The sequence below is a fragment of the Peromyscus californicus genome, unplaced genomic scaffold, assembly GCF_007827085.1.
Source record: "Peromyscus californicus insignis strain IS unplaced genomic scaffold, ASM782708v3 Scaffold_19__1_contigs__length_69161282, whole genome shotgun sequence".
Lineage (NCBI taxonomy): Eukaryota > Metazoa > Chordata > Mammalia > Rodentia > Cricetidae > Peromyscus > Peromyscus californicus.
The window spans coordinates 2,936,470-3,078,204 of NW_026294491.1; the positions used below are offsets into that span (position 1 = coordinate 2,936,470).

General features: G+C 47.2%; 6 protein-coding genes and 1 pseudogene across 7 annotated transcripts in view; 2 read left to right on the forward strand and 5 right to left on the reverse strand.

Annotated features, from left to right (window-relative positions):
* Positions 1–4,989: 4,989 nt before the first annotated feature.
* LOC128114001 (butyrophilin-like protein 1) lies at positions 4,990–13,245 on the reverse strand. Its single transcript, XM_052743841.1, has 9 exons — positions 13,167–13,245; positions 10,920–11,273; positions 9,847–10,128; positions 9,529–9,729; positions 9,040–9,060; positions 8,929–8,955; positions 8,722–8,748; positions 6,632–6,658; positions 4,990–5,755 (listed from the first exon to the last, which is right to left on the reverse strand). Exons 1-9 carry the CDS (start codon positions 13,243–13,245, stop codon positions 5,232–5,234), a joined length of 1,542 nt encoding a protein of 513 aa, XP_052599801.1. The 3' UTR covers positions 4,990–5,231.
* A 1,309-nt stretch (positions 13,246–14,554) lies between these two features.
* Btnl2 (butyrophilin like 2) lies at positions 14,555–31,115 on the reverse strand. Its single transcript, XM_052743842.1, has 9 exons — positions 31,037–31,115; positions 28,734–29,081; positions 25,407–25,688; positions 23,974–23,994; positions 22,653–23,000; positions 20,676–20,954; positions 19,896–19,999; positions 18,045–18,101; positions 14,555–14,584 (listed from the first exon to the last, which is right to left on the reverse strand). Exons 1-9 carry the CDS (start codon positions 31,113–31,115, stop codon positions 14,555–14,557), a joined length of 1,548 nt encoding a protein of 515 aa, XP_052599802.1.
* Positions 31,116–39,304: 8,189 nt separating this feature from the next.
* On the forward strand, positions 39,305–44,468 carry LOC128114003 (H-2 class II histocompatibility antigen, E-U alpha chain). Its single transcript, XM_052743843.1, has 5 exons — positions 39,305–39,417; positions 41,821–42,066; positions 42,527–42,808; positions 43,335–43,503; positions 44,116–44,468. Exons 1-4 carry the CDS (start codon positions 39,336–39,338, stop codon positions 43,490–43,492), a joined length of 768 nt encoding a protein of 255 aa, XP_052599803.1. The 5' UTR covers positions 39,305–39,335; the 3' UTR covers positions 43,493–43,503; positions 44,116–44,468.
* A 5,919-nt stretch (positions 44,469–50,387) lies between these two features.
* On the reverse strand, positions 50,388–72,207 carry LOC128114346 (H-2 class II histocompatibility antigen, E-Q beta chain-like; annotated as a pseudogene).
* A 2,304-nt stretch (positions 72,208–74,511) lies between these two features.
* On the reverse strand, positions 74,512–83,006 carry LOC128114347 (H-2 class II histocompatibility antigen, I-E beta chain-like). 2 transcript variants are annotated; one of them, XM_052744275.1, is made up of 6 exons: positions 82,872–83,006; positions 79,416–79,685; positions 76,088–76,369; positions 75,411–75,521; positions 75,131–75,154; positions 74,512–74,835 (listed from the first exon to the last, which is right to left on the reverse strand). In XM_052744275.1, exons 1-6 carry the CDS (start codon positions 82,969–82,971, stop codon positions 74,822–74,824), a joined length of 801 nt encoding a protein of 266 aa, XP_052600235.1. In that variant the 5' UTR covers positions 82,972–83,006; the 3' UTR covers positions 74,512–74,821. The 2 variants fall into 2 exon arrangements, with proteins under 2 accessions (XP_052600235.1, XP_052600234.1); XM_052744274.1 differs by lacking the exon at positions 82,872–83,006 and adding an exon at positions 82,018–82,844.
* Positions 83,007–111,947: 28,941 nt separating this feature from the next.
* Positions 111,948–122,176, reverse strand: LOC128114348 (H-2 class II histocompatibility antigen, E-D beta chain-like). The gene is made up of 6 exons (XM_052744276.1): positions 122,016–122,176; positions 117,182–117,451; positions 113,242–113,523; positions 112,999–113,109; positions 112,568–112,591; positions 111,948–112,271 (listed from the first exon to the last, which is right to left on the reverse strand). Exons 1-6 carry the CDS (start codon positions 122,113–122,115, stop codon positions 112,258–112,260), a joined length of 801 nt encoding a protein of 266 aa, XP_052600236.1. The 5' UTR covers positions 122,116–122,176; the 3' UTR covers positions 111,948–112,257.
* Positions 122,177–137,977: 15,801 nt separating this feature from the next.
* LOC128114350 (H-2 class II histocompatibility antigen, A-U alpha chain) overlaps positions 137,978–141,735 on the forward strand; it is a 5,138-nt gene continuing 1,380 nt past the window's right edge. Inside the window, exons 1-2 of the mRNA XM_052744277.1 lie at positions 137,978–138,152; positions 141,323–141,571. Coding sequence (XP_052600237.1) covers positions 138,068–138,152; positions 141,323–141,571 — 334 coding nt within the window. The 5' untranslated portion in view covers positions 137,978–138,067. The remainder of the gene's footprint in view (positions 138,153–141,322; positions 141,572–141,735) is intronic.

Sequence of the window (141,735 nt, forward strand, 5' to 3'; positions counted from 1 at the left end):
AGCAGCCTTAGCACATGGGCATGTTGACAGCTCTCACTCCCAAAGCACTTTTGGAAAGTGCTGTTTGGAAGAAACCCAGTGTTAATTAAGAATACTTCCTCGTCCCCCTGGCCCAGCCCCTGACAACCACCAACCAGCCCTCCATTCTGTGAAGTTTTGGGGATCTGTGTGAGAGCCAACCTGTGCCAACAGCTCCTCCTTTGGGCATCCGGGTCAACACTGTAACAGAGTGGGGATATCACACTTTAGCCGTTTCTCTATAGGCAGACATTGGTCCCTTCCCTTAGCTATTGTGGATAGTGTTGATTTTGGAGTTCTTGTACGGTATGTTTCTGAATACTTGTTTTCAAATTTGGGGAGCCATGTAAGTTTTGGCTCAACTTCCCAGAACGTTTCTCAAAATTCTAGAGGCCTTTTTCAGAGCACTGTTATTATTCAGACAGAAATACAGAGCGAATAAAGTTGCTGGGGCTGGAGAGAGGGCTCAGCGGTCAAGAGCGCTTGTTGCTTTTGCAGAGGACCAGGGTTCATATGAATGGGTAAAACTGCTGCTGGATCTTCCCTGGATTCTCAAATACAAAGACAAATCTGCACGTACCTGTGGAGGTTGGAGGATAACCTTCAGGAGTCTGTTCCCACCTTCCACAATGTGAGCTCCAAGGATCAAACTTGGGGGATCAGGGTTAGCTGCAAACACTACCCAGCCAGCCTGAGAAGGTCTGTTTTCAGTGCTACAAGGCCATTTTTATTGCCTTTAGAGTTAATATCCTATTTCTCAAGTGCCTGGGTTTTTATTTAAAATATATGATTTTAAATTGAAAAAACACATGTATATGAGGGTTTCATGTGCTTGTACATCTGTGTACCATGTGTGTCTTGATGCCTGAGGATGTCGGAAGAGGTTGTAGATGGCTGCGAGTCACTGGAAATTGAACCGGGGTCCTCTGGAAGAACAGCCAGTGGTCGCCACCACTGGGCAATCCCTCCAGTTTCATTAAATATATGACCTAATGATACATGGAAAAGGACAAAGCAAGATCCTTCTGGAACTGTGAAGCGGGAGCAGAGGAAAGAACAAACTTCAGATGCGCAGGAAGCATACTACCCAGGGAAACGGAGGACGCAAAGAGGAGAAACGGAGTGGTGTCCAACAGTTAGAGTTCACCAATGAAAGGGCCGATGAGACTGCAGCCAGTGGACCAGGAAGGAACACCTCCCCTCCCCTCCCCTCCCCTCCCCTCCCCTCCCCTCCCCTCCCCTCTGCATCTTTCCTGTTTCGTGAACAGCGTCCCCTCCCATCCCCATCCTTCCCTGGGTGAGTCGTTGGTGGTTTCAGGAAATCCCCAGCTAAGTTCTGTATTGGCAGGAGACTGAAACGGCTTTGTGTTCCCGACATAAATCCTAGGGTGTCTCCACACCTGGGGCAGCATTTATCACCGAGCTAGAAGGAAGCTTAAGACTCACAAATCAGCCTTTTGCTCCTGAGAGCTGTAGCAACGTGTAGTGGGAAATAACCCCACAAACAAGGGGCCACTCTGGACTCTGCACAAAACGGGTCATAAAAATCTCTGTTGCAAGGTTCACGGGCTTACTCAGTCGCTGTTATGAAACCTCAGCCCACAAACAGCTGGGCAGAGTCTGCTGCCTGAGTACTTACTGTAGCCAGCAGCCGCTTTAGTACACCGCTAAGTAAAACAGACCAAAGCAACACAAAGTCTACCAGACAAATTAGTTTGTTCCAGTTGAATCTTATTCTAGTTCTGTTTTAGCGGCAGCTTACGTGGTTCAAAGACTGTATTCTTTTCCAAATTACAGAATAAGATACTAAAATTTGGGGCTGGCTCAGCGGTTAAGAGCACTGGCTGCTCTTCCAGAGGACCAGGGTTCATTCCCAGCACCCACATGGCAGCTCACAACCATCTGTAACTCCGGTTCTGGGGCTCTGACCCCCTCTTCTGGCCTCCGTGGACACTGTACTCGCATGGTGCACAGACATGCATGTAGGCAAAACACTCATACACATAAAACAAATAGATTTTTTTTTTTAGAAAAAGGACATAAAAATTTTAAAATGATAAGTAGAATAGGAAGTATATTAACTATGTCTCAGCTTATGGGGTGTATTCACGGTATGTTTGGCAGGTGCTCAAATCGACTCCTTTTGTTGAGTCCTCAGGAATTTTTATTAACATGTATCATGCTTTGATTCCATTCATGAGAACAGGCAGTGTGAGTTTCAAACACCTTTAACGATCCTCCTTATCTCCAGGTTCCATGTGACAAGCAAAGTAACTGAAAGGGGCCCCTGGGAGCCCCACTTTATAGCTGCTCCCTGAGAAGCGTAAGTGAAACAGAAGCGGAGGGGCAGGCCTGAGGAGCCGAGCGGGTCAGCTGAGACACCTGACTGGCAGGTGGCAGCAGATCCAAACTGGACTCGGGGAGGACACCCAGGTGTGGGACCCCCTCTGTGTCAGAAGCAGACTGTGAGTGGTGGCTACTGACTGAGAACACAGGAGAAGCAGTAGTTTTTCCTCCTGGGTTCTCAGCAGTGTCTAACGTGACTACCATCTCACCATGGTTTTCATTTATAGATGTTAATTTGGATCTTTAGAAAAAGCAAATCACGCCTGCAAAAACATTATTCAACGTTCAGTCACTATGACTTCTATGGGGTTGATACTGATTCCGACGTAACAGTTCTGCCCAACTGTGGCTTGTCGACCATCTCTTCATCCTGAGAGGGATATTTTCCTGCTCTTTGCCTGGTCATTTTTTATTTAGTATCAGGCACCATGAATTTTATCTTGTTAAACTTTGTTCTGGAGTGAAACTAAGATATTTTATGCAAGGTCTCCATGCCTTTGGACCCAATGTCCGAAGAATGCTCAAGGTTTTCTGGTCTGGCCAATAGCAGCGGTGCACATTTGAGACACTGTTTCCTCCAGGTGTTTCTTACCGTTGTTGTCCACAGCTTCGACTGGACTGGAAGAAAATGAGCCGCCCTCTCCCTCTGCTGACACACTTACCAAGAATTGAAAGTACTCATTTCTCTATTAATTTTTTTTATTATTTTAACTATGCATGTGTATGTGAGTGTGTGTGTGTGTGTGTGTGTGTGTGTGTGTGTGTGTGTGTGTGTGTGTATGTGTGTGTGTGAATATGCATGGGAGTGCAGTTGTCTGTGAAAGCCAGAAAAGAGTGTCAAATCTCCTGGAGCTGGAATTACAGGCAGTTGTGAGCCTCCTGGCCTGGGGGCTGGGAATTATCTCAGGTCCTCTGCAAGAACAGCTCTTGCTCTTGGTCACCAAGTCCTTCCTCCCACCCCTATTTCCCTTATTAACAGCTTAGGCAACATGATAAATTTCTCTCTCCACCTTCAACAAGAGAAATACCTCAATATTTCTCACTCATTCGGATCCCCAGATGCTCATGGCGTTGATGTCACCATGTTTATTGGAACTGAACTTTGACTGACAGTTATTTTCTGCTCAAATCACCACAGCATTTAAGATGTAGCTTAGATTGCTATCAAGTTAGAGTTTGTTTCTCTATCAATATTTGAAAGGCCATTCTTGATATTTTAATACAGATGTGCTGTTTTCATTTTGAGAATCATGAGGTTTGTTTAATTTTTAATCCCTTTGAATATTGCTTTAACACTGTGCTCAACAGCACCCATTCAGAAGTTGTTTACTGCCAGTTCTTTATGAAACATGCGCAGTGTTAAAAAAAAGTGTGGAGCAAGTTCACGGAATAATTTTACTTACGTTAAGTCTAATATTATAGTTGCTATAATTTTACAATGGCAAGGTTTGCCTTTGTGGGGTCATTTCATAGTAATTCAGTTAAGAGAGTTGGTTGTCCTGGTTTGGTTCTCTGTTACTGTGGTGATGACCACGACTGTGGTGGTTGGAATAAGAATGGCCCCCATAGGCTCATATGTCACCAGGGAATGGCATTGTTTGAAAGGATTAGAAGGATTAAAGGTGTGGCCTTGTTGGAGGAACAGTGTCACTGGGGGTGGGTTTTGAGGTTTCAAAAGCCCAAGGTCTCCCTCAAGGCCTGCAGACCAGGATGTAGTGCTCAGCACTGCTCCAGCGGCATGCTTGCCGCCATGCTCTCTGCCGTGAGGATGATGGACTAAGCCTCTGAAACTGTAAGCAAGCCCCCAATTAAATGCTTCCTTTTATAAGAGCTGTTTGGTCATAGTGTCTCTTCACAGCAACACGACAGTGACTAAGACAATGGCCAAGAGCGTTTTGGAAAGGAAAGGGATTATTACTTCATCTCACAACTCTCAGATCTCACTCTATTAACAAGGGAAGGCAGGGCTGGAACTCAGGACAGGAACCTGGAGGCAGGCCACCAAGGAACGTTGCTTACCAGCTTGCTCCACAAGGCTTGCTCGGTTTGCAGGACCACCTTCCCAAGGGTGGAACCATCTACAGTGGGCCAGGTCTTCCCACACTGATCATCAATCAAGAAAATTCCCCACTGCCTGGCCTACAGGTCAGTCAGACAGAGAGAATTCCTCAACTGAGGATCCCTCCTTTCAGACGACTCTAGAGGAGCCAAATTGACAAACACCTAACCAGCACATTGCTGGCCGATAGCACATCAGATACAAACAAAGAATAACACAAGGGGACTGTGCCCAGAGCACATTATACATTTGCACGAGAATGGCCCTAAATGATGATGATGGTGGTGGTGGTGGTGGTGATGGTGGTGGTGGTGGTGGTGGTGGTGGTGGTGGTGGTGGTGGTGATGATGATGATGGTGATGATGATAATGGTGATGGCGGTGATGATGGTGGTGGTGGTGGTGATGATGATGATGGTGATGATGATGATGATGGTGGTGGTGGTGGTGGTGGTGGTGGTGATGTTGGTGGTGGTGATGATGATGATGATGATGGTGATGGTGCCACTGGTGTATAAGCAGGGAGCAAATGTGCCATCAGATTCAAGAAGCCATGGATTAATTTATCTTAGGAATATTTAAACAGATTTATATCAAAAAAAGAAAGGAAGACTATTAACAATCATAACACCATGCACAACACAAACTGTCTTCTTTGCTGATAGTCTGAGAATCTTGATGTCTAGAAACTGGACACAGAGGCTCACGGAGTCTCAGGTAAGAGGCCTCCCAGCCAGAGGTCCCTGTGCCTGCCCAGGAGGACCAGAGTCCTGGGCTGCAGTACCTGCCCATCGAGTTCTTTGTTCACATCACTTGGGACTGTGTGATGGAGAGAGGTCCATGTGATTACATTTGAAGTAAGGATAGAGTGATCCCTGGAAACTGGCCTGGGTGAAGGAGAAGATGTGGGTCTCATCAGTCATGTTGTAGAAAGAAAGGTCATTGTCCTCGTGATCCAAGAAGATTGCAATCTTCAGTGGACGAGTGTCCAGCAGCAGAGCCTCTTCCAGAGAAACGTTTTGGGAACAGAAGGTAAGAGCCCTGTATTCATCTCCCTTCTTCTCCAAGACTCTGAATTTCTTCACTAAGTCTCTGGGTGGTGCATCCTGAGTGTACAACTCATAAACGCCTAGTGTCCATTCCTCAGTGTCCCCAATATCCACCTCCCAGTAGTATCTCCCCAACATGAAGCCTTCCTGGTACAGTGTGATGATGTTGTGGTCTACTTGCGGGTTGCTGAGGGATGGATCCGCTGTCTCCTCTCTGCTGCTCTCTTCTGTCTTTGGGCCAGATTTGTCCTGGTGAGGTACTTCATGATTTATCATCACAGGAGCTGGGAGGAAAAGGAGGAGGGGTGGAGGAGGAGGGGTGGAGGAGGAGGGGTGGAGGAGGAGGAGACTAAACCAAAATTGCAATGTCCATATACCAATAACTCTGTGTTCAAAGTTAGCGTTGTTGTGTAGGAGGCTACTGGGTGGGTGACGTTTTTTTTTTTTTTTTTGGTTTTTTGAGACAGGGTTTCTCTGTGTAGCTTTGCGCCATTCCTGGGACTCACTTGGTAGCCCAGGCTGGCCTCGAACTCACAGAGATCCACCTGCCTCTGCCTCCCGAGTGCTGGGATTAAAGGCGTGCGCCACCATCGCCCGGGTTGTGGGTGACGTTTTAAGGAAACTGGGTGTGGAGAGCTGGTGGGACAACGTTCCTGAGGTGTTGGGCCATGTGCCCTCACAGTGCATTCTGAGCTCTGCATCCCATTCTATCTTGTCTATGCTACTGTAAGGTCTTGGGAGAGCGTGGAGTGAGCCAGGACTTGATAAATCGGAGCCTTGCTCCTCTCTTATGGAAGTGCTGGTCACAAGCTGACCTCACAAAATGAAGCTGAGTGTTCTTGCCCCTTGGCGCAGTTAGGCGCCTCCTCAGTAAGGAGCCATGGTTCTGTCATCCAAGCCCAGTGGATCCCACAGACAAGAATGCTTGGCCAGTGTGTGGAGAAGGGAACAGAACCAGCGTGGTTGAGCCTGGCATTGGCCTGCAGCACAGAACCACACAGCAGGGTCCCTTCCTCCCTGCCTCACTCTCAGTCTCAACAAGGAAGTCACCAACACCAACACACAAGACACCAGAGGGGAGAGTGGGGGGCTGACATGCTCAGCTGAAAACAACAGGAGCAACCTCAGGGCTTGAGGCAGATAAGAGCAGATGGACTCACCCAGCTGGAACAGTTCCTTCCTCCAGTCTGGAAGAGAGCAGAGCAGACAGATGGGGAGCCGCACCCAAGGAATGAATAAGAGACTCACGTCCCCGGTGCGTTCTCCCCCCACTCGCTTCGTCACTGAGTCCCTCAGACTTTCTAGTGTCCAGAAACTCCCACAGGCAGGCGGCTCTCTGTGCTGACTCAGGGACTGCTCCCTAGAGACTCAGTGCTGGGGGTGGGGAGTAGAGTGAGGGTGGGGGTGGGGATGGGACTGGGGTAGGGATGAGGTGTGAGTGGGGATGCAGCAGGGGTCAGGATGAGGTGGGGGTGTGGATGGGATGGGGTAGGGGTGAGGGTGGGGGGGTGCTCAGTTCCTCTTGCTCAGATGCTGTTGGGCCTCAGGTTTTATTCAGAAGTTAGATACGTGCATAGCCTTGGGAGGAGGAAAGACAAGGACTTTCACTTCTTAACAGACACAGCACCGTGGTCTCTCGCTGAACCTCCCTCCATCTAATGTGTAGAGCCATGAGGACAGGCATCAAGAAGAGCAGCTGCAAATGCAGTCCCTCCTCTGTGTCCTGCGGTGGAGGAGAACGGCGGAGCCCTGGCTGCCTGAGCCCCTGTGCTCCATCCTCAGCATTCAGCTTCCTTCGTCAGAACCACAGGAAGTTTTAAAAAAATATTTGTTTTTTAATTTTATTTTATGTGTCTGAGTGTTTGCCTACATGTGTGTACGTGCACTACATGAGTGCAGTGCTGGCAGAGGCCAGAAGAGGGCATTGGATCCCCTGGGACCAGAGTTACAGATGGTTGCGAGCTGCCATACACGGGCCATGGGAACTGAACTCAGGTTCGCTGTAAGAGTAGCCATTGCTACTGAGCCGTCTCCCCAGCCCCGATTGGAACATTTCAGAGCAAATCGTTAAAGTCTCACCAGAAGCTGCTTACTGAGCTGTCCATCACCCTGGAGGGCCCACCTGTCCGTCACCCTGGAGGGCCCACCTGTCCGTCACTCTGGAGGACCCACCTGTCCGTCACCCTGGAGGGCCCACTCCTCTCCTCCTCAGGGCACTCAGGCTGCCTGGAACAGCTTGGTTTCTAGCTTATGTTCCTTGGGGACTTTCAACCTCCACAGGGTCAGAGATGACAGCGCCACCTACGCGTGGCACAATGTCGGATGTATGGAAATTGCACAGATGAGATCAAGGAATGACCTAACATGTTTGTGAACATCACATTACACACACACATCACACATATACTCACCCACACATCACATATACATTTAGTCTATACACACATCGCACACACTCAGGCACACATCACATGCATACTCACACACACATACACACACTCACATACACATTACACACTCACATACATGCACACACATACATCATCACTTACACATGTGCACACACTCATGCACACAGCACACACATATCACACACAGTCACACACACATCATACACACTCATGCACACAGCACACACACACATATACACACACATACTTCATGTGCATGCACACTCTCACACATATCACACACACATCATACACACTCATGCACACAGCACACACACACATATACACACACATACTTCATGTGCACACACACTCACACATATGCACACACATCACACACTCTCACACTTACACACATCACACACATGCATATACACACACTCATACACATATCACATAAACACACACAATAAGTGACTAGTTCTCTCTCCTTTTTCCTAGCTACAGAAAATAGCTGAACCCCCGGCACAAATGACCCCAGCTTGCCGGGCACGTTTGCACACCTGAAATCCTGGCATTTGGGAGGCGGAGGCAGGAGGCCTAGGAGCTCAAACCCAACCTTAGCTCACAGCACGTGATCCAGCCCCAGTTGTGCGAGGTCCTGCCTCAAAAAAAGTTGTTTGTTTGTTTTTCAATTTGCAAGTCAATGGTCATTAAAGTGTGCATGTGTGCATGTGTAAGAGCACGTGTGTTTAAGTTTCCCGATGTGCATGTGTAAGAGCACGTGTGTTTAAGTTTCCCGGTATTATGCCCATTGTTTTAGAGTTGCTGGCAAGATTCAATGCCCACTCGTCACTTACCAGGGTACAGCAGGGCTTTCTTCCAATCTGCAACAGAACAGACCCAAGACAGCTGTGTACTGACTTGTGGCCTCACATGACCCCCTTTTCCTCTCCATTTTCCACACCAGTCACCATTAAACCTTTTAGTCCCCCTGCGCATCCCACGAGGGTACGAGGGGGTGTTGGCATCAGGGCGACCAGGATGTAGGACGCCTGGTCTCTTACCTTCTCTGTACAGCGCCTTCCGCCGATCTGAAAGAAACAACAGTCGATGAGTGGCCGGAGTGGCGGGAAAGAGAAGCAAATGCTACCGAGGGGGAGGAGAAGCCCACTCACCCAGGTCGGTCTGGAGCTCATCTGAAAGAGAGGAAAGACTGTGTGTGTAAGATCCATCAAACTGGGTCTCAGCCCCCCTGAGTCTGGAGAGTAGCTAAATGAATTAGGGTTGGCTTTCCCTTAGGGGCCCCATAATCAAGGAGATGAGCATGCGCACATGGCCACTGTAAACCCCTAAGGTGCCAAGGGAGTTTGAAGTGTCTTAGGGCTTCTTCTCAAGCAGATTCATAGGAAGAGAGCCAGGCACCAGGGAAACAGTTGCACCCTCTGGAAGAAGGGTAGACTGTGGGTGTGGGAGGGGTGGGGTGTGGGACGGTGGGACTGTGAAGAGCAGGGTGTGAAGGCACGGGCTCTGGTTTGAGGCCACACTTCAGAGGCCTGATGTCCACTGGTCCTCTGGTCCTCTGCAATGACTCTCCGCTCCCTAGCTCCCTCGATCCCCCAGCCTTTCTGCGAACCTCTGACTTACTCGGCTTTCCCCATTTTTACCTCTGATCTTCCGGGCGGTTTCCATTTCCTGTCTCATCTGGTCCGTTTTGTGCAATTCTTCTTTCCTTTTCTCCACCTCTCGCCTTTTGGCTTGATGCTCTTTCCAGCCGGCAAGGCTGGTCCCACTGAGCAGGACCAATAGTATGGGGAGCAAGCAAGCCAGAGCTGTTCTCCATGGAGAATTCCTGGGGAAGAAGGGCTCTGACAGAGTGCATGCAGTCGGTCAGAAACTGGCCTGGAGGCAGCTCCCTTCAGCTCTCCCCTTCTCTCCTCTTCCCCCTTCCCCTTCCCCAGCCCAGGAGTCTGGCCCTCACTGACCTGGGAGGGAGATGGTCTTTGCTTTTTCCTGGTCGTGGAGGGGATTTTGGATGGAGCAGATCACGTCACCCACAGCTCTATCTGTGACCAAAAGAGATGTTTCCACGTGGAAGAGCCGGTCTCTGTCTTGGGCCTGTGATTCAGAGGAGGACGGTAGGGTGTTCCCCGAAGGGTCTCTCCATTGGACAGTGGGTTTTGGGAACCAGCCACTTGAGGAACAGGACACTCGGATCCCATTGTTCTCAATCCCTGTCATTCGAACAAGAGGGGCAGAGCCTAACCCTGAGGAGAGAAGACACCTGCTTGAGGCCCGAGGTTCCTGGAGAGCAGAGTGCGTGAGGGAAGCTGACCTCACGGTACTGCAGAGCAGCCTGGGACTCAGAGGTCAGCCGAGTCTACCCTGAGACTCAGTTTGGTCTCAGCTCACTGTCTTTGCATGTGCTTGGACTTGGAGAGGTTAAAGGTCATTCTAGGAAAAGTTAAAACTTGAAAATGGGTCTACTTGTATTTTCTGTCTTGATTTACTGGAAGTTAACGTCAGAGGTGTCTGTGTTCCTACTGAATAATACTTTATGGGGTCTCTCAAGATATCAAAACAGGCTCAGAAGGTTGGTGAAGTACATCAGCCAGCAGAGTGTTTGTTGTGTAACCAAGGATGACCCAAGTTCACCTCCCCAAACCCACATGAAAACCTGGACGTGGAGGCACAAGCTTGGGGACCAGAGACAGGTGGGTCCCTGGGGATCCCTGACCATCCAGCCTAGCTGAGTTGAGAGTCTTGTCTCAGAAAACATGGTGGACAGTGATCTGAGGCTGACCTCTGCCTTCCACATACACAAATATACACATATGTGCACCCCCCCCACCTTTGGTTCAGAAATGTGAAGCCTGTGATATTAACCTCTGATGGTAGACAGTCTCACTCTCACTGGATGTTGCAGGGAATGGATATATCACAGATATATCAACACATCCAGGATCACAGGCAGCTCCAGGTTGGGCGTAAGGAGAGTTACGGGCAGTTGGCTCTTTGTCTTACTTCACAACCAACACCCTGTGCCAAGCTCACATACCTATGACATGCAGCTCCACGGTGGCCTCTTGGGAGGTGAAGCCATATGTGACTAGACAGTGATAGAGGCCGTCGTCAGAGGCCTGGACCTGCTGTATTTGCAGAGCCACACTTCCCGTGGCAATGGCGTCTCTCGACAGCTGGGTCCTGCCTCGGTACTCCGGCATCTGCACATCCTCTTGCTCCTGTCCATCGTGGAACACCAGCACAGCTGGGGTGAGCTGGGCACGATACCAGCGGACGTGCATGAGGGATGCACTCTGTACAGGTGACAGCTGGCAGGGCAGGGTGACATCAGTCCCCAGCAGGACCATAATGGGCTCAGCTGGTCCCCTCACAGAAAACTGAGACACTTCTGGGGACCGGAGACAGATTGTGGAAGTCAGTTAGAGACATGAGACTTCAATCCAGTATTTTCATAGTTAGGGAACTAAACGTATTTCTCTTTGTACTACTTTTAAAAAGTATTAACTTTTAAGTTGGGTGGTGGTGGTAACTGCCTTTAATCCCAACACTTGGGAGGCAAAGGCAGGTGGATCTCTGTGAGTTCAAGACTAGCCTGGTCTACTGAGTGAGCTCCAGGACAGCCAGGGCTACACAGAGAAACCCTGTCTTGAAAAAAAAATGTATTAAAATTTAATAGATAAAATTTTAATAGTTATATAAATGCATACAAATACCTTGGTCTCTGTGTATATATGTATGTGTATGTGTGTATATATGTGTGTGTATGTATGTGTATGTGTATATATGTTTACGTGTGTGTTCTTGGGACTTTTACAACACCAACACTTGTTCAGAAATGTCAGCGTCTTCAGTATTTATAATCTACTGACGTACACGGCCTTACCTCATTGTACAGTTTAGGAAAAGGACATTCTTCAGATAGGTCAACAGAGCCAAGATCACAAAAGCTGCGGAGGAGGCTCTGGGTTGAGGAGAGGTCAGGCAGGGACAGCTGTGCTGGGGAATTCTGTGTGATCTTCGAGTTGGCAGCCCTGGTCATCACCCCAGACAGAATGATGCTCCTGATCACAGTGGCCATTGCTAGCCAGGGGCCAGGCTCTTTTCAGTTCCACATTGCTTCCAAACGTGGGGTGCCTCTGTGCCTCAGAGGGTGTGTGTTCTCATCTACCTAACAATGGGTGTCAGTGTACATATAGGTCGTATATGTACGGCTTGGAAAGACTGTTCCACTTCTGTGAAGCCACAGTATGGTGGGGCATCATGGTTTCACATGAACGCAACCATTATGCATCAGTTTTGGCAATGGAGGACTTCCAGCTGTTCAGTACATGGTTAGCTGTGCCCTATTTATTTACTTTTAACAATCCATACCATTATAGTCAAGCTTCTCCGAATGGGTGATATTCACAGCGCTTCCACCTTATTACTATAAACAATCCTGCAATAAACTTCACACACATGCAAGCATGTGATACAAACATATGTATGCACATATGAATACATACATCCATACATACACAGGACCCCCCACACACACATGCAAGTGTTTTTACACAAAAATTTACAGAATTTTGAATCAGCATTTATGGATATTAGTGTTTTCTGGTGGACCAGTTGTCTAGGATGTAAAGTGCCCTGGGCTTCATTTGGATTTTCATATTTACCACCTGACATCAGATTCAGGAGATAATTCCTGACTATGATCCACATGATCTCTCTGAGTTCTCTCTAGAGTCTGGGAACTTCATCCAGAGTTTGTTTTTGCTTTATGAAGGAAGGGCCAGTGTCCCAAAGAGAATAAATGACTTATTCAAGGTCACAACCAAGAATTCTGAATCCAAACTCTTTATTCTCCTATGTCCACAGACACTGCCCCCACACAGTGGCCCAAACCCTCAAACCATAAACCAAACTAACCACATGCACACAGAACCCCTAATGCATGCCTTCCCTGCCAGTGTCTCAAACCCTGGAACCATAAGCCAAGCTAAGCAATTCCTCTTTAAACTACTTCTTGTCTGGTAGCTGGCCCCAGCAAGGACAAAACTGACACACGCTGTGAACCTCACGAACGATATCTCAACAAACAGATACTGGAGGCGTTAACAGGCTAAACTCACCCACACTTAGTGAAGGTTTAGGTAAATATCACAGTTCTGAGTTTTACAAAAACTACCCAAAGGATCTGAAAGGACTTTTTCTTGGCTGAGTGATTGCATTTACCTGAGAGAAGCCATTGAAAACACACAATAAAACACAGAGCAGGAGGCAGAACACTAACCTCCTGAGACGCCGGTGGACATCAGGAGGAGCAGAGGGAGGAGACAGCAAGCTAGAGGGAGAACCAGGGAGCCCTTCATCTCCAGAGGGGAAGGTCAAGTCTAAGTTCACCTGTAGGAAGGCAGCAGGTGGAGGTTCTCAGGAAAAATCCCCAGTTCAAAGGCTTAACGTTATGCACAGGTTTCTAATAGTGTCTCCCACAAAAACCTCAAGACAAAACCCACCAACCCCACTCCTTCCCAAGGCCCTTCACATCCTCTCTTTATTCTGAAGGCATGGGAAACTGCCAAACATTTTCTGTGCTGGGGGGAGGGGGACTTTCTTGCCTTTCTGTGGGTCCATGGTCTCACAGGGGATCTCGGAGCTGAATTCCCTGAGTTCAGAGTAGGGCAGCGGAGTTACATAGGAAGAAGACCACTCCCACTTCCAGTCTATCATTACTTCTTTCACTTATTTATTTATTCTTTTATTTGTTCATTTACTTATTTCCCAATAAAGGGGCCATTTCTCACTACATCCTCATGACTTCAATCCCCCTTTCTTCAGGCCTACACCTCCCTTGGACAGACCACTCACAGGCACGAACTCCCCACTCACCGTCTGGACAGTGCTGTGGGTCGCTGGAAGCTCCTGGGATCCTCAGTGAGTGATCTAAAGTCTGGTCCCAGAGACCGTCTGCGCCTGTGTCACTGTGATCAGCACCCAAGGGTGTGGCTGCTGGGGCCGGGGTGTCGGATTTTCAGAGGCATTCTTCACAAGGAGGGCACAGGGTTTTCCCCGGCTCTGGCTTTAGAGTTTCTCCTAGAGGAGTCTAGGAGGAAGCCGCAGCCATCTCCAGCCCTTCAGTTACTTCAAGAGTGGAAATAAAAGCACAAGGGACTTTGCACTGGGCTGAGCCGTAGAATGAGCACAACTGTGAACCACTTTGGAGACTTCTCACTGTAAGCTGCCTCCTACATTACCAGGGAGAGGCAATCAGGTCTGATGTTCAGATCTGAGGGTCACTAGCACGGTTAATTGATTGAGAGACTAAAGTCGAACATGCTTCCCCTACTCCATGACTGACTTCTGACAGTATGTGTAGAGCCTCGGTTACGTGAACAAGACCATGTCTCAAACAAAAACAGAATGACAGCAGACCAGAGGGCTCTGCCAACTCTCAATAGACTTGCATTTTAAAAAATGTATTTCGTGTGTATGGGTGTGTTGTCCGCATGCATGTGTGTGCACCACATGTGTGCAGAGTGCATGGAGGACAGAAGGGGATGTCAGAGGCCCAGCACCAGCGTTACAGGCAGTTGTGACTAGACCTGGGTCCTCTGCAAGAGAAGCCAGTGCTCCTAACTGCCTAGACATCTCTCCAGCCCCCCAATTTTGCATTTTCATACTCTACTGTATTTTGTCACCACTTGGCAACTGCTGGAAATCACATGGTCTTAGTGAATATCTCCATTTAAAAGGGAATCATTTTCTTCAAATGGTTTCTCCTGAAAGCTTATTTTTCATTTTTAAGTTAGCATGTGATACATAAAATTTTGTTAGAAAATGTCTGTCTGTACTTGCTTCATCTTGTAAGTCTCTTATGACTTGCTTGTGGATGTTCAGCCTTAGATCTAGAATTTCAAGGTATAAATTAGTGTTTTCTTTCTTCCCTTTTAAAGAATTATTTTATTTTTAATTATGTGTGTGTTGTGCATCTCTCTCTCTCTCGTGTGTGTGTGTGTGTATGTGTGTGTGTGTGTGTGTGTGTGTGTGTGTGTGTGTGATTGTGTGTTTGTGCACGTGAGCACAAGTGTCTTTGGAGTCCAGAAGAGGCCATCAGATCCCATGGAGCTGGAGTTACAGGCAGTTGTGAGCTTCCTGACGTGGGCGCTGGGAACCAAACTCAGGTCCCCTGGAGTAGTGTGTGCGTTTAGCCATTGAGCCGTCTCTCCAACTGTCATTCTGAGCAGGAACGGTAATTGTTCCGGAATTCACCGGCTTGAAGGACAGGAAGCTTTTCTCTCCTTGCTCACGACATGGGAGTGAGATGGAAGGGCCCAGCTGAGGACTGTCCATGCTGTGTATACTGGATGAGGCGGATTTAATCAATGTCCATGGAGGGCCTGGGTGAATGAGAATCAGAAAGTTGAACCGTTCACGTCTTTTGTTTTAGTGAATGAGAGAACTGACCAGGAGGTGACAATGTGTGAAAGCATCAGGTAAATTCATGGGCCTGGAGCAGACATTGTGAAAGAACTTGCTAGCACTTGGCTAAAAGGCTGTGTTGTAGATACCCTTGTTTCTCATATGTGGTGAAGGAATATACCATCTCAGGAAGGGGTCAGAGGTCTCCGGCAGTCTCAGAACTGATCTCAAGATTATCACAGCACTTGCCATTATCTTTATCAGGTGATTGAGATCAGAGTACGCGGCCACATCTGACCTTTAGAAGCAGTTGGTTGGGTGTGTAGCGTGCTTATCTTCTGCCCACTTCACCTGGTTGGTTAATCATGTATTTGCACTCATCTTCCATCCGCTGCTCCCTCAGCGTCCTCTGTTGTTCTTTACTATGGCTAACCCGGGCTTTCTCGTTTCTACTTTGGACTCCCACGGCTATGTTCTTTCAGGAGGTTGAAGTCTACTTAGAGCTGGTTCTTGCTGCTTCTGCTCGATCTGTCCCACTTCCCTTAGGACCAAGTTCATGCACATGCTTGTTTCCATTTTCCTAAGAGCGTGTGGCAGTGCTCCTCAAACAACTCTGGGAAGACGGACTGTGCCGCAGAGTGTTTGCTGCGGTCCAGAGCTTTGTCCTCCTTAACTGGCCGTGGTGTGGTGGCAAATATCACTGGAGGGATTATAATTTTTAGTTAAAAAATGATGCAGTCAAATTTCATGATGTTTCCTCCATCCAAGAAATAGGGGAGTGAACCCAGGAGAGCTTATATGAGCTTTAAAGGCAAACTCATATGCACTCTTAAAATGAGCATGTCCATCATTTGGGGATACTGGGTCCTTCCTGTGTTCTGGCATTGCTGTTTTCATGTGGGTGCTGGTTACATGGGTCCCACTTGTAAGGACATGAAGATGAGACGTGATGGGAAGAGAAAAGGAATAGATTGCAGATAAAAATGAAAGCCACTAGGACTCCTTGTGGACTCACGCAGCTGTTTTTATTGTTCACATAATCTCCACTAGGGGATTAAAAAAGCGAATTTAGGGAAGAATTACAGAGTGTGGTGTTTTGGATGAGAATGCCACAGCTTGCATGCTTGGGTGCTTGGTCCCAAGCTGGAGGAACGGTTTGGAAGGATTAGGAGGCGTGGCCTTGTGGGAACAACTGTCGCTGGCCTGGTTGGGCCTTGAGGAGTCAAAAGTCCATGCCTCTCCTAGTTAGCTCTCTTCATCATCCTTGTGGCTCAGATGTGAGCTCTCAGCTACTGCCCCAGTGCCAGCCTGCCGGCTGCCATGCTCCCGCCATGACGACCGTAGACTCTAACCCTCTGGAACCATGAGCCCCAGATTAAATGCGTTCCTTTATAAATTACCTTGGTCATGGTGTTTTGTCACAGCAATAGAATATTAACAATTTTTTCCTGTCATCTTTCTGTTACCCTTCCATGACCCAGCTGCAAACATGCTTGGATAGAGACCACAAAGCTGACTTTGGCCTAATCTTTTGTTTTTTAAAAATTATTTTTATTTTATTTGGATGTTTTTCCTGCATGTATGCCTGTGCACCAGGTGTGTGCCTGGTGCCCTCAGAGGCTAGAAGAGGATGTCAGATCCCCTGGCACTGGAGTTAGAGACGGTTGTGAGCTGCCATGTGGGTGCCAGGAGTAGAACTCAGGTCCTCTGCAAGAACAGCCAGTGCTCTTAACCGCTGAGCCACTTCTCCAGCCCCTGCTCTGATTCGTAGTGTAGGTGCTGGGTCTTCTGGAACTGCGACTCACAGTTAGTCCTTTCTCTGTGGAGAAAGAAAAGAAGCCCTCTCCTCCCACCCACAGGTGGGGTGCTTCGTCCCCCTGGAGCTTCTGCATCAGATGTTTCTCGAAAAACCCATCCAGGTCTCAGATGAGTGACACTTCTCTCCAGATCTAGGCTCCCCTTCTTATATCCTCATGATGGCTCCAGAAGTGGTGGGATAAGGCTGCTGTGCATAGGCGAGGGAGGGTCCCCAGGGTGAGGGACAGCAGAAAGATGCAGAAGGAGAGAAGATGTCATCACTGTGTGACACCAAGGTGATGATGGGCGATGGGCTGCCTCCGGTGGAGGTGTCCCTCACTGTGAACAACAGGAATGGGTGCTGCCCCACGAAGAACCCTTTTGGACAGCAGCAGGTGAGGCCATTCCTATGTCAGGGCAGCGCTGCTCATTGAGGGGAAAGATGAAAGGAAGAATGGGGTGCTCAGGAAGTGGGGTGCACCGGGCTCGCATGGTACATACTCAGGAAGTGGGGTGCACAGGGCTTGCAAGGTGCATACTCAGGAATGGATTGCACCGGGCTTGCATTGTACATACTCAGGAAGTGAGGTGCACAGGGCTTGCATGGTGCATACTCAGGAAGTGGGGTGCACAGGGCTTGCATGGTACATACTCAGGAAGTGGGGTGCACAGGGCTTGCATGGTGCATACTCAGGAAGTGGGGTGCACAGGGCTTGCATGGTGCATACTCAGGAAGTGGGGTGCACCGGGCTTGCATGGTGCATACTCAGGAAGTGGGGTGCACTGGGCTTGCATGGTGCATACTCAGGAAGTGGGGTGCACAGGGCTTGCATGGTGCATACTCAGGAAGTGGGGTGCACCAGGCTTACATGGTGCATATTCAGGAAGTGGGGTGCACCGGGCTTGCATCGTGCACATATATATTTTTAACCAGAGCTTCTTGTCAGAGGGAAGCCCTCATGTGGCTTTCATCATTCTTGAGATTTTGCTGATTGCTGTGGTGTTTTTTGGTCTGGAAGGAAACACAGAAGAGAAGGAGATTACAGAACGTCAAGGGTGAAGAGAAAAAATGGAGAGGACGTGCTGGAGTCAGACAGAGTGGTGTTCGAGGGCTTCCGGCTGTGTGTAGGACTGGGATGAAATGTCAACCAAATGGAGCCCAGAACCTCTACAGGAAAGCACACGGCAGGAATCAGCAGAGAAAAAAAAGTCACTGGGTGTGGGAAAACAACCACACAATTTTCAGTTAAGATACATTTGTGGATCTTGGTAATAGAAGAGGCAAGTCACATCTGTGAATAATAAATAATATAAACTAGAAATAAACGCTAGACTTCTGCCCTGAAAAATGGTCTTTGAATCTGGCTTTGCCACTATAGAAACAGTGGAGAAAGAACTGGGGAGCCCTCCCCGCTCTGCCCTTATGGTGGAAGAGGAATTCTTGCCCGTGCTGTGCTTGGAGTCTTGCAGGCTGTCCTCCCTTTTCAGTGCAAAGGAAGACATTGCATCAACAAGGTGTCCCCCCTCTTTTCTAACACCATGGCTGGCCTCACCATCATCACGGCTCTGCCTTAATCTCCTTCTGTTTATTTTTCGGTGAGAGGGGTTCTCCATCCAAGCTAGCTAAATAAGACCAAATGCTTGACACCAGTAGTGGACACATTATTAGTCACCTGCACTCATGGCCTGGGGTGTGAGGACATAGTCTAAGGGCTGGACATGCAGGAACACAGGGTGGCACTTGGGGGCCCAGGGACCCACAAGAGCTTCAGGAGGCAGCTCTGCGGTAACTGGAAGCTGAGATGCCCCCTGGTTTCCAAGAAAGTATGTGACTGGTTTGAGTTATTTGTAGGCTGACAGAGAGTTGGCGCCCCAGAAGTTGGGGGCCAGATAGGGTTTTGTTCACTTGATGGAAGGCATTAGCAGATCGGGGCTTTCCTGCTTGGCAGTGGGGTGGGATATGGGTGAGAGCAGGGGATCGTGGTTGGGCATTGGCAAGGCAGTACAAGAAGCCTGAGGCTGAGCAACTCTCCTGGAATTGGAGTTACAGACAGCTGTGAGCTGCCCAGTGGGTGCCGGGCCCTCTGCAAGAGCAGTCAGAGCTCTTAACCCCTAAGGCACCTCTCCAGCCCCAAGGAGTTAGCACACAGCGATAGGTTCCAGTGTGGCATTTTCTTACACAGATGTCACTATACTTTGCTGTTATTCTTTCTTTTTTCCCATTGCCCATCTTTGTCTCCTCTTCCAACTTCCTTTAAAAATTATTTATTTTTATTTTTTCTGTCTATAACTATTTGCCTGCATGTATGTCTGTGAACCATGGCATGTCTGGTGCTTGCAGAAGCCAGAAGAAAGTGTTAATCCCCTGAAACTGGAGTTACAGATGGTTGTGAGCCGCCATGTGGGTCCTGGGAACTGAACTCAGGTCCTCTGCAAGAGCAGCAGGTGTTCCTAACTCCAAGCCATCTCACTAGCTCTCTCCTAACCTCTTTCTGGTTCCTCTTCTCCCCCTATGCTGAGGTATCATGACATCATTGTCGTCATGAGGCCAGCTGAGGCTGAGAGAGTTCAGTCACCATGATCCAAGTACCAGAGTAGGGATGCAAACCCAGATCCAACGGAGCCTGGGGTTTCGAGCCCGGAGCCAAGCTCAGCCCCCAAGTTGTTGTGTCTAACCCCATTGCTGTTGTATCTGCGAACTCCAAGCTCGCTCATCGCTGAGCCTTGACGGCAGGAACGTGAGCCAGGACTCTCCTGACTCATCGGTTGCTGAAGAGTGACCCAGTGCCTGTCCAGTCCTGTTCACCCACGTACCTTTCCTACGGCGCTTCACCTTGAGCAGGTCAACAGCCATGGCAAGAGGCAGCACCAGAACAGGCAGGGTCATCCACAGCAAAGCTATCTTGGAGTCTGAAACACAAACCCCAGTAAGTCATGAGACTAGGAAAATATCAAGATTCCCAGGAGCAGCCTGAGGACGGGGTCCCTCCAGGAACCTGCTGGTTCCGGGCCTGCTCCACAGAAGCCAAGGGAAGCAGGCAAGTTTGGCTTTGGTGCCCCCCCCCCCCCCCCCCCATTTTCCTTCTCTTTCTAGTTACATCACTGCGTCACAGAGTCACTGGAGCGACTGTTGTGGTAAAGTCTCCCAGGCTATAACCACCAGGGTTTTGAGGAGAATTAATTTCTAGTGGTGAAATAAATTCACTATTGTTGAATTTATTTGAGAGAGAGAGAGAAACTCAGAGGAATGTTGTTCTTAAGTGACCTGAGGACAAACTTTGCAAGCAACATAGATTTATTTTTTAAAGATTTATTAAAAAAAAAATACCCCACCAGAGAGAAAAAAATAAAGCAGGAGGAGAAGAAGAAAAGAAGACAAGAGGAGAAGGGGGAGGAGGAGGATGAGCAGCAGCAGTAGCGGGCTGAGTGTCGGGTTCGCACCCGTAATCCCAGCACTTGTGATGTGGAGGCAGGAGGATCAGAAGTCCCAGGCCAGCCTGAGCACATGAAACCTCTCCAAGAAAAACCGCAGATCCCTGTGAATCAGTCTCAATCCCACGCCAGAGGAAAGCATGCAGTCACCAACCTGAGAGAGGAAACCGCGCAGCTTTCTCCTCGCCCCCAGTGAGGCTGACGGAGCAGGTCACATTCACCACGGAGCTGTTTGTGACCAGCAGGAGCGTCTCCACCTGGAACAGGCCCTCGCTCTCTTGATGAAAGGCCTCGGAAAACGATGCTATTGCCTTTCCGTCTCTGCCCCTCCACTGCACGTGGGGCCGTGGGAACCACCCATCCGATGCGCACCTCAGCTGCATGCCTCCATCCTTCAGGACCTCCTGGGTGATCCGTGGGGTGGAACCCACCGCTGGGGACAGAGACCAAGGAAGCAGAGATGAAACCTTCGCGCGCGCGCGCGTGTGTGTGTGTGTGTGTGTGTGTGTGTGTGTGTGTGTGTGTGTGTTCAGCAACTTCCCCGGGGGAGGGGGAGGACAGCAGAGCTCGTAGCCGAGGCCTCCTCTGGGAACTGGGGCCGGCTACAGGGTTTCCTGTTCTGTTTTTCTATTTTCTATTCCAAAGTCTTCTGAGGCAGATTAGGAGGGTTTTTTGACTCCCTACCTCTTTCCTCCGGCCCTGACAACAAAGTTGCTTTGATCAGACATGAGACACATGGGCAGCGTGGAAGAAACTGGGTAGAAGTTTCTCAAAGCAGAGGCAGAAAGCGATGTAGAAATCCTCCATGCACTTCACGCACCTGCTCATTAATTTAGACTGGGACTTGGAGAGAGAAATATGAAGGACAGCCATGGTTTGGGCCTATGTCCTTGACGACATTTGCTGACCTTGGAGAGCTGTTCTAGGGGTGATTTCTGTGTGCCGTCCTCTGAGCACACCCACACTGTCGGTCTTCACAAATTCTGTGTATGTGGCAGATCGAGCTGAGTCTTCAAATTACTACACTTCCTGGAAATTACATAGTTCCCAGAATCTCAGCAGCACTGGGAAATAATGAGTCTCACATAAAATTATGGGGAATAGTCTCAGATTGTCCAGAACCTATGGCCGCTTTATAGAGGTGCTTGAGAGTTCTACTTTCCTGATTGTTCTATACTTAAACTTTTAAACCACAGGAAATGCCTGGTACTGCCAGACTGGCCAAGAACTCACAGTGGTGAAGCTTGTAGCCCCAAGGGAGACCCTCCTGCTATCATTTTGTTAAATAGTATCAAACTGCCTTCCAGATTCTTGATCTCTGACCCCATAGATTAGCACAGCTCTCAGACCTCATCAGAGAAGCGTCTTTGTACAGTGGATGGTGGTTAAGACAGAAACTCACAGCTGTCAAAGTGCAGGGAAGTGTCAGGGGGGTGCTCAGATATCCACAAATGGGATATCTGTATCCCCCCCACCCCCCATGGCTGAGCGGCCATCAGAGTGAAGCAGAAGGATTGTAAGGGCCAGAGGTTCGGGGTGGGCATGGTAACTGAAACAGTGTCTGAAGCTGACAGGACCGCTGTATTCAGGAATTCATAGCTGTGCCGTGGTTGCCTATGCCAGACCTCATAAGATCAAGCCAGTCAGCATTTCAGCAGGGAAGTGGGAGGGGATCATGAGCTGCACCCCGAGCTGAGGCGCTGTGGACAGTTGATAGCTTCAGGGAAGGGGAGAGTCGGTTCTCTTAAAGGGTGTGGCTCCTGTAGGCTGACCATGCTCTAGTGGGTGATTCCACACCCATGAGCACAAATTGGAGTCGATGGGTTATTAAATTAAAAAAAAAAAAAGAGGATAGGAAGTTGGGGGGTAGAGAAGGGAGGGTAGATCTTGGAAGAGTTAAGTGGGGAGGTTGGAGGGTGAATATGATCAACACACATGGTTTGAAAATCTCAGAGAACTAGTAAAAATATTTATTTGAAAACTTCAAGTTGTGATCTTGAAGAATCTGTGGTGGTTGCTGCACTAAAAGTTCAACATAAACTGAAAATGAATGAGCACAGAGAATACTTTGGGAGCCAGAGAAATCTCCCAGGAACCAGCATACATCCCAGTGTTAACCTGGGATTCTTACCCATCACCTGTACATCCACACGGGCTTCCTGGTAGACACCATCTTTTCCAAAAAGGCACCGGTACTGCCCATCATCTGAAGGTCTGGCATCGTGTATCCGCAGGGTCAGATTTCCCTCATGGACGGCGTCACTCATCACCATGGTTCTCCCTCTATACCCCACCATCTGCTCCTCAGCCGAGTGGGCCCCGTCCACATACACGGAGACTGCGGGGTAATAGTGGGATCGGATCCACCTCACCTCCATGCTCTGAGCGTCAGTTTGAGGTGACAGGTGACAAGTTAATTCTATGTTTTCCCCGACTTGGACAAGGATGGGCTGGGAAGGTCCAATCACCCTTGAGGAAGCTGTTAAATATACCAGACAGAGAACAAGAAATGAACCAACATGGAGAAGTAACTCTACCAACACGGACTTCTTATGTGAGGTTCAGAACCTGCAAATACCCCAGGGGAGGTATGAGGCTCAGGGTTACTCTTGAAGGAGGGTGGGACTCATGGTCTTAGGATGCCAGTGGTCCTTGTTTAAGGAAGAGCCTTGCTAGTCTGAAGAGAACACGAGCTAAAGCCCAGGCTACACACCACCTAATGGAACGATTTTACTGCTAAAACTCTCAGAATAAGATGAATATTCGGTCATTTCAAATCTGGCTGACTTTACATACTGAATCAGTCCATGTCTCAGAGTTTCAAACTGTAAAATATACCTACTGCTACTCAAATCCTAAGATAGTTGTGGGACTAAACAAAGGCTCTTTGGTGACCATGCAGTGACAGCAGAGGTTAGATTTGGAGATGTAAGGGTGCAGGAGCCCACAGCAGAGGTTAGATTTGGAGATGTAAGCGTGCAGGAGCCCACAGCAGAGGTTAGATTTGGAGATGTAAGGGTGCAGGAGCCCACAGCAGAGGTTAGATTTGGAGATGTAAGCGTGCAGGAGCCCACAGCAGAGGTTAGATTTGGAGATGTAAGCGTGCAGGAGCCCACAGCAGAGGTTAGATTTGGAGATGTAAGGGTGCAGGAGCCCACAGCAGAGGTTAGATTTGGAGATGTAAGGGTGCAGGAGCCCACACCACCCTCTGGTCAGGGGCTAAAAGTGAGTGCCAGGAGGGTGTGTAGCAACAGAAATCGAAGAAGCCCTTCCCTATACCAGTATCTGAAGGAGGCTGTGGAGTTCTGTGCCCTGCCATTCCCTTCCCACGCTAACTTAACCAGCACCGGGGAGAGCCCTGTCTCCCCTTTTCCTGGGGATCATGAGGTGTCCCGGCTGTTTTCTATGATCTGCCTCCTCCAGGAAGGGGTATGCATGAGAATCTCACTCACCCAGCTCTGTCTGGAGTTTCTCTGGAGAAAGAAAAAGAAAAACACTTTAAAAAATTTAGTATAAAGGAAAGGAAAGAAACTATCTCCAGAAATAAAGGCAAGCTTTACATTTTATTTAAGAACTCAATTTACTTAAAAAATATGAAAAGCAGAAAAATAATTCTTCCCCATGGATCATCTGGTAATACAGATTTTACTTTTTTCACAACAAAAAGCTGTCAATTTTATCACCATCAATTCAGTTTGCTTCAGCTGATATTAAGTGCTAGTAAAAAATACATATTATTTTTATAAATGAGTGCTAAGTATGAAATATATGGTCACAAACAAGTATCACTTAGAATTCCACACTGGGACTATATGACACTGATTGACATCACATTTACTGGGCTTACATCAGCAACACGTCCAAACAGAGTGTCCTAAAATCTCACTTCAATTTAAGGTATTTACAGACGATACTCATCATGTAATAGCAATGTCTAGGTTGGCACGTCAGCTCATGCTTATAGTAACATAGTAACAACCCCTGGGAGGCTCAGCCAAGAGGATTGCTGTGGGTTTGAAGCCAGCCTGGAGTACAGAGTGAGACTGTCTCAAAAGAAAAACTAATGCCTATTTCAGATAGAAATAGACAGACAGATAGATGATAGATAGATTGATAGATAGATAGATAGATAGATAGATAGATAGATAGATAGATAGATGACAGACAGGTAGATGATATTTAGAAAGATAGGTGATTGATAGATGATGATATTATAGATAGATGATAGGTCAATGATAGATTAATAGATGATGGTGATTGGTAGATATGTGATATCTAGGTGGTGGATTAGATATATGAATGATAGATAAATGATGACTAATTAATAAATAGTTGGCAGATGGATATATGATAGGTTATTGATAGATTAATAGGTAGATAAGATAGATAGGTGATAGATGATGCTAGATGGTAAGTAGATCTTTATCATTGAGCATGAGGATTTTCTGGGCTCTCAAAATCATTCAGGGCTTCTCTCCATCCCAGCTCTAACTTCTAACAACACATGAAACATACCTCATCTCAACTGTGTTGTGTGTTTTGATTATTGTTTTTGTTACTATTTATTGACTATTTTGTTACTATTTATAATTAAGAAGCTGTCAAAGAAACCATCCCATTCTGACTAAGCACGTGATTGGTTCCTGGAGGTAACCAGCATAGCACAGGACAATGTCTCAGCTGGAGGAATGTTTTTATTATATTTCCAATGTATTGAACATCCCCGAGGAAAAATCAACACTGAATTAAAATGCACTCACTATATGCTTTTCTCACATAAATGTTTATGAATTTTAGCATATTATTTAAATACAATCAAATAAAACATGAGTTACTGTTGAGCAGCCCCCCCAACCTTTCAGGGTGCCTGAGGCAGAGCGCTGACCTGGCAGGGCAATGGTGGCCTCCTTGGCCTCCTTGAGGCCATGGTTGTAGATGAGGCAGGAAATGGTCTCTGAAGTGTCATTCCTGACCACCAGTGTGTCTTCCACGTAGAACAGCCCATCTTCACCCAGCACGTGATTCTCAGAGAAACTCAACAACTTTTCTTCCCAGGTGCCCTCCCAGTAGACCTCAGGCGCAGGGAACCAGCCCTGGGATGTGCACACGAGCTGGACCCCTCCATCTCCAGGTCCCTTCACGTGGATGTTTGGGGAAGATCCTAGAGCTGGAGAGAGAGAGAACATCCTTGAAGCTCAGAGACCGCAGAGGGGGCCGAGACCCCGAGCCCTTCACAGGGAGGAGGTGGGAGCCCAGGGCCTGGAAGCAGGCATCGTTACTAGGATTTCTTCCCACTGAGTTCTGGTTTTTTTGTTTGTTCCTCAGTCTGTGTCTTTAAACTTTAGCATCTGACCACACTTTTCTTCGGACTCAGATGGTGAAGAGGGAGAGGAGGGAAACTTGACAGAATTTGTTTTGTGTCTCAGGTGCTGTGAAGATGATGTGGTAAGATATGGTGTGAAGATGTGTGAAGATGTGGTGAGAAGATGTGGTGAGAAGATGTGGTGTGAAGATGTGTGAAGATGTGGTGAGAAGATGTGGTGAGAAGATGTGGTGTGAAGATGTGGTGTGAAGATGTGGTGTGAAGATGTGGTGAGAGGATGTGGTGTGAGGATGTGGTGTGAGGATGTGGTGTGAGGATGTGGTGTGAAGATGTGGTGTGAAGATGTGGTGTGAAGATGTGTGAAGATGTGGTGTGAAGATGTGGTGAGAAGATGTGGTGTGAAGATGTGGTGTGAAGATGTGGTGTGAAGATGTGGTGAGAAGATGTGGTGTGAAGATGTGTGAAGATGTGGTGAGAAGATGTGGTGAGAAGATGTGGTGTGAAGATGTGGTGTGAAGATGTGGTGTGAAGATGTGGTGTGAAGATGTGGTGAGAAGATGTGGTGTGAAGATGTGTGAAGATGTGGTGTGAAGATGTGGTGTGAAGATGTGGTGTGAAGATGTGGTGAGAAGATGTGGTGTGAAGATGTGGTGTGAAGATGTGGTGTGAAGATGTGGTGAGAAGATGTGGTGTGAGGATGTGGTGTGAGGATGTGGTGTGAGGATGTGGTGAGAAGATGTGGTGTGAAGATGTGGTGTGAAGATGTGGTGTGAAGATGTGGTGTGAGGATGTGGTGAGAAGATGTGGTGTGAAGATGTGGTGAGAAGATGTGGTGTGAAGATGTGGTGAGAAGATGTGGTGTGAGGATGTGGTGTGAGGATGTGGTGAGAAGATGTGGTGTGAAGATGTGGTGTGAAGATGTGGTGTGAGGATGTGGTGAGAAGATGTGGTGTGAGGATGTGGTGAGAAGATGTGGTGTGAAGATGTGGTGAGAAGATGTGGTGTGAAGATGTGGTGTGAAGATGTGGTGTGAAGATGTGGTGAGAAGATGTGGTGTGAAGATGTGGTGAGAAGATGTGGTGTGAAGATGTGGTGTGAAGATGTGGTGTGAAGATGTGGTGTGAAGATGTGGTGTGAAGATGTGGTGTGAAGATGTGGTGTGAAGATGTGGTGTGACTCATTCACGACAGCTTCTGTGCTCCCAGCTTTGCTTTTTCCTCTCTCAATGTTCTCTGTGCTAGGTGCCTTGTCTGCCATTTTGGATGATATCTGGACTCTAATTTAAATGAGACATTTATCATTAAACTCAGACATCACGCTCATGGGCTATTTTCATTTCTTCAGTGGGCAGTTGCAGTTTTGGCACGCAGTAAAATGCATGAGAAATTACTGTACCTTAACATTTTTTCAGTGGGGGAAATCTAACTAATTTGTATAAACCCCAAAGTGCTTTCTTTAACATCACAGCTGTTTATATCACGGGCTGAGAGAATGAGTGAATGAGCCTTTCACTCGCACTCGGAGAAAACCCCAGACTTAATTCTAAATGTCCCTGAGTGTGGCAATAGTCAGTGTCCAGCTCTGCTTGCATCTCCAAAACATACAGATCCTCACATCCATTTCAAATCAATGGGACATAGCAATGGGAATCGGCTGTGAGCGTCAAGGAAAAAAATTGGTAAGTGTGGAAGTGTCTCAAAAAACCAAATAACAACAACAACAAAAATCCCAAAAGCAGAACTGATGTGTAACCCCACTGTCCCACTTCTGAGAAGACACCCGAGGGAGTTTAAGCCCACCCTCATTCATGGCATAACCCTTCCCAAAGTCCAGCCAAAGCCCAATTCTAAGGTCAGCCTGGATGTCCGTCCACAAATGAGTGGACAAAGAAAACGGGGTGTGAATGCACAATAGTGTTTTCTTAAATTTTAGTTTATGCATATGGGTGTTTTGCCTGCACGTGCATCTGTGCACCACGTGTGTGCCTGGTGCCTGTGGAGACCAGAGGAGGCGTTGGATGCCCTGGAACTGGAGTTACAGGAGGTTGTGAGCTGCTCTGTGGGTGGCGGGAATCAAGCTGGAAACAAGCATCTGGGTCCGGCAGCTCGTTTCCCTTTTCACTCTTTTGTAGATGAATTCAGGGTAGTCGGTCCTGCTCACCCTGTCCTTGCCAGAGTCGGGGAAGATGCCCTGCTAACATGATGGTTTGATGCTCTGGAAGAGCAACAAACACTCCTAAAGGCTGAGCAGTCGCTCCAGCTTCCACAATGCTGTTTATTCACTCAAAATGGATTAAAGTAAGTCATTCATGGGAAATGGATAACACTGGAGACCCTCATATTAAGCAGAAGGAGATTGTGGGATGAGGGGGGAGACAGGAGAGGGCAATGGGTAAATACGGTCAAAGTCCATGATAAACTTGATTGAAAACATCATGAGACCCATCACTTTGCACAAGGAATACATGCTGATGGATTTTTTAAAGTTGGTAGTAGCAAAGAAAGAGCTGTACTGGCCTGAGAGGCCAGTGTCTCCAGAGAGTCCTGGAGTTAAGAACACCAGCTGCTCTTCTGTAGGACCTGGGTTTGATTCCCAGCACCCCCATAGTGGCTCACAACCATCTGTAACTCCAGTCCTTGGGGATCTGACCTTCTTCTGGCCTCCATGGGCATTGAGCACACACAGGGTGCACAGACACACATAGGCAAAACACCCTTACATGTAAAATAAAAACGAATAAGTTCTTTTTAAATAAATGAGTAGAAAGGAAGGGGTTTTTTGTTTGTTTGTTTTTTGTTTTTTGGTGGTTGAAAGAGGATTTTTTAAGGCACTAAGGTTGCCACAGGTGAGTGGATGCCCCCTGGTGCCCTTGGGCCCCTGTGCACATACCTGCCACTTGGAGCAGCACACTTGCCTCCCTCCAGTAGTCCCCCTCCTGGAAGCGGCACCAGTATTGCCCATCGTCACCCGGCTGGACCTGGCGAATCTTCAGAGCCACACTCCCCTCGTCAGTACTGTCCTCTGTCCACTCTGCCCGGCCTCTGTACCCCTCCGTCTGTAGCCCCGACACCTCGGCTCCATCCCGGTGCACAACCACAGGTGTGTCGGGGTCGGAGCGGTACCACCTCACCTCCATGTGCGCCCTTGTCCTCTTGGGGAGGAGCTGACATGTTAGCAGGGCATCTTCCCCGACTCTGGCAAGGACAGGGTGAGCAGGACCGACTACCCTGAATTCATCTACAAAAGAGTGAAAAGGGAAACGAGCTGACGGACCCAGATGCTTGTTTCCAGTAGCCAAGGTGCTGGAATGTGGTACCAGCAGGCAGGAGGGATTCAGTGTCAACAATTCAGAGAATTCAAGCATGGAAATCTGTACATTTTCTGGTTAAAAAAGAAACTGTATGCATCCTAAAGTTTAAAGATTTGAGTGTGACTGTGTCACCAGCCTTGTGACTGGGAGGCAATTCCATGGTTAAGGAGCCTTTGAGATCGGGGATTTTTTTTAAGCATTTTATTTTTAATTATGCACCTTTGTGTGGGTACACACGTGTGTGCAGACCAGATGAGAACGTCAGTTCCCTAGGAGCTGGGGTTACAAGTAGTTGTGAGCCATCTGCCGTAGGTGCTGGGGACTGAACTCAGGCCTCAGGAGGAGCATTCAGCACTCTCAACAATGGAGCCACCGCTTCTGCCCTGAGATTTGCACTCTTGAACGCCCATCTCTAAGACACTAACAGTGACAACACCTCTGGGTTTCATTCCCGAATAAATTAATGTGTGAGTTGATGTTTCCATGGGGAACTTTATCTTGGTTCTATAGCCATTTTGAGTTTAGACAAATCAACAATGCCACTAGGTGCTGCAGCCTTCCTGGGTCACTCATGCCATCGAGGGAGCTGACTTGGTTTTCTCCTTCCTTCTGGAGAAGTCCAGGAGGTGGCAAATGGGGGCCTCACCGAGGGCTAGAGGCATGGCTTGCTTAGAAAGTTTGAGTCTTCTGGTCAAATTTTAAGTCATCTCCCTTGATGCCTGGAAATCAGAGAGATGTCTGATAATCCCGTTTGTTGCTGTCTTAGGGTTTCTATTGCTGTGACGAAACACTATGACCAAAGAGCGAGTTGGGGAGGAAAGGGTTTATTAGGTTTACACTTCAGCATTGCTGTGCATCACTGAAGGAGGTCAGGACAGGAACTCAAACAGGGCAGGAACCTGGAGGCAGGAGCTGATGCAGAGGCCATGGAGGGGTGCGGCTTACTGGCTCGATCCTCATGGCTTGCTCAGCCTGTTTTCTTACAGAACCTGGGACCACCAACCCAGGGATGACACCACTCACCATGAACTGGGCCCTTGTCCATTTATCACTAAATGAGAAAATGCCTTACACCTGGATCTCATTGAGGCATTTCCTCAACTGAGGCTCCTTCCTCTGATGACTCTAGCTTGTGTCAGCTTGATGCACAAAACCAGCCAGACAGTTGCTATGCCGAAGAATGTCAAGCATGTATACCATGGTCTTCCTCCGCACTTTCAGCAGAAAGGACCAGGAGTTCAAGGTCATCTAGGCTACCATGTGGGTTAGAGGCCAGCCTGGGCTACGTGAAACCCTGTCCGGGAGAGGGAGGGACTCGGAAGTTTAACAGACACTTGCAGCCAAGCATGAAGAACTGAGTTCAAGTCCCAGGGTCCACGTGGTGGAAGAATAGAACCAGCTCTGGCAAGTTCTCTTCTGACTTCCACACACGAGCCTCGGCATGCACATGAGCCCCCCACCCCACGTAATGTTAAAAGCTAATACAATAAAAGTAGTCATAAGAATTAATTTATTTAATTCAGATTTAAGATGAAATAAAATGATACTGCTCAAAAATTCTCTCCAGAACCTAAACAGAGATCTTGTGTCTTCCGTTGGTGGGATTTACGTGTCACGCCTTACCCACAGTGTTAGAGCATTGAATGAAAACTGAGCATGCTCCAGCTACAGACGCAATCGCGCTTTCCAGGTGACTTTCATTGCTGCCTGAAGTTGTTACTCACGTCCAAGAGATGAGCAAGTAAGGCAAGAGCTTTCTGAAGCTGGGGGTGTGAAGCCCAGCCTGAGCCCTGGACCTCAACACCCTGGGTTATTGCACTGCTGGTTGGGATGTGCATCTTAGATCCTCAGGGCATGCCAGCAAGGGCGGAAGGGAGCCTACCTGGGTGCTTCACAGTCAGCAGGATGAAGAGCAAGGAGGCAGCCACACCAGACAGACTGTACCCTGGACAATCCACCATCCTCCCTGGAGCAAACACAGGAGAAAGTGCTGCTATGATATACCCAGTACGCCCTGCAGCTTCTGCCCTGTTTGGTGTGTGTGTGTGTGTGTGTGTGTGTGTGTGGGTGTGTGTGTGTGTGTGAGCTTGACACAAGCCGGAGCACTGGTTCTCAACCTTTCTAATGCTGTGACCCTTTAATACAGTTCTTCATGTTGTGGTGACCCCCAACCATAAAACTATTTTTCCAGTTGCTACTTTGTAACTGTAATTTTGTTACTGTTATAAATCGTAATGTAAATATCTGTGTTTTCCAATGGTCTTAGGCCACCCCTGTGAAAGGTTCATTTGACCTTCAAAGGAGTCACCACCCACAGGTCGAGGAATGCTGAGCTAGAAGAGGGACCCTCAGTGGAGGAACTGCCTCCATCAGATTGGCCAGTGGGCAAGTCTATAAAGCGTTTTCTTGATTAATGATTGGTGGAGGAGGGTCCAGCCCACTGTGGGCGGTGCCACCCCTGGACAGGTGGGCCTGCACGATATAAGAATGCCAGCTGAGCAAGGGGGCAAGCCAGTAGGCAGTGTTGCCCTGTGGTCTCTGCTTCAGTGCCTGCCTCCAGGTTCCTGCTTGAGTCCCTGCCCTGACTTCCCTTCAGAGTAGATGGTAAGCTGCAAGACGAAATTAACCCTTCCCTCCCCAGGTTGATTTTGGTCTTGACGTTTGTCTCCGCAATAGAAAGCAAGCCAGGACAGTGTCCGATGGCTATGTCGTCTTAATAAACATCACCAAACCCTCACCGCCACGGTCTGTCTTTGTTCTCTGCAGTTACTGATCACAGCTGACTCCCTGCCTCACAGCTGACCTCTCCCTATGGGGTTCCACAGGAAGTTACTCCTTAGGCTCCACCCCTCTCACACCTCACATAGCCCAGACTGGCTTCTACCTTGCTGTGTAGCCAAGGACAACCTTGAACTCCTCCCTCTACCTCTTGTGAGTGCTGAGATTGAAATTCCATACACCGGGAGGCAAATACTGAAGAGGATGAGGCAGGAGGATGTCCAATTTGAGGCCAACCTGAGCCGAAGGAAGTTTTCTGATTGGAATGAAAAGCAGTCCTGAACTAAGGAGACAATAACAATAAAAAGAGACTCAGCCTGGTAGCTCACTAAAAGCCCAGTACTCAGAAGGCTGAGGCAGGAGGATTACCATGAGATGGAAGTCAGCATGGGCTATAGAGTGAGAGCCTGCCTCAGAACACCACTCTCTGAGAAATGTGCAGTGGAGATCAACAGGAAGTGAGAGCTATTGTCACCGGTGGCCATTTCCTGACAGGATGCTGGCTGTATGTAGGCTCTACTTCCTCATGTTAGTAGACTTCCCCCAAATCCCATGTCCATCCTTCACTAGAGATTCTCCAAGCCACTCACCTGTCTCTCTCTCTTTTGGGGTGAAATCGAGGCTGTTGAGTTGTGTTGTCTCACTCAACCACAGGTGTGTCCCTCATCCACACAGCAGATGTTTAAAGACAGGTGAGCCCAGGACACGCTGGCTGGAGAGGCAGCTGTGGAGCAGTCAGGGGAAGTAGAGGCATCTTTGGGTTGGGTGAAGGGAGATTTGAATGTTGCCAGCCTGGAGGCAGAGCCAGGTCTCCGAGGTTCAGTCTAAAATGAGACTCCAGTCAGAACAGCACACTCACCTCTGGCCCATTGCACTCGCTCAAAAGCGAAACCCAAAGGACGGGTGGACTTTGACTGGGCTCAGCTCTGATTTCGCTAGACTTCTAGGCACAGCTATTAAATTGACACTTAACCTCGTCAGAATGCCAGCACTCAGGCTGGACCCTGCTCCACATCCTGTTCAGCAGGCAGGACCTACCATCTGATAGCGCCCCACGTCATGGCTACCTTTGTCCTGCCCGCCAGCTTGCTGAACATCTATAATTCCCCATGTAGGACCAAGCTCACCTCAGAACATGGAGTCTGTGGTCCTGCAGAGTTGGGAGCATGACTGTCTATCTATACCTGATCTTAACTCTGCTGAGGAGAAAACTAAGGCAGGGATGTTCCTTCCCTGAGACCAGAGCATCAGGCCAAGGTGTCCTGTGAGCCAATTTATCTTTGCTTTTTCTTTCTTTCTTTCTTTCTTTCTTTCTTTCTTTCTTTCTTTCTTTCTTTCTTTCTTTCTTCCTTCCTTCCTTCCTTCCTTCCTTCCTTCCTTCCTTCCTTTCTTTTTCTGGAAAAAAAAGTTTTGTGTGTGGTCTTTTTTTATACAGGGTTTCTCTGTGTAGTCTTGATGTCCCAAAACTCATTCTGTAGACCAGCCTGGCCTGGAACTCAGAGATCTGCCTGTCTCTGCCTCCCAAGTGCTGGGATTAAAGGTGTGCGTCACCACCGCCTGACTTTGCAGTGGTTAGTTTTAATTGTCAGCTGATCCAATGTAGACTCTCCCGTGAAGGGACTCTCCATGAAGGATTGCATCGATGGGGTTGGTCTGTGGGCGAGTCTGTGAGGGAATATCTTAGCTGGGTTAGTAGAGGTGGAAAGGCTCAGCCCTGAATGCTGAAGGCACCCTTTCATGGACTGGGTCCTAAGCTGCACGAGAGTGAAGAGGCAAGGTGAGCTGAGCAGACATTTACAAGAGCAGAACAGCTGTGACATCACAGGACCAGAGCATCCATGACATCACAGGGGCAGAGCATCCATGACATCACAGGAGCAGAGCATCCATGACATCACAGGAGCAGAGCATCCACGACATCACAGGAGCAGAGCATCCACAACATCACAGGAGCAGAAGCATTCATGACATCACAGGAGCAGAGCAGCCGTGACATCACAGGAGCAGAGCAGCCGTGACATCACAGGAGCAGAGCAGCCGTGACATCACAGGAGCAGAGCAGCCGTGACATCACAGGAGCAGAGCAGCTATGACATCACAGGAGCAGAACAGCCATGACATCACAGGAGCAGAGCATCAACGACATCACAGGAGCAGAACATCTATGACATCACAGGAGCAGAGCAGCCATGACATCACAGGAGCAGAAGCATCTATTGACATCACAAGAGCAGAGCAGCTGTGACATCACAGGAGCAGAGCATCTATGACATCACAGGAGCAGAACAACCATGACATCACAGGAGCAGAGCATCTATGACATCACAGGAGCAGAAGCATTCATGACATCACAGGAGCAGAGCATCTATGACATCACAGGAGCAGAACAACCATGACATCACAAGAGCAGAGCAGCTATGACATCACAGAAGCAGAGCAGCCATGACATCACAGGGATCTGCAGCCAATCTGGCTTTCTTAGGAAAACCTTTCAGAAGAGATTTACCACTTGAAGTCCTGCAGAACTAAAGAGGATGAAGAAACTAAAGAAAGCAGGGGTCGGAGTGGGGCAAGAGCAAGGGAAGGAAGGAGAGAGAGGGAAAGAGAGAGGGAAGGGAGAGAGGGAAGGGAGAGAGGGACACAGGGAGGGAGGGAGGTCAGTGGTACTTGACGCCCAGGCATTTAGGTCTCAGCCCGGGCGTCCCTCACCTGTCAGCTGCAGAGCTCTTTGCACTGTCAATCCAAAGACGTTCTGACAAACCAGTTCCTCTGAATGTTTAATTTTTCACTTAAAATTTTAACTTACTTTCAAGTTGACTTTAAGAGATTTTACAAGTATGAAATTATTGTTTTCAACTCACCAATTATTGTTTTCTGAAAATGACAAAATTGATTTTGCTGCTGAAACAAGCAAGGTGCCTGCGGGGGACTGGGAGGACCATGGGGTGCTCCCCAATCCTTTAAACTCCCCAGGACCACAGAGACCCAGACCCCGGCCGAATGCTTAATTCCTGTTCCTACAACTATGAGCGTGCCCGTCCACTGGCCACTTTGGCGCACGCCACCCTGCGGGGTAAGAGCCTCCGGGAGCTCAGAGCTCACTTGCCCGGTCAGGCTCAGTCGGGCCATTTGTCCCTCTTGGGTTCACAGCTCCCCTCACCGACCCTGGAACGTCCAGCCTGAACCTAGAGCTTCAGGGTGAAATATTTCCTAATGAGTCAGCCGGCCCCCTCTCGCCCTCTCTCACAGTTGACTCAAGGCTGCCCTGTCTGGAGGAGATGCTTTCCAGACGAACAGCTGGACAAGTGTGGCCTTCAACATTTCGGACACTCAGGCTCATGTCACACTGGCGATCAGAGGAGCATCCTAGCTGAGAAAAAAATTGAAAGTAAAGCTTATTGGATACTAGCACTCTAGCATTTGCACCCCCGAAACCACCCCATTCTTTTTGGTTCCCTTCCTTTGGTTGCTGTCTTGATCCAAGTGGCCTCAGGGCTCCAACTCTGTGAAATGCACCCCAATGATGGCAGTTCCACTTGTGACCAGTAGGTGGCGGATTTGTCCAAGACAAGATGCTAGTATTTCAAGGTGGCCGAAGAGATCCACACAGTTTGGCTAAGGTCTGAAGAACTGTGCCCCGAAGACTCACAAATGCTTTCAACCCATTATTGTATCTAAGTGTGTGTGTGTGTGTGTGTGTGTGTGTGTGTGTGTGTGTGTGTGTGTGTGTGTGTGTGTGTGTGTGTGATTTCATAGCAGACTCAATTCAGGGCCTGGGGAATGAGGGCAGGAGTAAAAATAATGAGCTGCTGTCACCAGCTATGGTCAAGTCTCCTAAGGACCCCAGAGGCGTTCCAGGACCAAAGCTTTGTTGGGGGGTGGGGAAGATGGAGCTGGAGAGAGGTTGCTTTATCAACTTCAAAGCTGCTGCCGTGTTTCCTTGCCTGGCACCTCAAAAATGATCAATTCTTCTCTCAGAGTCAGCAGGAATTCTAAGAGTTAACTCAGGCATGAGTACTCCAGCAGTTCAAAGGCTTTGGAGGAGTCAAGAGCATCATCAGAAAGGACTGCGCTGGGCTGGAAGACTCGGGTGGCTCATAGTTCACTTAGGGCTGTAAGGGAAGGAGGTTGAAGTATTAGGGATGCTCTATTTTCAGTATTAGGGTGAAAGTTACTTGTAAATACATAGAAAACTTAGTAGTCAACAGGGAAAAATGGAAATTACATCTCTAGAGGCTGTAATCCCCTCACTTAGTTCATACCACTGGAATGGGAAACAATTGGCAGCTGCTAAGTTTCATGAATACTCGTGGATTTAACAAACCGTGTCTGGGTCTAATTTCATTCTGCAAATAGGAAAGCCTGGTGATTCCACCTAAAGACCCCCATAACTGATCAGTTCAGTAATGTGGTCAGACCCAAAACCAACAGACAAAACCACATCAGCAACAGATTTTCTAAAAAGAACTTGTGAAAGGCGTTCAACCTCAATCGTCACAGTTCTCTGCAAACTTAGAAAAAATACTGAGGGAAAAACTGAAGAAGCCAGGCTTGCCGACATCCTGTAACCCTGCCTCAGCATGATGAAAACCGTAAGTTCAAAGTTGACCAGGGGTGCAGAGCAAGTCCTAGGCCAGCTAGCCGAGACCCTGTCTTAGCAGTATATATACTACGACTTCATACTGGGGTTATAGTTTGCTGGAGGAGCACATCCATAGCATGAGATGAGGCCCCAAATTTAATCCCTAGTATTAAAAAAATTAATTAAATGAAAAGAAAAAGAAACCAAAGAAGATACAGAAATAAAAACACTTTCTACGTTCGTTGTTTAGAAGAATTAATATAGTCAAAACATTCTATTAAGGGCAATCTAACAATTCAATGCCATAGGTATCAAAAATAACAGTGACATTGTTCACCAAGCTATAGAAATCAACCCTAAAATTTACACAGAATCATGAGAGACCCCAATAGCTGTGGCAATCTAAAGAAAAAAAGAGCAGATTGGGATATGATTGGGATGTGATACTGAGCAGCTCAGGGTACAGAGGGAGATGGGGGAAGGGATGCTAAAATGGAAGCTGGGGGTTGGCAAAACTCAGGCCACACAAACCCAGAATGCACTGGAGCTCCAGAATTGACCTGGGACCAGTGTGGAAGCACCCTTATGCTGGGACCTGTGGGAGAATTAAGTGGGAGAGTCAAGACAGATGACAGCCAGGTCTGTAGCTAGATGACAATTATATTCACATGCATCCAGTCATCTTTATCCGATACCCCTTCGCCTCCGAGGCCCTGTTTGGCTCTTGGGGAACGTGTGACAATACGTGTTCTCCCACCCTCCCTTTTCTGAACACACATTTTTGAGGGTGGGCCCAAGCTTTGTGGTCTGGGTGGTAGAAAGTATGCTGGACCTGCATCATGCAGTGGGCAAGCTTGGACGTGAGCAGCAGACATGTGACATCCTCACGCTGTTCCTTGTGTCCTATGGCTCTGTCAGAACTGACATCAAGGGGACTTCCCAGGGCCTCTGACCACGTTAAAAGCCCACCCTGACCAATGCTCGCCAGCCTTAGGGTGTGCTTCTTATAATATATTCGATTTGATTCTGTTTTCTGAAGGAACTATGACTGGTGGCTCATCACAGTTTAATGTCACTAAGGAAATATCATTCAGGCGGCTTTAGAAATCCCCTCAGACACATGGGAAGCTAGAGTTGAGAGAACAGAAAACCACGAACGGTCCTCAAATAGAAACTTCCTCCCGTCACAGAGAAGGGGAACTGAAAGTCATTTTCTGAAGTCTAGTTTAATAATCTCATGACAGAACCAATCAGCAGACGGGAACTAGGAGGCATCATATGCTGCTAAGCAGCACCGTGTATTTGGAAGGACTTTAAACTTAGTATGCACTTGCCAAGAATATGGCATTGCAGACGCTAGCAAAAGACAGAGGCAAAAATTGTGTTTGGATTTGGCTCTGAGAAAGGTGGTCGGCCTACAACATAGAACTGTAGCATCAACCTCTCATCTGGAATGATCCCACGGGACGCTCCTGCCTCCAGGAGATGGATACCTAACTCTCTGTGGACAGAACTGCACTGTTGGTCTCCTCTTAGTGACCTGGGGTTAACATCAGATGTCCAAAGCCCCTGGCATGATCAGACCATCGTCAGTCAGAGGATGGCTGCCCTCCTGGTCTGTGGGGGTCTTTGTTCAGGTAGACAGGACCTCACACAACAGTGTAGAAGATCCACCCTGAGCAGTCTCCATCCGACTGACATTAAACAACTAATTCAGCACCCGATGGGCAGCCTGGCTGCCTGCTGGCTCTTCACTGGATTTTAGTCCTTTCTGTGTGTAACAAAATATTTTTCTGTGTTTTAGACGATGTTTTCAGAAACAAGGCATGTGACATCTCTTAACTTTCAGCAGCCTCTATGGAGAGTCTCAGAACACACATTTGGCTCAGGACTTCAATCCTTATAAGACAGGAGAACTTCCACAGCCCGTTGACACAGGGTGGTAAGGCACTGCTTTACCGTTCCCAGTGGCATAAGCTGTGCCCAAGATATTCTTCAAAAGTGACCTGAACTCGCAAACGAGGCTCCATCCTCAGGTTGCATTCTGGCTAGAGATCCAGGCCATGACAGAAATTGGAGGAAGCACCCGGTATAGCCCCTGGCTTCTAGTGATCGCTGCCCACTTTCCAGACATGGCGTTCCAGCTCTCTCTAGTCTTTGGAGCCCTGGGACTCAGTTTATTTACCGACGTTCTCAGAATATAGTGGATGCCAATGGTCCTGGGATCTCAGCCTGAGCTGACCATGTTGGGGTTCAGCACACTGGAAATGGAGATGTAGCCAGCAACAAGGGATCCTTGAGTAACGTTCCTTCACCAGAATCCAGACAGTCTCCATGGCCCAGTTGTTCAATTTCTCTTTAGATGATTCAGTGTCCCGCAAAAGCAGCCTTCCCAGATGTCATATCCAGAGCTACAATCTGTGATTTTTAAAAATCTATTCTATCCTCACTAATGTGTTTCAGACAGAATTTAGATTGGGACAGAAGAGTTTGTGTTTGACCAACATTCCCAAACTCTTGAAGTTTTTTTTGTTGTTATTGTTGTTCAGTTTGTCTAAAGACTCTGTTTTTTGAATAAATGGAGAAATTTCTTCTTGAAGAGAATAATTTCTTGAAACGATAAGTAGAGAATATGATATTAAATAGTGGGTTGCATAGAACCTGTTTGTTGGAGTCCTTTCCCTAGCAACAGATGTGTCAGCCTGAACAACTTTTCTGATTGGCTAAAAAGAAAGTGATTGGATTTTAATCCCTTTTTGTTCTCGTTAATTCTGCCTCAGTCTGTGATCTCTTCTGACCCCACCAAACACCCAAGAAGAAAATGGCCACAACTGGAGCCATGGTGTTAAGACTTTTCTTCATGGCTGTCCTGATGGGCCCCCAGAAGTCATGGGCTATCAAAGGTAAGTGCTAAGGGACAGGAGACTATGAGGCTTTGGAGAAATGTGCAGTGGGCATCTGTAAGGAATGTGTAGTGGGCATCTGTAAGAAACGTGCAGTGGGCATCTGTAAGACATGTACTGTGGGCATTTGTAAGACAGTCTTTGGACTGAGAAGTAAGAATGACAAGCGCCTGTAAGTTTGAATCTGAAGGTTACAAAGCAGTTATAGTTTTGGGGAAATTCTTCCTTCCAAGTGAAGTAAGTCAGACTTAGTTGAGCAAGACAAACCGAGGCCTGTGTTGCTGAGGACCACCATTTCACCAGAGGCCAGACTTTGGGGGCTATGGGGAAGTAGTTTTCCAAAGGCACCAACAAATCATATATCTGGGTTTTAATTTTTTTAGGGATATAATTAGAAGTCCCTCACAATGTTGTGAAGATTAATTGAAAAAATATATGAGGAGCCCTGAGTGCTGTTCTTGGCTGAGTACACGGCAGTTCATTGTCACCATGTGAAACCCGTTGTATTTCAGCCACAGACACTGTGTTGAAGATCATTAGAAAGAAAGGTCATCAGTCCCCCACCCCCAAATCTACCCAGGAGGAGGGGCGGGGACAGCAGGCACACTGATATGAAGTGTGTTTAATTCACTGACTCTTGGGGCAGGGGTGGCGTCATGGCGTCTGGGGTGGGACACCCATCCCTCTGTGTGACACAGCAGACGTTATGGCGTCCGGGGTGGGACACCCATCCCTCTGTGTGACACAGCAGACGTTATGGCATCCGGGGTCACCACCGCTGGGCTCTGTTTACCAGAGAGCAGAAACACGCGTTAAGTGGAGACGACGGACTAGACTCTGTCAACGTCTCCAAAGCAAATGTTTGGTGCTGATGTAGACACTGTTGTGAGAAGGGCTGTGCATCCGCAGGGACCCTGTAGACGGCTACAGGAGGAAAGGAGATATGTGGAAACTCAGCTCCAGCCACGCAACAGCAAGTATAGGCTTCATTGCCCAAGGACTTAGAAAGGCAGATGCTCTTCCTGTGAGGCATCCAGAATATATGTTTGTGCATTAAGGCAACTGTAAATTAAATACCTTGGTCAGACATTAAAATCGGTCACCTTATTCCTAAAGACAACAGAGAAGCAAAGGTCTCCTCATCTCCCTCGCTGCTGTTTATTCTCCTTGTCAGACATAATAGACTGTGTCCCAAAAAAGCTCAGTCACAGTCTAAGTAGTGTTTACATACAGGTCAAGTTTCAAAGCTATACCCCTTCTCACAGAGGAAGCCTTGGAGTGAGTGTAAGTGGTCCACAATGTTGCAAGGTCTCTGTCTCAAGCTCTGGGCACCTCAGGCGACACTTATGTCTCTAAGGGTCTAGTCCTTAGTGCTTAAATCAGCTTCTGTCCACACAATGTCAGCAGTGTTTGTTAGAGGCCTGATGAGGTGCTAAGAAAGTTCTTGTCTCAAACCTATCCTGGTAGAACAGGACTCTGTGATTGGAAACACATGTGTTAAGTAGATCGAGATCTGCTCTGATCACAGGGTATGCAAAGGGATCCGGTGTCACGACTGTGTTGGGTTCCAGAGTTCCTAATCCATCCTTTCAAACAGAATGCAGCATCAGGAGAAAGAGCCTCGCTGGTGTGCTGACCTAAGGGGTTTACACCTGCACCACAGGGAGCCAGGAAGGTTCCTTTCTTATACAATGCCGCTAGATTCCCAGAGTCACGAAGTCATTAAACACCCCCTCAAACCTGCCTCTCCCTCAAGGCTCAGGGGACATTGTAGAAGAGGGGACAGAAAGAATCTAAGGGCCGAGGATGGGGAGGGCTGCTGTGAGATACCGTCTGTCAGACATGACATGGCTGTCACACACATGAATGAATTTGCAGTGGCTGTGGTTACCTGCACAAGCCAGTTAAACAATCCAGCACGGATCACGGAGGGGCTCTTGAGGTCCTGCCCCTAGCTGAGGAGCTGTTTACAGTTGATGTCAACTGATGGAGAGTTACTTCTTTTTTGGTGTGTGTGTGTGTGTGTGTGTGTGTGTGTGTGTGTGTGTGTGTGTGTGTTGGGGGGTGGCCACTGGTAGGTGGCTCATGCTTCATTGGGTGACCTCATCTGCGTGCACACAGGGACAACACTAATTTGACCTGGTGGGTTAACAAAGAAGACTGTGTCCAAGGCTGTGTCTTGCATTGTCATCCATTTCCCTCTCTAACACAGCTCTCTCTTTCTCACCCTCCCACTTTGCTCAGCACGGATGTCCATCACCCAGACCCCGTCTCCTAGCCCGCACTCCATCCTCTGCTAATCTACTTGTCCAGCGCCAATCCATCACCTCCAACCCAAACGCACGTGGGTTTTTCATCTCCCTCTCCCATTTCCCTCACTAACTTCCTTTCCTTTCTTTTCAGAGGAACACACAATCATCCAGGCGGAGTTCTTTCTTTCCCCAGACCAAAAAGGAGAGTTTATGTTTGACTTTGACGGTGATGAGATTTTCCATGTGGATACTGAAAAGTCAGAGACCATCTGGAGACTTAAAGAGTTTGGACAGTTTGCCAGCTTTGAAGCTCAAGGTGCATTGGCCAATATAGCTGTGGACAAAGCCAACCTGGACATCATGATAAAACGTTCCAACCACACTCCAGATGTCAATGGTACTCACTTTTCCTCTGTATCACCTCCTCCCAGATGTGGGAACTCGTAGCTTTAAAATAGATGCCTTGGAAATCTGTCCCAGGGTGTTCTGACTTTCCCTCCCAAGACCTATGCTTGCTCGGTGCAGCAAACCCAGTTCTCAGGCCACAGGCCCAGGGATTTTAGAAATCTAGGCCTTTTTTGCTGTTTTAGTTTTGTCTTATCCATACACTATCACTCACGCAGTCATTGCCCTGAGTCTGTCTACACAGGGGAGGTTAGGAACTGGAGTGGGTGTGGGTGGGTTGGTGGGTGGGTATCACATACCTCGATACTGACTCCAAAAGATCATATTGGATAACACGACTCCTCAGGGCACAGCTTTAGAGTCCTGAGGCAGAACTGTACCACAGGCCAGCATGGGGAGGAGAGGAACTCACTGAGAGAACAAAAAGCTGATTTATGTTATGTCCCCCACAGTAGCCCCAGAGGTGACTGTGCTCCCCAACAGTCCGGTGAGCCTGGGGGAGCCCAACATCCTCATCTGCTTCGTCGACAAGTTCTCCCCTCCAGTGGTCAATGTCACCTGGCTTCGGAACGGACAGCCTGTCACCACGGGTGTATCAGAGACAGTGTTTCTACCCAGGGAGGACCACCTCTTCCGAAAATTCCACTATCTGACATTCCTGCCATCCACCACAGATGTCTATGACTGCATGGTGGAGCACTGGGGTTTAGAGGAGCCTCTGCTCAAGCACTGGGGTACGGCACATTCATTACTTCACTTTAAGACTTCTTGCTCTGATGCTGGATTCTGGACCCTTAGTAGGGATGGGAACACAGCTCAGAGGTAGCACACTTGACTCACATGTGTGGCGCCTCAAGTTCAATTTCCAGAACCAAAAACTAACAGTTTACAGTGTTTCATAACACTGATTGCCATTTACACACCTCTGTTCTCTCCCTAACCAGGATCCTCCACTTTTGAGGAAAAAAACAATTATGTGTATGAGTGTTTTGCCTGTGTGTATGTTGGTGCACCATGTAAGTGCCTGGTTCCCCTAGAGGTCAGAAAAGGATGTCAGATCCCCTGGAACTGGAGCTATGGACAGTTGTGAGCTGCCATATGGATACTGGGGATGAAACCCAGGTCCTCTGCGAGAGCAGCCAGTTCTCTTAAATGTGGAGCCACCTCCCCAGCCCCAGAAGTCACTTTCTTTATTACATCAGTCACCAACGCTACCCCCACCACAGTAATTGACAGCTACTTTGTTTTATTTTTCCCCAGAGTTTGAAGAGCAACCCCCCCTCCCAGAAACTAAAGAGAACGTGGTGTGTGCTCTCGGGCTGTTTGTGGGTCTAGTGGGCATCATTGCCGGGGTTGTCTTCATCATCAAGGGTATGCAAAGACGCAATGCTGCAGAACGCCGCCAAGGAGCCCTGTGAGATGCTTGCAGGTAGGTGAGACATGGCCAGAGACTGACAGATGTGCGTGTGTCTGAGGAGAGAAGGCAGAGGCAAGGGTGTGTGGTGCCTTTAAGAAAAGGGTGGGGAAAAACGGTGCCTCTTAATCCCTTTTGTTGGAAGGAATCAAGCCGTAGGTAGCATCATAGCGTAGCATCGGCTGGTCCAAACCTTCAGGATCTGTGATCCCTTCCATGGCTGCTCCTGGACCACATCTTGGGTCTTAGGAATTTTCTTCAACTCCCAAGACCATGGACTCACGTGAGAACGTTGCGTCCTGGTGACTTGGGGAGGCTAGTCTCTGGGCTCAGCCACTTCCGAGCATGCAGCAGCCTCGGCTCCAGAGTCTGAAGCCTTTGGATCCATGGCATGAACTGGAAATGAGTAGCACTGACTTTTTAGTCTAAGAGACGCTTCTAAAGGGATCCAGGGGGAGGTGAGGCATGTTGGCCTCTGTACAAAACAGGGTTTGCAGTTCCTGTTGGGAACCCAAATCAACGTGTAAGGACTCCCCGAGTCAAACGGTCAAGAGGGATGAGGAAGGAAGCGAGGGGCTCTCGGTGCTTGTCCTGAACTCCCTGGTAACCATGTGTGTCCCACCACAGGCGATGCCTTCAATAGACGCTCAGTGAAGAAACTCGCTGTGACAGTGACTGAGGTCCCTTTTCTCAGTTGTTCGCCTCCGTGGGGAGACGCACATCTGCAGTTTCCAGCCTTCAGCCTGGAGAGTGGCTCTCTGGTCTAATGTCTGTCTGGGGCACTCTGCCTCCTTCCTGTATCTGTTTTCTATTTTCCATCATTTACAGTCACTACGTAATTCCTGTGACGAATATCACGGAGTTCTTCCTCTTCTGTGGAACTTTCTGAGCATTGCATGGAGATATCTTCTATCTACTTGTGGCTTGCTGTTTCTCCAAAGTGTATTTTTTTTCTACAAATAAACGTCTTGGATGAGTTATGAAGTGTTTTTTGGTGTCTAAGCAAGTTTTTGGCGGGGAGGAGGAGTCTGAGGAACACGTGTGGTCACTCTAAGTCTGCATGTTGAGTACCGTTTACAAGCTCAGGGGTTAGTCAGAAATCCCAGGTTCACCAGGGTTTTAGGTATCTAAATAGCGGATGCTATTACTTGAAGACATGTCCTCACCTAACAAACCCCAGAGCAGGGCTGCTGTACTCAGGATCAACATGGGGGGAAATCTGTGGGGAGCTGGAGGGGGACATGAAGGTGAATGTGACCCCCTCCCATTTTATACACATGTAAAATCCTCAAAGAAAGTTTTAAGAGATTCAGTATGCAAATAAGGACAACACTAACTGGACTCAGTATATATCTATGTGCACATGCTGTGTGCATTTGTGTGTGTGTGTGTGTGTGTGTGTGTGTGTGTGTGTGTGTGTGTGTGTGTGTGTGAAGAAGTCATGAATTCTAGAATTGGGAGGAAGTGGTTGAGGGATCATAGGAAGAGCTGGAGGAGAGAGGGAAGGGTGGAAATGATGTAAATATACAGATATAGTACACTTATATACAAACTCCCCAAATAGATTTTTTAAAAGGAGAGATTCAGAATCGATATTTGGCTCTTGAGATGGCTTTTATCCATATCTTCAGGGAAATAAATCTCAAGTCTGAGGTCCAGGTCTTGGATAACGAGTGAGAAAGAGAGAGGGGGACAGCTGTGGGAGCAAACTGAAAAGATCCACACATGTTACAGAACGCAACTACCGATCAGTGACCCCTGCTGCAGATTCCTTCGCATTAGGAGATGGCCAGGAGACGCTGAGGGCCGGGGGTGGGATGCTGTGCCTTGAATCTCAAGAGTCTCATGTTTTGAAAACTGTTCTCTGGATGATGGCGACATTTTGGGAAGTGGACCAGATGAGTCTGGCCGCAGAAGTAGGTCACTAGGGTAGGGCTGTTGAAGGTTTCACTCCGTCCGCCCGTCCCTCGTTCCAGCCTCACAGACTCAGCTTTCTGGTCTGGTCCATTCAGTTCATTTCTGTTTCTGTAACAAGCACCCAGACAAAAGCAGCTGATGGAAGATGGAGTTTATTTGTTGACAACTCCAGTTTCCAGCCATTACTGTGGTAAAGTCGGGGCGGAAACACGAAAGTGTTACATCCACCGTCAAGAGCAGAAAGATCAGATGTGGAAAGGAGGTGTTGAATTGCTGAGAGAATGTTAGAAGCTTCAATCAAGTGACAATATAAGAATTTGTTTAGGAAGGCCAGAGTGTTTCAACGTTTGGAATCAGTCCATGCAATCCACATTAATTGAAAAGATGGAGAAAAGCCTTTGATCACCTGGATAGACTCAGAAAATGGACTGTGGTAGAATTTAGCATTAAAGTTGTTTTGTTTTGTTTTTGTTTTTCTTTCCTTTTTTTTTTTTTTTGAAAGAATTGATTTCTTAGGAAATCTGTAATAAAAAGCAATTTGTTTGACCTGGGAAAGACAGCTGTCTTGCTTTGCACATCAGACATGGGGGCAGAGCATTGAAACTCCCCACATGGTATCTAGTACATTATGGTGTTGGGCAGTGAAAAAATGGTAAAATGAATCAACAAAAGGGTATTAGGATTTCAAAGGATACAAAATTTAATCGTTTCCTTTTTGATATAACTAGATACTTAGGAAGTAAAAAAAAAAACAGACAAATGCATAGTATTACTAAGAAAATTAAAAATGTAGGATACAAAGCCATTGTAAAAAAAAATTCTGCCAGAAACAAATGAAAACAAAGTCAAAAAGATGATACTAAAAATGCCAAATATTCAGCCAGCACTAACAGCAGACTAGGAAGACTTTCGTTTGGAAAACTATAAAGCATCATTGGGAAAAATGGGTACAGGTAAACACACGAAGGGATAGACAGGGAGACAGTACGACTGAATATATTCAAGATGTTTTCTCTAAATCACTCTGAAAACAGAAAAATGCTCCAGAAAACCAGAGTAAGACTTCACTTATTTATTTTATTTGCTGGTTTGTGTCTATTTCTTACCTCTATTTAGCAATCTGGGGACTCATTAAGTTATATTTAAACTCCACATGTAAGCAGTGAGGTTTCATTAGATAAGAAAATTATTGGGGGAAAAGGTCAAGGTGCTGATGTTGTCAAATGCAACCAATACCACACCCAGAAAATCTACTTCATGCAAATAATACATAATAAAGCTTAAAATATGCATAACAGAGACCTTGAGTTTGCACTAACATGAGTCCTTCGTGATGGCGTGTAAATTCTCCTGCAGCGACCACTGCACTGAAGTCGTCTTCTGAGCCGATGGTTCATTTCTTGGATTTACTTTTGAAACTAGCTCTTCAGCTCTGATTGGAACCAAGATTAGTGTCTAGCAGGACTATTGGGGTCCAGCCCCTTGTAGCTGAAAGTTTTCCTGTGTCCTGCCTGGTCCGCAGCCGCTCAGACCCAAATAAACACACACAGGCTTATATTATTTTTAATCTATGGCAATGGTAGGATTCTTGCTACCTAGCTCTTATATCTTAAGTTAACCCATTTCCATAAATCTATACTTTGCCATGTGGCTTGTGGCTTACCGGTATCTTTGCATCTTGCTTCTCCTGGTGGCGGCTAGCAGCGTCTCCCAGCTCTGCCTTTTTCTCTCTCTAGTTAGAATGTCCCACCTAACTTTATTCTGTCTCACCATTGGCCAAACAGCTTTATTATTTATCAACCAATCAGAACAACATATACAGAATGACATCACCCATCAGCCCCTCGATAGCCCTCTCCCAGGGTCCGTGGAAGAATCTACAACCAGCTGACATATTAATCTTTGATGATACTGAATGAATCCATGTACACGAAACTCTTTAATCCATTCACTTTATTTTTCTGAGTGAGTTCTCCCTCTACATGGCTTCTACTCTGCTCTGCTACTTAGTTCCTTTCTTGCCTGAGTCTCCCTGCATCTTTCTGCTGTTCGCTCTAAGTGCCACCTTAATCCTTCATCTTAGTTCTGCCCCATCTTGTCCTTCTCATCTTGTTCTTACCCACCTAGTTCTTCCCCGTCCGGCTCTTCCTCGCCTTCCATTTCGACCTTCCAGTTCTGTCTTCTACTCCTCCAATCTAGTTCTCCCCCAAGTCTCTGAGGTTTCGAGTTATATACCATGCAATAGCAGTGCTCTGACTAAGGCAAGGTCACCAGGCTTGAATTCTTACAGGGTCATCAGGGAAGAAAAGTTTTCCTCAGGCAGTGACTCTCAGGCTTTCTTTTACAACCCAAAAGGGGAGTGGTTAAGGGAGGAGGTCAACTAAGAGCTAAAATCAGTTAATATATCAGAAAAAGGGAATTTATGTGCTCAAACTACATTCCTAGAAGTGGTTAGGTAAAATGTTAGGAGTCTATAATGTTAGGATAAATCATGTGTAAAATGAAAACTGCTTATATTTCTTTGGTGCTTTAACTGTCTCGGTAACTCGGCTGTGTCGTTACTGGCAGGGTGGGGACATCTAGGCAGCTGTGTCACAGCTTGATGTACCTGGTGTGCAAAAACCCTTTTGTTCTAAGTTAAATGTCAAAAGGGAAGTTCTACTAAGGCTGTGTAAGAAAGGAGGGTCTGAGGTCCGCCTGACCTGGGTGGTCTCTTCAGATGGATATTTACTTTAACTCAGGGGACTCTATTCTGTCTGCGTTGGTCTTTGGGTGTTGATAGGTGTCTCAGATAAAATGCTTTTGTCGGGAGCTAGCTCTGGCCCTGGATGTAGCTAAAGGAGATTTCTGATTCTAATGCTAAGAAAGGAGAGACAAAAGGCCTGGAGGAAGGAAGCCTTGCCTGAGGCTGTAATCCAAATGCCTTAACTGTGTGTGTCCAAGGAAAGATCAATCCACACTGTTTAGTAGTTCTTAGGAAAAAGAGTCAATTGGGAAAACTATAAAAGTGCACATGAAATTCATAGCAGAAAACAGCTGATATGTTTACAAAGCCGAGTAACACCGAGACTCCCTGAGGCTCGGCTTTTTCCTCTGGAAAAGCCCTGCGCCTTCCAGGTATTAGTTTTGCTATGGTCTGCTGAATTCCTGCTTCACATTCCTGCGACCTGCAGCAAGCGTCTTGCTTTGTGCAGGTTCACAGAGGGGCGGATGTCCATCATGTGAACCAACCCTCAGGCTCACTCTAAACTCATCCGAACAGTTTCTAGCTGTCATTATGATGTCTGTGGGTCTCTGACGAGCCACATGCTGCGTCTTAGACAAGGGGCAGGAAGGTCTGGTTACTTTGACAGCCTGAGTCCTGTTGCATACTTTATTATCACACTTGTTTCAATCTACACGGTTGTTTTGAATGCTTAGGAACTGTCTTTGAATTTTTTAAATTAAAAGTTCAAGCCAATTGGTGACCCCTCAGCCATTGGTTCATAGCTCATGTGTTTCCATTCGTTTGGTTATTTGTCCCTGTGCTTTATCCAACCTTGGTCTCAACAATTCTCGCTCATATAAACTCTCCTCATTCTCACTAATTGGACTCCCAGAGATCCACCCGGGGCCTAGCCGTGGATCTCTGCATCCAGATCCCTCAGTAGTTGGATGGGGTTTCCAGCACGACAATTAGGGTGTTTGGCCATCCCATCACCAGAGTCTACCAGGTTGATCTCAGTCCGCGGGGGAGGCTTTGCCCTGGAGGAGGTGGGAATGGGGGGTGGGCTGGGGGGAAGGTGAGGGGGCGGGAGGGGGGAGAACAAGGGAATCCGTGGCTGATATGTAGAACTGAATTGTATTGCAAAAAAAAAATAAAAAAATAAAATAAAAAAAAAAGTTCAAGCCAGCTGGGTGTGGTGGCACACTTGTTTAATCCCAGCCCTCAGGAGACAGAGGCAGGTGGCTCTCTGTGAGTTCGAGGCCAACCTAGTTTACAGGCCAGTCAGGGATATATATGTAACTACAATGTGGAACATCGTGTTTGATTTACACACACACACACACACACACACACACACACACACACACACATACTCGGAATGTCTGAATTCAGAATTCAGCAGGTGCATTACCTCACATACTTGTAACTAAATGAAAGCTATGTTGTGGTGATATAATCTTTCCTTTCTGTTTTCTACATCTTGTCCTTAAAACTGCATGCTTATTTGAGGAAAAAATGTGATAAGGGATAGTGTCACAGGATGGGCTCAGATGCACCAGACAAAGGGCGGGGGATCCATGGGGGCAGGACAGGGAAGAGGAGAGGCCTTCTGTCCCGGGGCTGCAGGCCCAGGCAGGGGCTGAGCAGGCCATCAGGGAGCGCAGGTCTGCAGGGTCCGGAACCAGGAGGAGCCGGGTCCTGGGTAGCACTGTCAATGGAGGAATGTGAACCAGGCAGGACACGTTTTCATGCCATGGAGACAGGGGAGCACCTTCCTCCAGCCTTGGCACCTCTCCTCAGCTCAGGAGTCCTGCAGAGCACAGGGGACAGTGGCCTTTCCAGACCTGACCCTGCAGTGGCTTCTCTCACCACCCCAGGCCTCTCCTGACAGCATGACGTGAGCAGAGGAACTTCTCAAGCCCCCAAGTCAGCGCTGCCTCAGAGCACAGGCCTTCAGTAAGTACAGGAATGAGGCTCAGTGCGAACCGCCTGGCCGGACCCTGGCAGTGCCCAGTAGCTCTTCCTTCTCTGCGTTTCTCAACCTGTTCTTCCAGCCTGGTTAATCTTTCTCTTACCTGCAAGTCACTGCTCTTCAGGTTGCACTCTAGCAGCCGTAGGCTGTTGAGTTCAGAAGCTGCTTAGAGTTTGAGGTCACCTAGGGGATGGCCATCTTCACAAAGGTTCTGCTGACTCCCTGATAACTAACCTCCGCAAAGCCACGACTCTCCCCTGAAATGCTATGGAGACTATTGACCACCACCAGGCTCCTTACCTGTCAGTTCCTGAAATAGATGAACAGCCCCCCTGCAAGGGACAGCAGACCCAGCACGCCGACCACAACTCCACTCAGCGTCTTGCTCTGTGCAGACATGGACTGAGCCCCTGAGGAGGGAAGCCAGGTGTGGGTTTTATCTCAAATTCAGCACCCCTCATTGGGGTCCTGATAGTCAGAGCACTAGGGGAGCCAGAACTGGCCACTCCTGGAAAGACATTCCAGAGTCACACAAAGCCGCCTACGTGGAAGACTGCAGCTGCAGCCATGGATGGGAAGGCAGATAGCTGCTGTTGCTTTGTAATCTACACTAGCCCTCACAATGGACCTCGTGACATCATTTCTGTCAGCACAGCGGCAGCAGCTGGTGGCTGGGTAGCGCTGCATACTACACATGCTGGCCAACAATATGGTGCCCACGAGTGGTCTCTACAACCAACAGACAAGGAGCATATCAGACCGAGAAGCCAGCTGTGGTGCCCGCAGGCATTTTCTGAGGGCACCAGCCACAGACACAGGGTCAGAATGGAACCAGACCAAGAGGAACCAGGCACATCGTGACCCAGACCCAGAGCGGCCTTTGTCTCTATCCTGCTACGGATTCATCTGCACTTGGTCCCCTGCTGGACTCATCTGCACATCCAACATCTTCAGGTGTGGAGCCCACCTTCTCTTGCACTTGTGGGATGACATGAACTGGGGCGGCTGCCTGGGGTTCATGAGTAACTTGGTCCAATATCACCTGTAGCTCTGGAGAAAACAGCCTGTTGTGGAGGACATGCATCTCACTTAAGAGTCCTCTGCACCATAGAGAACTGAAGTTGGTGAAATTCATCATCCACTGACTGTGTTGTTGATGTTCTCAGGACAGGGTTTCTCTGTGTAGCCCTGGCCCCCCTGGAATTTGCTCTGTAGCCCAGGCTGGCCTTGAACTCGGAGATGTGCCTGCCTCTGCCTCCTGATTGCTGAGAGTAGGATGGCCAGTAAAGCCTGGGCCAGCAGCTCCACTTTACTCTTTTTTTTTTTTTTTTTTTGGTTTTTCGAGACAGGGTTTCTCTGTGTAGCTTTGCGCCTTTCCTGGAACTCGCTTTGGAGACCAGGCTGGCCTCGAACTCACAGAGATCCGCCTGCCTCTGCCTCCCGAGTGCTGGGATTAAAGGCGTGCGCCACCACCGCCCGGCCCACTTTACTCTTAAAGCTGCTGTCCTGAGGAGGTGTATCTAACTTCAGTTCCTTTCTGGGGTCATGGCCTAAACCTTAGAGGTACACTTTCTTGCCAGAGAACCTCGCTCCTGCTGTGTGCTGTGCTGGAGATATCTGTCTTCATTGACACGTTTGGCAGAAGGCGCTAGGAACTTTCACCTAATCTTTCTAATTATTTTATTTTTCAATGACTTTCTGTTTGGGCACATTTCCACATGGCTCCCTTCTTAATCAGCAGTATAGTGGATGTAGACATTGAACTGGGTGAGGAATAAAGGTCAGTAACTTGGAAAGTTTATGCATCATTCCCTGTGGAATAAGGCACGCCCCCTACCTGGTGGGCGGGGATTCTCAGGGTCAGAGAGCTGATAGGCTCGGGTAAACCACGCCCCCTTCCCCATGGGCAGGGATTCACTAGTCAGGAGCTTCCCACTCACTCCACTCCACTGTGGAAGGGCGGGTCAGACTGGGATGCTCCACCTGGCAGGTGTAAACCTCTCCACTCTGAGGAACCATCTCCAGCATCACCAGGGTCTGGAAGGTCCAGTCTCCATTCTGGATCAGGCCCGTGGACACAACCCCAGTCTTCTCCTCCTGGTTGTTCCGGAACCATCTGACTTCAATGTTTCCGGGGTAGAAGCCGCTCACAGAGCAGACCAGGAGGTTGTGGTGGTCCAGGGGACGCGTCTTTGTTGGGTACACAGTCACCTGGGGCTCAACTAGAGGAGAAAGGGAGGTGAGAATAAGTGATGAGGGCGGAGTGTCCTCCCAGGTTGTCTGTCTGTCTGTCTGTCTTCCTCCATCCACCTAGATGAAGTCCCAGACCTTCCTGGTTTATTCCTGACATTAATCCTGATCGCAGGACCCGTTGGCTCTGAGGAACTCTTAAGGTTTTATTTTATAGCTTGAAAAAATAATTCATTATTGAACTGAAATCTTTTCAGTTTTTCAACTGAAAGCAGTGTGGTTGGATTGTGGGCACAGCACCTCAATGTGTACACCCCCAAATAGCTAAGGAATGATTCTACCCTGGGAAACAGGCGCAGAGAGAGGTGATTCTCCGGGGTTGTGATGAAATAAAATTCTAAAAAGTCATTACATTTAGGGCCAGCGAGATGGCTCATCAGGTAAAAGTGATTGCTGCCAAGACCGATGACCTGAGATCGGGCCTATTCAGGGCTGTGTGGCCATAGACTGTTTATGAAATTTCTCTGCTGACACTTCACTGACATTTGCTTTGGTAATTTCCCCAGTTTAGGGTTTACATTTTTATTTTTCATTGCTTTCTTTGAAGAAATTTTTATTCATGAGAATTTCTGACTCCCAGGACCCATGTGGAGGAAGGAGTGACTCAGTCCTGCAAGCTTGTGATCTCCACACACATGAGACGGCATTCTCTTCTCTCTGTGTCTGTCTGTGTCTGTCTGTCTCTGTCTCTGTCTCTCAGTCTCTGTCTCTCTCTGTCTCTGTGTCTGTCTCTCTCACATACACATACACACACAGACACACTATGTGACACTCTCCTTTGCAAAACAAACGTATCTGAAATCAGAATTGCTGTCATTGTACAACTGTGTCTCTTTCTGAGCTGACACTTGAGGCCCAGCCAGGGTCTGGGGCTCACTGTCACCGGGGCTTGGTCTTGGGACAGTCCTTCATACACCAGCCTCTATCCGGCATTTATTTTAAAGGAGGAACCTGGGGAAATGTTTCCTCTCAGTCCTGAGAGATGACACTTCTAGGACTGATTGGCACACACTAATATTTTTTCAGAAATTCTCATGAATAAAAATTTCTTCAAAGAAAGCAATGAAAAATAAAAATGTAAACCCTAAACTGGGGAAATTACCAAAGCAAATGTCAGTGAAGTGTCAGCAGAGAAATTTCATAAACAGTCTATGGCCACACAGCCCTGAATAGGCCCGATCTCATCTCAAAAACTAAGCAAGGGGTCTGGGGAGGTGACTCAGCAGTTAAAAGCACTTGCTGCTCTTGCAGAGGACCCAAGTTCCTTTCTGGGGGCTCACAACCACTTGTAACTCCAGCTCTAGGGGATCCAGCGCCCTCTTCTGACCTCTGTGAGCACTGCACTCACATGCACATACACATATGTGTGTAATTAAAAATAAAATAAGATATGTTCAAGAAGCTAAGCAGCATCAGGCCTGGTTAAAATGTAGATGGGAGATTCTGGATCACTGAGGAAAACACTGGAATTCAGGGTAGCGGACAATGGGTGACGCTTAATGTTTTAGTTAGGGTCTCTATTGCTGTGAAGAGACACAGTGACCACGGCAACTCTTATGACGTAAAACATTTAATTGGGGTGGCTCACTTACAGTTCAGAGGTTCAGTCCATTATCACCATGGTGGGACATGGTGGTGTGCAGGCAGACATGGTGCTGGAGAAGTAGCTGAGAGTCCGACATCTTGCAGGCAACAGGAAGTGTTGTGGCACTGAGTGAAGCTTGAGCAAATGAGACCTCAAAGCCCACCCCACAGTGACACACTTCTTCCAACAAGGCCATACCTCCTAATAGTGCCACTCCCTTTGGGGGTCATTTTCTTTCAAACCATCACACTTAGAACAGGAATGGACTTCCCCCGCAATGTGAACCAAGTTATAGAAACACAGAATTGAAGGAAATGGGCATTACAAATGAAAGAGAGGCATTCTTTTTTATAAGTGTAGTTACATGTTTTACGTGATTCGTTAAACTTGTTCTTACACAACTTCACACAGGTACATAATACATTCTGTTCATCCCCATCCCACTATTTTCCCATCACTGCTCCCTGCCATGAATCTCTCTCTCTTGCACACTTGTGTCTATTTGTTTTTTTCTGAACTATTTGGCAGCACAGAAAACAACAGTCTAACAGAGAGTGTGTGCTAAACCACCTCACCTGAAGAACGAATCTGCCACCACTTCATTATTAGCAGTACTATATAAAACAGCAACACAGTACATTAAGAACAAAATTATGCCTTAAAAGCCAGCTTCCCAATCATTTAAAAAGAGATTTATGTTCATTTATTATGTGTGTGTGTGTGTGTGTGTGTGTGTGTGTGTGTGTGTGTGTGTGTGACATGTGTGCCAGTGCCTGTGGAGGCCAGAAGAGGGTGTAAGCCCTGGAGCTGGAGTCACAGGCATTTGTGAACGAGCTACCTAGTGTGGGTGCTGGAAACCGAACTTGGCTCCTCTGGAAGAGCAGCAAGTGCTCTTAACCACTGAGCCATCTTCTCAGACTGTCTAACCATTTCAATGATGTAAAATACAGATGCTAAGAAAGAAAACAAACAAAAAGGAGGAACGTTAAAAAGATTTTGTTTTTATTTTTGATTATGTGCACGAGTGCACATGTTTGTGTGTGTGCGTGCATTTTCACGTGTGTGTGTGCAACACTCATGGGAGCCAGTAGAGGGACTAGGATCCCCTGGGGCTGGAGTTGCAGGCTTCTGTGAGCCGCAAACGTGGGTACTGAGAACTGTAAGAACAGTACTTGCTCTGAACCACTGAGCTCTCTGCCTCCCCTGGAGGACCTTTTGACCAACAAGAAGCCTCAAGAAGATCACAAGTGCCTCAGAGTTTCACACACACACACACACACACACACACACACACACACACACACACACACACACTTTCACCTATGCACCTCCAGTCCAATGTTTACCTTTTAACTTCAACAGGAACCACTCAACAAGCGCATAGTTATTTCTGCACCTGTCCACTGAGGCCCGATAGTTGTCCAGGATGTCCTTCTGGCTATTCAAGTCCTCAGCTATGGGCCGCCCCAGCTCAGTCACTGCCAGGAACTTCCCAACGACACTGTCAAAGTGGGCAAACTCTTCCTGGTTATAGATGAATCTGGTCACACTCCTCACACGCTCCCTCCCGTCGAGGGTAACGGCACTCAGCCTTCAACTGCAGCAGAAAGCATGCTGTGGGGACAGGAACACACTCCATCACAGGCTGTCTGGGAGGAGACTCAGAATGCCCCAAACTGGGGGTCAGCGAAGGGAACTATGACACCTGCAAGGAATTCACCTCCTGTGTCCTCTAATCCCCGACCACCCACACCACAAGTCCATCTTGATCACCTGAGGCAGGGGGGAAACTGTTGAGTTTTGTTACTGTGATAAAATATCCTGACAAAGACAACTTAGGGGAGCAAGGGCTTATTTGGATGATAATTTCAGAGTACAGTCTATGACTGTTAGCAAGTCAGCACAAGAACGTACAGCATCATGTCCACAGTCAGGAGCAGAGAGAGAATAAACACATGGATCCTCATGGCTCTCATCTAGCTTCCTCCTCTTCTATACCCTTCAAGGACCCTGCCTAGGGAATGGAGCCACCCACAGTGGGCTGAGTCTACCCACATCAACTAACAATCAAGACAGTCCCCTACAGACATGTCCATAGGCCATCCTGATATAGATAATTCCTCACTAAGATGCTCTTCCCAGGTGATTTGATTCCAGTTGTGTCAAGTTGACAGTTAAAACTAACCAGCACAAAAACCATGCAGGACAGGGAAACCCTTCTGATCCTGTTCCATCCACTACCTGCTGCTTCTTCTCATGCCCACAGGTCTTCACCCTCACCTTAAACAGCACCCATCTAGAACAGTCAGTCTATAAAACACCCCTGTGTGTTGATCCTGTGTCAGGCCTTGCTGCCCCTGGGAACCCTAAGAGGGGAAATCCAATCTCTCCTTTCCACTCTTGGAGCTTGAAATTGTGGAAGTAAGGGATGAAATTATCCAAGGATGAGAAAATCCAAACAGAGGCGCGTCTATTAACAGAGGATAATGGGGCAGACGCTAGAGACACGCACAGGACACTAAGGAGCGGCTTCTCAGAAGGGTAAGTTGATGTCAGCTAGAAGAATGAGGGTGGAGAAGGGGAAGGAAGCGGGTGTGGCGACAAACACTCTTGTGAAAATTCAGAAAGAGTTGATGAATTTCAAGGAAACTGAGGACATGGGGCTGAGAACGTGAGGGTCAGAGGCGCTCAGCCATCAGGCTGCAGGGGTCATGGGATCTCAATCCCTTCGAAGACGTGACTTTCTGAGCAAAAGGAAACTGTAGGAGGTCGCGGTGGATCTGCTGTTGTTGGTGGGATGGTACCAGCTGGCACAGAAGTAAACACAGTGTGACAGGTGGGCAGTGTTCCTGCTGCCCAAATGCCCCCGTGCAGCAAGTACCACCGCTGTCACTCATAACAAACGCCCAGTGGAGTCAAATGACTTCTCCACGTGGCATGTCCATGGCAGTGTGAGAAAGAGTTAGGCTGGGATGGGAAATCTGGCAGTGATGTCATGGTGTATTACAACCTACACACCTCATGTAAAACTCCCTGGGGAGATACCAGCCAAGATGGCGGGACACCGGGCTTGAGGAAGACAAAGGGGAGAACGCTGAACATCAGCCAGTCAGTGAGGGGTACTCCAAGTCAGAGAGTTGCCATGGTAACTCAGGAGAAAAAGACAAAATAACAAAGTCAATCACAACCAGCATGGTGGTGCCGCTTTAGTCTTAGCTGCTTGGGAGGCTGAGACAGGAGGATGGCAATTCAAGGTCTACCTGGTCTATGTGATGAGTTTGGTGCCAACCATAACAACTTTGCAATACTCTGCTTCAAAACATAAAAAAAAAAAGATAAAAATATAAGGATGGTGTATCCCAGTGGCAGAGAACTTACCAGCACCCCGAGGCCACGAGTTCAATCTTACTAGAGAAAAAGAACAAATGTCAGCCTCAGGTCCTTGTTTGGAGGTGGGTATTAGCTGCTTCTCTGCTGTAACTAAGTATCTGGTTTGAAACAACCTGGTGGAGTCCTTAGTTTATTTTTAATTTTTATTTTGTTTTGACTTATGACTTGAAAGGATAAAAGATACAGTCGGTCATGGTGGGGAAGGCACAGGGGTGGGAGCACAAGGGGGGAGCACCAGACAGGAGCATGAGATGGGAGCCTGAGACAGGAGCAGGAGGGAGGAGCAGGAGGGAGGAGCAGGAGGGAGGAGAGAGGAGCAGGAGAGAGGAGCAGGAGGGAGGAGGGAGGAGCAGGAGGGAGGAGCAGGAGGGAGGAGCAGGAGGGAGAAGCAGGAGAGAGGAGCAGGAGAGAGGAGCAGGAGGGAGGAGCAGGAGGGAGGAGCAGGAGAGAGGAGCAGGGGAGGAGCAGGAGGGAGGAGCAGGAGGGAGGAGCAGGAGGGAGGAACAAGGAGGGAGGAACAAGGAGGGAGGAGCAGGAGGGAGGAGCAGGAGGGAGGAGCAGGAGGGAGGAGCAGGAGGGAGGAGCAGGGGAGGAGCAGGAGGGAGGAGCAGGAGAGAGGAGCAGGAGGAGAGGAGCAGGAGAGAGGAGCAGGAGGGAGGAGCAGGAGGGAGGAGCAGGAGAGAGGAGCAGGAGAGAGGAGCAGGGGAGGAGCAGGAGGGAGGAGCAGGAGGGGGAGGAGCAGGAGAGAGGAGCAGGAGAGGAGCAGGAGGGAGGAGCAGGAGGGAGGAGCAGGAGGGAGGAGCAGGAGAGAGGAGCAGGAGAGGAGCAGGAGGGAGGAGCAGGAGGGAGGAGCAGGAGAGAGGAGCAGGAGAGGAGCAGGAGAGAGGAGCAGGAGGGAGGAGCAGGAGGGAGGAGCAGGAGAGAGGAGCAGGAGAGAGGAGCAGGAGAGGAGCAGGAGAGGAGCAGGAGGAGAGGAGCAGGAGGGAGGAGCAGGAGAGAGGAGCAGGAGAGAGGAGCAGGAGAGAGGAGCAGGAGAGGAGCAGGAGAGGAGCAGGAGAGGAGGAGCAGGAGGGAGGAGCAGGAGAGGAGCAGGAGAGAGGAGCAGGAGAGGAGCAGGAGGGAGGAGCAGGAGAGAGGAGCAGGAGAGAGGAGCAGGAGGAGGAGGAGCAGGAGGGAGGAGCAGGAGGGAGGAGCAGGAGGAGAGGAGCAGAGGGAGGAGCAGGAGGGAGGAGCAGGAGGGAGGAGCAGGAGGGAGGAGCAGGAGAGAGGAGCAGGGGAGGAGCAGGGGAGGAGCAGGGGGCAGGAGGGAGGAGCAGGAAGGAGGAGCAGGAAGGAGGAGCAGGAAGGAGGAGGAGCAGGAGGGAGGAGCAGGAAGGAGGAGGAGCAGGAGGGAGGAGCAGGAGGGAGGAGCAGGAGGGAGGAGCAGGAGGGAGGAGCAGGAGGGAGGAGCAGGAGAGAGGAGCAGGAGGGAGGAGCAGGAGAGAGGAGCAGGAGAGAGGAGCAGGAGAGGAGCAGGAGGAGGAGCAGGGAGGGAGGAGCAGGAGGGGAGGAGCAGGAGGGAGGAGCAGGAGAGAGGAGCAGGAGAGAGGAGCAGGAGAGAGGAGCAGGAGGGAGGAGCAGGAGAGAGGAGCAGGAGAGAGGAGCAGGAGAGGAGCAGGAGGGAGGAGCAGGAGGGAGGAGCAGGAGGGAGGAGCAGGAGAGAGGAGCAGGAGAGGAGCAGGAGGGAGGAGCAGGAGGGAGGAGCAGGAGAGAGGAGCAGGAGAGGAGCAGGAGAGAGGAGCAGGATGGGAGGAGCAGGAGGGAGGAGCAGGAGAGAGGAGCAGGAGAGAGGAGCAGGGGAGGAGCAGGAGAGGAGCAGGAGAGAGGAGCAGGAGGGAGGAGCAGGAGGGAGGAGCAGGAGAGAGGAGCAGGAGAGAGGAGCAGGAGAGGAGCAGGAGAGGAGCAGGAGGGAGGAGCAGGAGGGAGGAGCAGGAGAGAGGAGCAGGAGAGAGGAGCAGGAGAGAGGAGCAGGAGAGGAGCAGGAGGGAGGAGCAGGAGAGAGGAACAGGAGGGAGGAACAAGGAGGGAGGAGCAGGAGAGAGGAGCAGGAAGGAGGAGCAGGAGGGAGGAGCAGGAGGAGGAGCAGGAGAGAGGAGCAGGGAGGAGCAGGAGGGAGGAGCAGGAGGGAGGAGCAGGAGGGAGGAGCAGGAGAGAGGAGCAGGGGAGGAGCAGGGGAGGAGCAGGGGGCAGGAGGGAGGAGCAGGAAGGAGGAGCAGGAAGGAGGAGCAGGAAGGAGGAGGAGCAGGAGGGAGGAGCAGGAAGGAGGAGGAGCAGGAGGGAGGAGCAGGAGGGAGGAGCAGGAGGGAGGAGCAGGAGGGAGGAGCAGGAGGGAGGAGCAGGAGAGAGGAGCAGGAGGGAGGAACAAGGAGGAGGAGCAGGAAGGAGGAGCAGGGGGGAGGAGCAGGAGGGAGGAGCAGGAGGGAGGAGCAGGAGGGAGGAGCAGGAGGGAGGAGCAGGAGGGAGGAGCAGGAGGGAGGAACAAGGAGGAGGAGCAGGAAGGAGGAGCAGGGGGAAGGAGCAAGGGGGAGGAGCAGGAGGGAGGAGCAGGAGGGAGGAGCAGGAGGGAGGAGCAGGAGGGAGGAGGAGGAGCAGGAGGGAGGAGCAGGAGGGAGGAGCAGGAGGGCAGGAGCAGAGAGAGGAGCAGGAGAGAGAGGAGCAGGAGGGAGGAGCAGGAGGGAGGAGCAGGAGGGAGGAGCAGGAGGGAGGAACAAGGAGGAGGAGCAGGAAGGAGGAGCAGGGGGAAGGAGCAGGAGGAGGAGCAGGGGGAAGGAGCAAGGGGGGAGGAGCAGGAGGGAGGAGCAGGAGGGAGGAGCAGCAGGGGGGAAGGAGCAAGGGGGAGGAGCAGGAGGGAGGAGAGAGGAGCAGGAAGGAGGAGCAGGGGGAAGGAGCAGGGGGGAGGAGCAGGAAGGAGGAGCAGGAGGGAGGAGCAGGGGGCAGGAGAGAGGAGCAGGAAGGAGGAGCAGGGGGAAGGAGCAGGAGGGAGGAGCAGGAGGGAGGAGCAGGAGAGAGGAGCAGGAAGAAGGAGCAGGAGGGAGGAGCAGGGGGCAGGAGGGAGGAGCAGGAAGGCAGGAGCGGGGGAAGGAGCAGGAGGGAGGAGCAGGAGGGAGGAGCAGGAGGGGAAGGAGCAGGGGGGGAGGAGGAGCAGGGGGGAGGAGCTGGGAGGAGCAGGGCAGAATACCAGAGAGCTTGTCACAATGCCTGTGCAGTCAAGTGTGGGAGCCCACAGAGGTTCCCTAATAAGACCTCACTCAAGGTCAGAGAATCTGAGCTTGCTTTACCCAGCAGGGCTGCATAATAGGATAGTTTGGCCAGGGGTGTGGTTACCAGGTGCTTTGAAGGATCTACACTTGATTGTATATTGTGCTTTGATCTTGAAATCAAAGGTCTTTTGCCTCTTCCCTTGGTAGTGTATAAAGGGCCCATTATGAATAAAGTTGGGGAAGCTAGGCATTGACCCAGAGCCCTCCAAAAGCTATCCTGTGTCTCTGTCTTTCTTGCTATCTACATCTATATTTCTATCTAATACTTCCTCATTTCTCTCTCCTTCTGAGAACCCTTCAACAGGTCAAAGCTGGACTCCTGCCATCAGGAAGCAGAGAGATATAAGGAGTGGTCCAGCTATAAAGCTGCAAGACCCACTCCCCAGTGACATACCTCCTCCCACAATGCTCCACCTCCTAAAGGTTCCACAACCTTTAAAAACAACGTGACTGCAGGAGACTGGGTGTTCAAACATAGGCACTGTGGGGGACACTGCACCTCCAGACCACAGCTGGGGAAACCCCACTGTAGGGAAAGGTGAGCAGGAAAGGACCACTGCACCTTGTCATAGACACAGACCACAGCCTTCACAGCAGGAGAGTGACAGTCCTTTCACACATGACAGTTTGGGAAGCTTGGTGGCCTAGTAGTGACTGTTCAGCTCTAGAGAAGGGGTTTGCTTTGGTCCACACGGTACCAAGAACCCACGCCGGTGCCCAGTCACTGCTCAGAGGCTGACAGCCAGCTCCCCCCTATCCTGGCCAGCAGAAGCCCTGAGTTGGTATGCACCTCACCTGTAGTAACCCCTCCAACATCCCACAGGACCAGTTGCTGCCTTGGTAACAAACTCACATCCCATCCTACTTGCTCTTTCAGGGCCAGGAAAGGCCTCCTCTCCATCCCACAACATCTGGGGTGTGGCAGCTGGTACAAAGTGCTGACTGTATTCCCATGTGTCCAGCAAGAGCTGGCAAATCCCTGTTTCCTCCTACAGCAGCCTAATCTCAGATTCATCCAGTCTTAATTGGCCTTGGGAATGTGGCCTCTGCATCATTCAAGTTCTCCCAAGGCCCAAGGACAGACTCATCCATGTCCTGTAGCTAACAGTGCCACGAGCCCTGTCCTTACCACAGCTTTCCATGGGTCACCACAGGCTCCCTAGGTAATCCACAGACATTCTTTATCTTTCTTTCTTTCTTTCTTTCTTTCTTTCTTTCTTTCTTTCTTTCTTTCTTTCTTTCTTTCTTTCTTCCTTCCTTCCTTCTTTCCTTCCTTCCTTCCTTCCTTTCTTCCTTCCTTTCTTTCTTTCTTTCTTTCTTTCTTTCTTTCTTTCTTTCTTTCTTTCTTCTTTCTTTTGTTCTTGTTTTTTTGAAACAGGGTTTCTCTGTGTAGTCCTGGTTGTACTTGCTCTGTAGACCAGGCTGGCCTTTCTGCCTCCTGAGTGCTGTGTTTAAAGGCATACAATACCACTGCCCAGCTTCCACAGACATTTATACCCATATCCTACAGTTCCAGGATGGCAGAAAAGCCCAAGTCTCTGCAGTACTGCGTTTTTTCTACCTCTGTAGTGTGGATAACCATGCCACAAGCCTAAACATTGTCTTCCTATGGCCTAGGTAACTCAGGAAAGGTCTCCACACCTTAGGACACTAGATCACAGCTTCTGGTGCCCAAATTCCTGATAACAGTTTGCTTGTCCTTTCAGACCTACAGAGACCATCTGGGTAGATAACTCTACCAGTGTTGCTAAGAGTGCCACAAACCTCAGAACAAGGCACAAAGTTCCGCTCTGTGTTCCACAGCCTTGAGCCTGTGATTACTGATGCCACAGTCCCCAGAATCATGAGACCAACTATGTTTAGTTCTCAGACTGAGGGAAATACCATTCATAGCTCTACAGCTATAACCACTCAACCTATTTGTCTCCTACATCCATCCTGAGAGTCCTCAGGGGTCTGCTATGTCTTAAGAGTAGGACTGCTGGTGTCACATCCCTTTGTGTTGCTTGTACTTGTGCTGAGAGACTTCAAGCCAGTGTTCTTCATGTCCTACACCAACACTGCCATCAGGGCTGGACTCCTGAGTAGACTCAGACACACACCACTGGATTCCAACATCTGCTGTAAAGTTGCAAACCTTTATTAATCACTGAAGGTTTCTATTGCTGTGATGGAAAACCATGACCAAAGCAACCTGGGAAGGAAAGGGTTTCTTTGGCTCCCACATCACTGTTCATCATTGAAGGAAGTCAGGACAGGAACTCAAGCAGGGCAGGAACCTGGAGGCAGGAGCTAATGCAGAGGCCATGGAGGGGTGCTGTTTACTGGCTTGCTCCTCATGGCTTGCTCAGCCTGCTTTCTTATAGAACCCAGGACCACCAGCCCAGGGATGGCACCACTCACAATGGGCTGGGCCCTTCCCATCAATCACTAATTAAGGAAATACTCTACAGACTTGCCTACAGTCCCATTTTATGGAGGCATTTTCTCAGTTGAGGTTCCCTCCTCTCAGATGACTCTAGCCTGTGTCAAGTTGACATGAAATTAGCCAGCACAGTGCATGCAGATGATGCTTAACCAAAGATGAAGAAATCACACCAAGTACACTTTTGAGTTCTACCATAACCAAATTCCAAATATCCAATCCACTGAATTTCTATAGTCTATTGTCTTAGTTAGGGTTTCTATTGCTGTGAAGAGACACCATGACCATGGCAACTCTTATAAAGAAAAACATTTAATTGGGTGATTTGCAGCTCAGAGGTTCAGTTCATTATCATCATGATGGGACATAGCAGTATGCAGGCAGACATTGTGCTGGAGCTGAGAATCCTACATCTTGACCGACAGGCAATGGGAAGTGTTCTGCCTCACTGAGTGTGACTTGAGCATAGGAGACCTCAAAGCCCACCCCCACAGTGACACACTTCCTCCAACAAAGCCACACCTCCTAATAGTGCCACTTCCTATGAGTTTATGGGGGCCAATTACATCCAAACTACCACACCTATCTAAATGAAAAAAATTGCTTATTACAAAATCCAATAACACTGGAAGAAGCAAATGTTACACTAGTTGCAAATGCACGAGAGAGAGAGAGAGAGAGAGAGAGAGAGAGAGAGAGAGAGAGAGAGCGCAAGCACAAGAACCATTAAAGGAAATGCAACACCTCTAAAATCACAATTCTCCATAAGCAGACATCAATTTGAAGAAGTGTATGAAATGTCTGAAGAATTCAAATTAATGACACAATTACAAGATACATTCAAATACAAGAAGCTCAAAGAATCCCAACTAGCTCTCACCAAAGTTATTTTTCACCAAGGCATATCACACTCAAATAAGATTGTTGGAAGTACCGAAAACATAGACTACTACAGCATTCTCAAAGATGGGACTGAGTCACCTGGAGGAGGGAATATGGTGGGACAAAGAACACACACACACACACACACACACACACACACACACACACACACACACGGTGGTGGTAGGGGAGATGGAGACAGAGACCAAATCAGAGAAAGAGACAGAGACAGAGAGGCACACACACAGAGACAGACAAAGAGAACTAATCCTAAAACAACAGACAAATACCAATTTACATAAAGTGAATGCCCATTAGATTTATATCAGACGTCTTCGAAGAAACCTTATAGGCTTGAAGAGAATAGGAAAAAAATATTGAAGGGAAAAAACTTCCTGTAGTCTAAGACTATTACACACAGAAAAACTGTCCTTGAACTATGAAGGAGAATAAACTATTTCTCAAATAATTAGAAACTGAGGGAGTTTACTATTGCTGGACCAACTTTATAAGAAATAGTAGAGTGAGTCCAACATTAGAAACGAAAGGATGATAACTGACATTATGAAGTATGGTGATATTTTATTTGTGTGTTAATAAAGTTTGCCTGGAGATCAGAGGCCATAGTGAGCCATAAACAGAGGTCAGCATGGTGACACACTCCTTTAATCCCAGTACCAACCAGAGAGACCTGGAGGTCTGTACAGACAGGCAGTGATGAGGAAGTGATGTGGCTGAGCTAAGAGCCAATGAGAGAGCAGAACAGGAAGGCAATAAAGGCACAGGGTAGACAGGAAGAGGCTGATTCTCTTGGGAAGCTATGGCAAGGTGGTGAGCTAAGGTTAGTTGGCGGCTATTGCTCTGATCTCTACGGCTTGTACCTCTGTATTTGGCTGTGTTTCTTATTTAATAAGACTTTAGGAATTCATCTACAATGGAGACATGTGAATACATACAATCAAGTAGGACATGTACATGAAAGAGAATAAAAGCTCTGAATGAGAGAAAATCACAGCTACAAAACTGAATATTAAGAGAGCTGGAAAGAAACAGAAATAGAAAACACAAATAACACAATGAAAATTGCAGAGGGAATTCATACCTCGTGATGAGAACCTTAAGTATTGGGTGGGGAAGGTGCCTCAGTAACAGAGTAACAGTGAGTAACATCAAGTAACAGTGAGTAATAGGACTTGCTGGCAAGCCTGATGACCTGACTTTAATCCCCAGTTCCCCCATGGTGAAAGGAGAGAATTTACCCTGTAAGTTGTCCTCTGACCTCCATATGTGCTGTGGCATGCAAAAAAAGAAAGAGGAGGGGAGAAGAAGGAAGGAAGGAAGGAAAATATAATAAAAAATAACCTTGAATACAAATGAATTAAATTCACCAATCAACTGATACAAACTGGATGAAAGAATGAAAAAATATACATACTGTTTACAAGAAATTCATCACATTCATGAACACATAAAGAGGCTAGAAATGAAGGCTGGGGAAAGATACATCACACAAACGGAAACTAAAAGTGAGACAAAGTAACAATACTTCTACCAGGTTAAGCAGACTTTACACTTTAAAGAGTGAAAGAGACAAAGAAGGCGGCTGCATATTGATACAATGATAAACTTAACAAAATGACTAAATAGTTACAAATAGACATATATCATGCACCTGACATGGGAACACCACAGTATATAAATCAAATATTAATAGGTCTAAAGAGAGAAATAGACTCTAACACAGTAATAAATAGGGTTGTCAATACCCTATTCTCAATGACCAGAGAATCATCAAGGAAACTGCTGAGTTAAACCACAAGGCACAGCAAATGGACCTAAGGTACAGTCACAGAACATCCCATCCAATGGCAGCAGAGCACACAGCTGTCCTAGCAGCGTGCATATTCCCAGGACAGAGCACATGTTGAACTGTAAATTAAGGCTCAATAAATTTTGCCTCAAAATCAGCTCATGCATCGTCCCAGACCATAATAAAGTAAAACTACAATTAAAAAACAATTAGTAAAGTGGAAACAATACAAACAGGGATGGATTATACAACATGCCCCTAAAAGGCCGACACATAATTGAAGAAACTAAGAAGGAAAATAAAGAACTTTCCAGAAAGAAGCAAAGATAATCACACAACATATTATCTGTGGGTATCAGCAAAAGCTGTTAGGATGGGAAGTTTGGGTGGTTTTTTTGTTGTTTTTTTAGAGTTATACACCAGAGTATGCTCATTGTACAAAGTGGTGGACTTCATACAGACATTGATAATCAAGTGTAGCATGTACTGCGACCGTGTTCATGACCTGTCTCCCTCTTCTGCCTGTCTGCCTCTTCCAGTAACCCAGACTTGATACAGATCATAAATTAATAACGTAAAACAAAAATATGTGGCACAAGGAATTGGTGAAGCTGAGAGCTGTAAAAAGGATTATCAAAAATGACAAACCATTAGCTATTCTGACCAAGAAACAAAAAAGAGAAATCCCAACGCAATACAATTAGAGATTAAGAAAGGATGTTATCCGTTAGCTGGGAAATACAAGGCTTGAGAGACACTGCCTTGAGGAGTCTGTGTTAAACATCGGGCAAGCCTGGAGCAGAGGGGTAAGTCCCTGAACAAGCACAGCCCACAGTAACGGAATCAGGAAGAGACATAAAAGCAAAATAGGTCGATCAGAAGGAGACTCTAGGTCTTGATGGCGCTGCCAGATTTCATGGAACATTTTAAGAATTAATTCCCATTGCAGTTACACTCATCTAAAATCTGAAATGGATAGCTCTTTGTCAACCCTTTCTCAGAGATCCAGCCAAAAATAAACCAGCCATAGTCTTTATTTAAAAAAAAGGTGCCAATAAAACTCTAGCAAATCAAATTCAACAGCACATCAAAAATCCATAGGCCATGTCCAAGTATGATTCATCTTCCAGATGCAAGGATGGTCTGATAAATGTAAATAAATAAGTGTGAAATAATACATCAACATGAATGAAGGTTTAAAACAACATGTCACTAGTTATCAGTAGACATAAGGAAAGTGTTTGATAAAATTCATGCTGTTTATGATAAGCAAAAACTCAAAAAAAGTTAGGTGTAGAAGGAACACACATCAAAACGATAATGGCAATATATATATATATATAACACAGTCAATTTCAGAGTAGGAGGAGCTAATGCCATCTCCTCCTGGATCTGGTAAGACATAGGCCATCCATACTCACTGCCCTTATTCAGTGCATTACTGGAAGCCTTTGCAAGGGCTATTAAACGATAAAAATCAGAAATATCCAAATCGGAAGGGAGTTAACCATGTTTGCAAGCACCATGATTTTAATACACAGAAAAACCTAAACAAGCCACCAAAAAGCTGTTCACTGATAAATTCAGTGAAGTTGCCACACACAAAAGACAGCAGCACGTTCTGCAGCAATAATGAACTTGTTGAAAGAGACCTTTAAAGACCAGGCCTGGAGAGGTGGCTCATCGGTTAGGAACTTTCGCTGTTCTTACCAAGGACCTGGGTTTGATTCCCAGCAACCACACGGTGGCCCACACCTGTCTGTAACTCCAGTTCTTGGGGATTTGATGCCGTTATCTAGCCTCTGTGGGAACTGCATTCTCATGGTGCGCACACACACACACACATGCAGTTAAACCTCCCATATACATGAAACAATTTTTTTTCAAGATAGGGTTTCTCTGTGTAGCTCTGGCTAACCTGGAGGTCGATTTATAGACCAGGTTGTCCTTGAACCACAGAGATCAATCTGCCTCTGCCTCTGGTGTACTGGGATTAAAGGTGTGTCCCACCACTGCCCATAAAACAATCTTTTTAAACGTGAGCATCAGAAAACCAAATAAGCCAATTAAAACACAGGGAAGGGAGCTAAAAAGACACGTCTCAGAACAAGACATAGGGTGCAAATGGCCAACAAGCATTTGAGGAATAGTCTCACCAACCACGAAGGAAGTGCAAACCAGAACCACAGTGGAATATTGTCCCAGCAGGTAGGGTGGCTCAGCAAAAATTAACAAGCGCTGGTGAGGACGGAGAGAAAGGGAAAAATCCCACACTGTCAGAGATGAATATTAATACAGACACACAGTGAACACTGGAGATTCCTCATAAAACTAAACACTTGTGGGTATTAACTCAAAGATGAAATCTTTGTGCCCAGAAGAAATCTGAGTCTGTTCGCCGCAGTGCTACTCCCCATAGTGAAGTGTGCAGTCAGCCGCGACGCCTACCCATGGATGGATGGATAAAGGAAGTGTGTGTACACAGTGGGATCCTACTCAGCCGTGAAGGGAATGAGGTCCCGTCACTTGGAGCAACCTGGATGCAACAGGAAGCTATTATGCTAAATGAAATGAGCCAGAGTCAGAAAGACAAATGGGACATGTTCCCACTCGCCTGTGAACTGAAAAGTCAACCTGGATGAGGAACAAAGTGTGGGGGGGACGGGGCTCTGCTGTGGGATATTTTGTTTGTGTTCTAACAAATAAAGCTTGCCTGGGGATCAGAGGGCAGAGCTAGCCACTAGTTAACCACAGAGGGCAGGCAGTGGTGGCACACAGCTTTAGTCCCAGCACTCGGGAGGTGGAGACAAGACTATAAGGTGGATGGAGACAGGATCTGGCTCCCCTTTTGGTCTGAGGATTCGTAGAGGTAAGAAGTCTATAGTCAGTGCTCCTTTGCTTCTCTGATCTTTCAGCTTTCACCCCGATATCTGACTCCTGGTTTTTATTGATAAGACTAATTAGGATCATAATTCAGTGGTCACCGGAGCCTGGGGACGGCAGAGGAAGGTAGGTGACAAAGTTGAAAGGGGACAAAAGGAGGTCAGAGGTCGTTCCTGCTTTTCTACAGCGCCGTGGGGTTATTGCGGAGTTAAAGCAAATCCACAGTGCACATCCACACGGCTAGAAGAGTAAGGAATTCAACATGTAAATGGCTGGCGCTTGGGAAGATGGGATGCTTAGCACGATTACCAGCCACTGTACATACACTGGTATGTCAGGAGCTGAGAGACAGCTCAGTAGTTAAGATCACTCACTGCTGTTACAGCAGACCTAGGTTTGGTTCCCCAAACCTACATCAGGTGGCTCATAACTGCCTGTAAATCCAGCTCCAGGGGATCCAATGTCCTTTTCTAAACTCTGTGGGCACCTTCACACATGTGTACACACACGTGTACACACACACACCACACACATAATTAAAAGTAATAAAAATAGATCTTAAATATTTTTTTTTCCGAGACAGGGTTTCTCTGTGTAGCTTTGCGCCTCTCCTGGAACTCACTTGGTAGCCCAGGCTGGCCTCGAACTCACAGAGATCCACCTGGCTCTGCCTCCCGAGTGCTGGAATTAAAGGCGTGCGCCACCACTGCCTGGCTAGATCTGAAATATTTATGTGTCATATCAACACAATGTAGCCCAGAAAGATACACTGATAACATATTTTAATAAATTTTCTGTTTGTTTTTTATTGCATCTTATTTGGTGTGTGTGTGTGTGTGTATGTGTGTGTGTGTGAGTGTGCCATGACACATGTGTGCAACTTCAGTTCTCTGCCTTCACCGTGCGGGATCAGAGTTCTAACTCAGGCTGTGAAGGCTTGATGGCAAGCCCTTTGACCCACTAGCCCATCTCTCTGGCCCTCGGAGAAGCTTGTTTTCTTCCAAATTATACGTGCTTATTTTGATCCATGTGCATGTGTGCGTGCTGCTTGTCTGTACGTGCACTACCTGTGTGCAATGCCCACAGAAGCCAGGATAGGGTGTTCGGTCTCCTGGATCTGGAGTTACAGACTGTTGTGAGCCGGACCATCAGTAGAGACCTGCACCACAAAACTCTCTTTGCCCAGAAGGAATGCTGACACCGAGGAGTGAATTCCAGAGCAGACAAAGCTGATCTTACTATCCACAAGTCCCTGAGGGCCTTCCTGAAGGAGAGAGAGTTAAAACACATGTGCATGCAATTGCTGTTCTCTGTCATCCTGTGGTTGGCAGCATAAGCCTGCTCTCATTCTCTCCGCCTTCTGCAGCCGTTTGCCCAGCACAAGGGTGCAGGACACAGCAAATAAGGAAATGGGGTGCCTAGCTGAGCACTTGTTTGCTGTCTGAATTCAGGTTTTCAGATTGAGCTTCTTGCCCCGTGTTTTACTTAGAAACCCTGACTGATGAGGAAGGGAAACACTTGATGATGCTTCACTTTCTCCCAGCACAAGGCCCCTGCCCCTGCCCTCCTAGTCCACAGCACAAGGAAGTGCAGGTGTGGCTTACCAGCCAGTCCAGAGGCCACTGCTGCTAACTGTGGAGGCATCAATGTGCTGCTAACACTGCAGGTGCACTGAGGGCAAGGGCTGTCGGCCACCGGGGTTTCCATCCAGATTCACGTGAAGCATGACCCAGGTTTTGTTGCAAGGGCTGGGCCACCACAGAGACCTCACCCAGGCGCCACCTGGGGACCACAGGACTAAGGCCACCATAGAGTCCCCATGAGGCAAAGCCAAGTATATCCATGTGAGAGGTTGACCACTGGACTAAACAGGGAAGCTGCTTGGTGGGCTAGGGCCAGATAAGCCATGGGGGAGGCTCCTGATACCCCAAGGGACCACTCCCTCATATTCTGCAAGAAAGAAGGACTCGGGTTTGGAGTCCTGGTGCTCTGGTGTGTGAATGTCCTCTAGTGTTGGAAACACTGTCCCCCTTGCAACAGAGACGAGAAGTAGAACATTTAACAAGTGACCTTGTCATGGGGACTTATCGTAATGAAAGGGGTAAGGACTTCGTTGTGGGAGTTGGATCATTGCTGTCAATGCAGCCTGTGAAAGCAGCTCTCTCTCTCTCTCTCTCTCTCTCTCCTCTCCTCTCTCTCTCTCTCTCTCCCCCCCCCCCATTTTTGTGCCCTGCTTCCTGCATAGGATCATGAAGCAAACATACACACAGTAGCTGTGAGCCCTTGAATACTGTATTTCCTAAACTCTAGAACTGCAGAAATCAGCCTACGCACACGTGTGCATGCATGCACACACACAGGCACGCATGCATGCATGTGTACATACATAATACATATATTCATATTTACATCTTGGGTTTTGCATCACATCACTGGGAAAGGCCAGAGAGGAATTGTAAATACCAACAACTCAACATGGATGATCGAGAACAGACATCAAGATGAAGGAATCTACAAGATTTGGGGGAACCTTGGCAGACCAGTGGCCTTTATTTGCTGACTGGCTTCTAAACCGGGAGATGGTAGCAGCCTTCACACTGTCTGCACCCTTGCTGGGGGTGCACAGATTGAACCGTATGAAATTGTTGATTCTGACCACTGTTGATATATGAAAATGGAATTTGATATCTAAAACCAGTTGAATCCTCTGCTTTACACTCAGGCAGGAAGGCGGCTGATGCTGGAGAAATGGTGTGGGCTGGTTCTGAGCTACAGAGGACGCCATACTGTGCTAGGTTGTCAGAGGAACCATTAAGTCTTCAAGACGCTGAAGAGCACACCGTGGATGCCCCTTGTCTAGGAGGGTGACTCAAGCGTTAAGTTCCAGGGTCGGCTCCAGGGTCCCTCCCACAGTAGGGAGGGAACACTGACTACTTCCTGTGACAGCACCCCCACCACAGGGGTGCAGGGCTCATGAACACTGGGATCAGGGAGAAGAGGGGATGCCCTTGACCCCTCCTGGGATATTAGCCAGATGTGCTAACGCTACAGATCCCAGTGAGGGCACAACACAGTCTTCTAGGATAGAGCCTCCCAATTCTTCTTAATCACTCATAAAATTTTAAAAGAAACATTCCCTTTTTTCTCTCTTAATATTTTAAAGAGGTTCTGGACAGGTCATTATTTCAACACCTGATTTCTTCATCTTTTCCAGATCCTAAGAAATGTGATGTCAGGCTGGAGGAGTCTCATGAGGAAGGACGGGGACAGGACCCATGTGTGATGCCATTCACAGGTCTCAAAGGAGCAAGATCCTTTCATATGGAAATAATTTGAGATTCATGTGATTAAAAGAAGTGGTCAAAGAAAAAAATGACAAGTTTTAAAAGGCCTAATGTAGACCAAACAAAGGTAGCTCCCTGCCTTCCCCACCCACAGCAGCTCAGCCCCTGAGGTGTGCACTTACGTCGGGGGTACTTGACCAAAGCCACAGGATGGCTCAGCATCATCAGCGTCAGGACTACAGCCACACAAGGGCCTCTGGGGAGCCACAGACCCACCATGGTAGAGGAGAGGAGATGAGAGGATGGTGGTCAGAGAAGCAGGCCAGCCTGCCTGCCTGAGGACTGTGAAATACTCCACCTATTGGTGCTGGGCTGGGTACCTTCAGTGCTGAAGAGCCAATCAGGAGCAGAGGGGGCCAGCATCATCAGTTGTTAGACAGAGGTTCAGTATGAGTGTCTTTCTGAAGTTTCCAGTTTCCTTTGTTAAGCAGAGGGCTTCAGCTCAGGGTTGTAAAGTTTTGGTCAGTTTGCATCCAAAGCACCTGAATGGACACCATGCCGAGCCACCTCTTCTGAGGCTGGTCAGCCTTGACACTATCACTCTGCCTTAGGACAACTGAGCCTGTGGGAGTCCTGTCCCTACTGTGGTTTCTGTAGTGACTTCCTTGTTTGCTGAGGGAATCCCTCTGTTACTTATCCCCCTCCTACTTAATCCTAAGAAAGGACAGAAGAAGTCTTGCTCATGGATGCATTATAAAGTGTTTAGGAAGATACACTAAACATAAAATATGAATTACAGTATATAAACACAATCATACTATTTGTGATATATGAACCATTATATCCTTGCCCACTGACACTTCGAAGCTTTGAGGGGATTTTTATCTTCACATGTGTTTACAGTGATGGTAATAATGAGTGATGGTGATGGACATATTAACATGCTGTTATGTTTTCATTTTTGTTTTAATTTTATTCATCGGATACTTATTTTACTGACAGGACTGAACTGGGAGTAGATTCTTCTATCCAATTCAACCTCTTCTTGTTCTGATTCTGACCTCAGTCCCACTGCACATTAATCAACAGAAACTGGATATCAAATGTGTTTATTGAAACAGATGTGTACAGCAGGAGTCATGACTCCGTCAGTAAAGTTCTTGGTGTACGAGTGTGAGGACCTGACCTCAGGGTCCCAACACACACATAAAGAGCCAGGCCTCGGGTGGTATGACCTGGAATCTTGCCCCGGCCAGCAGGGCTTCAACAGGTTCTCCACCACCCTAAGGACGGAATGATAGGGACAGGAGACACAAAGGAAATACACCAAGACAAGATTCTGATCAAGGTGCAACTTTATTTTTCTCCAGGAGGGTTTATATAGTTCCTGTAGGGTGGGGGGAGCAGGAAGCTGTTATCTGCATAGGGTGGGGCAAGCTAACAGGATGTTTATGCAGGATGTTGACAGGGTGAAAAGGTCAAGGGCTCTACTCAATGCCCTGTCGCTAGGCAACCTGACTGTAAGATGTTCTAGTTCCCTGTCTTATGGGGGTCTGTATATTTCCATTAACTAGAGATTCTGTCCTTGTCCCTGACAGAATTTCCCTGCCTAGGAGGCAGAGACAGAAGGATCAGTCAGTGCCTTCCAGGATCAGAGAGACTGTGTCTCAAAAAGAAGGTGGAGAGTAACTCAGGAGGGCACACGTGTGAGTCTCCAGCTTCCCCATGCTTGTTCATGCATGAGCACACACAAAGCACACACATCCAAAAAAGAAAATAGATATATATGTTCTAGCATCCTGTAAAAACAGTCCTTAAACTCCACATTTTTCCCTTTAATTTAAAAATTCCATTTAAAAATGTGTATTCATCTGTCTAGGAGGACAACTTTGAAAAATTGTTCCTCTAAACTTTGTGTGGGTTCTAGGAGTGAAATCAGGTCCATTGGATCACACAGCCTGGGCTTTCATCCACTGAGCCAAGTCCTGGATCCTCACAGCTTTGTTTTCTCTAGAGATTTCTCTAGGAAACATGTTTTCCTCAGGAAGTAACTGACCAGTATATAAACTTTGAAAGCCATCATTTTGGTTGGTTTCTTTGTTTCATCATAATTGAATTAATTGCTGTATTTAAAGGTTCACTTCTTTGCTTTGATTTGTTGTTTTGTTTTGTTTTAATGTGTGTCTCTGTGTGGAGGACAGGGGAAAACCTCGGTGTCTGGAGACTGCCGCATCAACTGGATCCCCACAGCAGAACCTTCCAGATTATCAACCAATGCAAACACATTTCTCTTCCCACCCAGCTGCTCCATAGAGCAAAGGACGGAGCATCGCGCTGAGTATGTTCTCACCCACACCGTGACAAGGGCCACAGCAGCATCTCCCGCCTCTGACACAGTCTCACCGATTCCCTTCTTGTGTGCTTGAACGACTGTGTGTGGTCTGATTATGTGTTGTCTTTTCAAATTCAATCCAAAAATATTCTAATTAACAGGAAATATATAATGCTGAAGTTTTATTACTTATATACAATCAGCCATGCTCATCCTGCACAAACAATGTCTTACAGCAGGTCATTTCTTTCTGTTTGCTATTTCTTCCTGAAAGTCAATGAGGCAGGTGATTTTCACTCTTTGTTTATTTGAGAAAAATGTGAGAAAGCATCATGACATCAGCTGGCTGAGAAGCTCCAGACAAAGGGTGGGGGACAAAAGAGAGTGGGACAAAGGAGGTGAGAGGACTTCTGTCCTGGGGCAGCAGGCCCAGGCAGGGGCTGAGCAAGCCATCAGGGAGCACAGGTCTGTAGGGTCCAGGGTCAGGAGGAGCCTGGTCCTGGGTAGCACTGTCAATGGAGGAATGCGAACCAGACAGGACACGTTTTCATGCCATGGAGACAGGGGAGCACCTTCCTCCAGCCTTGGCACCTCTCCTCAGCTCAGGAGTCCTGCAGAGCACAGGGGACAGTGGCCTTTCCAGACCTGACCCTGCAGTGGCTTCTCTCACCACCCCAGGCCTCTCCTGACAGCATGACGTGAGCAGAGGAACTTCTCAAGCCCCAAGTCAGCGCTGCCTCAGAGCACAGGCCTTCAGTAAGTGCAGGAACAAGGCTCAGTGAGAACTGCCTGGCCAGACCCTGGGATCTACACCTTCCCCAGTGTTTCTGTCTGGGCTCCATCACACCCCAGCCCACACTGTAGGGGAAGCAGATCTGTCTCTGAGGGAAGACTGAAGGGTATTACCTGTCGGCTGAAGTCCAGACTGTCCTAGAAAAGAGAACAAAATAGACACGTAAGTGCATGGAGACAGATCTCTCTCCAGACGCATGTCCCCAGACTCTGAGCTGCTACCTGAGATTCCTCTGGCACCACAGCCCACAGCAGCCAGGGCAGAGGGGAGCGTGGAGAGAGAGAGGGTTCAGAGTCCATTGAAACCTGAGGTCACAGGGCCAGTCACATCCTGAGTACAAGCCATGGTCTCCCTGAAATGCTGTGGAGTCTTGGCCCCCACCAGACCCCTTACCTTTCTGATTCCTGAAGTAGATGAACAGCCCCAGCCCGAGGAAGAACAGACCCAGCACGAAGCCCCCGACTCCACTCAGCATCTTGCTCTGTGCAGATGTAGACTGTGCCCCTGAGAAAGGAGGCCATGTTTAGAGGTTTTCAGCCCAAATCCCATTTCCACTTGGGACTTTGACATTCAGCGCTTTGAGATCAAGGAAGAAGCCTGTTCTACAAGAGCTGGAATTGAATTCTCCTGACAGCAGTGCAACATCAGAGGTTCACACCATGAAGAGACTTAATATGGCTGCCCTGAACTGAGCTGACAGGAAGCCTCTGAGCTCTGAGACCCCACAGTCCTGAGGGTGACAGACCTAAGCAAAGGAAGAGCTGAGACTGGACATCCCTGAGGTCAGCCATGACCCTGGGCTGCTCCTTGTCACCATGAGCAGCAGCAGAAACAACCCAGCCAGAGGCAGAGGCTGCAGCCCAGGCCTACCAGGTCCCTGGGCCTGTAAAGTCACTGGAAGACTCAGAAGAGTGTGTGGTGGCTTAAGTGCTTCCCAGGGGCCAAAGGTAAGCCACGCCCCCTCCCTGGTGGGCGGGGATTCTCAGGGTCAGAGGGCTGACAGGCTCGGGTAAGCCAAGACCCCTGACTCCCGTGGGCAGGGATTCTCAGGTCAGGAGCTTCCCACTCACTCCACTCCACTGTGACAGGGCGGGTCAGACTGGGATGCTCCACCTGGCAGGTGTAAACCTCTCCACTCTGAGGAACCATCTCCAGCATCACCAGGGTCTGGAAGGTCCAGTCTCCATTCTGGATCAGGCCCGTGGACACAACCCCAACCTTCTCCTCCTGGCCATTCCGGAACCATCTGACTTCAATGTGTCCGGGGTAGAAGCCGCTCACAGAGCAGACCAGGAGGTTGTGGTGGTCCAGGGGCCGCGTCTTTGTCGGGTGCACAGTCACCTTGGGCTCAACTAGAGGAGAAAGGGAGGTGAGAATAAGTCATGAGGTGGAGTGTCCCCCCAGGTTGTCTGTCTGTTTGCCTCCATCCATCCAGGTGAAGACCAGGCAGGATTAAGAGTCTAACACAGTTGTCACAGGACTTAGGGTCTGTTTTCACACTTCTGCTGTCAGCCCCACTCCCTGGAGGAATCACCAGCTGGAGGTGAACATAACATCCTGGCAGGGAGAGAAAGGCTCATCTCCCAGCTGTGGTAATTTCCCCAACAGCTAAATTACACAAGTGTGTCTCTAAGTTCTCTCTTCTAGTCTATAGATGGCGACTGTTCTGTGTGTGAAGCAGGAAAACTTACTGAGAAGTCTTTTCTCATCTGTTTTTGCCGAACTCTACATAAATCAGCTTTGCCATATCTTAGGTCAATGTTCTCTTAACGTGTGTTACCCGGGGATTCACAGTCACCTCAGCAGGGGCCTGTCAGTTGTGAGCTGCAGGGACTGTGGGCTGCGCTGCAGTCTGCACCCTGACCCTTGCAGAGCAGTGGACGAGCTGCAGAAGGCAACTGGGGAGAATCCTAGCTGACCTGAAGAAGCCGGGCTGTTTTCTTATTGTTTTTGTGTGGACGGCACAGTGTACCAGCCGTTCTCATGGCTGTTATTGTAAATCTCTGCCCTCCTTTAAAATTGGTTTAAAGAAGCCTTCCTTTTCTTTCTTAATTTCGGTTCATTTCTCCACAATCTTCTCAAGCTGTGTCAAGAGACTCTCCCCACCTTGAGCTCTGGAAATGGGGTTTTCAACACCACACACGGTTCTGAATAGTTTTATGTCACTTGACACAAGCTGAAGTCATCTCAGGGGACAGAACCTCAGTTTGTCAAATTCAGAACTTTGGGCACCCAGAGACATCCTCAGTAACCCAGACATGGTTAAGTATAAAGGAGCAGGTACACAGGTCTCCTGTGGGGTAATGCTCTTATACACTGTAAAGATTTGTCACTGAAATTGGTTTAATAAAATGCGGATTGGCCAGTAGTCAGGCAGGAAGTATAGGCAGGGAGACCAGACTAGGAGAATTCTGGGAAGAGGAAGGACAGAGTCAGGAGTCGCCAGCCAGACACAGAGGAAGCAAGATGACAAGGCAGAACTGAGAAAAGGTACCAAGCCATGTGGCTCAACATAGATAAGAATTATGGGTTAATTTAAGTGTAAGAGCTAGTCAGTAATAAGCCTGAGCCATAGGCCAAACAGTTTGTAATTAATATTAAGTCTCCGAGTCAATTATTTGGGAAGCAGCTGCTGGGTATTTGGGAATTGCTAATGAGACAGAAACTTCCACCTACACAGGTCACATGCCAACGCTGGCTCATGTTATAGAGGGGGCTTGAGTGTCTGGATGTCAGGTGCCCCTGGGGTCCTGGAACCACAGCCTCTCCACACCAGACAGGAGCGCAGATCTAACAAGGGGTCATGAGGCAAACATCGTCACATGACACAGAGAAAGAACATGGGACCTGAAAACACATCAGCTTCAAGACAGTAATGTTCGCATATTAAACAAGGAAATGATGGATTAAAGGCGGATCATCCCGTGAAGTAAAGTATGTAAATAAGGAAACAGACAGACAACAGCAGAGAATTTAGACCTAAGAAGTCTCAGAAAAGCCAGAGGCGCCTTGTAATCTGTCAGTGTGTGACACAGGTGTCACCTCAGAGGGGACAAGGGACAGTTGATTCTAGAGCCAAATATGTGTGACCATGGGCCAAGAACACAGAGTAGGATGACCCCAAATTCCGTGCTCCCACATGGTGATTGCTCTGTGATGTTTCCATAGTAACAGAACAACGGAACTGATGAATAAACACTTTTCAAGTGCATCGTGGAAGCATCAGGTGGACGGGTCACAGCAAAGTGGGGACCCGTGGCCATGAGCCTCAGGTGCTCTCCGATGACAGTCTTGGCTTTTGAGTGGGGGAAACTACGTGTCTGAAAATTCCACACATCCCAGAAGGTTTCACTCAGTAGTCAAGGATGTCATGACAGAGACAGAATTAATTATCATTAGGCCCTGGATCTGCAACATTCTAACCTCCCCACATGAAGCCCTCATGAGTCCCCAGCCCTACAGAGGTCCAGTTCTTTCTGGAATCTTCCCTTCACAGGTCACGGTCCTCCCTGCCCCTGACTCTCTGCACACAGCTTACTCTGACACTTCATTCTCAGTGAGCTGCTTTTGTGAGCACAGCACACTTTGTTTCTCCTGAGGCTGGAGGGAAAGTCCAGGAAACCCGGGGACATGAGAGGAGAGGGGTCCCTCACTCTGGGGTCTGGCTGAAGCCTCCAGCTAACAAAGAAGCAATTGCTCATGGCCTTTCTCTGTCCCCAGCTGTGACCTGCAGTTTCCTGGGAATCTCACTGGAGACCCACGACAGGGAAGGAACACAGGGCTAGTCCTTCATGAAACATAGTCGCTCCTGAGTTCACTCCATCCAAGGCACCAGCAGAGCCTCCTCCTGGGTCTCTCATCAGATTAGAGGGGAGAGAAAAGTACATTTCTCAGAGAAAGTTCGAGATGTCACCTGAGAGTCAAACACCGTATATGGCTGAGGCCAAGACAACCCTCTCTGCTCTTCCTGGGGGAGCCCATAGCCAAGGTCTCCTCTGTGTGACTCTTTGAGAAGCCGGCACTCTGGGGTGCATTGTTACCTCCCTCTGTCCACCCCCTTCTCCTAACTCTCCTACTTAAGCTAGATTAATGCATCTTAACACAGTGTCCACCCCCTTCACTGTCCTGGGCGGCCGTGACACTCTCCTCAGGGCTGGAGAGGTGATCTGAGCTAACAGTGCTGCAGCTCCCGCTGAGGACTCAGCTCTGTTCCCAGGCCGGAGTCAGGCTGCTTAAGAACCCAGCAGCCTCTGCGGGCTCCTGTACACAAACACACACACACACACACACACACACACACACACACACATGCCCTCCTGCTGCTCCCTCACAGCCCCCCCCCCCCCCCCCCCCGTCCCACCGCGCCACTCCCCCTCCTCACTCCCGCTCACGTCTCACCTCTCCGCTGCACAGTGAAGTTCTCCGCGACCCCGTAGTTGTGTCTGCAGAAAGTGTCCACCGCGGCCCTCCTGTCCTCCAGGAGATCCTTCTGGCTGTTCCAGTACTCGGCGTCCGGCCGCCCCAGCTCGGTCACCGCGATGTACTCGCCCACGTCGCTGTCGAAGCGCGCGTACTCCTCCTGGTTGTGGACGCGTCTCTCCAGATACCACATATGCTGCGTCCCGTTGTAGAAATGACACTCGTGTTTAACTTGTTCCAAGAACCGAGCTGTGGAGACAGGAATGATCTTCTTCTCTGGGGACAAGACACCCGAGTCCCTGAGTCCTTCTTCAGCTGCTCCAAATGACCAGACCCAAGCCCACCTCTGACGTCACCACAACCCAGGGACAGAAGGCAGCTGACAAGGGTGTAAAGAAGAGGTGGAGGAACTCTGGATAATCTCAATTCCTAGGAGAGGCAGGGGCAGACTTCTCTTAATAATGTCCAGCTCTTTCCTTCCTTCTCTCTCTCTCTCTCTCTCTCTCTCTCTCTCTCTCTCTCTCTCTCTCTCTCTCTCTCTCTCATTCTTTTGTTTTTTTTCTTGTTTGTTTGTTTTTTTTTTTCAGACGGGTGTTTCCTATGGGGTTCTTCCTTTCTTCTATTCTTCCTTCATTTACATCCTGACCACAGTTTTCTCTCCCTCCTCTCCTCCCAACCCCCACCCCACCTCTCCAACCACCCAAATCCACATTCTTTCTTTCCCCTAGATAACAAATGGGCAACTAAGACACAAGAAAAAAAATAATGGGATAGGACAAAACACACACACACACACACACACACACACACACACTCACACACACACACGAAGAGCCAAAGAAAAACCATAAGAAACACAGACACACGCACAAAATTAACATTAAAAAACCCCACAAAATCTGAAACCATAATATATCAGCAAAAAAACCTGTAAGACATAAAACAAACAAACAACTCTGAGAATACCACTGAGTTCACTTTGTGTCAGAACATCTACTGATGCACACCGGGCCTGCCCTTAAGATGTGTTTACACAGCCAGTGTGACTCTCTGTTTTTGGGATTGTAGTATAATTACGTCATTTATCCCTTTATTTTCCTCCCCATTAGTCCTCCTACATGCCTCTCCTTGCTCTCTTTCAAATTCAAGGCCTCTTTTGTCATTAACTGTTACTATGTACATATATGTATACTTATATACATTCCTAAATACGTGAACACGCCCTTCTCAGTCTCTGGAATGTTACTGGCACGTATGTCTTCAGGGCTGACCCTTTGGCATTGGATAACGGACTGGAGTGCTCCTCCCTGGGAAGACTATTTCTCACACCTCAGCACTCCTCAGTTGCCTGTGGTTCCTGTGTAGGGAGACAGCCCATTGCCTTTCCCTGTCACACACTCTTGGTCAAGGCAAGTGTCCCCTGCTCAGTTAGGGCTGGATGCTGCTGGTGGTCCCACAGCTCCAATGGAAAAATGTCCCATTTGGGTATCAACTTGAGAACAGAACAATCCTGTCATGGACCATCCAGGAGGGAGAGGTGTGGTGTCCAGATTCAAGTCACCTCCCCCCAAAAAAGCACCCAACAGAGGCATAGGGACCAGGGGTGTGTGCCCTCTGTGATCCCACACCTGCCCTCTGTGATCCCACACCTGCCCTCTCTGTTCCCACACCTGCCCCTCTCTGTTCCCACACCTGCCCTCTGTGATCCCACACCTGCCCTCTGTGATCCCACACCTGCCCTCTGTGATCCCACACCTGCCCCTCTGTGATCCCACGCCTGCCCTCTCTGTTCCCACACCTGCCCTCTCTGTTCCCACACCTGCCCTCTCTGTTCCCACACCTGCCCTCTCTGTTCCCACACCTGCCCTCTCTGTTCCCACACCTGCCCCTCTCTGTTCCCACACCTGCCCCTCTCTGATCCCACACCTGCCCATCTGGAGCTAAGCTGGATGCCAGCACTCAGCAGCTCAGAAAACACCACACCTCCCACCCCTCAGGCTCCTGATCCTTCCTTACACACACCAGGTAGAACACAGGAAGTCTCCCTCAGCCTTGACCCTGTAGACCCAGGGAATCCAGAGAGGGAAAACAGATGCCCCTCCCCCTCTGTTTGGAGCTTAAAACTGTGAGACTGAGGGACAAGCAGGAGAGGGGTGGAGCTCCACTGACAGGGAGACCTGAGTGACAGGGGACAGAGAGCCACTCTGGGGAGTGACAATGAAGGTGTGTCACAGATGAGAGCCAGAGGAGGAGGGTGTGACTGCCAGTGTCAGGGGAGGGGACAGATCTCAGCTGAGGTGACATCTCGTGCCAACACTGAGTTCATGAGCCATAGGGCACAGGGGGTGAGGGCGGCAGCTGAGAGACGAGACTGTGGGATGAAGAGGAGCCGCACTCAGGAGCCTTGGGGTTGACGGGAGGTTTTAGATTGTTACTAATAGGAAACTGCTGGAGAAGTGTCCAGAAATGAAAACCACTGTCATAAATCTGACCCACAGTCTCTTATCTGAATGACAGGTCCAGAGAATTCACAAACCAGATCTTTTTAAATTCAATACCAAGTTCATTTGTCATATCTTACCTGAGGGAAGGGGTGATGAGATTCAATCCTCTTCCATGGTCCCAGCCAGAGAATGTAGGAGAAAAATTAAAGTACAGGCATGTGTAAACAAAACCAAAATGGGCTCTAACCCACCCCGGGCTCTCAGAAGAGGCCTCACACACTTGAAAACAGCTCACACAGCCCATCCTCTCTAAGGCTGCCTCAGCTGCTGTGTGCTCCCAAGGAGAAAGGGAACTCACCACCACCGCACAGAGCTCCCACACCTGAACAGGCTGCACACGCACAGGGAGAGAAAAAGACAGAGCCCTGGGCTCAGCCTCCCAGGTGCCCAGGCAGCGACCTCACAGCCTGTAGAGTACACACATGGATTGTCCCTGGGATGCCCTCCCTCTTCCCGTGACTTCATGATGCTTTCAGAGAAACCTTTTGATTACTTCAATATTTGACTGTTTTTGTAGTTAAAACAACAGAAACACACATACAAAATAGAATACAAATACACACGTGCAGTTCTGTTTTTAAAGAGAAACCTCGTTGTCTGGTATAGCTCAACACAATGAAGACAAGCCCTGTGCAAGAGGTTAATTTAACATCACGATTATCAGTCCTCTGGAGGCCCTGGGGGAATATGTCACAAGGCTGGAGATGTTACTGGAAGAAACTGAAATGCAATGGCTGACATCACGGGCCCCTCACACAGATCTCAGAGCACAGGCAGCCAGCCTCCTATCTGAGGAACAGTTTGGATTTCATGTGAAGACTGTGGGTGGTCACAGAAAATATCAGCAGACTAAGTGACTTGACCTGGGCAGTGAGAAGTCGGCCCCTTCCTCCCCCACCCCAGCAGCTTAGCTCCTAAGGTGTGTACTTACGTCGGGGGTCCCTGACCAAAGCCACGGGAGGACTCACCACCATCAGTGTCAGGACCACAGCTGCCACACAGGGGCCTCTGGGGAGCCACAGACACATCATGCTGGAGGAGATGAGAGACCTGAACAGGAGGAGCAGACAAGCTCACTCAGTAGAAACAATGTCATCTCTTTACCCATTGACAGGATAGTAAGAACCAGGGGATTCACTACTCTGGTGCTGTTTGGGGTAAAGTCAGTGTGAGCAGCCAATCAGCAGCAGAGGAGACCAGCATCATAGGTTGCTGGTTAGAGATTCAGTAGGAAGGTCCCTGCTATTCTCTTCATTAAAAAGACACCCAGCCTGGCCAGGTGGTCCAAGCCTCCAACCCCAGCACTTGGGAGGCAGAAGCAGCTGGGTCTCTGTGAGTTAGAGGCTAGCCTGGTCTACATAGTAACAGCCTGTCTCAAACCAACCAACAAACCAAGAACCAAAACAAAACAAAACAAAACAAAACAAAAGGATAGTTGTTTGGGGGGGCAGGGTGGCTGTTGGTTGGTAGCTCACATCCCCAGGTGGATGGCCCCACACTCATGTGGACAGTGCTAACTGAACTCAGTGGCTGTTCATTTTTTTAGAGGAAATGAGGTAGGTAGGGAGAAATGTGAGAGGGCCCCAGAAGAAGGTGAAAGGTGATATTGGTGGTGAATAGGATCAAAATATACTGTATACATGTATAACTTTTTCAAAGAATAAATACCATATAAAAAAGTATACATGTATACTTTCTCTAAGGATTTTTTATTTGCTATTTTAAATCTTGATTCACTTGCCACTGTAACATTAATCAGGCCTCAGTGCTGAGCCAGCTCTTCCACGGTCTGTCATTTACTCACCAGACTGAGCACTGGGGGAATGTTCACCTCTCCTACACAGGACTGTTGGGACAACTGTGTGTTTGAAGCTTGTGGGAGCAAAGGAGGTGAAGGAAGATGACCTTTAACCTGGTGCTTTCTGCCCCACAGCCTCCCCTGGTAACTGATGATGTGGCAGAAAGCCAGCTCTTGACTGGACGGTGGAATCTGCACTTCAGCTAGGGAAATCTCTGACAAGCTAAATGGAACTGAAGGTGAGTCATGGTCTAGCCCTGATGCAAGGGGCATTTACAGTTCAGTCCCTGAACCATTTCTGATTCAGTGGAGCCTCCAGAAGTTCAGGTGAGGGTCCCTGTGGTTATCCACAGCCCAGTCCTCAAGGAAGAACCTCAAAATGGAGGCTGGGTGTAGGCGGAGGTTTTGTTGGGACCATTGGCTCCCCAATAACCAACATGGAGACTTATTAATTATAAACACTCAGCCGATAGCTTAGGCTTATTACTACCTCTTACAACTTAAATTAATCCATATTTCTTATCTATGTACTACCACATGGCTTGGTACGTTTTCTCAGTACAAGTTCATCTTCTCTCTGAGTCTCCTGGCAACTCTGCCCTTTGTCACCCCACCCCACCCCATGCTCTCCTTTTCCCTGTCCACATGTCCTGCCTAGCTATTGGTCTTTAGCTCTTTATTAAACCAATGAGAGCAACACATCTTCACAGTGTACAAAAAGACAATTCCATAATATCTGGACATCCTGGGAAGATGAAGATGGGATCCTGCCAGGTTTCAGTTAAAGTCCTGAGAGCAAGAGTCCGGGGAGTGTGGAGTGTGCCGCAGAGCTGGATCCAGACCGAAGCGGTTCTCTGACTTGGTGTGCAGCCACAGAAGATGTGCTCATCTCTGCGGGTGTCAGCTGGAGGCGAGGCTCCTCTTCCTGATGTCCTTGACTCAACTTACCTGGTTTTATATCCATTACCACAACACACTGAAGTCAGGTCCAGAACTGCTGTGGATGCACAGGGAGGGAACTGGAATTCTCACAGCTATGAAGATTAACACCGTACAGGGAACGGTTTGTTTCCTTTCCCATCTAGATCTCTCCTCAGCTGTGTCATGGCAAAGCATCGACCTCCTTAGAGTTCAGAACTCACACTGGGCAGATTAAAGGACTAGGGGTTGGACTTACGATCTCATGCATGCCGGGCATGTGTCTGCCATGGATTTACAGCCCCAGACCTCTCTTCACTTAGAGGCAGAATTCTTTAGTTGCTCAGGTTAACCTTGAACTTTGACCCTCCTGCCTTAACCTCTGTACTAGTTGAGATCACAGACTTATGCTAAAAGACCCAGGTGGGAAGAAAAATGAAGTTTTACATTTTTATTGCATGTATTTGTCTATCATGTGTTTATGTGAGTATGTTTCACATGTCACAGCATGCTTGTAGGTAGAGTTTCTATATCTCAGTCGACAGCCCCTTCCCAAATAACCACTCAGGATTAATATTAATGTAAATGCTTGGCCAGTAGCTCAGACTTATTACTAACTAGCTCTTACATTTTAAGTTAGCTCATATTCCTTATTTACATCCTGCCATGTGGTGGCACCTTTTTTATGGCATGTTCACCTCCTGCTCCTTCTGCCTCTGGCTGGCAACTCCTCTGACTCTGTCCTTCTTCCTCCCAGAGTTCTCTGTGTCTGGCTGTCTTGCCTATACTTCCTGCCTGGCCATGTGCCAATCAGCTTTTTATTAAACCAATCCGTGTGACAAATCTTTATAGTGCACAGCACATCCCCACCACAGAGTACACGTAGCATCAAAGCACACCTTCGAGCATGAGTTCTCTCCACGAGGGACCTGGGGCTGGAACTCAGCTCATCAGGCTTGGCAGGAAACACTTCACCCACTGAGTCACCTCAGCAGCCATTGGGAAGATTTCAAATTTTTCTTTCACTATTTGACAAGTAATTACTGTCCATACCAAATTACTGTCCAGTAATTCCATGTAGTGTGGATGCCATAGAAACTGATCAAACCTGGGCCTGGCAAATGGCTCTGTTCTTAAGGCACATGCCATACAAGCATGAGGACCTGAGTGGGGGACCCAGCACCCACATAAACAACAGACAGAGTGTCCTCTTCTAGTCCCAGCACTGCAGTGGCTGAGACAGACGGGTCCCCAGGGTCAGTGGCCTGCCAGTCCAAAAGCTCTAGGTCTCTGTGATAGACCCTGTCTCAAGAGAACAAGATTAGGGGCAACTGAGAAACAACACCAGACTCTGACCTCTGACCTCTGACCTCCACACGCTCACACACACACACATATATTCATAATCTACACACACATATACACAGACACTTGTTCACACATCTGTATGTACACACACATACATACAGGCACACACATACTCATACATCTATACACACACATGCACACACAGACACATCTGCACTTGCACACACACAGAAAGTAATAAACGGGTTGACCCATCTTTTCAATCCACCCTGTAAGTTGGGCCTTTAAAATATTATTTATTAAACATAAATGATAAAGTGATTTTGCTGCAAGTCATAGGAAAATGGATGGCATTCAGCTACTATCACAAAAGCTACTACTTGGAAAAGTCAAGGACTTTTCCAAAGATCAAGCCATGGCTTAAGAAGTTTTGGTGATATTTTAGCTTTTGTATATATATTAGTTGGTTCCTACAATGATTTTCTTGTATGCTGTGTACTTCCAAGAACTCCTAAGAGTGTATTATCTAAAATACCTATCAAGCATCCAAGGCCAATCTATTTTCTGAATTAAGGTAACACCTTTATGGAAACAATACCTGTTTCCTAAGTCAAGAAGATAGCTTTATTTCTTGGGCAATTTAAGCTGAGACCCTCCTTTCTTATACAACCTTACTAACGTTATAGACTCCTAACTTATTACCTAACCACTTCTAGGAATGTAAATCAAGCACATAAATTCCCTTTTTCTGATACACTACTGATACACTACTACTGATAATAGCTCTCAGTTGACCTCCTCCTTTAACCACTCCCTTTTGGGTTGTAAAAGAAAGCCTGGTGGTCACTGCCTGAGGAAAACTCTTGTCTGCCTTTATGACCCTGTAAGAATTCAAGCCTGGTGATCTTGCTTTAGCTAGAGCACCGCTATTGCATGGGTATATAACTGTAAACCTCAAAGGATTTGGAGGATTTTGACTGGAGAACTAGATGGAGAACCAGAAGAATGAGATGAAAGATGAGGAAGAGCCTGATGGGAAAGAAAGAGATGGGGAAGAACTAAGATAGAACATAGAGGGGACAGCAGATAAAGGTAGAGAGAAATCAGGCAAGAAAGGAGCTAGGCATGAGTACAGAACTGTAGCTGTGTAGATAGAATCTTGTCCCAGAGGAATAAAGTAGACAAACAAAGACCTTGGTGTACTTAGATTCTTTTCCTGAAAATAATTCTCGCTGTTCATAGTTTCTCTTCTAGGCTCCTGGGAGAAGATTATTAAGGGTGGTTTTTAATAATTTTGAGATGTTTTAGTATTTACTTCACTGAACATCCATCCCAGATGATGAATAGTCTTCTGATAGCATAAAATTAATAATAGGTATTCACATTAGTGACATTTTACCTAAATAAAATAAACTGAAATATGAAATAAAAGTTTATGGGGGAGTAAGCCTGTGCCATGACCATGGCATCCTCTACATCACATGTCAGTAAGTCCAGCATGCACCCTCTGACACCGTGGAGTAATCTTTGACAGAGTCATTAGAAATTAATGGGATCTAGAAGTGACTGAGTTGCCATGTTCTGACATAAAAAGGGTCAGTCAAGCCAGTTTTGTTTCTGTCCTTCATTGTGTTGTGCACACACACACACACACACACATGCACACACTCACACATGCACACACACACACACACACACGCACACACACACACGCCAGCTCCACTGTGCTGGACCTAGTCCAACTCACTTCAAGGACTTCAAGTGCCAAGCCAAGAGTCTGGGGCTAATTGTTTGCCTGGGAAAGCTAAGCATCTTTTGCAGGAATGAATGGCCAGTTTTCAATGCAGGATGGCCAGAAGGTGGCACCTCTGCTCTCCCTGTCATCTATCAGGTTAAAGATGTCGTGTATGTGAACCGTGGATGCCCTGACCAGGTCTCATACATCACCACTTGTCAATATTTGGTGGAAAGCCCTCCTCCTGGTTGAAGCACTTCCTGCCACTGGCCCAGTGATCCTGCAAGCAAAGGAGGCAGAGCTGCAGAAGGATCATGAGGCAGAGGTCCTACCCTGTTCCTGGTCCAGAGGGACAGTTTTACCTGCCTCCTTATGCTCCGGTCTCCATTCCAGCCCCTCACCCTCAGGTATCTGTGGCTGGGCCAGGCACCTGGGGAGGGGAGGGAGACATGGTGAGCCCTTCTCTCACCTGAGCCTGGACAGTGCAACAGGTCTCCAGAAGCAGATTCCGCTGTGGTGGCCCTGTCCCTGCAGATGATTGGGCCATCAGAACAGGCAGGTTATCGATCTATGACCTGCATACCTATTGCTACTAGTGATTTGTACAACTGGAAAATGTGAAACTCCAAGTTTTCAGAGAAATCCTTTGCCCTGCTAGTTTGGTTAGACTTTGTAATGATCACTCACCAGCCCACTTGGGATGATCATCAGCAGCTTTTGTGGGCACTGCTCACAACAAAGGAGAGAGAGTGGATCCTAGTAGCTGACTGGGACTTGATTTGGGGGTCAAATGGCCAGCCCACGGCTGTCAGGCCAGCATTGAAGAAGCATTTCCCTCAACCCACACAGAATGGGATGATAACGGCCTTGCAGGTAGGGAGAGGCTGAAAGTCTACCTTCAGATTCTGATGGGGAGTCTCCAGGAGGCAGTGAGGAAACCCATAAATTTATCCAAGGTAGGACAGGAAGTTCAAGGTAAGGATGAGACTCCAGGAGCTTTCCTCGAGTGGCTGATGGAGGCTTACAGAACCTTCACTCCTTTGACCCAGAAGCAATAGAAAATCAGTCTGCTGTCAATATGGCTTTTGTGAACCAAGGAGCACCAGACATCTGACGAAAGTTGCAACGTCTGGATGATTTGCAGGTAAGCGACTTGCTGAGCTTGTGGCAACAGCAGAAAAAGTTTACAACACTAGAGAAACTCCTGAAGAAAAACAGACTAAGGGACTTGCCAGAGTGTTGCTGGCAACCACAGGGAAAGAAAGGCCAAATGCAAAGGAACTTAAAAACGTAGCACACAGGAAGAGGGAGTGGAGGCAGCCCCCTTCCTGAGAGGAGTTGCAGCCTCCCCCCTTCAGAAAGGCCAGTGTGCCTAGAAGTGGTACTGAAAAATGAAGCCCACAAGGACAAAGAGAAGAGAGGTCAAAGCTCTTAGAGACAGAGGAGCTCAGTGACTGAGGATGTCAGGGCTTACATCCCCTCTGGGGGCCCTGGGTAACCTAGAAGGTAGAGGAGAGTCCTGTGGATTTTTTGTGGACACAGGGGCACAGCATTCCATCCTAAAATAGCCCATGGGACACTGGTCTAGCAAAAGGACCTGGGTGCAAGGAGTCACTGGGACTGACTGATATTCATGGACCCAAAGAGCAGTGGGCTTGGAAGCAGGATGGTAACACACTCATTTATGGTCATCCCTGCATGCCCATACCACTCCTGGGCCATGATCACTTGACAAAAATGGGAGCACAGAGCCACTTTGGCCCTGAGAGTGGAGGTCCTAAGTGAAGGTGGCACCATAACATGTTTTAAACACGGCACTAGAGGAAAAATATAAGCTCTGTGCCATGCCCCTCCAGACACTGACAACAATCCATTCCTGAAGAGACTATGGGAGGAGATTCCAAGGGTATGGGCAGAAAAGAATCAGATGGGACTGGCTAAACACTAGGCCCCAGTTGTGGTGCAGCTGAAGGCCAATGCCAGCTCAGTCAGGGTCAGCCATACCCTGTGCCCCCGGAGGCCAAGTTGGGAATAGCACCACATATAAACCAACTCTGGGAGCAAGGGATACTAGTCCTTTGCCAGTCAGTCTGGAACACTCCCCTTCTCCCAGTGAGAAAGGCCTATCCATACACCTTATTAAGTGGTCTGCCACCTGAATGGGTCCTTTATACTGTGCTGGACCTCAAGGACGCCTTCTTCAGTCTGCCACTGGCCCCAGCCAGACAACCTGTTTGCCTTGGAATGGAATGACCCAGACCATGGTTTTAATGGACAACTGACCAGGACTAGGTTGTCACAGGATTCAAGAACTCACCTACCATTTTTTTTTTATGAGGCCTTCCATGAGGATTTGGGTGAATTTAGAGGATCTCACCCGCATATAAATCTCTTACAATATGTAAATGGCCTCATAGCAGCACTGGATGAGGAAACTGTCATGTGGCAAACATTGACATGCTTAAGGAGCTGAACCAGATGGGGTACCATGTGTCAGCAAAGAAAGCACAGATTTGCAAGAGAGAAGTGATGTATCTTGGGTACACACTCAAAGGGAGCCAAGGTCTGTTGTCTATTATCCCATGCCTTGAAAGAGACAATTCTTTTTTTTTCAAATATATAAATTTTGTATTTGAGAATATCTTTTTTAAAAAAATTTATAAGTAATTTAATTTTACATATCAGCCACAGATTCCCCTGTCCTCCCTCCTCCCGCCATCCCCCCGCCCTCCCACCAATACACCCCCCATTCCCACCTCCTCTAAGGCAAGGACTCCCCTGGGGAATCTGCTAAGCCTGGTAGATTCAGTTGAGGCAGGTCCAGTTCCCTCCTCCCTGCACCAAGGCTGAGCAAAGTGTCCCAGCATAGGCCCCTGCCTCCAAAAAGCCAGCTCATGCACTAAGGACAGGTCCTGGTGCTACTGCCTGTGGGCCTCCTAAATAGTTCAAGCTAAGTCTCACTTATCCAGAGGGTCTGATCCAGTTCCATGGGGGCTCCTCAGCTATTGGTTCATAGTTCATGTGTTTCCACTAGTTTGGCTATTTGTCCCTGTGCTTTTTCCAATCATGATCTCAACATCTCTCGCTCCTCCTCTCTTGCACCGATTGGACTCCTGGAGCTTCACCTGGGGCCTGGCCATGGATCTCTGCATCTACTTCCATCAGTCATTGGATGAGAGTTCTATCACGACAGTTAGGGTGTTCGGATATCTGATAACCAGAGGAGGACAGTCGGGCTTTCTCTCGACCATTGCCAGCAGTCTATTGTGGGGGTGTCTTTGTGGATTTCTGGGGACCTCTCTAGCACTTTGCTTCTTCCTATTCCCATGGGGTCTTCATTTATCATGATATCTCTTTCCTTGTTCTCCCTCTCTGTTCTTGATCCAGCTGGGATCTCCCACTCCCCTAAGCTCAAAAGAGACAATTCTTAACATTCTAAACCCTAAGTAAGACAGACAAAGAGACAGATTCAAGAGTTTTTGATGTCAGTGGGATTCTGTAGGCTCTGGGTGCCAGCATTTTCAGAGATTACTAAACCCCTCTATGAGGCCACTAGAGAGCAAAACAACTCCTTGGACTGGACCCCTAAAGTGGATAAGGCTCTCCAAAAGCTAAAGGAGGCCCTCCTGAAGGCCCTGGCCCTACCAGATATCTGCAGACCCTTCCACCTATATATGGATAAGAATTAGGGCATAGTTAAAGGGGTAGTAACACAAACTCTGGGTCCCTGGAAGAGACCTGTGGCCTACTTGTCCAAGAAACTGGATCCAGTAGCCTGAGGATGGCCAGCTTGCCTTCACATTGTGGCAGCTACTGTATGCAGCATTAGTTAAGGACACAGACAACATCACCATAGGACAAGAGCTTATCATTACCATCCCACATACCACCAAGGGGACTCTTTAAAAAATTCCATATTGATGGATATCCAATGCCTGTTTAGCCCGTTACCAGTCACTGCTCCAGAATCTACCCCAAATCTGATACAGTTCCTCTTCTGCCCTTAACCCGGCCACCCTGTTGCCTGACTTGGATGTAAATCATGACTGCTTGGTGGTACTGAATCAAGTTCAGAGCTAGAGGCCAGACCTGACAGACATCCTGTGGCCAAATGGCCTCTAGCTCTGAACTTGCTGTAATGGTAACTTTGTGCTCCATAGAATGGGCCTCTGCCCTGCCACCAGGAACTGCTGTCCAATGGGCCAAGCTAATTCCTCTAACCCAGGCCCTTAGGATGGCCAAAGGCATAATTGCCAACATTTTCACAGACAGCTGGTATGCTTTTGCTACAGCTCATGTCCATGGACTTATCTATAGAGAAAGAAGGTTACTTATGCCAGAAGGAAAAGCTATTAAAAACAAAGATGAAATCTTAGCTCTCCTAAACACAATATGGCTACCTCCTAAGGTAGCCATTATCCACTGCCCAGGGCAACAAAAGAGGTCAGAAGACAGAGCTAAGAAAACAGACTGGCAGACAAGGCGGCTAAGAGGCTCATTGGACACTAACACAGCCTCCCTGCTAGCCGTGATAACACTAGAGCTTCCTCTGGCCCTTACTATAGCCAGAAGACAAACAAGACAAGGAAAAATGTCAAGGACTTTATTAAAAGGACAGATGGCTCCATACAGCAGATGGTCACATAGTCCTTCCCTCGGATTTTGCTAGACAACTTATTCATCAGATACACTTGAATACCCACTTAGGACACAGGAAACTTGAATTGCTGAAAAATGCCAAATACAAAACTTTCATAAAGGAATAAAGTAAATGGACAAAAGAATGTCGTGTACATAGATTCCTTTCCCTCAGATACCCCAAGCCTGATGTAGTATCTTCCCCAGGACTCTGGGAGGAATTTTCTCAGGGCTGGCCTTGGGAACATTCTGTTATCTTTAGGCACTCTCTAAAGGTAATGTTGGAAACATTGTTCCTCTTGATAGAGATGAGGAGAGGAACATTTGGGAAGCACTGTGTCAAAGGGACAATATCTTAATGAAATGGTTACTGACTTTCTCATGGGAGTTGGATCATTACTGTCAACATGGACTTGTGAAAATAGGTCTCTCTTTCTGTGTCTCTCTGTGTGTATCTCTCTCCCATTTTTCCTTCCTACTTCCCTGCATGGGATCATGAAGCAAACCACGGACACAGTAGCTGTGAACCCCTGAATACTATACTTCCTAGCCTCTAGAACTATAAGAAATCAGTACACAGGCACACACAGGTACACACACACACACACACACACACACACACACACACACACACACACACACACACACACACGATGATTGCATGCATATATATGTAGTTATACATCTATCTATCTATATGTATGTATGTTGGGTTTTGTGTCATGACATTATAGAGCCACCACACGGCAGATGGAAGGAATGTGGCAGTGGCCACAAGCCCAGGTGTAGAGGGTTTTTATAGGGAAAAACCACAAGCTGGGACGTAAGTGCACACGCCTCAGGGGCTGAGGGTGCGTGGGGAAGGCAGGGAGCTACCTTTGTTTTGTCTACACTTGGCCTTTTAAAACTTGTCAATTTTTCTTTGACCACTGCATTTAATCATAGGAATCTCAAATTATTTCCATGTAAAATTATCTTGGATTCTCCTTTGAGACCTGTGAATGGAATCACACTTGGGTCCTGTCCCCATCCCTCCTCATGACACCCCTCTTCTCCCTGATCCCAGTGTTCATGAGCCGTGCACCCCTGTGGTGGGGGTGCTGTCATAGGAAGTAGTCGGTGTTCCCTCCCTACTGTGGGAGGGACCCTGGAGCCGACCCTGGAACTAGGTCACCCTCCTAGACAAGGAGCATCCACGGTGTGCTCTTCAGCGTCTTGAAGACTTAACGGTTCCTCTGCCAATCCAGCACAGGATGGCGTCCTCTGTAGTTCAGAGCCAGCCCACACCATTTCTCCAGCACCAGCCACCTTCCTGCCTGAGTGTGCGAAGGTAATACAGACTCCGTCTTAGGGTAGGACCACCATCTTAGACCACCTGCTGTACTCAGTTCCAGGAATGTGCAATGACAACGAGAAAAGATACAGAAGCAGTGTGCTCCTGCAAACAATCTGTCTGCAGTTTACGGCCCTTGAAAATATCTAGATAATCCTGCTGAGCAGCCCAGATAATCCTGTTCAGTGGGTAGTGGTTCCTCACCAAAAGCACAATCCAATTAAATGCAGTGGTTAAAGAAAAAAAATGTCAAGTTTTAAAAGGCCTAGTGTAGGCCAAATGAAGGTAGCTCCCTGCCTTCCCCACCCACAGCAGCTCAGCCCCTGAGGTGTGCACTTACATCGGGGGTCCCTGACTAAAGCCACAGGAGGACGCAGCACCATCAGCATCAGGACCACAGCTGCCACACAGGGGCCTCTGGGGAGCCACAGACCCATCATGGGAGAGGAGAGGAGATGAGAGGATGATGGTCAGAAAAGCAGGCCAGCCTGCCTGCCTGAGGACTGTGATCTACTCCACCTATTGGTGCTGGGCTGGGTACCTTCAGTACTGAAGAGCCAATCAGCAGCAGAGGGGGCCAGCATCATTAGCTGTTAGACAGAGGTTCAGTATGAAGGTCTTTCTGAAGTTTCCAGTTTCCTTTGTTAAGCAGAGGGCTTCAGCTCAGGGTTGTAAAGTTTTGGTCGGTTTGCATCCAAAGCACCTGAATGGACACCATGCCGAGCCACCTCTTCTGAGGCTGGTCAGCCTTGACACTATCACTCTGCCTTAGGACAACTGAGCCTGTGGGAGTCCTGTCTCTACTGTGGCTCCTGTAGTGACTTCCCTGTTTGCTGAGGGAATCCCTCTGTTACTTATCCCCCTCCTACTTTATCCTAAGATTTGGACAGAAGAACTCTTGCTCATGGATGCATTATAAAGTGTTTAGGAAGATACACTAAACATAAAATGTGAATTTCAGTATATAAACCCAATCATACTATTTGTGAAATATGAACCTCATTTGCACAATTGTTACATATTATATTAATATAAACACAATGACTTAGATTAAGAATGTACTTTGAGTGACAGTCCAGTATAGGAACCCCAACATTAATTCACTCTGTTCTGATAGTCACTATTTATCTGTCTGGATATTTCTCAGGGCAGAATTTACCACCTTGCAGTAAAAAACCCTGTAGTGAAAAATCACTGGAATTAACTGACCAAGATTTTGGGCACCTGACTTTGTACTCAGAGATATACCAAGGGCTTTCTTTTAAAATTAAAAAAAAAGAATTTTCTTCATATTTTGATCATGTTTCCCCTTCCCTCAATTCCTTCCAGTTCCTTCCACCTCCGTCCTCACCCAACTTTGTTCTCTCTCTCTCTCTCTCTCTCTCAAAAAAAACAAAAAACCAAAAAACAAAAACCAAGAAACACACATACCCACCCACCCACAAATGAAAATCAAAACAAATAAGGAAAAGACAGATAGATAAAAATGCCCAAACAAAGCAAATGAGAAAAAAAGTCTGCAAAATCGCATTGAGTTCACTTTGTTTTGGTCAGCGACTCCTGGGCACGGGGCCTTCCCTGAGGTGTGGTTGAGGAACCCAGTGACAAAACAATTGCAGTTAATTCCTTAGTTGGGGCAGCACCCTGTGCCCTCTTTATCCTCCCAGTGCTGGGACCCAGCTGGCTGGAACCTGTGCAGGTCTTACGCATGACGCTACAGTCTGTGAGTTTATATGTGTGCTGTGGAATATTCTTTTAACTATGTGAAGGTGTGTTACATTTGTTTCTGTTGCCATTATTAATGATGTAAAGTTGTGTTATATTTGTTTTTGCTCATTTGTTCAATTATGTAAAGATGTGTTGCTGGTTTACCTTACCTGCCTAAGGCACCCGATTTGTCTAATAAAAAGCTGAGTGGCCAATAGCTAAGCAGGAGATGTAGGTGAGGCTGTCAGGCAAAGAGAATAAATAGGGGGAGGAATCTAGGCCCAAGACAGAATGAAAGGAGACAGAGAATGAGGAAGAAAAAGAGGAAGATTTCTGGGGCCAGCCAGCCAGGAACCTGCCAGCCAGCTAGTTGGAGTAGGACATACAGAAGAAATAAAGGTTAAAAAAAATTCAAGGCAAAACATAGATGAAGAGAAACAGTTAAATTATAAAAGCTAGCAAGAAACAAGCATAAGATAAGGCCAAGAATTCATAACTATTATTATCTCCATGTCATGATTTGGGAGCTGGTTGGTGGCCTAAAAGAAAACCTGGTACATATGTGCATCAGTCCCTTTGTGTCTGCAGACACTGTTTCCTTGGGGAAATATATCACCTCTGGCTCTTAGGATCTTTCTGACTCCTGTTCCACACAGATCTTGAGTCTTGAGGAGGAAGCATTAAAGACATTCCTTTAGGAGAGAGTGCTTCAAAGTCTCTCACTCTCTGCATATTATCCAGTTGTGAGTCTCTGTATTAGTTCCCATCTACTGCAAGAAACTTTATGCTGGGTGTGAGTGAGGTACTCATCTATGGGTATAGCAATATGTCATTAGAAGTTATTTTTCTGCTATGTTCTTTTAGCAGAATAGTAGTGTTAGGTTTTGGCCTGAGACCTATCTAGTCTCAGGTTCTTTGTTGTATTAGCAATGTCAGTTATGGACTCCATCTCATGGAATGTGCCTTAAACTGAAGCAGGAAGTAGTTGGTAACTCTCATAACATTTTGTCACTATTGTATGAGTATACCATGCAGGGAGGTTCACTGTTGTAGGTCACAGGGATTGTGGTGGGGAGATACTGATGATTACCTTTCTCCTCTGGTAGCAAGCAGAGTATCTTCCAGTACCATGAACTCTAGTCAGTAGAGCTGAAGCTTCCAGTTAGGCAAGAACTCAACTTCTCCATGTTCGATGACATATATAAGTGTTCAATAATAGGGACTTACCATCAGGTTATAGAGACCATCCAACAGCCTTGACAGTAACCAGTGATGTTTGGGGTTTCCATGGTGCCCCTTCTCTAAACAAATCAACAAGATGTAACCTCCTGGCACAGGATATTTTACTTAGTGGAGTAAAACATCTAGTTGGGGTGGTGTCTCTCCTATTATTTGGTAACTGTATTAGTCAGGGTTCTCTAGGGTCACATAACTTATGGAATGAATCTCCCCCTACTCTCATGTATATGTATGGGATTTATTGGAATGACTTATAGGCTGCAGTCCAGTGAATCCAACATTGGCTAGCTGTGAATGGAAAGTCCAAGTTTCTGATAGTTGCTAAATCCCACATGACTGGATGTCTCAGCTGATCTTCTATAGATGCTGGAATCCCGACGAAGTAGGCTCCCATACCATTGAAGAAATTGATGTGCTACTAAGGTGAGGACAAACAGGCAAAGAGCCAAATGTTCCTTCCTCTATGTCCTTATATAGAACCCCAGCAGAAGGTGTGGCCCATATTAAAGGTCTTCAGGACTCATGATCTGATTAAAGGAATGTGCCTTCCTGCCTCAAAGGTCTGGACTAGAAGTGTATTCATCCGCTTCAAACCAAGCAGAAAATCTCTCACAAGTGTGCCCTCCATTTCTGGATTATAGTTCATTCCAGAGAGAGTCAAGTTGACAACCAAGAACAGCCATCACAGTGACTCTATATTTCTTTCATCTATCAATATTTAACTATTTTATGAACCCCAAGATTGCATTGTTTACTGAAAAACTTGCTTCTAGCTGTGGTATGGCTAAGCCCTAGCACATGCCTTTAATCCAAGAACTTTCTGCTTGAATATTGTAAACAGGATTAGATCAAATGAAGAGCAAGCAGCCAGTTGACAGGGGAAATAGAGAATAAGAGGAAGTCAGGATGAAGTGTGGGGTCCTGCCCCACAGGACACTCAGGTCCCCCAAGAAGGGAGACCTGGAACCCAGGAAAGGTAAGTGTGCTGCTCACCCATTCCCCAGCCTCCCTTTTTCCCAGGAGACAATGAGCAGGGAGCCAAGTCAGGCAAGGACTCATTTATTTACAAACAACAAGCTCTTTTTAAAGCATAAAGAAAACGGGGGGAGGGGCAAATGCCCCATTGGGCTGATCAGCTTAAAGGTTACCCAATCGCACGCCTAGCCTACAGTATTTACAGTGTTGTCTATGAGGGAATCATGTACTGACATCATCGTTCTTGACCTGAAGCTCCAATCATATTTTTTTGTAAACAGTTTGGGTTACACCCTCTACACTTTCCCGGGGGCCAGCTTTACTGGCACCTGGCTCCGTAGGCCCTTCCCCCACAACGAAAGACAGAGAGACGTACAGGAAGTAAAAGGAAGGGGCCTCTGGTTGGAGTTTTGTTTGAGATGGCATGGGAGAAAGCTCTCTTTCTGGGATGATGGCGGTGGAACAAGCAGCTTGGTGATTTCTGTGCCTCTCAGTGTTAATGCCCACATTATGAGCACCCCAGAGATCAGCAGGGGTCTGAGTTTGTATGCAAAAGCAAAGAGCTTTTATTGCAAGCTTGAGCTTGGGTTCTCCATCTGTTCCAGCCTAGCAGTTGGATCAGGGAGAGCCCCAAGCAAAAGCTGAGACAGGGTTTTTAAGGAGTAAAGGATGGGGTGAGTAGGGGGATTCTGGATTCAGACAGGGGTTGAACTCCTGATTGGGCAGGAGTGGGGCACAAAAGTTTTGTCAAACAGTGATTGGTACTGGTGTTGCTGCAAGGAAATTGGCAACCTGTATACAGATTATGTAAGCTATCCTTAATGTTCTAGAGCACTTAGTACTTGTTTGTCTCAATTCTGATTGGTTCCCCACAGGGTTCAGTTAGTGGCTTTTCCTGGTTATTGTATGGGTGAGGCCTAGTTCTAATATTGTTAGTTTGCAGCCTGTCGTGGCTGCACTAATGTTAAGTCAGACCTCTTCATATGAGCTATCAAGTTTTCACTTCAGCATCTGGCTCCTGAGTTATTGTTGATAAAATAGAACAATCAAAATTTAGTTAAAAACAACATTTTGCACCCACCATGGGGCATGACACACAGGACAGAGAAATCATGCCAGTGGCAGACAAACTGAGAGGTCAGCAGATTTGGTAAGACACCTGGGAAGTCTTCAAGGAAAGAGTTAAGTAATAGTAAAAGAAAAAATCTTTCCTATGTTAAAGATGGAAAGTATCATAATGCAGGACCCTGTACAATGCTTCTTTAAATGACTTGAAAATAGAAGCAGAAAATGAAAAGAAAAATGACTTAACTGTCATTGACATAATATTGATTATAATTATTATCAGTCTTATAATTCATATTTGATCCTTAATGGTCATAGTGGTCATTTTTGTGCCAAATATGAAAAGTGGATTGATAATATACTCAGACACAGAGGAATTTAGGCAAGGACGTACCATGCAAATGTATGATAAGCCTGAAGAGGGGAGCCCAAGGTTGTTAGAAAACCAACTTTAGTTTATCCCACTACTATAGAAGAACTACCAGGAGATATAGGCAGCCTCAAGGTTATGAAGAAGTTAAATGGAATCTGATAGAAATATTAGAATTGAGGAGATTTAAGTATTGTATGCCTTAACTGCATGTGAAGCAGATGTTAAATTCATGGACAACTCAGAACAGACTTATCCCCCAAGACTGGAAAGATTTTTCAGCAGCAATATTAGAAGCTGGTCCTCAGTTACAATGGCAAACATGGTGGAAAGAGGAAACTAGGGCCATAGAACAATGGAATAGGACTGGAGATATTAATATTTCCCAAGATCAGTTTCTTGGTGAATGTCAGTGTGCTGAGTTGCAAAGACAATTTGGATTTGATGATGACGTCTTGGCACAATGTTCTTTAATGGCTTTAAATGCTTAGGATAAGGTTGAAGAATCAGAAAAGAAGTCTGAGTCATTTACTAAAATTATACAAGGCCCCAAAGAAGCCTTCCCAGTTTTTTTGCAAAGATTGACTTCAGCTGTGAATAGAATAGTATCAAATCCAGAAGACAGGCAAGTATTAATTGAATCTTTGGCTTTTGAAAATGCTAATTCAGAATGCAAAAGGGTGATTAGGCCTTTAAAGACAAGATCACCACCAATAGATGAATGGATTAGAAATAGGCTGATACTGGATTTCAATATCAGTAGTTTATGATGCTACTCTGACAGAAGTAATTTGTAAAAGTTTCAAGAAAAATCAAAATATCAGATGTTTTAATTGTGGGAAACAAGGTCATTTGAAAAGAGATTGGAGGCAAGGTGTTCCCTAGAGACAATTTTTTTTCCTAGAGATAATACAAACAGAAGACCCTGGCTTTCTGGAGCATGCAGAAGATGTGGCAAAGGCTGGCAGTGGACTAAAGAATACAGATCAATAAGGAACCTACAAGGTAACCCTTTGCCATTGGGAAACACCTTGGGCCACCCCTCTTCAGTATCTTCATGAGGTGGTGTGGTAGATTCTTGTCTAAATACCTCTGTCTGTGTCTGAATATTTTTGTTTTCATTTATGTCTTTCTAAGGCTTGTATTTTATCAATCCACTTTTCATATTTGGCACAATTATCAAACCACTTTTCATATTTGGCACAAACCCCACTATGGCTAATAAAGATAAAATATGAATTACCAGACTGATAGTGATTATAGTCAGAATTATGTCAATCTCAGTTAAGTCATTTATCTTTTCATTCTGCTTCTATTTTCAAGCATCTAATGTAGCTCTATAATTATGATATTTCCCATCCTTAACATGGGAAAGATTTTCCTTTTAATACTATGGAACTCTTTCCTTGTGGACTTCTCTGGTGTATTACCACATATGACAACCTCTTTGTTTGTCCCCAGCTGGCATGATTTCTCTGTGGGTGAGGTCATGCTACATGTGAGAGCACCAAATGCTGTTTTTAACTAAATCTCAATCATTCAATTTTTACCAATAAAGACTCTGGACCCAGATGCTGGGGTGAAAGCCTGATAGCTCAGAGAAGCAGAGAAAGCACCCATCTGACATTCCTCTTCCAGCCAATGTCTCAGACATCTCTCTCTCCTCAGTCTCAACAACCCTCTCCCAATCAATGTCCCTCCCTTCTACTTCCTGTGCATTTCTCTATCCATTCTCCTGACTCCCTCTTACTCTCTATGGTTTTTCTTAATAATCTTATGTCCACTTCCTGTGAACCGGTTGCTTGCTCTGCCTCCTGACTAATGGTTGACTTTATTGAATGCTGTTTACAATACTCAAGCAGAAAGCTCTATGATTACAGGTGTGTGCTAGGGCTGAGCCACACCACAACTAGAAACAGATTTTTCCAGTAAATAGCACAACCTCAGGGATCACAGTGTGATCCAATATCCTTCATCAGCATCGGGCAGTGGCACAGACTGCATATGTCCACATGGATCTCAGGCTTCATCAAGGTCAGGGCAGCTCATGTGGACACCAATGTGGCCTCCTGTGGTATCGAGGACCATGATGGTCTCTCAGGAGGTCTGATCCAGAAAGTGAACCTTTCCTTGTCTCGGGCCTCCATCACTGCCCAGAGCTCTGGGGTTTCCAAGGCCAGGCAGCAGGTTCAGGGGCTGTGTCTGTGTCTGCATTAGCTCCAGGCTGCTGCGCACCATCCCACCAACCCTACCAAGCACTGGCAGCATGTCGACCTCAGCCCTCTCTCTCCTCTCACTGCCGTCATGCCCCCAGTTCCACCTCTCTCCCTAGTGCACGCTCTGCTCTGTTTTTGTATCTTTCACACCTCACCATCACATATTTGTTCCTTGTGGTGACGCCCACTAGCCCAGGACCTCAGGGTGGCTTTAGTCACCCAGGACTGTGAGCTTGTTTGTTTTTTCTTGCTGTCTATTCTTTCTGTTATTTTTTCTTGTAGCTCTGGAGCTCTCAGGCAACTCACTAGGTTACTAATGTGAGCTCTGTGCTATTTTCTGATGTAGGCACTGAGGGCTCTGAACTTACCCAGAACTGCCTTCCTGTGCCCAGTGGTCTGGGATGTGGTGAGTTTCCATTTCTATCCAATTCTAAAAAGTTTTTGTTTATTTTTGATTTCTGTCTTGCCCCATTTTTTACCTACTAGTGAGTTGTTCAGTTTCCATGAGTTTGTATACTTTCTGCTGTTGATCAGATAGGATGCAGGGTGTTGTTTCCATTTTCTTATATCTGTTGAGACTTGCTTTTTTCCAAGTATTTGATCAGTTTTGGAGAGCTCCGTGAACTGCTAAGAAGAGGCATATTCTTTTGTGTTTGGGTAGACGGTTCTGTAGAAGGTTCTCTGCTAGGTCCATTAGGTTTATATTATTTAATTCCAGATTTCTCTGTTTGCTTTTGTCTGGATGACCTGTCTATTGGCAAGAGTGGGGTATTGAAGTCACCTACTGTCACAGCCAATATGCCTCCTCCAGAAGTCTGTAACCCTTTTGCAGTAGACCTGAGAAACGCAATATAGCTGAGGTACAAGACAAGGACCTCAAAATAGCAATTGTGAATATATTCAAGTACCTTGAAGAGGATATGAATCAACCCCTTAACAAAGTCTGTGAAAACACAAACAGTTGAGTGTAATAATGAAAATAATTCAAGATATAAGAGCAAAATTTAACAAAAAGAGTCACTAAAAAAAAACCCAAACTGAAATAAAACTGGAAATTAAAAATTTAGGATGTCAAACAAAGGCCTTGGAGTAAAACCTCACCAACAGAGTACAGGACATGGAAGAGAGATTCTCAGGCACTGAAGACAAGGTAGAAGAAATGAATACCTCAGTCAAGCAAAATGTTAAATCTTAAAAAACAAAAACAAAACAAAAACCTATCAACCAAACAACAACGAAAATCCAGGCATGAAACCTCAAGGGAATCTGGGACTCCAGAAAAAGTCCAAATCTATGAATATTAGGGACAGAGGAAGGAGAAGAAGCCCAGGCCAGAGGCACAGAAGATATTTTCAAAAAAATCATAGAAGAAAATTTCCCAACTCTAAGACCCTTCTGTGGGTCAGGAGTGAGATAAAGGAAAGAGAGGAGCTATGAGGACAGGCTGAGAGCGTCGATGGGAAAGAGATAAGCTGGATCCCCAGGGCCTTTTATCCATCTTATTTTTATTTAATTCTGTTGTCACAGTAGGGTAAGTACCATTGTCACCCCCACTGAGGGAGAGATCAAGTGATCCCAACTAACCTCATACAAGGGCATTTTACTGGCAATATACCAGTTGGCAAACAATATACTCTAGATTCAAGAGTTTTCTACGATTCCATATCTCACCAGTTCAGCTACAACATCACACTGCTTCACAGTCACCTTTTGAAGACATTTGTTTATCAGAATGGCTTTAGTTACTTGAATTCATGGGTATCTATAATGACTAGACACTTAGTTTAATGAATGGAATTCTCCTTCCTTCAGGAGACCCCATATCTCCTTCATTATCCTATTCTGGGAAGAACACAATTGCATTTATCATGTGTAATGATACCTGAAGCTCCACATAGGTGACCTTCTTATGTGACCCAGCGGTGGTCACAGAGTTCCTAACTGTGATCTGTTGTTCTGGTCCTGTGTCTTGGTATACTGCCGATCAAGCTCAACTACATCAGATCAGGACAGAAATGGGATCTCACCATTTGGGGAAAATAAGAAATACTATTTTTCTTGAGGCAGTTGGAAAGAATCCAGTTCTCTGCTATCCTAGAATTGAGGCAACACCATGTCCCATGTTCTGTGGTAATTCAGTATAGAGGGCATGCAGGGCTGTGAATGTAGAGAGGACATAATGGAAGGAGGGAAACATTTGAGATGAGGTCTTCAAGAATGGGTCTAGTAAATGGAAAGTTACAATGGATGGGACATGAGTAGCTTGGAGACTGGAGGAAATGTGTGGTGCATTCCTTCAGCTGAGTTTTCTTGCCTTGAAAACAAAAAGTAAATTAAAAAAATCCATTCCTGTTGAAACGTGACATGTCAGATGAAAAGCTCTAGAAACTAATCAGTGGAAAGGGCTTGATGTTCTTTTAACATCAGGGTGAGGTTAGGACTGTGTCTTTCCTGAAACTGAACACAGTCCCAGACGGCTTCCACTTTGATGCACCCCACAAGGACAGCATCCCAAAGACCACCAAATGCCTTTGTCTGTGGGAATAAATGGCACACCTGTAATAGGAGACAGTGTGATGCTGTTGACAGTGTGATGCTGTAGACAGTGTGATGCTGTAGACAGTGTGATGCTGTTGACAGTGTGATGCTGTAGACAGTGTGATGCTGTAGACAGTGTGATGCTGTTGACAGTGTGATGCTGTAGACAGTGTGATGCTGTAGACAGACAGTGTGATGCTGTAGACAGTGTGATGCTGTAGACAGACAGTGTGATGCTGTTGACAGTGTGATGCTGTAGGCAGTGTGATGCTGTTGACAGTGTGATGCTGTAGGCAGTGTGATGCTGTTGACAGTGTGATGCTGTAGACAGACAGTGTGATGCTGTAGACAGTGTGATGCTGTTGACAGTGTGATGCTGTTTTACCACGCTAAGGGTTGTTTTTATCCTTTAGCACAAGTTGTGTGAACAAAAGATGGTGTACAAATGTTTAGCCACCTGAATGGGGGTTATTTTGGTTGGACTAACTAATTGATCAGTATGATGCAATATTACAGATTTTTATCATAACTAAGAACTCTTTAGAAAGCTCTGATAGCGGAAATTATAGTTGTATAAAGATGACAAAAGGAATATCTGATGCATTGTTGGGAGACCCCACTGATTCAGGTTGCAGTTCACTGTGTCCAGACAGATCTCTGAGCTCGGTGTAATATGGAGGACTCCCTTTGCAGCAGGACTCCCTCTCTACCCTCTTTGCGTAGTGTCTCTAGGCCTGGATGCCTGACCTTGTTTGGAAGCTGTCCATAAGTCTGGATGCCTGACTCATCTTAGGTGTGACCTTTGACACAGGTCCCTGCAGATGCTCTCCCCTGCCGCCCATATGATAATTAGGTATTGTGCTCCAGCTGTATGGTAGGACCTGGCTGCCAAACGCAAAGTAGGTGATGCTGTGGCTGCTGTCCCCATTTTACACAGTCCCCTCCCTCTGTAATGAAGTTGGGCTGTCTGATAAAGACTGAAGCTGTCTCCCAGAAGGCTCTTCCCATTGTATTCCCTCGTGTCTGAACTCTCTCTGACACTTACTCCTTCTCTCTTTGTCCTCGTGGTCTGGTGACCAATGGACCACGAGGAAAAGGAAGACCCCATAACTCATTTCTACAAAAGTTGATATTATTGTACCTAGATTAGTGCTATCTTTTGCCAGTGGTTTAGAAATTAAGCACTGGCTTCATTTGGAGCATGGCAGTGAACAAGAATGATCTTTATGTATCAGAAGAGACTTCTATCACTGGGCTCTTAATAAAGGAATTTGTATGGCATGGAGTTACTCATAAGCACTATATACAAATAACAGGGACAGTATGGAATCTACCTGTACCCATATCCATAGGGCTTTTCCCCATATTCCTGGCAGTGGTGGGTTTTTTTTAATCACATTGTTTATGCTCTGAATGTACTTACATCCCTCCTTACTGGAATTCCACCTCTAATCACACCTTTCCCTCTGGTAAACAGCTGCATTTGGATGGACCTTGTGTGTGTGTGTTTGAAAACGCTACTTATACCCCTCCTGTGGTTTACAAAGAGCTATATGGAATAGACAGTGTTATACCATCTTGCTCAGTAAATCTTTGCGATTGATCAATAGAATCAAGAACTCTCCTGAAACTGTAACGATTCTTTGCATCTACTTACCCTGTAATGTTTGCAGCCACAACCACGCTTTACTGCTCATCCCAGGATTTGCTGGACTACAGAGGGAGGTCCCAGAGATGGCCTGCATGATTAGTAAAACTATGAATGTCATGGCAAAAGTATTAGCATAGATTAATCAAGAGATGGGTGAATTGAGGACCAAAGTTTTATGAAATACAGCTAATATAGATTATTTGTAATAATACTACATATTATCTTGGTTGTCAACAATTCCCTGGCATGTGTTTCTTTAATGTGCCACATTTTTCTCCTATTGATGATCAAATTAATTATTTGCATAAAGAGATAAACAAAATTTCTCAAGTGACCTTTGAATGACCATCGTGGTTAAGACGGCTTCTCCCTTTCTTGGTCCTCTGTTAGCTATTTTTATGATTCTCTTATGCTTGCCTATATTAATTAGAATAGCCGTAGAGGTAATGCATTCAACTCTGACCTCTATTAAAGTCACTATTTTTTCCTTTAAAAAATTATATAAACACTCACAGAAAAACACTAGAGAACCCAGGAATGTTAAAGACAAACAATTGTCTCTTCAAGGGGAGTGCTGTGTTACCTGTTACCACCCAGAAGGCTGGGAATGGGTGTGGCTACTAGCCTGGTGACCCCCACTCTCTCTGTATGACTGAGTCCACACCATGTCCTCCCCCCGGTCCTGAAGATAACACATGTAGTCTATTTGTGGAACCCATCTTCATGGAAGAGGTTACATGCACTTTGGAAAAGGTTTCAATGTAATTGTGCCTTAAGCTTTATTGTTAACTAGGAATTATATTATACTAGGAGATATTTTCCCTAATTATTTTGTATGTAAACATGCCTAAAATAAACTGCTCAGTGTCAAACTCTAGAAGTTTGACAATAGGAGTTCCTGAGTCATGTTTAACTGGACTCCTTCTTGTCTCACAGAGATCATTACTCTGCTGGCGAGGTGTTTGCAGAGACCCCTACAATCCATTATTATGGGGGAGTTCTTAATTGCACCAAGAAGAAGATGACACTAATGTGACCAACAGATAAGCCACAACCTAGAAACTAGGTCACTGTGACATGTGCTGATCAAGGGAAGCTAAAGTGAGCTTTCCTGATGATATAATTATATAATAACAATCGCAGAAAAAAATCATATGACAGGCACACAGTAGATTACAGCTAAAAATAAAGCTGTCAAAACTCATTCACATCATTCTGAAAATTTATAAATGATATACATTTATTTTTAGGATTTGAATATTTTATGTATATATGTCTGCATGTATGTCTGTGAGGTCTACACCATATGCATGCAGTGCCCAGAGAAGCTAGAAGACAACACTAGGGTCCTGGATTTGGAGTTTCAGACAGTTGTGAGCCTTCATGTGGGTGCTGGGAATTGAACCAGGATACTCTGGAAGAGCAACCAGTGTGCTTAACCACTGAGCCAGTCCTCCAGCCCCCACATCTCTTTTTAGGAGGACTGGACTGACTCACACAGGACAGGAAATCTGTACATTGTTTCTATAACTTATGAGTGTCAAAAGTAAGCTGTTTAAAATGGTATATCTCTTTATTTCCTTCATTATTAATTTAAGAGAATGATCGTTTGGATAATACAGTGCTACAAATGCCCCCAAACCAGGGGTGGTCTGGGCTGAACTCCAGGGAGGGTAAAGCAAAGACAGTCTCTTCACTTCTGCTGATGTGAGGAGGCAGAACGGAAGCTGATTTCCTGAGGAAGGGGCAGTTGAGGTGGTTTCTGGAAACCTGGATCGGTCTGCACAGACCTTTGCTGCAGACTCTGAACCCACAGGACTGTTCTCACATGAATTAAATGTCAGCATTCCTGTAGCTCTCCATAGTGGATTCAAAGCAAGAAGCTTTCTCTGGCTGCCTTGGGATCGACAACTACAGATCAGTTACTGCGGGTAGGTGACTGTGGGGTGTAGCTAGAGCTTTCCTGCCTGGCCCACAGTCAGGACAAATCTCTCTCACCTGCCAGTCTCACAGTCGCTCAGACCCGACCAAGTAAACACAGAGACTTATATTGGTTACAAACTGTATGACCATGGCAGGCTTCTTGCTAACTGTTCTTACAGCTTAAATTAATCCATTTCCATAAATCTATACCTTGCCACATGGCTCATGGCTTACTGGCATCTTCACATGCTGTTTGTCATCGTGGCAGCTGGCAGTGTCTCTCTGACTCAGCCTTCCACTTCCCAGCTTTATTTTCCTCCTTGTCCCGCCTATACTTCCTGCCTGGCCACTGGCCAATCAGTGATTTATTTATTGACCAATCAGCAACACACTTGACATACAGACCATCCCACAGCACTTCCCCTTTTCTTTTTTTTTTTCAAAAAGGAAGGTTTTAACCTTAACAAAGTAAAATTACATATAATTTGGGAATTTGGGCGTTAGCTTCTCTTACTACTTCCTGCTGGAGGGGGGCGCTGTATCTTATGGGGACACAAAGAAAATTTTAGGATTATGGAATAGTCCATGAGGCTGTATTCTCTGAGCCAGTTGCCTTCAAACCGTTCCAGATGTTGGATCATCTGGGCCATGGTGTCATCGGAGACCTTTCAGGGGGTCTTGGCTGGTCAAACCTGATGTATCTTAATCTGGAACAAATCCATAACCTTTGGCTTTCTGTGGGAACAAAAGCAGAGACTCTTTTCCAAAGCAACACATTCTTATATCCAAATTTTGAAGTCAAGGTATCTTTAAAATATACATATTGGATTAACTCAACATCTTTTACGAGCAAATGTTTTTCTGCAGTTAAAAATCCCAAAGACAACACAATCCAGATTTTCTGTGTAATATTCATCTTCATGTGGCTTATTTTTTATATTAATTTTACTGTCTCTTTAAAGACTTTATTTTTTAAAACTATGTATTTGTTTATATAACTGTATATATCACCTTTTTTGTCTCTTTCAAGCCTACATATATTTTACACACATTGTAAACTATTACATCTGAATCTGTCTTATTGTGAATCTATTGCTTTAAACTGCAGCAGCTGTGGCTGCTGGCTCCGCCCACCTCAGCTTCCAAACATGGCAGAGGTAGTTTACCGCCAGCTCTGGGAGCTATCGTGGGTCTATGCTTTTATCCAAGCAGTGTGTAGCCCAGAAACCTCTTTTTTTTGTTTTGTACTAGCAAAGTCTAAATCCACCATGCAGCTTAATGTGCCACTTGCAGAGGCCTCATTCCCGCCATACTGCAGGTCAAGCGTGCTCGCCAGGAACCCACAAGTAGCTCAAACCGGCAGCTGCCGCTCATTTGAGAGAGACAATTAGGAAGCTGTTTTTAGCTCCGGTTTAGAATCTTTTCTCAGGTTTTAGGTGGAAACTCTTGCCACCACGTTGGACGCCATTTGTAGCTTGAGTTTTCCTGCCTGGCCCACAGTCAGGGCAAATCTCTCTCACCTGCCAGTCCCACAGCTGCTCAGACCCGACCAAGTAAACATAGAGACTTATATTTCTTACAAACTGTATGGCCGTGGCAGGCTTCTTGCTAACTGTTCTTACAGCTTAAATTAATCCATTTCTATAAATCTATGCCTTGTCACATGGCTCGTGGCTTACCAGCATCTTCATATGCTGTTTGTCATCATGGCAGCTGGCAGTGTCTCTGACTCAGCCTTCCACTTCCCAGCTTTATTTTCCTCCTTGTCCCGCCTACACTTCCTGCCTGGCCACTGGCCAATCAGTGATTTATTTATTGACCAATCAGCAACACACTTGACATACAGACCATCCCACAGCAGTGGGAAGCACAATACAGGATAGAGAGACCAGAGCCACCCTGGGACTGGATGCTGGAATAGAGGGCGGGAGAGACTGTGTCAGGCAGGTGTGTGGCTGCAGGCAGCCCTGCCAGGGTCAGGATAACAGACAGGGAGGAAGGAGAAACTGGGTGAGCACAGTCAGCCGACAGTGAGGAGTCTGGATGTGGCTCTCTGGGGTCTACTGACAGTGAGGAGTCTGGATGTGGCTCTTTGGGGTCTGCTGAGCCAGCACTGGGGAAGACCTCTGTGTTTTCAGCATGTGATCTCAGTGTTGTCACAAGGCACAAGGTCGTATCTCTCTTGTTACTCTGGAAAAAAAAAAAATGCCTCTGTTTTCTGTTTCAGTGTGGTCCCATAACAGTGTTGAGCCTGACCTGGTGCTGTGCGGGGGGGGGGGGGGGGGGGGGGGGGGGGGGGGGGGGGTGGGGGGGGACACGACGGACAGTGGGCGGACAGAGGGGGATGGGGGGGGCGGGGGACGACAATGACGACGACTGAAGGGGGCACTGGGGGATGTAACCTGCCTTCTCTTTAAGATTGGCTACTGGGCTCCAAAAAGAGGGAGCTCAGCCTCTGAGCATGCACAGAAGTTTACAGATCCAGGGTCAGGTGGTAGGTTGGGTGGGAGCTGTGGAAACCCACCCCAGTGCAGTTCACTGTCCTGTCACCTGGGAGTCTCACAGTGAGGGCCTGAGACCAGGAGCAGCAGCCCTGTTGTGCATCAGGGGGTCACACGTGACCTGCAGTCTATGTGTCTGGTTTCCTTCACTTCACAACTTTCCCAGGTTCATTCCTCTTCCTGTGCTTGACTCACAGGACTGTTGAGCGGCATCCTGAAGGTGGCTGTGGTTCCCCGTTACCAGATGGTGGGGATCTGGGTTGTCTCCGTGGTGTGGCTACGGAAGCCAATGTTTTTCCAAATATCTGTGCCACTACCTTCCTGGAGGCGGGGGTTGTTTTGCTTTTTTTTGGACAAGTTCTAAGGGTGACAAGTTCCAAGAGGTGGCATTGCTGAGTTATATGGAAATTGAGCGACTTTTGTTGTTGTTGTTTTTGTTTTGTTTTTCAAGACAGGGTTTCCCTGTGTAGCCCTGACTGTCCTGGAACCCACTCTGTAGACCAGGCTGGCCTCGAACTCACAGAGATCTGCCTGCCTCTGCCTCCCCAGTGCCGGAATTAAGGACATGTGCCACCATCACCGGGCTAAGATGCACAACTTTTTAAGACATTGTCAAAGCATTTTCTGAACACATTGTACCCCCTGCCCACCAAAGCTTCGAGGGTCAGAGGGGATTTTTATCCTCCCATGTGTTTACAGTGATGGTAGTAATGGGTGATGGTGATGGACCCAATAACATGCTGTTGTGTGTTCATTTATGTTTTAATTTTATTCATCAGCGACTTATTTTACTGACAGGACTGAGCTGGGAGTAGATTCTTCTATCCACTTCAACCTCTTCTCGTTCTTACATCAGTCGTAGGATTCGGGATTCTGATTCTGACTGCACATTAATCAACAGAAAATAGATGTCAAATGTTTTTATTGAAATGGATGCGTACAGCAGGAGTCACGACTCCATCAGTAAGTGCTGAAGTACAAGTGTGAGGACCTGAACTCAGGGTCCCAACACCCACATAAAGAGCCAGGCCTGGGGTGATGGGACCTGGAATCCCATTGTCTGGGAGGCAGAGACAGAGGGATCAACCAGAGATCTCTCGGTCCACTGAGAGACTGTGTCTCAAAAGAAGGTGGAGAGTAACTCAGGAAGACACAAGTGTGTCTCCAGCTTGCACATGCATGTTCATAAACATGTTCACACATGGGCACACACATGAGGAAAGAAAATAGATATATATGTTTTAGCATTCTGTAAAATCAGGCTTTAAACCACATTTTCCTTTTCTCATTTAATTTAAAATTTTCCATTTAAAAATGTGTGTCCATCTGTCTAGGAGGACAACTATGGAAAATTGTTCCTCTAACCTTTGTGTGGGCTCCAGGAGTCAAATCAGGTCCATTGGATCACACAGCCTGGGCTTTCATCCACTGAGCCACGTCCCGGATCCTCATGGGTTTGTTTTCTCTTGAAATTTCTCTAGGAAACATGTTTTCCTCAGGAAATAACTGACCAGCATATAAACTTTTGAAAACCATCATTTTGCTTGGTTTCTTTATTTCATTGTAGTTGAATTAATTGTTACACTTAATGATTCACTATTTTTGTTTTGTTTTATTTTGTTTTTTAGTGTGTGTCTCTGTGTGTGGAGGACAGAGGAAAACCTCAGTGTCTGGACACTGCTGCATCAGGTGGAACCCCACAGCAGAACCTTCCAGATTCTCAATCAATGCAAGCACATTTCTCTTCCCACCCAGCTGCTCCATAGAGCAAAGGACAGAGCTTAGGACTCAGAGCATCGCCCTGAGTGTGTTCTCACCCACACTGTGACAAGGGCCACAGCAGCATCTCCCTCCTCTGACATAGTCTCGGGGATTCCCTTCTTGTGTGCTTGAACAACTGTGTGTGATCTAATCATGTGTTGTCTTTCAAATTCAATCCAATTCAGAAAATTATTCTAATTAACAAGTAATGTATAACACTGAATTTTTCTTTCTTATATACAATCTGCCATGCTCATCCTGCACAAACAATGTCTTACAGCAGGTCATTCCTTTCTGTTTGCTATTTCTTCCTAAAAGTCAATGAGGCAGGTGATTTTCACTCTTTGTTTATTTGAGAAAAATGTGAGAAAGCATCATGACAGCAGCTGGCTGAGAAGCTCCAGACAAAGGGTGGGGGACAAAAGAGAGTGGGACAAAGGAGGTGAGAGGACTTCTGTCCTGGGGCAGCAGGCCCAGGCAGGGGCTGAGCAAGCCATCAGGGAGCACAGGTCCGCAGGGTCCAGGGTCAGGAGGAGCCGGGTCCTGGGTAGCACTGTCAATGGAGGAATGTGAACCAGACAGGACACGTTTTCTTGCCATGGAGACAGGGGAGCACCTTCCTCCAGCCTTGGCACCTCTCCTCAGCTCAGGAGTCCTGCAGAGCACAGGGGACAGTGGCCTTTCCAGACCTGACCCTGCAGTGGCTTCTCTCACCACCCCAGGCCTCTCCTGACAGCATGACGTGAGCAGAGGAACTTCTCAAGCCCCAAGTCAGCGCTGCCTCAGAGCACAGGCCTTCAGTAAGTGCAGGAACAAGGCTCAGTGAGAACCGCCTGGCCAGACCCTGGGATCTACACCTTCCCCAGTGTTTCTGTCTGGGCTCCATCACACCCCCAGCCCACACTGTAGGGGAAGCAGATCTGTCTCTGAGGGAAGACTGAAGGGTATTACCTGTCGGCTGAAGTCCAGACTGTCCTAGAAAAGAGAACAAAATAGACACATAAGTGCATGAAGACAGATCTGTCCCCAGATGCATGTCCCCAGGCTCTGAGCTGCTACCTGAGATTCCTCTGGCACCACAGCCCACAGCAGCCAGGGCAGAGGGGAGTGTGGACAGAGAGAGGGGCTCAGGAAGCCTCAGTCACACACCAGCCCAGTGGCTCTTCTTCATTTTTGCTCTGTTCCCAGTTCTCAAGTCAGAATCACCCCAACTTCCCCATCTCCATATGTTATCACTACTTAGGGTTCAATCCAGTAACTACAGACTGTTGTGTTCAGAGTCCACTGAAACCTGAGGTCACAGGGCCAGTGACATCCCGAGAACAGAGCCATGGCTCTTCCCTGAAATGCTGTGGAGTCTTGGCCCCCACCAGCCTCCTTACCTTTCTGATTCCTGAAGTAGATGAATAGCCCCAGCCCGAGGAAGAGCAGACCCAGTACAAAGCCCCCGACTCCACTCAGCATCTTGTTCTGTGCAGATGTGGACTGTGCCCCTGAGAAAGGAGGCCATGTTTAGGTTTTCAGCCCAAATCCCGGGATCAGAGGGTTGACAGGCTGGGGGTAAGCCAGGACACCCAACTCCTTCCTGTGGGCGGGGATTCACAAGTCAGGAGCTTCCCACTCACTCCACTCCACTGTGGCAGGGCTGGTCAGACTGGGATGCTCCACCTGGCAGGTGTAAACCTCTCCACTCTGAGGAACCATCTCCAGCATCACCAGGGTCTGGAAGGTCCAGTCTCCATTCCGGATCAGGCCTGTGGACACAACCCCAACCTTCTCCTCCTGGTTGTTCCGGAACCATCTGACTTCAATGTTTCCGGGGTAGAAGCCGCTCACAGAGCAGACCAGGAGGTTGTGGTGGTCCAGGGGCCGCGTCTTTGTTGGGTACACAGTCACCTGAGGCTCAACTAGAGGAGAAAGGGAGGTGAGAATAAGTCATGAGGACAGAGTGTCCTCCCAGGTTGTCTGTCTGTCTGCTCCATCCATCCAGGTGAAGACCAGGCAGGATTAAGAATCTAACAGAGTTGTCCCAGGACTTAGGGTCTGTTTTCACACTTCAGCTGTCAGCCCCACTCCCTGGAGGAATCACCAGCTGGAGGTGAAAGTCCTGGCAGTGAGAGGAAGGCTCTTCTCCCAGCTGTGGTAATTTCCCCAACAGCTAAATTATACCCACCTGTCCCTGGGTTCTGTCTCTTCTTGTCTATAGATGGCGACAGTTCTGTGTGTGAGGTAGGACTCATCTGTTTTTTTGCCAAACTCTACATAAATCAGCTTTGATATATCGTAGGTCAATGTTCTCTTAACGTGTGTTACCTGGGGATTCACAGTCACCTCAGCAGGGGCCGGACGGTCAGTTGTGAGCAGCAGCGTTGTGGGTGGTGCTGCAGTCTGCACCCTGACCCTTGCTGAGCAGTGGACAAGCTGCAGAAGGCAACTGGGGAGAATCCTATCTGACCTGAAGAAGCCGGGCTGTTTTCTTATTGTTTTTGTCTGGACAACACAGTGTACCAGGCATTCTCAAGGCTGTTATTATAAATCTCTCCCCTCCTTTAAAATTGGTTTAAAGAAGCCTTCCTTTTCTTTCTTAATTTCGGTTCATTTCTCCACAATCTTCTCAAGCTGTGTGAAGAAACTCTCCCCACCTTGACCTCTGGAAATGGGGTTTTCAATACCATACACGGTTCTGGATAGTTTTATGTCAAGTTGACACAAGATGAAGTCATCTGAGAGGACAGAACCTCAGTTTAGAAAATGCCTCCATAAGATCAGGCTGTAAACAAGCCTGTAGGACATTTTCTCAATTCCTGATCATGGAGGAAGGCCCAGCCTTTATGGGTGGTGTCATCCCTGGGCAGTGGTCTTGGGGTCTATAAGAAAGTGGGCTCAGCAAGCCATGGAGGGCAAGCCAGTAAGCAGCACCCCTCCATGGCCTCTGCATCAGCTCCTGCCTCAAGGTTCCTGCCCTGTTTGAGTCCCTGTCCTGACTTCCATAAATGATGAACAGTGATACAGAAGTATAAGCGCAATAAGTCCTCTGCCTCCCCATTGCTCTGGTCATGGTATTTCATCACAGCAACAGCTCCCTGACTAGAAAACACACCAAATCAGAATCCCAACACTCAGGCTGCACCAGAGCCCACAGCCTGTCATCTCCACATTTGCATGTTCCCTGGCTTTTCTCTGCTGCTGTCACTTCTAACACTGGAGGGACACAGTGACCGCCCTTAGCCTCCACTCTTTTCCCTTTCTTCTTATTCTGGTATGAGCAGGTCAAGAAACACAGTCTATCAGTACATCAAATTCAGAACTTTGTCTGGGCACACAGCGACATCCTGAGTAACCCAGACATGGTTAAGTACTCAGGAGCAGGTACACAGGTCTCCTGTGGGGTAATGCTCTTATACACTGTAAAGATTTGTCACTCGAATTAATTTAATAAAACACTGATTGGCCACTAGGAGAATTCTGGGAAGAGGAAGGGTGGAGTCAGGAATCGCCTGCCAGATGCAGAGGAAGCAAGATGAGAATGTTGTACTGAGAAAAGGTACTAAGCCATGTGGCTAAGCATAGATAAGAATTATGGGTTAATTTAAGTGTAAGAGCTAGTTAGTAATAAGCCTGAGCTAAAGGCTGAGCAGTTATAATTAATATAAGCTCCTGTGTGGTAATTTGGGAAGTGGCTGCTGGGCATTTGGGAATTGCTAATGGGACAGAAACTTCCCTCTACACAGGTCACATGCCAACGCTGGCTCATGTTATAGAGGGGGCTTGAGTGTCTGGATGTCAGGTGCCCCTGGGGTCCTGGAACCACAGCCTCTCCACACTAGACAGGAACGCAGATCTAACAAGGGATCATGAGGCAAACATCGTCACATGACACAGAGAAAGAACATGGGACCTGAAAACACAGTCAGCTTCATCAAGACAGTAATGTTCGCATGTTAAACAAGGAAATGATGGATTAAAGGCGGATCATCCTGTGAAGTAAAGTATGTAAATAAGGAAACAGACAGACAACAGCAGGGGATTTAGACCTAAGAAGCCTCATAAAAGTCAGAGGTGCCTTGTAATCGGTCAGTGTGTGACACAGTGTCACCTCAGAGGGGATAAGGGACAGTTGATTCTAGAGCCAAATATGTGTGACCATGGGCCAAGAACACAGAGTAGGATGACCCCAAATTCTGTGCTCCCACATGGTGATTGCTCTGTGATGTTTCCATAGTAACAGAACAACGGAACTGGTGAATAAATACTTTTCAAGTGCATCGTGGAAGCATCAGGTGGGCGGGGTGAGAGCAACGTGGGGACCCGTGGCCATGAGCCTCAGGTACTCTCCGATGACAGTCTTGGCTTTTGAGTGGGGGGAAACTACGTGTCTGAAAATTCCACACATCCCAGAAGGTTTCACTCAGTAGTCAAGGATGTCATGACAGAGACAGAATTAATTATCATTAGGCCCTGGATCTGCAACATTCTAACCTCCCCACATGAAGCCCTCATGAGTCCCCAGCCCTACAGAGGTCCAGTTCTTTCTGGAATCTTCCCTTCACAGGTCACAGTCCTCCCTGCCCCTGACTCTCCGCACACAGCTTACTCTGACACTTCATTCTCAGTGAGCTGCTTTTGTGAGCACAGAACACTTTGTTTCACCTGAGGCTGGAGGGAAAGTCCAGGAAACCCGGGGACATGAGAGGAGAGGGGTCCCTCACTCTGGGGTCTGGCTGAAGCCTCCAGCTAACAAAGAAGCAATTGCTCATGGCCTTTCTCTGTCCCCAGCTGTGACCTGCAGTTTCCTGGGAATCTCACTGGAGACCCACGACAGGGAAGGAACACAGGGCTAGTCCTTCATGAAACATAGTCGCTCCTGCGTTCACTCCATCCAAGGCACCAGCAGAGCCTCCTCCTGGGTCTCTCATCAGATTAGAGGGGAGAGAAAAGTACATTTCTCAGAGAAAGTTCGAGATGTCACCTGAGAGTCAAACACCGTATATGGCTGAGGCCAAGACAACCCTCTCTGCTCTTCCTGGGGGAGCCCATAGCCAAGGTCTCCTCTGTGTGACTCTTTGAGAAGCCGGCACTCTGGGGTCGTCTTTACCTTCCTCTGTCCACCCCCTTCTCCTAACTCTCCTACTTAAGCTAGATTAATGCATCTTAACACAGTGTCCACCCCCTTCACTGTCCTGGGCTGCCGTGACACTCTCCTCAGGGCTGGAGAGGTGATCTGAGCTAACAGTGCTGCAGCTCCTGCTGAGGACTCAGCTCTGTTCCCAGGCCGGAGTCAGGCTGCTTAAGAACCCAGCAGCCTCTGCGGGCTCCTGCGCACGCACACGCACACACACACACACACACACACACACACACACACACACACACACACACACACACCACACACACACACACACACACACACACCACACACCACACACACACACACACACACACACACACACACACACACACACACACACACACACACACGCCCTCCTGCTGCTCCCTCACAGCCCCCCCCTCACCCTCGTCCCTCCCCTCCCCCCTCCCCCCTCCTCACTCCCGCTCACGTCTCACCTCTCCGCTGCACAGTGAAGCTCTCCCCGACCCCGTAGTTGTGTCTGCAGAAAGTGTCCACCTGGGCCCGCCTGTCCTCCAGGAGATCCTTCCGGCTGTTCCAGGACTCGGCGACCGGCCGCCCCAGCTCGGTCACCGGGCGGTACTCGCCCACGTCGCTGTCGAAGCGCAGGATCTCCTCCCGGTTGTAGAAGTGTCTCTCCAGAAACCGCACACGCTGCGTCCCGTTGTAGAAATGACACTCGCATTTAGCTTGTTCCAAGAACCGAGCTGTGGAGACAGGAATGATCTTCTTCTCTGGGGACAAGCACCCGAGTCCCTGAGTCCTTCTTCAGCTGCTCCAAATGACCAGACCCAAACCCACCTCTGACGTCACCACAACCCAGGGACAGAAGGCAGCTGACAAGGGTGTAAAGAAGAGGTGGAGGAACTCTGGATAATCTCAATTCCTAGGAGAGGCAGGGACAATCCTCCATTAATAACGTTCAGCTCTTTTCTTTCCTTTCCTTTCTCTTTGGTTTTTTATATTATTATTATTTTTTTTTTTTTACTTTTGTCGTTTTGTTTTGGGTTTTTTTGTTTGTTTTTGAGACAGAGTTTCCTGTGTAGTCCTGATTGTCCTAGCTCTGTAGACCAAGCTGGCCTCTTTTCCTTCATTCTTTCCTTCCTTCCTTCCTTCCTTCCTTCCTTCCTTCCTTCCTTCCTTCCTTCCTTCCTTCCTTCCTTCTGGTTCTTCCTTCATTTACATCCTGACCACAGTTTCCTCTCCCTCCTCTCCTCTCACTCCCTCCCTAACACTCCCCCCCACACCCATCCACTCCTCCTCCATTTCTCTTCAGAAAAGGGCGATATCCCATGGACATCAACCAAACATGGCTTATCTGGTTTACCTCACCCAGCCTTAACAGGAGAGGAGGTGCCCACTCTTGTCCTTAGTCCTGACCTATGACCTCCATATCGAAAGTGGATGTGGAGGTTGATTGGACATTTTAACTCCCACTGTATTATTATTATTATTATTATTAAAAATAGACTTTTTCATACAATATATTCTGATCACAGTCCCCCCTCCTTCAACTCCCCACAGGTCTTCCTCACCTCTCCACCCACCCAAATCCACGTTCTTTCTTTGCCCTAGAAAACAAATAGGCAACTAAGACAGAAAAAAAAAAATGGAATAGAACAAAACACACACATACACACACACACACACACACACACACACAATAACATTTAAAAAACCGCACAAAATCTGAAACCATAATATATAAGCAAAAGACCTGTAAAGCATAAAACAAACAAACAACTCCGAGAATACCACTGAGTTCACTTTGTGTTGGAACTTCTACTGATGCACACCGGGCCTGCCCTTAAGATGTGTTTACACAGCCAGTGGGCCTCTTTGTTTTTGGGATTGTAGTATAATTACGTCATTTATCCATTTCTTTTCCTCCCCATTAGTCCTCTTAAATGCCTTTCCTTGTTCTCTTTCAAATTCAAGGCCTCTTTTGTCATTAACTGTTGTTATGCACATATATGTATATGCATATACATTCCTAAATACGTGAACACGCCCTTCTCAGTCTCTGGAATGTTACTGGCACGTATGTCTTCAGGGCTGACTGTTTGGCATTGGATAACCGACTGGAGTGCTCCTCCCTGGGAAGACTATTTCTCACACCCTCAGCACTCCTCAGTTGCCTGTGGTTCCTGTGTAGAGCTACAGCCTGTGGGCTTCCCTGTCACACACTCTTGGTCAAGGCAAGTGTCCCCTGCTCAGTTAGGGCTGGATGCTGCTGCTGGTCCCACAGCTCCAAGGGAAAAATGTCCCATTTGGGTATCAACTTGAGAACAGAACAATCCTGTCATGGACCATCCAGGAGGGAGAGGTGTGGTGTCCAGATTCAGGTCACCTCCCTAAAGATCAGCACCCAACAGATGTATCTCTTGTATTCCAGAGGCAGAGGGACCAGGGGTGTGTGCCCTCACTGATCCCACACCTGCCCTCTGTGATCCCTCACCTGCCCTCACTGATCCCACACCTGCCCTCTGTGATCCCACACCTGCCCTCACTGATCCCACACCTGCCCTCTGTGATCCCACACCTGCCCTCTGTGATCCCACACCTGCCCTCTGTGATCCCACACCTGCCCCTCTCTGTTCCCACACCTGCCCCTCTCTGTTCCCACACCTGCCCTCTGTGATCCCACACCTGCCCCCTCTGATCCCACACCTGTCACATCTGGAGCTAAGCTGGATGCCAGCACTCAGCAGCTCAGAAGACACCACACCTCCCACCCCTCAGGCTCCTGATCCTTCCTTACACACACCAGGTAGAACACAGGAAGTCTCCCTCAGCCTTGACCCTGTAGACCCAGGGAATCCAGAGAGGAAAACAGATGCCCCTCCCCCTCTGTTTGGAGCTTAAAACTGTGAGACTGAGGGACAAGCAGGAGAGGGGTGGAGCTCCACTGACAGGGAGACCTGAGTGACAGGGGACAGAGAGCCACTCTGGGGAGTGACAATGAAGGTGTGTCACAGATGAGAGCCAGAGGAGGAGGGTGTGACTGCCAGTGCCAGGGGAGGGGACAGATCTCAGCTGAGGTGACACCTTGTGACAACACTGAGTTCATGAGCCACGGGGCACAGGGGGTGAGGGCGGCAGCTGAGAGACGAGACTGTGGGATGAAAAGGAGCCGCACTCAGGAGCCTTGGGGTTGACGGGAGGTTTTAGATTGTTACTAATAGGAAACTGCTGGAGAAGTGTCCAGAAATGAAAACCACTGTCATAAATCTGACCCACAGTCTCTTATCTGAATGACAGGTCCAGAGAATTCACAAACCAGATCTTTTTAAACTCAGATGCCCAGTGTGACCCCAGGGACAGGTGAGGGTGTCAGTCAGTCACATGAGCGTCTGTGGTTTCTATAAATAGAGATGGGGAGAGATGCATCAGATACACAGTTTTCCATTTCCATGTTTAATCTAACTCAGACAATGAACAGGGGATCTGTTAACAGTAACTCAAGTCCATGCGAGCACCAGGCATTATCACCTCACCAAATGCACAAAAAGATTTAAGTTCAGTGCATTTCGTGGGAAAATATTTGTGGCAGTCATCACTACTCATGACTAATAGAGAGATTGCTGAGAGTTTCAGAGATGGAATCACTGATCTCTGTGTTTTGAGACTTTACTGACGATAGAAGAATGAATCTGATTTATATAAAAAGACAAAATGGAGGAAAACAACAGTTTTTTTTTTTTTTTTTTTGTTTTTTGTTTTTCGAGACAGGGTTTCTCTGTGTAGCTTTGCGCCTCTCCTGGAATTCACTTGGTAGCCCAGGCTGGCCTTGAACTCACAGAGATCCGCCTGGCTCTGCCTCCCGAGTGCTGGGATTAAAGGCGTGCGCCACCACTGCCCGGCTAAAAAACAACAGTTTTGAAAGTCATCAGAATAGTTTGTGAGAAGGACGATGATGCAAGGGCAGGAGCCTGGTCTGTGGAGTGTGACAATGAGGTGAGAGGCAGTCTGGAAGCTTCTGCGTGTCCTTTGATGAGTGAGATGATAACACAGAGAAGAAGCACACAGTGTGGCAGCAGGCCCCAGTGCTCTACAGGACCATCCCTCCCAATCCTTAATCAGCTCTATGAAAAATTGTCTCTTCCCCATTTTACATCAGTTAAAGCGCAGAGGGGTCAGATGGCTGGTCCACAGTCCAGCATTTCAGGGTCACAGCTTTCAGCAGAGTTAATAACCCGGCCTTTTATATCCCACGTGCAGATCCCAGACTTCAATCATTCTGTGCATGATTTAGATTTTGGATTTATCCTATAGGCTTTTGGTTTCCAGAAATTAAAACCGTGATCCTAACACTGACCCTCAGTCTCTTATCTGAGTTACAGATCCACAGAATTCACAAACCAGATCTTTTTAAAATTTAATGCCAAATTCATTTGTCAAATCTGACCTGAGGGGAGGGGTGATGGGATTCAATCCTCTTCCCTGGTCCCAGCCAGAGAATGTAGGAGAAAAATTAAAGTACAGGCATGTGAAACAAAACCAAAATGGGCTCTAACCCACCCCGGGCTCTCAGAAGAGGCCTCGCACACTTGGAAACAGCTCACACAGCCCATCCTCTCTAAGGCTGCCTCAGCTGGCCTGTGCTCCCAAGGAGAAAGGGAACTCACCACCACCCCGCAGAGCTCCCACTCCTGAACAGGCTGCACAGACACTGGAGTCAGGGAGAGAGAAAGACAGAGCCCTGGGCTCAGCCTCCCAGGTGCCCAGGCAGCGACCTCACAGCCTGCAGAGGATGCACATGGATTGTCCCTGGGATGCTCTCCCTGTTCCCGTGACTTCATGATGCTTTCAGAAAAACCTTTTGATTACTTCAATATTTGACTGTTTTTTTTTAACTTATAACAACAGAAACACACATACAAAACAGAATACAAATACACACGTGCAGTTCTGTTTTTAAAGAGAAACCTCGTTGTCTGGCATAGCTCAACACAATGAAGACAAGCCCTGTGCAAGAGGTTAATTTAACATCACGATTATCAATCCTCCTGAAGCCCTGGGGGAATATGTCACAAGGCTGGAGATGTTACTGGAAGAAACTGAAAAGCAATGGCTGACATCGGGGGCCCCTCACACAGATCTCAGAGCACAGGCAGCCAGCCTCCTATCTGAGGAACAGTTTGGATTTCATGTGAAGACTGTGGGTGGTCACAGAAAATAATAGCAGATTAAGTGACTTGACCTGGGCAGTGAGAAGTTGGCCCCTTCCTCCCCCACCCCAGCAGCTCAGCCCCTGAGGTGTGTACTTACGTCGGGGGTCCCTGACCAAAGCCACGGGAGGACTCAGCACCATCAGTGTCAGGACCACAGCTGCCACACAGGGGCCTCTGGGGAGCCACAGTCGCATCATGCTGGAGGAGATGAGAGACCTGAACAGGAGGAGCAGACAAGCTCACACAGTAGAAACTATGTCCTCTCTTTACCCATTGCCAGGATAGTAAGAGCCAGGGGATTCACTGCTCTGGTGCTGATTGGGTAAAGTCAGCGTGAGTAGCCAATCAGCAGCAGAGGAGACCAGCATCATCAGTTGCTGGTTAGAGATTCAGAAAGAAGGTCCCCTTCTGAAACTTGCTATTCTATTCATTAAAAGGACACTCAGCCTGGTTTGGTGGTCCAAGGCTCCAACCCCAGCACTTGGGAGGCAGAGGCAGCTGGGTCTCTGTGAGTTAGAGGCTATCCTGGTCTACATAGTAGGAACCTGTCTCAAACAAACCAAGAACCTAACAAACGAAGGGATAGTTTTGTGGGGGCAGGGTGGCTGTTGGTTGGTAGTTCATGTCCCCTAGTGCATGGCCCCACACCCACGTGCATGTGGACAGTGATACCTGAACTCAGTGGCTGTTCATTTTTTTAAAGAGAAACTGAAGTTGGGAGGGAGGCATGTTGGAGGGTCCCGGGGAAGCTGGAAGGAGGTAGTTGGTGGTGAATAGGATCAAAATACATTGTAGACATGTGTAACTTATTCAAAGAATAAATATTGTTTTCAAAAGGACCATTTTCTTAAGTATTTTAAATCTTGATCCAGTTGCAGCTGAAAAACTTTCATCTGGCCGCAGTGCTGAGCCAGCTCTGAGATGGTCTGTCTTCACTCACCAGTCTGAGCACCAGGGGAGCGTTCACCTCTCCTACACAGGGCTGAAGGGACAACTGTGTGTTTGAAGCTTGTGAGAGTAAAGGAAGTGAAGGAAGATGGCTGCGAGCCAGGTACCTTTAACCTGGCACTTACTGCCCCACAGCTCTGTGGTGTAGATGTCAAAAGTGATTTAACTGCGTCTGCTTCAGGTGGAATCGCCTCTGTCTCTCACAATTCCTGTAGCTGAAGAAGGTTGTGGTGTTATGACCATCTCCAGGAGCCGCCTCCCCTGGTAACTGATGATGTGGCAGAATGCTAGCTCTTGATTGGACAGTGGAATCTGCACTTCAGCTAGGGAAATCTCTGACAAGCTAAAGGGAACTGAAGGTTAGTCATGGAGTAGTCGTGACATGAGGGCCATTTCCAGCTCGGTCCCTGAACCGTTGCTGACTTCAGAGGAGCCTCCAGAAGTTCAGATGAGGGTCCCTGTGGCTATCCACAGGCCAGTCCTCAAGGGAGAAGCTCAAAGCAGAGGCTGGGTGTAGGCTGAGTTTTTTGTTGGGACCACTGGCTCCCCAATAACCAACACAGAGACTTAGTATTAATTATAAATGTTTGGCTGATAGCTTAGGCTTGTTACTAAGACTTCAGAGCTCACACTGGACAGATTAAAGCACTCAGGGTTGTACTTATGATCTCATGCATGCTGGGCAAGTGTCTGCCATGGAGCGACAGCCCCAGACCCCTTTTACTTTGGGGTAGGATTCACTAAGTTGACCAGGTTAGCCTTGAACTTGTGACCCTCCTGCCTTATTCTTGGGAGTAACTGAGATCTCAGACTTGTGCTAAAAGGTCCAGGTGGGAAGATTGTTAATGTTTTAAATTTTTTACATATATTCATCTATCACAAGTGTGTGTGTGTGTGTGTGTGTGTGTGTGTGTGTGTTGGGGTCACATGTCATAGCATGCCTCACTACCAGTAATTCCATGTGGTGTGGAGGACACTGTAGAAACTGACCAACCTGGAGCTGGGAAATGGCTCTGTTCATAAGGGACATGCCATACAAGCACGAGGACCTGAGTGGGGGGACCCAGCACCCACATAAACAACAGACAGAGGGTGCTCTTCTAGTCCCAGCACTGGAGTGATTGAGACAGGCGGGTCCCCAGGGTCAGTGGCCTGCCAGTCCAAAAGCTCTAGGTCTCTGTGACAGATCTTTTCTCAAGAGAACAAGGTTAGGAACAACTGAGAAATGACACCAGATTCTGACCTCTGACCTCCACATGCCAACACACAAATATTCATATATCTACACACACACACACACACACACACACAAACACACACACGCTTGATCACACATCTGCATGTACACACACACATGCACACACATGCTCTGGCACACATATACACACACATGCACACACATACATGAACACACACACATACACATATTCATACATGCATGCACACACATACAGACAAAGATACTCACACCTGCACACACACTTGTACACACACACACACACACACACACACACACAGAGAAATTAATAAGCCTGTTGACCCCATCATTCCAATCCATCCTGTAAGTTGAGCCTCCAGAATGCTGTTTGTTTTATTAAAAATAAATGATAAAGTATTTTAGTATTTACTTTACTGATCGTTCATCCCAGACAATGAATGGTCTTTTAAGTGACAACATGAAATTAATCACATTAATAGTTATTCACATTAATAACTTTTTTTCACATTAATAACATTTTGCCCAAATAAAATCAACTTAAATACGTTATAAAATAAGGTTTGGGGGGAGTAAGCCCCTGCCATGACCATGGCATCCTCTACATCACATGTCAGTAAGCCCAGCACGCACCCTCTGACACCGTGGAGTAATCTTTGACAGAGTCATCAGAAGTTAATTGGGATCTAGAAGTGACGGAGTTGCCATGTTCTGACGTGAAAAGGGTCAGTCAAGCCAGTTTTATTTCTGTTCCTCATTGTGTTGTGTGTGCACACGCGCGCACACACACACACAATAAATAAATAGGAAGTTAAATACAGTAAAATGTTGTTTATCACAGTACATAAAGTAAGTTAAATTTTGTTTTGGGTAAAAATAGAAAAATTCAGTACTTTTTAAAGCCCTCCAAAATGTTCACGATAGACAAGCATCACATTTCCTGTGGTCTCCTGGGGAAGCAAGTGTTATACTCTGCACATGGGTCACAGAGGATGACAAGGTGAGAGGATGGGACAAGATGGCTCCCTGCGCCAAGGTCACCAAAGTCTATTCAGTCAAGGAAGCCACCTCAGCAGCGGCATTGACAGGATGGGAACAGGGTGTTGGGGGCGTTTGTGGTTCTCAAGGGCTGATGGAGGAGAGCTCTGGTCAGGATCCTGGAACAAGCAGGAGCTGGGCCCCCAGGGTGGGGACTGAGGGGAGAGAGGAAGGCACTGGTCTTCAGGAAACCTGGACAGAGGCAATTTAAGCAGTAATTTGATGAAAACTGAGTCTTATAGAGGGAGAAATATCATCTGTCTCTCTCCCACACACTTCATGTCTAAACATTCACTGTCAGGACATAGTGACACCTACTGCTGTGTCTGATGTTGCTGATCTCACTCACCAGCACGTGGAGTTTAAGTGAGGGGCTGGCACATGCGTGTTACACACACAGCCTAGTGCAGATGCTCAGTTCCCAAGTGTCAGTGTTTCCAGTGAGTTCAGAGCATCTTCTAATGCTGGGTGGAAAAGACATGAAGCTGGAGCCCACGGTAAAGACAGGCTAACGGAGTTAGTAAAATGGTGTGACGAGATGTGTAACAGAGACAACACAGGAGGGTTCTGTCGGGTCCAAAATAAACTCGGAACAAACGGCTATCCCTGGTGTCTGTTGGCATACCACAGCCCATGCTGGCCCCCAGGCTCACTCAGCTGTGGCTCCTCTCAGCTCTTCTCACCCTGTCCCCTACCCCAGACGCCTCCTCATGGCCTCCCTTCCCCCAGCTTCTCATTCCTATGTAACGCTGCCATTTCAGTCATGTATGCTCTTGGCTCATTCTCTCGGTTCTCTCTTGCTTCCCCCGTCTCTCTCTGTCTCTGTCTCCCTCTGTCTCTCTGTCTCTCTCTCTCTCTCTCTCCTTCTACTCTTCCTTTTCTGTCTCTCTGCCCCACCTCTTTCTCCTTTCAAGGCCCCAGTCAGTCCACTGGTCATGCTCAATCTACTACTTTCTCTCCCTTCTCTGGACCCTTCCAGATGCCCCTGGCTGTTCCCTCCCTCATATCCACAATAAAAACCTTCCCTCAACCATACCTTGGAGCAGTCACGTCCTCACTTTATACAGGTTCCAATCAGTTTTTTCTGTTCTCAGAACTGAACCTATGGCTTTGTGTACACTGTGCAGGTCCTGGTTCTGCTACTTTAAAAAAGTTATATTTATTTTCTTATTTATTTGGTGTGTGTGTTTGTGTGTGTGTGTGTGTGTGTGTGTACACACGTGTGTATTTCCAAGTGCATGCACTTGTGTGCCCTCACAACCTGAGTTGTGTGCCCCACATGCACGTAGTGCCCATGGGGGAAGAAGAGGCATCAAGTCTCCTGGAGCTGGAGTTACAGGCCACCTAATGTGGGTTCTGGGGATTGAACTCAGGTCTGAAAGAGCAGTACATGCTCTTAACCACTAAGCCATCTCTCTAGCCCTCTAGAGAGTTATGTTCAAATGAAAGAAAATGGTTAAAATTAAACCAAATCCAATATTTACACTAAGAAAGAAGAATTGAGCTGGACGTCATTCATGTCCGCAATCTTAGCACTTGGGAGGCTGAGACAGGAGGACTGCTGTGAGTCTGAGGCCAGCCAGGGCTGCCTAGTTCTAGGCCATCCTGGGGTACAGAGTGAGACCTTGTCTCAAACCCCCTTCACAAAGGAGGATTTGTGCAGGTGTGTGCCAGAGGAAATGATGCTGGATTGGAGGAAGGTTCAGGCTTCAGGTTAGAGATGAGAGTTAAGCTGGAAAACTAGAGCAACAGAGAAGAGCGTGTGGGGGGACGCAGGGCAAGGAGGGGTCAACAGGGAGGAATAGTGACGGATGGGACTCCAAAGTCCTTGAACTGCACTGGGCACTCAGGTCCACGATGAGGGGTGGTGAACATCTGGCAAAGAAATTACATCTCCCAGAAATCGAGGAGTAGTAGAAATAATGTTAACCAGTGAAAGTATCCGCAGGAAGGGCTGCTGGAAAGGGCTGGGCGTGGAGATTAGTGGTGTCAACAGGAACACAGAGGAGGATGTCCACAGGCCTTTTTGGTCCCCAAGGGTGTTTTTCAAACTGGTGCTGGTGAATACCAAAAAAGCAAATATAAAAAGGGCATGGTGCCCTTCCTTTTGGAGGCGGCACCCAAAGAAACCAACCCTTCCTTTAAGAGTCCAAGCGAGGTTCCTCCTTTTGGGTGAGACACTGGAGGAGATCTTACTGGAAGTCCCCTCCTTTCTCAGATAACTCCCTCCACCAATGGGGATGAAGGGTAGGGCAGCGTCAGCTGTCTCCAGCAGATGCATGTGGCCAGAAGGTCTTTTGTGAATCTTGAGAGAAACTGGAGTAAGACAGTTGGTGAAAATGTTGTGTAGATGTTGGTTTTGTGTAATGTTGCATGTTGGGGACTGAATTTGGAGCCTCACACATGCTGGACAAGCACTCTACCCCTGAGCCCTGCTCCCAGGCCACACGCTGATGTTGATCTATTCTTTAAGGCTGAGAATTTCCTTCAATGGAAGAATTAGGACATGACTTTGTGGCGCTATGAAGTAGATCATCCTTCTGAGCAAAAGTGCTGTTTGAAAACCCCTGTGGCTGTCAGTTTCTTTCCTGTACAGGCAGTGGCTGAGGCGGCTCATTTGTCTGCAGCAAAGATACTGTTACAATAGCCTGATGATTGGTCAGCTTTAAAGACCCCAGGAGGAGGTAAAGTAGGGATGGCTGATGTGACCGAGGTGGAGACAGGTCTAATACCCTGGGTTAGTGGGTAGAAACAGGGTGTAGCTGCAGATTGCCAAGAACACCCCACTTTTCACTTGGAGTCTGACTTGGGTGGATGTCAAGTGTGGAATCAGGGAGGTTGGTTGTCAACTGTGGCTGGAAACCTCACCCAGCAACGAGGGATCAGAGATGGTGGTGATGCTGGTATCTCATTACAGCTAAGAAGTTAAAATCTCTGGGAAAGATTAAAGGGGAGAAACAGAGGTTGAGAGAGGATCATCTCATCGGCAGGAAGTGCAGGAATGGTGCTAGGAGATAAACCTGTAGGTCTCATGAGGCAATCACCTCATTCATGCTGTGTAACAACCCTGCAAGTGACACTTCACACTGAAGTCTATAGGACGAGGGGAAGTGTTAAGACTGGTATGGTGGCTCACACAGGTAATCCCTGAAAGCAGGAGGATTGCCATGAGTTCCAGACCAGCCTGGGCTATAGAATTAGACCATATCTCAGGGGGAAAAGAACAACAAAGAAGGAAAGAGAAGATATTTATAATGGTTTTTTCTTTTGAGGGTATAAGTTCATTTTTAATGCACTGGTGCTGCAATTGTGCAAACATTCTTCAGGGCAAGGGCATTGCAGGTGTGACTGGGGTCAGCAAATCACCTTTCCTGGGACCCCAGAGCCAGTGTGAACTAGCTGGGATGATACACATCGAGAGCTACAGTGGGTTCGTTTAAAAAGCAAGAGCACAGACTCGGGGTTATGAGTTTGTAAGAGCTGGCAAAGTTGTTTTACTATGTATGGGTCCATGAGAACAACAAAGATTTTTATGTTGTACCTCTGTGTGCTTGACAGAAAGTCAGTTGGTAGAGTGCTTGCCTAGAACGCATGAAGCCCTGGGTTCGATTCCCTAGCATTATGTGAATCAAGACTGGTAGCACATACCTGTAAGCCTAGCACTGGGGAGCGGAGGGCAGGAGAATCAGAAATTCAAGGCTGTCTGCTGTGGGATCTCTTTCTGTACGCTGTGAATATGTGTTGCTATGATTGGTTAATAAAGAAGCTGCTCTGGCCTATGGCGAGTCAGGTTATAACTAGGCAGGAAATCCAAGAGAGAGACAGGGAGAAGAAAGGCAGAGGCAGGGGAGATGCCAGCCCACCACCCAAGGAGCAACATGCCGGCAGACTGTTAACACCACAGCCATGTGGCAAAGCATAGATTAATAGAAATGGGTTAATTTAATAAGCAGAGCTAGCTAGCAAGAAACTTAAGCCATTGGCCACACAGTTTGTAATTAATATAAGCCTCTGAGTGATTATTGTATAAGCGGCTGTGGGACTGCAGGGCTGGGTGAGACTGGAGAAACTTCTGGCTACAGTTGACCTCTCCCACATAGTGGGTTTGAGGCCAGTCTGGGACACCCTGTCTCAAAACAAACAAACAAACAAAACAAAAAACCTAGACAAATGAGTATGTTTCAAGTCAATTAAAGGACCATATGGGGCAGAGAAGAAACAACATCTAATGATTTCACGGGGCTGTCATAAGAGTGTGATACAGGGAGAGTCCTGTCGTGTTTAAGGAATGAAAGGTACTACACAGGGTAGAGCCAGTTGGCAAAGGTAAATGAATCCTGTAGCTGCAGACGGTGGGAATCAGCAGGAATCAGCCGGGATCCCAGGGTAGGTGTAAGGCTAGGAAGTGACGGGTGGAACAAGGGTTTGGATTTACTGAGTGGCCAATATTCTCGTAATTGTACTGGAAAATATAACTTGAAGAATAGAGAAAGATGAGCTTTCTGAGATCGGTTATTCTTTCTTCCCTTCTTCCCTCCCGTGACCCCCACGGTCCTCACTCTCAAACCCAGAATCCACCTCATGGGTCTCGGTTCCAGCTAGTTAGTTCCTATTGGGAAAATGGCCCAGCATTTTCTGCACTGACGCATTTTAGGAAAGAAAAACGTTTTTGGAAACCCCCGTCTGGGCAGCAGACTTTCCTTCGACCAATAGGAATAAAGAGCAAAGCAGCATCACTTGTTTCCAGCAGATGTGACTGCTAAGAAGGTCTGAGCTGATGCAGATATTAAAGAGAAAGTGTGTAAGGAGGAGGACAAGGACAGGGGGTTGGGGGATCGCTGACAAGCTGGTTTAGTGGGGGAAAAGGAAGATCTGCGGTGCCGAAAGGGTAGAGAGGGAGGATTTCGTATGTGGTATTAGCTGGGTGGGAAGGACATCGGACTTTCTTCATGCCTCTGTGGGAAGTCCCTGGTCAGTGTTAGGGGAAGGAAGTGACTGTGATGCCGGATGCCCCCTGCTAGTGATACAATGGTACCTGGGTGGATGAGACGGGAACTGGAAAAGTCCATGGTCACACCTGACTGTTATGGGACAAGGTAAGAGGAAGTCCTGTTACCACAGGCCCTAGCAAGGCAGCCCTGCCTGCGCTCCCATTCCGGCTAATCACCGCAAGAAATCTTTATTGTATTTTTGTCATCTGTTGGATCTTTAGCACTATGACAGTTCCTGGTACTGAATAAATACTTTTTAAAGATTTATTTATTTATTATGTATACAGTGTTCTGCCTGCATGTATCCCTGCAGGCCAGAAGAGGGCATCAGATCTCATTGCAGATGGCTGTGAGCCACCATGTGGTTGCTGGGAATTGAACTCAGGACCTCTGGAAGAACAGGCGATACTCTTAACCCCTGAGCCATCTCTCCAGCCCACTGAATACATATTTTTAATTAATTAACTGGATATGATACTAAGCATTAATCATCTTTAGTGATCCAGGGAATTTTTTTTAATAGTTCAAACTCAGTTCTGCCTAAACTCAAATTCTAGGAATTTAAAAAAAATGTTAGTTTGGGGAGCATGGAGAGATGGCTCAGTGGCTACGAACACTAACTGCTCTTCCAGAGGACCTGGGTTTGATTCCAGGAACCCACAAGGCAGCTCACACCCATCTGTAACTCTAATGCAGGAGATTCAGCCCCCTCTTCCTGCCTCCTTGGGCTCTACATGCATGTGGTACACAAACATACATGCAGGCCAAACACTCGTACATGTAAAATGAAAATAAATTTCAAAAACATTAGTTTGTCAGCTTATCTGGACAAAAGTCCTCTGAACCTTCAGTTTGTGAGTTCACCACATCTGAAATGCAGTGCCCTCTAGTACCGTCCAATAAAAGGCAATATCCACCTGATCAGTTACTTTGCAGCTCAGTTGTAATTACAGAAGAGAATGCAAAGGACATTATATCCATGATCAAGATATTTACATTTGGCATCCTTTGCTCAAGTTATTAAGTGACCTGGTTTCTTCATGACTATAGTAAAATGAATTGAATTACATGAGCTCTGTGTTAACACTCAGCTGGTTCCTGGGACAAGGTAAATATTAGCAAACATTAATTTTTTAATTATATTGCTACTGGTCATTTCAGAAACTGACAATTACTACAAAAAAGGAAATGTCTGAAAACCAATTTCAATAAAAATTAAAATTAATTCCACTATGCACTTGCAATAAATGACCCAAAAAATAAAATCAAGAAAATGATTCCATTTACAATGGTTCCAAATTTAACAAAGGAAGTGCTAAATTAATATTCTAAGAACTACAGAATGCTATTGAAGGTAGTTAAATAAACATTAACAGAAAGACACACCAAGTTCATGGACTGAAGACCACAGTCCTAACACCGCAATATCCCAAAAGATCTCTAATCCATGTAACCTCCAGCAGAGTCTCAAATTAATCCTCAGTAGGTATCAAGCTAATTCTAAAGTTCACAGAGAATTGAAAAACAGCAAAGAAAAACTGTAGCACTCTATTGGGCTGTTAAGATGAGGTTGGTCATACAGGATTCTTATGCTCAGAAAGCATCCTGTAAAAAGTCATCTTACTGTAGTTGTTGTGGAATGCTATTTTAACTTGGCAAAGATATGTTACATTTGTTTATACTGTGGAATATTACTTTAACTGTGTAAAGGTGTGTTACATTTGTTTCTGCTGCATAGTTTAATTATGTAAATATGTGTTGCTATTTCACTTTGCCTGCCTAAGACACCTGATTGGTCTAATAAAGAGCTGAATAGCTAGGCAGAGAAAGGATAGGTGGGGCTGGCAGGCAAAGAGAATAAATAGGAGGAGTAATCTAGAAAGAGAAGAGAGAGAAGAAGAAGAGAATGAGGGAGAAAAAGAGGTACATTCTCAGGGTCAGAAGCCAGGCAGCTGCCAGTCAGCCAGCCATGAAGAAGCAGTGAAAGTAAGGTACACAGAAATAAAGAAAAGTAAAAAGCCCCAAGGCGCCGGGCGGTGGTGGTGCACACCTTTAATCCCAGCACTTGGGAGGCAGAGCCAGGCGGATCTCTGTGAGTTCGAGGCCAGCCTGGACTACCAAGTGAGTTCCAGGAAAGGCGCAAAGCTACACAGAGAAACCCTATCTCGAAAAAAAACAAAAACAACAACAACAACAACAAAAAAAGCCCCAAGGCAAAAGGTAGATAAAGAGAAACAGGTTAATTTGAGTTAAAAAACAAAACTAGCCAGAAAAAAAGCCCAAGCTAGGCTGAGCATTCAAAACTAATAAGAAGTCTTTTTGTAATGATTTGGGATCTGGTTGGTGGTCTAAAAGAGAAAACCATGTAAGTGTGGCCTTCCCAGCAATCACAGCTCTGAACTACACTCTCCAACATAATAATAATATTCATAAATAATGGTTTATGAATAGTTTTGTTCTCATGCTTTTTATGTCTTGTGTGAAGTTTGTTGGGTTGAACAAAAGACATTTAGCTGTCTAAACTTTACATTGAGAACTTCAGAAAATAAATAATATGTTTGTTACTTGCAAGAAGAGGGATACCCTAAGATAAAAAACACTAATGACAGCCTATGTTGGAGAGGATGTGGAGTAAGGGGAACACTTCTCCACTGCTAGTGGGAGGGCAAATTTGTACAGCCACTTTGGAAATTGGTATGGTGGTTTTTCAGAAAATTGGGAATCAATCTACCTCAAGACCCAGCTATACCAACCTTGGGCATATACCGAAAGGATGCTCAATCATACCACAAGGACACTTGCTCAACTATGTTCATAGCATTGTTATTTATAATAGAACCTGGAAAAACCTAGATGCTCCTCAACAGAAGGATGGATAAAAAAAATGTAGTATATTTACACAATGAAGTATTACTTAGCAGGAAAAAAAAATGACCTCATGAAATTTGCAAATGGATGGAACGAGAAAAAAATCATTCTGAGTGAGGTAGCCCAGGCCCAGAAAGACAAACATGGTATGTACTCACTCATAAGTGGATATTAGCTATAAAGTAAAGGATAATCAGACTACAATCCACAACCCCAGAGAATCTAGGTAACAAGAAGGGCCCAAAGAGAGATGCATAGATTTCCCTGGGAAGGGTAAATAGAAGAGATCTCCTGGGAAACCATGACATTTTCCTAATTACTTTTCTTCCCAGCTAATAAACAAGGTAGAGAGGCCACATCAGCTGTCTCTGGTGACTTCATAATTGGGAAGACACACCAAAGCTGCGGGAGAGAAGCGGTGTCATTAACACCTGGGAGCAAAGGGTGATTTCCATAGGAAATACATACAATCAAGAGGAAGTGAAGATGGCACTTTACCAAAAGGAAAACAATGAATCATAAGTGGAAAGATATCACTGATCTGGATGGAGAGATAATCCTTAAAGTCAAATTATATTTGTTTATATTTATGTATTTGTTTGTTTATTTATTGTGTGTGTGCATGTATGTGGAGGTCAGAGGACAACTTGCAGAACTCAGTCTCTCCTTCTACCAGAGACAGAACCAGACTTGGTGGCAGGCCCCTTCACCCACTGAGGCGTTGCCCTGGCCCTATTCTGAGTCTCGTTGGGCCTGAGGAACTGAGGTTTGTGGCCTTGAGACTCCTCACTTCAGGGCGGTTGCATATGGAGTAGAATTCCTGCCACCACCTGCTGGAACCGCCCTGGCTGCCAGTGTCTGTTCTCTGCCTCTGTCTCTGCTGCAGGACTGCAGGGGTGGGGGGTGAGGGGGCGGGGTGTCCCTGGGTTAAACACTCAAATCCACTGTCCAATTCTTTAGCCATCTTTACTTCTCATCTCCCACTCTCATGTTATATTTTATCTACTTGTTCTTGGAACTAAAATAATGCCACCGTGATACCACACAGATTTCACATTACTATAATTCCTCACAGAGGCAGACATGAACACCCACCCCCATCTGATGAGCACGGACTCATTGTCCCCAAGGAAAGACTGGATCACTCCCTGCTGGAGTTTTCATACTTTCCTGCCCAAAGAAGTAAAGTTCCTATCTCAGGCCAACTACAGAAACTTCCAGTTGGACCCAGATTAAGCACAAACCCTGACTCTGCCTCTTATGGTCTGGGCTCTAGAATCTTTCTTTGGGTTTTGATGAAACTGAAAAGGGTCACTAGCCTCAAAGTACACAATAGTTCCAAGCAAATCTGACTGAATTTCTATTCTGATTCCTTGCCTACTTATGAGAATTCTGTAACGTTGCCGGCAGCTGAGCAATGCTGGACCCACCAGGAGCCCCCAGCCCTGCACCTGACGCTGTGTCAGAGCTGAGAGAGAGAAGAGCCCTTGGCTGCAGGTGAGGAGTCCACAGAAAAGGGAAGTCGGCCGAGGGTGTAGGTGGTGGGTTCCTGTGAGCCACATCACTGGAGGAATCACCTGGATGCTTTGACATGTGTGGTGCCCATGAGAGGAAGTGCAGCATAAATTCCCCCAGGACCACGGTGCATCACTGAGAACTTAGGTTACCTGGGTAAAATGGAAAAGGGAAGAACAGAAAGGTTCCACCTCACAGGACACATAAAGGTATTAATAGAGTAGAAAGAGAAGAGGGTCGTCATCATCGTCATCATAGTAATTATTATTAATTATTGCATCATTTTCCACTGTGGTCCTTGTGGCTGGCAGGTCACCTTCCAGTGTCTTTGTTTTCTCACTGTCTTGGCAGAGGAGAACCTGCTGTCTCTGGGAAGAGAGTCTCAGGGACCAGGAGCCAAGTAAAACTGGAATTCTCTGTACTGAGTAGGAATGGAGGGCTGACCATTTGTGCTTTGTTTGGTTCTGGGTGGCCATGGTCACTTTCAGAATGAGCTCCTGGACACGTCCGGTTCATGCCCCCATCTCCACCATTAACATAGCCCAGACTTTCTGGTTGACTTAACCTGTGAGGGTCTGACTCAGACCAATGCAGTTGATTTGTGGGCTTATTGGTAGTTTTAAATCATTTGTTTGTTTTACATATATGGGTGTTTTGCCTGTGTATTTAACTGTACCATATGTGTGCAATACCTAAGGATGCCAGAAGAGGGCATCAAATCTCCTGGAACTGGAGTTACAGGTGGCTGTGAGCTGCCAAGTGGGTGCTGGGACTGAACCAGGGTCCTCTGCAAGAGTAGCCAGTGCTCTTAACCGTGGTGCCATCTCTCCAGCCCCTCATTGGCAGTTCAGTAAGCAGAGCAGAGCTAACCTGGGGGGCCTGGAACTCACTGGGACTGAATGGACATAGAAGTGAAGTGCCCCCTGCATTCCCATGGTGGAAGAGAGGTCACCTTAAGTTGTTCTTGTTCACAAACACCGGTTCACTTCAGATCTGTGGGTGTGTGCCAACCAGGTTCCAAACCTTGACTGTGACCCACAGCTCAAAGGAAGCACCTGTGCCCACCCTCCTGCTGACCCCCACCTCATGAAGAACCTTGTCCCAGACAAAGCCCTCAGAAGGAGGCACCCATGACTGAGTCCCATCCATGTCTCCCTGGCTAACCCCCAAAGTCAGCCCCCCGCTCCTGTCTAGCCAGGCTTCCATTACAAGCAAGCTGTGCAGCAACTGGGTCCAAACAACGCTAAAATCAGACACTATGAGGAACTATAGAAAGAAGATCTAGTTATTGTGGGGGAAATTATCATTAAACACATAAAAAGGAATCTGAATTCATGTGTTTAGTAAGGAATATAATGGATTATTAAAATATTAAAATTTTTGAGACTGAAAACTTCTATGTTCTTAAAAATAAATATAATGGATACATTTAAAGTAGTTTCATCAACATCTACATAAATTTTTATAAAGTTGAGGCTGTTTTTCTAGGAATCAATATGAAGAGGGAGTACACACACATTCACACACACACGCACACATGCAAATCTAAGACTAGAGTGATTTTGTAAAATAATTAGCCTTTCCTACTACCATGTTGCTTAATTTTTCAGGGTTCTGTTTATTTTTCTTTTTTCTTATATGGAGACAATTTTTTCATTTATTTTATATTATCTATAACAGTGATATTAATTATAGTTCTGTAATAAAGAGTTAATTTTAAAGATAGATTCAGGACAATAGAGTGGCTTTGCAGTGTAGCTGGGCCCTCTGCTCTCTACCCACTCCCTCACTCCCCAACCAGTGCATCATCCCCACGAAGGAAGCAGAAGCTAACCAGGATTCACTGCCAGGAGCCTCAGCCTGAGTAATGCTGAAGTGAAACCCTCTGGCATTGGACACGTTCTCTTCAGCCAATGAGGAGCAGGCGTGGACCGTGTCACTTGTCTCCAGAAGAACAAGCTGTTGGAACTTGCAGGAACAGGGGCCACTGTACAGACAAAGGCAGCATGTCACAAAGCCAGCAAAAGCTGTGTATAGGAAACGTGAAACAAAACTTTTAAACCTATTTACATAATTATAGTAAAATCAATATTTAAAATAGAGGTTTTTTTTTTTTTTTTGCTTCACGAACTTCACCCAGAGTTCTCTGTGGACTTAGCACATCTGACCCCTATCCCAATTTTACATTGTAGAATAAGCATGTCTACGCTAAGATTTCTAATAAAGGGAACCATATAACATATATTCTCTTCAAAAGATTTATTGTTTTTATTTATGTATATGTGTGTGCCTGCATGAATTTATGTGCAACCACACACATAAAGATGCCAAGGGTGGCCAGATGATGGCCTGGAACTGCAGTTTCAGGCAGTTGTGGCCCCCCGTGTGGGTGCTGGGAAGGGCCCATGTCCTCTGCAGCAGTAGTCAGTGCTCTTAACTCCTGAGCCATCTCTCTGGCCTCATGGCATGTCTTCCTGTGCCTGGCTTCTTTTCTTTTGTTTGTGTTCATCTTTGCTTTTATTTTTATTTATTTTTACATTTATTTATTTGTATGTGTGGGGCAGCTGTTCTACATGAGCACATGTGTGTGTTGTGCCCTCAGAGGGCAGAAGAGGGCGTCAGATCCCCTGCAGCTGGAGTCACAGGTGGTGGTGAGCTGACACGTGGGTGCTGGGATCTGAATTTCCGTCCTCAGCAAGACCAGCCAGGGCTCTTCTTCATGGCTGAGCTGTCCCTCCACTCCTCATCCCTGCTTTGGATGTTGTCTGTAGTTTCTCCTGTCTATTGCCTAGTGGAGCTCCTCAGTAAGAACTTAACCACACTTTGATCTTCCCTCCTTTCTCCACAGGGCACTTTCTATGGAGCTAGCTGCAAGCTGTTCAGGGGACTTCACGGATGCAGCTTTCATGAGTCATTGCTCCTGCTGGAATGGGCTTTGCATGGTAACACCAGGGTTTCTGTGCCAGAGCAAAGAGCCTCCCGACCAGGGTTTACACAGTAGAAAGATCAAAGACATTGACTGGATCCGACTGTGGGGACCCTTGGGGAGTTGTCAACTCACAAACTCGAGTGTTCTGTACCCCCTATGAAAATAAATAAAGACAAGAAAAAAAAGCTAACTCATGTATGTGAGCCTGAGAAAGTGGCTGGGTGTTGGGGTTGAGGAAGCCCCAGGAAAGGAATAAATTCAGGGGAGACTTCCTGGACAATACAGCCCAGAAAACTCTGAAGAACATCATTATTATAGAAGAGTTCACCTGTCCATGAGACTTTTCAAAAATTCCCTCCTCTCTTGCCAGCCGCACACACATGCACAGGAGAAAGAGTCTGGCCTGGAACCCAGGGCGTTCCCTCGGGTCCTCTCTGAGCAGAGGCTGCAGCAGGTCAGGGAGTTCCCCTGCCTCTTCCAGGCCTCTCAGTACAAACTCTGCACCCGGCAACTGTGACGTCATCACGAGGGAATTTTCTGATTGGGTCTGGCGGGTTTGGGTTGGTGTCAGACCTCCTTGGCTGGGTCCTCACAATCTCTTGAGGACTCAGAAGAGCAGCTGCTGAGACCACCCAGGGAAGAGGATGACGGCCAGCAGAGCTCTGGTTCTGGGGATCCTCGCCCTGATCACCGTGCTCAGCCCCTGTGGAGGTGAAGACGACATTAAGGGTGAGTTGTACTGCTGAGGGACGCCTGGAGCCGGGAAATGGGGAAATGGAGAGAAGAGGGAGACACAAATCGGCTGAGATACGAATTTTCAGTATTGGGCAGTCTAAGAACTATGTGACCCCGTCTTCAGGAGGCTCTGGTTGGTGAGCTGTGCTCACAATACCGTGATTCTAATAGTGGGTCCAGGGAGGGAAGTGTGGAAGGATCTGTGATAGGCGGGGGGTGGGGGTGGGGGGGGGTGGGGGGGTGTCTCAAGACTCGCAGGTGTTTCCACGAATGGATGATTTTTCATTACTAAAAATCCACGAACTATTACTCTCAAAATTTTCTCAGAGTTTCTGAAGGCCTTTATACCCATCTCCTGCAGTATATCCTATGGAAAACAGTTCCGTGAATCATGTATACAAATACACGGAAAACGCTTCCCGTGTGTGGGGTTTATACTCTTCACACTAGGAGCTAGCCCTGGTGGGAAGTGAGAGAAGGGCCACCATTTTACAGGACAGTCCTCCTGAATCTTGGTTTCCTCATGTGTCGCCTCACGAGTGACCAAGTATGTACATGTACTTTAAAAATAGTGAAAACCAGGCTGGGCCTGGCAGTGCATGCTGGGAATTCCAGCACTTAGGTGCTGAAGCAGGAGGATCGTGAGTTCAAGGACAGCCTGGGCTACATAGTGAGACCTTGTCTCAGAAAGATGTTAATTCATTAGTAAATATCTTTAAATGTCAAATTTTCTTCCTTGTTCCTATTCCAGATGTAGTTTCATATATTTGAAACAAAGTAAAGAATATAGGCTGCCTGTCCTACACCCCATCTAATGAAGTCTATAAAAACAACACAGACAAGCACAAGATACAGGAGCCTCTGGCCCCTCAGCCTGTGCTGCCCCCTCTCTCCACACTCCCTGTGAACATTCCTTGCCCTCTCTCAGGATCCCTCCTTAACTCTGAGCTGTTTCACAGATGTTAATAGTAGCTTTGTGAAATGTCAGTTGAAAAGTCAAATGTTTGAAACAGGAAGTGAAGGGATGGAGTGACCTGTGACCCATGGCTGATCTCACTCCAGTTCCGTGGGGAGGTGGATGTCTCACCTGCTTCTCCAGGGAGCTTGGTTCCTTTGTCCCCAGTCTCTTTCTTCAGTGTCACACGAGAGTGCCCCAACCAGGTGTGAGCAGACACAGTGGGCACCGTTCCAAGGAACCACAGAACTGTGGGGCTGTGTGAAATATTCCCATTTCCTTTGAATTTAGAAGAAAAAAAGTGAAGTTTCAAGGTCTAAAAAAAAATTGCTTTGATTTTTAATTCAGCCTATATTACATTTGTCTTATATATTAAAAATGACTTTCAATATTTTTATCAAGGAAGGGCCCCAAAGCTAAATGCATAGGGTGTTCAGGTCTTAATATAGCCTTAGTCATTGCTGACCCTGACTTTCACGTGGTTCTGCCACCTGCCTGTCATTCTCAGAGTCTCCATGGGCCTCAAAACTAGCAATAATCATTCAACACTCCTCTTCGTAAAGCACTTGCTCAGCTAAGACGTGTGTGCCGAAATATATAAAAACTGTTGCCTGTGCCTAGGAAGTGTTCTGCCCCTGGGAAGTGTGTAGACTAGTGATAGACTCGGACCTAGGTCAGGAAGCAAAAAGGCTATTACCAAGGGGAGTAGACCCATTTGAGGTCAAAACTGTAGTGGCAGGAGGCAGTGTGGTGTTCTCAGCACCACGTGTGGCCCAAGAAAAGCGCCTGCTGAAGTGAAGGCTGTGTACATCCATATTTAGAAGAGAAATCAGGAAGATTTATTTTTAATGGATAAGGAAGCTTTGAGGGGGAGGGGAGGTATGGTGTGTGTGTGTGTGTGTGTGTGTGTGTGTGTGTGTGTGTGTGTGTGTATGTGTGTGGTGGGGTGGGGGAGGAGGGTGCTGATGAGACAACCAAGGTGGTCACACTGGGAAAGGAAGAGCCAGAGAAGCAGTGGAACATGGTTTGGATTGGGGGTTATAGTGTATTGTGGTTGGAAGCCTATTAATCAAAACTGAGCAGAAACCTTCAGAAGGTTTCAGTAAATTGAAAAACAACAACCACCTCGATTTCAATGAGAAAAAGAGACCTCTGAAGACAGCAGGACTATGAGAGGATGAGGTCCCTGCAGACAGCAGGACCATGAGAAGATGGCATAGTTAGTTTTGATTGACAGTTGCTTGTGTAGAATGCCAGAATGTAACTTGTCCACAGCACTCACAGCACATTACATGTACTCTGTCTTCCAACCTAACTCTCCTAGTATTCACCAAATGTGGTGACTGCAGAGACCAGGCCTGGCTGGCCAGTTACTTCTTACACAGCACCATGTCTGACATTTTCTGAAACTAAATAAATGGAGAAGAAACAAAAGATAAAAAACTTAATACTAAAATCTATGCCTTGACAATGTCTATTTGACATCCTTTGGGTGGAACTGCCTGCTTGGCCATGGCATCTCACACATGCTTACCATAGGAGGAAAAGCTTAAATCACCATGAATCTGCAAGTTAATGTCAGTATTGATTTGAAAAAAATTAAGAGGTAGGGATTGACAGAAGCATACAATCCAATTAAGTATTTTTTTTTATTCTAGAGGAAGTCAGAAAACTGTCCTGTGGATCCCCGTGGTTAACAATGCAGGAACTTTAGACATAGCAATTTCTACATATTTTGTAATGATGTCATTGTTCTCTTTCTATAGAATTCCATATGCTTTTCCTTTTGTTAAAAAAAAATAAAAAGGAATCCCTGTGTGGAAAAAAAATTTAAGAAGGGAAATGAAATGAAGTGTAGTAGATAATTAACTAATGAAATCAATGAGACACAAAACCTAAGAAGCAAAGCAAACAGACTGGCTGACTCTTTGGAAAGAATGCATTCCTCTTCCATTCATTTGTGAGCTACTTGGCATTGACCATCATGTACCAGACACTGATGGAGTCAGGACAGCAGAAATTCGGCTGTCATGTAGCACGTGTCATAGAGGGAAAGACTGGACTGTAACCAATACTGAGAGTGGTGGGGGAAGAGGGTGATGGAAATGTGCCAAAAAGATGAAGTTCATATATTTTCTCACTTTTTAAAATAACATCCTTTTTTTTCTTCCTGTTTTCCATTTTCCTACTATTCATCTTAATTCACCAGCTGACCATGTTGGCACCTATGGTTCAGTTGTCTATCAGTCTTACGGACCCAATGGCCAGTACACATTTGAATTTGATGGTGATGAGAAGTTCTATGTGGACTTGGATAAGAAGGAGACAATCTGGAGGATTCCTGAGTTTGCCCAACTGATGAGCTTTGACCCACAAGGGGGACTGCAAGATATAGCTACAGTAAAACACAACTTGGACATCCTGACTAAGAGGTCCAATTCTACCCCAGCTACCAATGGTACGTCTCAGCGCCCTGCTCCTCCCTCCCTTCCCTGGTAAGGAACATGATCCACTACTCTGTAAAACTCTCTCCTTTCCAAGGAGTCCCCAGATCTCATCCCCGAACCCTCATCCTCTCTCTTCTTACAAATCACATATTCCATGTAATATAAAGCTCTTTGC

Excerpts from the sequence above, each read along its gene's own strand:
- LOC128114001 (XM_052743841.1), bottom strand. The coding sequence starts at position 13,245 with ATGAAGGGCTCCCTGGTTCTCCCTCTAGCTTGCTGTCTCCTCCCTCTG. Across the intron at positions 8,956-9,039 it reads TGAGCTCCAGACCGACCTGG|ATCGGCGGAAGGCGCTGTAC; the intron begins GTGAGTGGGCTT and ends TGTTTCTTTCAG. Across the intron at positions 5,756-6,631 it reads GAAGGAACTGTTCCAGCTGG|CTCCTGTGATGATAAATCAT; the intron begins GTGAGTCCATCT and ends TTTTCCTCCCAG.
- LOC128114347 (XM_052744275.1), bottom strand. The coding sequence starts at position 82,971 with ATGATGTGTCTGTGGCTCCCCAGAGGCCCCTGTGTGGCAGCTGTGGTC. Across the intron at positions 79,686-82,871 it reads TTTGGTCAGGGACCCCCGAC|CTCGGTTCTTGGAACAAGTT; the intron begins GTAAGTACACAC and ends CTGTCTCCACAG. Across the intron at positions 75,155-75,410 it reads CTACTTCAGGAATCAGAAAG|GACAGTCTGGACTTCAGCCG; the intron begins GTAAGGGGTCTG and ends TCTCTTTTCTAG.
- Btnl2 (XM_052743842.1), bottom strand. The coding sequence starts at position 31,115 with ATGGTGGATTGTCCAGGGTACAGTCTGTCTGGTGTGGCTGCCTCCTTG. Across the intron at positions 29,082-31,036 it reads GCTGACTGTGAAGCACCCAG|ATGAATTCAGGGTAGTCGGT; the intron begins GTAGGCTCCCTT and ends ACTCTTTTGTAG. Across the intron at positions 18,102-19,895 it reads GCCGTAGGAAAGGTACGTGG|ACCAAAAAACACCACAGCAA; the intron begins GTGAACAGGACT and ends GTTTCCTTCCAG.
- LOC128114348 (XM_052744276.1), bottom strand. The coding sequence starts at position 122,115 with ATGATGCGACTGTGGCTCCCCAGAGGCCCCTGTGTGGCAGCTGTGGTC. Across the intron at positions 117,452-122,015 it reads TTTGGTCAGGGACCCCCGAC|CTCGGTTCTTGGAACAAGCT; the intron begins GTAAGTACACAC and ends CTGTCTCCACAG. Across the intron at positions 112,592-112,998 it reads CTACTTCAGGAATCAGAAAG|GACAGTCTGGACTTCAGCCG; the intron begins GTAAGGAGGCTG and ends TCTCTTTTCTAG.
- LOC128114003 (XM_052743843.1), top strand. The coding sequence starts at position 39,336 with ATGGCCACAACTGGAGCCATGGTGTTAAGACTTTTCTTCATGGCTGTC. Across the intron at positions 42,067-42,526 it reads CCACACTCCAGATGTCAATG|TAGCCCCAGAGGTGACTGTG; the intron begins GTACTCACTTTT and ends TGTCCCCCACAG. Across the intron at positions 42,809-43,334 it reads GCCTCTGCTCAAGCACTGGG|AGTTTGAAGAGCAACCCCCC; the intron begins GTACGGCACATT and ends ATTTTTCCCCAG.